Here is a 125481-nt window from a genome sequence, read left to right as displayed (position 1 = left end):
CCATCTATTTCCCAAAAAGTGATGGGACCTGATGCCATGATCTTCGTTTTCTGAATGTTGAGCTTTAAGCCAACTTTTTCACTCTCCACTTTCACTTTCATCAAGAGGCTTTTTATTTCCTCTTCCTTTCTGCCATAAGGGTGGTGTCATCTCCATATCTGAGGTTATTGATATTTCTCCCAGCAATCTTGATTCCAGCTTGTGCTTCTTCCAGCCCAGCGTTTCTCGTGATATACTCTGCATATAAGTTGAATAAGCAGGATGACAATATACAGCCTTGACGTACTCCTTTTCCTATTTGGAACCAGTCTGTTGTTCCATATCCAGTTCTAACTGTTGCTTCCTGACCTGTATATAGGTTTCTCAAGAGGCAGGTCAGGTGGTCTGGTATTTCCATCTCTTTCAGAACCCTCCAGAGTTTATTGTGATCCACACAGTCAAAGGCTTTGGCATAGTCAATAAAGCAGAAATAGATGTTTTTCTGGAACTCTCTTGCTTTTTCCATGATCCAGCAGATGTTGGCAATTTGATGTCTGGTTCCTCTGCCTTTTCTAAAACCAGCTTGAACATCAGGAAGTTCACGGTTCACATATTGCTGAAGCCTGGCTTGGAGAATTTTGAGCATTACTTTACTAGTGTGTGAGATGAGTGCAATTGTGCAGTAGTTTGAGCATTCTTTGGCATTGACTTTTTTGGGATTGGAATGAAAACTGACCTTTTCAGTCCTGTGGCCACTGCTGAGTTTTCCAAATTTGCTGGCATATTGAGTGCAGCACTTTCACAGCATCATCTTTCAGGATTTAAAATAGCTCAACTAGAATTTCATCACCTCCACTAGCTTTGTTCGTAGTGATACTTTCTAAGGCCCACATGACTTCACGTTCCAGGATGTCTGGCTCTAGGTCAGTGATCACACCATCATGATTATTTGGTCGTGAAGATCTTTTTTGTACAGTTCTTCTGTGTACTCTTGCCACCTCTTCTTAATATCTTATATTTCTGTTAGGTCCATACCATTTCTATCCTTTGTTGAGCCCATGTTTGCATGAAATGTTCCCTTGGTATCTCTAATTTTCTTCAAGAGATCTCTAGTCTTTCCCATTCTGTTTTCCTCTATTTCTTTGCATTCATCGCCGAGGAAGGCTTTCTTATCTCTTCTTGCTATTCTTTGGAACTCTGCATTCAGATGCTTATATATTTCCTTTTCTCCTTTGCTTTTCGCTTCTCTTCTTTTCACAGCTATTTGTAAGTCCTCCTTAGACAGCCATTTTGTTTTTTTGCATTTCTTTTCCATGGGGATGGTCTTGATCCCTGTCTCCTGTACAATGTCACAAACCTCATTCCATAGTTCATCAGGCAGTCTATCTATCAGATCTAGGCCCTTAAATCTATTTCTCACTTCCACTGTATAATCATAAGGAATTTGATTTAGGTCATACCTGAATGGTCTAGTGATTTTCCCTACTTTCTTCAATTTAAGTCTGAATTTGGCAATAAGGAGTTCATGGTCTGAGCCACAGTCAGCTCCTGGTCTTGTTTTTGCTGACTGTATAGAGCTTCTCCATCTTTGGCTGCAAAGAATATAATCAATCTGATTTCGGTGTTGACCATCTGGTGATGTCCATGTGTAGAGTCTTCTCTTGTGTTGTTAGAAGAGGGTTTTTGCTATGACCAGTGTGTTTTCTTGGCAAAACTCTATTAGTCTTTGCCCTGCTTCATTCTGTATTTGAAGGCCAAATTTGCCTGTTACTCCAGGTGTTTCTTGACTTCCTACTTTTGCATTCCAGTCCCCTATAATGAAAAGGACATCTTTTTTGGGTGTTAGTTCTAAAAGGTCTTGTAGGTCTTCATAGAACCGTTCAACTTCAGCTTCTTCAGTGTTACTGGTTGGGGCATAGACTTGGATTACTGTGATATTAAATGGTTTGCTTGGAAACGAACAGAGATCATTCTCTTGTTTTTGAGATTGCATCCAATTACTGCATTTTGGACTCTTTTGTTGACCATGATGGCTACTCCATTTCTTCTAAGGGATTCCTGCCCGCAGTAGTAGATATAATGGTCATCTGAATTAAATTCACCTATTCCAGTCCATTTTAGTTCGCTGATTCCTAGAATGTTGATGCTCACTCTTGCCATCTCCTGTATGACCACTTCCAATCTGCCTTGATTCATGGACCTGACATTCCAGGTTCCTATGCAATATTGTTCTTTATAGCACCGGACCTTGCTTCTATCACCAGTCACATCCACAGCTGGGTATTGTTTTTGCTTTGGCTCCATCCCTTCATTCTTTCTGGAGTTATTTCTCCACTGGTCTCCAGTAGCATACTGGGCACCTACCGACCTGGGGAGTTCCTCTTTCAGTAGCCTATCATTTTGCCTTTTCATACTGTTCACTGTTGATTGTCTTAGCAGATTTCAAATGTGCAATACAGTATTATTAACTAGAGTCATCATGTCATACATGTTCAAGGCTTATTTTATAACTGAAGGTTTGTACTTTTTGACTTCCTTTCCTGACTTCACCTATGCCCACCCCTTGCCTCTGGCAACCACCAATGTATTTTCTGTATTTATGAGCTTGATTTTTTTTTTTTTTTTGGATTCTGTATATGAATGAGATCGTACCATGTTTGTCTTTCTCTCTTTGACTTATTTCACTTAGCACAATGCTCTCAGGATTTGTTCATGTCATCACAAATGGTAATATGTCACTTTTTATGGCTGAATAATATTCCATTGTGTTTGTCTATCTATCATAATTTCTCTGTCCTTCCATTCCTCAGTGAACACTTGAGTTGTTTCCAGATCTTGGCTTTCATCTGTAATGCTGCAACAATATGGGGAATGCATATATCTTTCAAAATTAGTGTTTATGTTTTCTTCAAAAAATGCCCAGAAGTAGAATTCCTGAATCTTATGATATTTTTAATTTTTTGAAGAACTTCTGCTGTTTTTCCATGTTGTGTGCTCCAATTTACATTCCCAACAACAGTGCACAAGGGTTTCCTTTTCTCCATATCTTTTCCAACACTTGCTATTTCTTGTCTTTTTAATGACAGCCATTCTAGTAAGTGTACAGTGGTATCTCATTGTGGTTGTGATTTGCAGTTCAACTACCTGTTAGGCCATTTGTATATATTTATTTCAAAAATATCTATTCAGATCTTCTTTCAATTGTTTAACCAGATTGTTTTTTTTTTCTATTCGTTAAGAATTTTTTATTCTTTATGTATTTCACACATTAGCCTCTTATCAAATACATGATTTACAAATATTTTCTCCTATTCTATAGTTAGTCTTTTTATTTCATTGGTTTCCTTTACTCTGCTGAAACTTCTGAATTTGATGTAGACCTATTTGTTTTCCTGTTGTTGCAAAATTTGAAAAAAAAAAATCAAGATTGTTGTCAAAGAGCTTACTGCATATGTTTTCTTCCAAGAGTTGTATGGTTTCAGGCCTAACATTCAAGTCTTCAGTGCATTTTGTGTTAATTTTTGTGTATGGTATAAGATGGTGGTCTAGTGTCAATTATTTACATGTGGCTGTCCAGTTTTTGCACCAACATTTATTGAAGAGATTATTCTTTCCCTGTTATATATTCTGAACTACTTTGTTGTAAATTATCGACCATATATGCATAGGTTTATTGCTGCAGTCTCTAGTCTGTTCCATTAATATGTGTCTGTTTTTATGCTAATAAAATCCTGTTTTGCTTTGTAATATAGTTTGGAATATGATGTATGATGCCTCCAGCTTTGTTCTTCTTTCTCAAAATTGTTCAAAATTCAGAATTTTTATGGTTCAACAGAAGTTACAATATTAAAGCAAAAGATTCAAACACACATACATTATATTTCAGATTCATTGCCATTGTAGGTTATTATAAGATATTGAATATAGTTCCCTGTGCTATAGAGTAGGTACTTTTTGTTAATTTTATGTATAGCATCATGTATCTATTAATCCCAGATTCCCAGTTTATTCCTCCCCTCTTTCTCCTTTGGTAACCATAAGTTGTTTTTTTCTCTGTGAGTCTATATTACAATTCTCTTTCTCTGACTTACTTCTCTTAGTATGATAATCTCTAGGTCCATCCATGTGGCTGCAAATGGAATTATTTCACTCTTTTTGTATGCCTGATTATATATTCTGGTATAAATTGTGCACATTTATATTATCTAGTGTGATCATAGTTTTATGCCCTTTTGGCCTGCAAAGCCAAGTGTTCTAGACGTGTGCCTTGGGTGGCACTGGCAAAAATCAGGGCTCCAGAAAAGGAAAATAGTTCTTTCCTGAAGGATACTGGTGAGGTATAATAAGGCAGAATGAGAGATGGTATTTGCTATGTTCCACAGGCCTCTAGATAAATGCTAATCCTGAAGTCTGACCCTGAGATCAAAGCTCCAGATCAGGCAAAGAGGTCTCTTCAATAGAAAGAATGGGAGTGTTTCAATCTGTTGAATGTGCAGTGTCCTTGGCATGGCAGTCTGCCAGGAGCTGTCAGTTCAAATGTTATAGTCACATGAGAGAAACAGAAGCCACTGGCCTCTAGAGCCAGGCAATCAAGAGCTATCCACTGGGAAGCACTCTCCAAATCCAGAGCACCAGATGTAAAAATCAAATCACCAAATCTATGTAAAAGCTCACTCTGAGAGACTTTGCCAACAAAAGTCCATCTAGTCAAAGCTATGGTTTTTCCCAGTGGTTATGTATGGATGTGAGAGTTGGACTATAAAGAAAGCTGAGCGCCAAAGAATTGATGGTTTTGAACTGTGGTGTTGGAGAAGACTCTTGAGAGTCCCTTGGACTGCCGGGGATCCAACCAATCCATCCTAAAGGAAATCAGTCCTGAATATTCATTGGAAGGACTGATGCTGAAGCTGAAACTCCAATACTATGGCCACCTGATGCAAAGAACTGACTTATTGGAAAAGATTCTGATGCTGTGAGATTGAAAGCGGGAGGAGAAGGGGATGACAGATATTGGATGGCATCACCAACTCAATGGACATGAGTTTGAGTAAGCTCCGGGAGTTGGTGATAGACAGGGAAGCCTGGTGTGCTGCAGTCCATGGGGTCGCAAAGAGTTGGACACGACTGAGTGACTGAACTGAACTAAGAGATACTGGTTCTCCATAGCACTGCAGAGGGAGAATGTGAAATTGGCACCCACTGGCTGGAGTGAGGCAGAGGGGGAGCAAAGCATGGTGTCCAAGGTGGGGCAGGGGAGATGGCTGCTGCCTGCTAGAACAAAGCAGAACAAGAGTGTGAAGATGGTGTTGCAACCCTCTGTCCTCAGCAGGTCTCTGTGTGTGTGAAATGAGATGCCTGCCACACAGTCTGACATTTTAAGGTTAGCAATTGAGCCTCTCACATATGCATTCTGGGCGCGTCTTGTTCTGCTGCTTTTGTACCTGGCCCTGGGGCAGGTTAATCTACATATGTGAGCCCTTTAAAAGTCATGTCTCAGTTTGTTATACCTTTGTGGGTCTTGTGGATGCAAGAAAGCTGTATGTTCAGGGGGTTCATCGCTGAGCTGTAGATCTTAAAACTCAGGGTGCCCAATTGTAGAGTCATACTCTTTGCTCCTTAGGAAAGCTGTGAATTTTACATTTCTTCCTGAATGTTGATAGCTGTGCTAGGTGTTGGGTTTATGGCAAAATTATGTCTCAGCCTTTGCTACCTGCTTATTGTTGGATTTTTCTCATTTGCTCTATGCATCAGTTCAGTTCAGTCGCTCAGTCATTTCTGACTCGTTGTGAACCCATGGACTGCAGCACGCCAGGCTTCCATGCCCATCATCAATTCCCAGAGCTTACTCAAACTCATGTCCATTGACTGGATGATACCATCCACCCATCTCATTCTCTGTCATCCCTTTCTCCTCCTGCCTTCAATCTTTCCCAGCATCACAGTCTTTTCCAAGGAATCAGTTCTTCATATTAGGTGGCCAAACTACTGGAGCTTCAGCATCAATCTTACCAATGAATATTCAGGATGGATTTCTTTAGAATTGACTGGTTTGATATCCTTGCAGTCCAAAGGACTCTCAAGAGGCTTCTCCAACACCACAGTTCAAAAGCATCAATTCTTTGGCACTCACTTTCTTTATGGTCCAACTCTCACATCCACATTCTCCTGGAAAAACCATAGCTTTGACTAGATGGACCTTTTCTCTGCCTTTTGTCTAGGTTGATCATAGCTTTTCTTCCAAGGAGCAAACATCTTTTAAATTTCATGGCTGTAGTCACCATCTGAAGTGACTTTGGAGCCCCCCAAAAATAAAGTCTCCCACTATTTCCATTGTTTCCCCATCTATTTGCCATGAAGTAATGGGACCAGATGCCATGATCTTCATGTTTTGAATGTTGAGTTTTAAGTCAGCTTTTTCACTCTCTTCTTTCACTTTCATCAAGAGGCTCTTTATTTCGTCTTCTTTTTCTGTCATGAGGGTGGTGTCATCTGCATACCTGAGATTATTGATATTTCTCCCAGCAAACTTGATTCCAGCTTGTGCTTCATCCAGCTTGGCATTTCACATGATGTACTCTGCATATAAGTTAAATAAGCAGGGTGACAATATACACCCTTGACGTACTCCTTTCCCATTTTGGAACCAGTCTGTTGTTCCATGTCTGATTCTAACTGTTGCTTCTTGACTTGCATACAGATTTCACAGGAGGCAGGTAAGGTGATCTGGTATTCCCATCAACTGACGACTTTTCCACAGCTTGTTGTGACCCTCACAGTCAAAACTTTGGTGTAGTCAACAAATCAGAAGTAGATGTTTTTCTGGTTTTCTCTTGCTTTTTCGATGATCCAGTGGATGTTGGCAATTCGATCTCTGGTTCCTCTGCCTTTTCTAAATCCAACTTGAACATCTGGAAATTCACGGTTCATGTACTGTTGAAGCCTGGCTTCGTGTGAGATGAGTGCAACTGTGCAGTAGTTTGAGCATTCTTTGGCATTGCCTTTCTTTGGGATTGGAATGAAAACTGACCTTTTCCAGTCCTGTGGCCACTGCTGAGTTTTCCAAATTTGTGGACATATTGAGTGCAACACTTTCACAGTGTCATCTTTAAGGTTTGAAATAGCTCAACTGGAAATTCCATCACCTCCACTAACTTTGTTTGTAGTGATGCTTCCTAAGGCCCACTTGACTTCACATTCCAGGATGTCTGTGTCTAGTGCATGATCACACCATCGTGGTTATCTGGGTCATTAAGGTCTTTTTTGTTTAGTTCTTCTGTGTATTCTTGCCACCTCTTCTTTATCTGTTCTACTTCTGTTAGGTCCATACCATTTCTGCTCTTTGTTGAGCCCATCTTTGCATGAAAATTTCCCTTGGTATTTCTAATTTTCTCTAAGAGATCTCTGATCTTTCCCATTCTATTGTTTTCCTCTGTTTCTTTGCACTGATCCCTTAGGACAGCTGCCTTATCGCTCTTGCTGTTGTTTGGAATTCTGCAATCAAATGGGTATATCTATCCTTTTCTTCTTTGTCTTTAGCTTCTCTTCTTTTCTCAGCTATTTTTAAGGCCTCCTTAGACAACCATTTTGCCTTTTTGCATTTCTTTTTCTTGGGTATGGTTTTGATCCCTGCCTCCTGTACAATGTCACGAACTCCATCCATAGTTCTTCAGTGACTCTATCAGATCCCATCCCTTGAATCTATTTGTCACTTCCACTGTATAATTGTAAGGGAATTGATTTAGGTCATACCTGAATGGTCTAGTGGTTTCCCCTTCTTTATTCTATAAGTCTAAATTTTGCAATAAGGAGTTTATGATCTGATCCACAGTCAGCTCCCTGTCTTGTTTTTACTGACTGTATAGAGCTTCTCCATCTCTGGCTGCAAAGAACATAATCAAACTGATTTAAGTATTGACCATCTGGTGATGTCCATGTGTAGAGTCTTCTCTTGTGTTGTTAGAAGAGTGTGTTTGCTATGACCAGTGCATTCTCTTGGCATAACTGTTAGCCTTTGCCCTGCTTCATTTTGTACTCCAAGGCCTAACTTGTCTGTTACTCCAGGTATCTCTTGACTTCCTGTTTGCATTCCAGTCCCCTATGATGAAAAGGACATCTTTTTTGGGTGTTAGTTCTAGGAGGTCTTGTAGGTCTTCATAGAACTGTTGAACTTCAATTTCTTCAGCATCACTAGTTGGGATATAGACTTGCATTACTGAGATATTGAATAGCTTGCCTTGGTAATGAACAGAGATCATTCTGTCTTTTTTGAGACTGCACCCAATTACTGCATATCAGACTGTTTTGTTGACTATGAGGGCTACTCCATTTCTTTAAGAGATTCTTGCCCACAGTAGTAGATTTAATGGTTATCTGAATTAAATTTGCCCATTCCAGTCCATTTTAATTCACTGATTCCTAAAATCTTGCTGTTTACTGGTGTCATCTCTTGTTTGACCTCTTCCAGTTTGCCTTGATTCATGAACTTAACATTCCAGGTTCCTATGCAATATTGCTCTTTACAGCATCGGACTTTACCTCCGTCACCAGTCACATCCACAACTGGGATTTGTTTTTGTTTTGTTCCATCTCTTCATTCTTTATGAAGTTATTTCTCCATTCTTATCCAGTAGGATATTGGGCACCTACCAACCTGGGGAGTTCATCTTTCTGTGTCCTATCTTTTTGCCTTTTCATACTGTTAATGGAATTCTCAAGGCATGAATACTGAGGTGGTTTGCCATTCCCTTTTCCAGTTGATCACATTTTGTCAGAACTCTCCACCATGACCTATCTGTCTTGGGTGGCCCTACACGTCATGGCTCATATTTTCATTGAGTTAGACAAGGCTGTGGTCCATGTGATCAGTTTGATTAGTTTCCTGTGAAAAAGTCAGTCACTGTTTCCATTGCTCTATGTACAGGAACTCCATAGATAGTTTTTAGGTGTTTTGTTTTAAGACGAAATTGCTCCATATGTAGCTGTAGATACGGCTTGTTGGGAAAAAGTGATTTCAGAATCTTCCTATGTTGCATCTTCACCTAGAACCAGAGATAAATATTATTAACAGAGCAAATACAAATAATATAGCAAAATAACACATTTCAGCAAGAAATTATTTGTAGGAGATATTTATGAATCATAGTGACTCAGCTGTCCATCAGTTGGTTACTCCACTCATACCCCCTCATATAAGCATACTACCTGTGTGATGGTTTCAGGGCTGCAGTGGGAAGACAATGAGGGAGGGACTATGCCAAAGCCTTTGACTATGTGGATCACAATAGACTGTGGAAAATTCTGAAAGAGATGGGAATACCAGACCACCTGACCTGCCTCTTGAGAAACCTATATGCAGGTTAGGAAGCAACAGTTAGAACTGGACATGGAACAACAGACTGGTTCCAAATAGGAAAAGGAGTACGTCAAGGCTATATATTGTCACCCCGCTTATTTAACTTATATGCAGAGTACATCATGAGAAATGCTGGGCTGGAAGAAGCACAAGCTGGAATCAAGATTTCTGGGCAAAATATCAATAACCTCAGATCTGCAGATGACACCACCCTTATGGCAGAAAGTGAAGAGGAACTCAAAAGCCTCTTGATGAAAGTGAAAGTGGAGAGTGAAAAAGTTGGCTTAAAGCTCAACATTCAGAAAACCGATATGGCATCTGGTCCCATGACTTCATGTGAAATAGATGGGAAACAGTGGAAACAGTGTCAGACTTTATTTTTTTGAGCTCCAAAATCACGGTAGATGGTGATTGCAGCCATGAAATTAACAGATGCTTACTCCTTGGAAGGAAAGTTATGACCAACCTAGATAGTGTATTGAAAAGCAGAGACATTACTTTGCCAACAAAGGTTCATCTAGTCAAGGCTATGGTTTTTCCAGTGGTCATGTATGGATGTGAGAGTTGGACTGTGAAGAAAGCTGAGCACCGAAGAATTGATGCTTTTGAACTGTGGTGTTGGAGAAGACTCTTGAGAGTCCCTTGGACTGCAAGGAGATCCAACCAGTCCATTCTAAAGATCAGTCCTGGGTGTTCATTGGAAGGAATGATGCTAAAGCTGAAACTCCAATACTTTGGCCACCTCACGCGAAGAGTTGACTCATTGGAAAATATTCTGATGCTGGGAGGGATTGGGGGCAGGAGGAGAAGGGGACGACAGAGGATGAGATGGCTGGATGGCATCGCTGACTCGATGGACGTGAGTCTGAGTGAACTCCGGGAGTTGGTGATGGACAGGGAGGCCTGGCGTGCTGCAATTCATGGGGTTGCAAAGAGTCGGACACGACTGAGCGACTGAGCTGAACTGAACTGAAAGGAAAAGTTGCTACTTAATAGTCAATACATATATCTCTCACACTCTTATCAGACCTTTAATTTTAAATGATTATTCAGATATCTTAGTGGAAATATGCAACATTAATATGTGTTGATATTTCAAACAAGTTCCAGAAAAGAGAAAATTTTTAGAATCTTGCTCTGTAGTCTATATCAAAAGCTTCAGATACTTAACACTTTCTCATTAACCATACTTATTTTAAGATGCTTCCTTCAGTTCATTTCAGGCATACAGTGGTGTCCGACTCTTTACAACCCCATGGAATGCAGCACGCCGGGTTTCCCTGTCAATCACCAACACCCAGAGCTTGCACAAAGTCATATCCATTGAATTGGTGATGCCATCCAACCAGCTCCTCCTCTGCCATCCCCTTCTCCTCCTGGCTTCAATCTTTCCCAGTTTCAGGGTCTTTTCCTAGGAGTCAGTTCTTCACATCAGGTGGCCAATCTATGGGAGCTTCAGCATTAGTCTTTCCAGTGAATATTCAGGACTGATTTCCTTTAGGATTGACTGATTTGATCTCCATGCAATCTAAGAGACTCTCAAGGGTCTTCTCCAACACCACAGTTCAAAAGCATTAATTCTTCAGCTCTCAGCTTTCTTTATGATCCAACTCTCACACCCATACATGACTACTGAAAAAACCATAGCTTTGACTAGATGGAACTTTGTGGGCAAAGTAATGACTGATTTTTTAATATGCTATCTAGGTTGGTCATAACTTTTCAACCAAGGAGCAAGTGTCTTTTAATTTCATGGCTGCAGTGATTTTGAAACCTAAGGAAATAAAGTCTGTCACTGTCCCCATTTATTTGCAATGAAGTGATGGGACTGGATGCCATGATCTTAGTATTATGGATGTTGAATTTCAAGCCTACCTTTTCACTCTCCTCTTTCACTTTCATCAAAAGGCTCTTTAATTCATCTTCAGTTTCTTCCATAGGAAGGTGTCATCTGCATATCTGAGATTATTGATATTTCTCCCTGCAATCTAGACTCCAGCTTGTGCTTCATTCAGTCCAGCATTTCAAATGATGTACTCTGCATATAAGTTAAATAAGCAGGGTGACAATATATAGCCTTGACATACTTCTTTCCGAATTTGGAATCAGTCGATTATTCATGTCCAGTTCTCACTGTTCCTTCTTGACCTACATACACATTTCTCAGGAGGCTAGTAAGATGGTCTGGTATTCCCATCTATTTATTATTCACAGCTTGTTGTGATCCATAGAGTCAAAGGCTTTGGTGTAGTCAACAAAGCAGAAGTAGATGTTTTTCTGGAATTGGCTTGCTTCTTCTGTGATCCAAAGGATGGTGGCAATTTGATCTCTGGTGCCTCTGCCTCTTATAAATCTAATTTGAACATCTGGAAGTTCTCAGTTCACGTGGTGTTGATGTCTAGTTTGAAGAATTTGAGCATTACCTTGCTAGAGTGTGAGATGACTGCAATTGTGTGATAATTTGAACATTCTTTCGCATTGTCCTTCTTCGGGATTGGAACGGAAACTGACCTTTTCCAGTCCTGTGGCCACTGTTGAGTTTTCCAAATTTGTGGGCATATTGAGTGCAGCACTTTCACAGTATCATCTTTTAGGATTTGAAATACCTCAGCTGGAAATCTATCTCTTCATATAGTTTTGTTCATAGTCATGCTTCCTAAGGCCCACTTGACTTCACATTCCATGATATCTGACTCTAGATGAGTTACCACAGCATCATGGTTATCTGGGTCCTCAAGAACTTTTTTGTATAGTTCTTCTGTATATTCTTTCCACCTCTTCTTAATATCTTCTGCTTCTGTTAGGTCCATACAGTTTCTGTCCTTTATTGTACACATAGCAGAGACATTACTTTGCCAACAAAGGTTTGTCTAGTCAAGGCTATGGTTTTTCCTGTGGTCATGTATGGATATGAGAGTTGGACTATGAAGAAGGCTGAGCGCCTAAGAATTGATGCTTTTGAACTGTGGTGTTGGATAAGACTCTTGAGAGTCCCTTGGACTGCAAGGAGATCCAACCAGTCCATTCTGAAGATCAGCCCTGGGATTTCTTTGGAAGGAATGATGCTAAAGCTGAAACTCCAGTACTTTGGCCACTCCTGCAAAGAGTTGACTCATTGGAAAAGACTCTGATGCTGGGAGGGATTGGGGGCAGGAGGAGAAGGATGAGAGGATGAGATGGCTGGATGGCATCACTGACTCGATGGACGTGAGTCTCAGTGAACTCCGGGAGTTGGTGATGGACAGGGAGGCCTGGCGTGCTGCGATTCATGGGGTCACAAAGAGTCGGACACGACTAAGCAACTGAACTGAACTTGCATGAAATGTTCCCTTGGTTTCTCTAATTTTCTTGAAGAGATCTCTAGTCTTTCATACTCTTGTTTTCCTCTATTTCTTTGCATTGATCACTGAAGAAGGCTTTCTTATCTCTCATTGCTATTCTTTGGAGCTCTGCATTCAGATGGCTGTATCATTCCTTTTCTTCTTTGCCTTTCACTTCTTTTCTTTTCTCAGCTATCTGTAAGGCCTCCTCAGACAATCATTTTGGCTTTTTGCATTTCTTTTTTGGTGAATGATTTTGATTACCACCTCCTGTACAATGTCATGAACCTCCATCCATAGTTCTTCAGGCACTCTGTCTATCAGGTCTAAACCTTTGAATCTGTTTGTCCCTTCTACTGTATAATCATAAGGAATTTGATTTAGGTCATACCTGAATGTTCTAGTGGTTTCCCCTAGTTTCTTCAATTAAAGACTGAATTACGTAATAAAGAGTTTATGATCAGAGCCACAGTCAGCTCCCAGTCTTGTCTTGCTGACAATATAGAGCTTCTCCATCTTTGGCTGCAAATAATATAATCAATCTGATTATGGTATTGACCATCTGATGATGTTCATATGTGGAGTCATGTCTTGTGCTGTTGGAGGAGTGTGTTTGCCGTGACTAGTGTGTATTCTTGGCAAAACCATCTAAAGGTGTTTCCTTAGATGTCTCCAATAACTAAATTATCTTCTTTAATGCTTAGAAAATGGGGTTTGTAAAACTATATTCCACTAATTACCTATCCTGTCGTATATAGTACCATCTTTCCATAATGACCATAGTCCTCACCTGTGTAGACTGAATGTAGTGTTAGGGCAGAACAGTAGCTGTAGCCTTGACTTCTGGACCCGAGATCAGTCCAAGTTCAGTTCTCTCCTCCACACTGGCCTTATTTATGCTTATATTACTGTTTAGACACTCATTCTTTTCCAGAAATAAGCCCTTGTCTTTGTATTCTCCTCCCTTGCTCATGCTTATCCCTCTCAAGACATCCTCCAGGGAAGAAATCTTTACATGCAGTAAATATGAATATTTGTCATGAATACTGTCAAACAGATCAAAGAACTCCTTCCATAAGATTTAGAGAGTCAAGTTACTATTGCTTCACCCTCTACCCTGCCAAGCTGATTAGCTCTATAACCATCTGAAAATAGCATTTTCAGATTTCACAGAGCAAACGACAAAGCTAAGTGAAATGCTGCTGCCGCTTCTAAGTTGCTTCAGTCAAGTCTGACTCTGTGTGAACCCATAGATGGCAGCCCAGCAGGCTTCTCCATCCCTGGGATTCTCCAGGCAAGAATACTGGAGTGGGTTGCCATGTCCTTCTCCAATGCGTGCATGCATACTAAGTTGCTTTAGTCGTGTCCAACTCTGTGTGATGCTACAGACAGCAGCCCACCAGGCTTCTCTGTCCACAGGATTTTCTAGGCAAGAATACTGGAGTGGGTTGTCATTTCCTTCTGCTAAGTGAAATATTTATAGTAGCAAATTGTCAAGCACGATGAACTTTCCTCTCATAGCAGTATGCTTTTATAGCTTTACCCTTTTAAGTCATTCTGTAATAAATCTACCTAATACCAAGAACAAGACAAATAAAACTGTTACACAGGTAGTCTAATTTCACTGTGATTTAATGTGGGCATGTTTACTTCCTCGTGACTAGAAAACACTTTGGTATCCTACCAAACTACAGATTCTGATTCAGTAGGTCTAGGATAGAACCTGAGATTCTGCATTTTTAAGAAGTTCACAGGTGATGCTGAGGCACCTGACTCAGATTTAACACAATGAAGTAAACAAGAGTTTAAACCGTTTGTCCTTAGCTATGTCACTCATGAAGCACTAGTTCCTTCATGAGTGTATAGACTGGAGCATTTCAGAAATATGTGCATATAAGCTTACTAGCATCTGAGAACAGTTGGGAAAAGAGAATAGGAGTTAATATGTAAAAATGTTAGATAAGGTCAACAATAGCTAATATATAGTTATAGTAGTAATATCAAATATCATTCAAATCATACACATTCAAAACTAAATAAATGAAAAGCAAATCATTTTTCTACTAAAGGAAGTTTTTATTTTCACAAATATTTAATAATGCAGCTACCTTTGAGCCAAGAAAAGAAAAAGCAGAGTATGCCTGTATTTTTTTGATGCCAGTATTTGGCACTAATTCATCTTTAGTTCATCAACTCAACTAGCTGTAAATAACTCAGAAAAACAAATATAGGCAATTCTGTTAGTATATGCAGAAAATCATAATGAATAGTGATTAATTAAGTGGAGTGGTTATTTATAGTTGTAGGTGACCATGAAGAGGCAGATAGAGAGAAAACAGCCACAGTGTCTCTAATACATTGAACTTCAACCAGAACACTGAACTGACAGAACACACCTGCAGCAAACTCCAGCTAGAAAGATCCTCTGTAATTCAGACCAGACATTGATAATGGGTTAATAAGATCAACAGCTTATCAAACATGTAAAAATCTAACATACAGCTATGTTTCCCCTAAGATGACACCCCCTTTAACCTCTTTTTCTGAGTACTGAAAGATCTACACATTTTCTTTTCTTCATGTGCTCGTCAGCAACAGTAAGCCTCAACCCACTTTAGGATGCCACAGATTCTCCAGTTTATGTTAACCCCTTTGCAGATGATACAGATTTTCAAACTTTAAGTTTTAAACACCTGGGTTTTTGGGGTGATTTAACAATGTTGAATAAAAATGTGCCTCTTTAAAATATGGGGCAATTTTTCAATGAAAAAAAGCAGACTAATCCATCCATGTGTACAATTATACTTGCTCTGGGGCAATTAAGTCAACATGAAGCATACTCCCCAAAGTGCCGAACTCCCGCCTCAGCACACGCATGTGGAAGCACACACACACACACACACACATCCAAACTCATTGTCATATAAAAATAACTATCTCCCGCTTTTAAAACAGGGTATTATACTTTCTACTAGGTATTTTTAATGTATTTCATTTGTCTTTATGTATGGATTGTTTTTCCTTTTGTATATTTAAAGAATTTAAAGAAAATATGGTAAGTAATGATAAAAATTAGAATATAGTGAGTACTATGAGCTCATAAGTCAGAACCTTTCTCCCCGCCTACCAATGCAGAAGACATAAGAGGGGCAAGTTCCATCCCTGGGTCAGGAAGACCCTCTGGAGAAGGGCATGGCAACCCACTGCAAGTATTCTTGCCTGGAGAATCCCATGGACAGAGGAGCCTGGTGAGCTACAGTCCATAGGGTTGCAGAGTCAGAAATGACTGAAGCGACTTAGCACACAAATAATATGAGGTGCATTTCTTATTTTTTTTAATTTTTAAAAATTTCATATTTTTAAATATGAAGATTTAAAATCTGTGTCATTGATTGTTTATACAGTTCTATCTACCCTTAGGTGGGTATGTAATTTTTTACTCAATTCTTCTGAACTATTTCTGCTTTACATCATTCAACCCTATTTAGTTTAAGACTTAAAGAAGTATCCTTTGTATTCTTCCTAAATCAACATGTCCACAGGTATCCTAATGTAGTGAAAGTAGACTCAGTATATGAAGACAGATGGCTAGGATCTCACATGTTGTTTTGCCAAAAGTTTTACTTTCCTTTACGTTTGATGAATTCGTTAACAAAAGAAACCACTCCTTACTCACAAATAAACAATTTCAATTTTTTTGAGTTAATTTCAATATACAGTCATTTTAAAAAAAGAAATACAAGCGATGAAGAAGTCACAGTTTATACATCACCAGATTGGGCCTATCTATATCCAGACTTGAGCAGCACTGAGAAGTCCCTCCTTAATCTGGAGCCCCAACAGGGAAAGGGTCCTGGGAAGTACATCCACCCCATGGGTGAGACTTCAGATTGAAGTTTTGGGATCTCCCATTTATAATCCCAGGCCAGCCACATGCAAACTGATAGCAAAATTGCAGTTTTGGTTTTTAACTTTTACAGTGCTGTTTGTTTCACCTCATGACTCATCAACATTTCTTAGAACCCCTTGGGGGCTCGTAAGCCCTTCAGGGGTTTAGTAGATTCCAAGATCTACTCTCTTTCCCATATAAAATACTGTCTGACTGGTGGGGCTCACAGGTAGACACAGAATTCAGGCAGTGTCCAGGCAGGTCAGAAACCTGCTCTCCTGCTCCTGAAGCCTGAACTACACTTTGTTCATTTTAATTTCTGTAACACATCCCCATATTTTAGGAGGATACTTTTTCTATTCCCAGGAAATGAAAGGATATTACATCAGTATGTTTTGAATATCTTCAAGATTTTTCCAAAGATCCTTCCAAACTGGTGTTATCTCGGTTTGCAGTTTTGGGTATTTATTTACCCTGGCAACTGACATGACAAGATTATTCTTGATTTTAGTATCTAAACAAAGCAGTTACCAATAATTTATCCTATAAAACACAAGGCAGAATGTGGTCCATCGTCCCCTTCTGTGGGGAGCCTTTTTAGGAGGACTCGTGGTCTCTGCCGTAAGTGAACTTCTGCTTAAGAAAGCAGGACTACCTAGCAATACATCTTCTGGTAAAAAGGAAAGGTCTTTCATAATCTAGAATTTAAGTTCTGCACCTTTAAAGCATGACCAACTATCTTTTTATTTCCTTATCCCCCAACTGGCTCAAAAATTAGTTAAGGAAAAAGTTGTAAAGATTGAATTTAGAAATAATATTTCAAAAGGAAATATTAGATTCATACAGAAACAAAAATTCAGATAGAACAATTAGAAAACTAGAGTAAATATTTTGTGACCCAACAGGAACTAGACAAAGTACAAGATTTTAAGGAACATCTTTTAATGTTCAAAACCAGTCTTTCTGAGGTGACAATGAAAGCAAGAAATTTTACAACAAATGACTATGAATACACATTCTACAGCTAGTAATCTTCCACATAATTTCTGTATTATCATTTACATCTCTTAGTACTAGCACAGCATTCTGAAGGTGCCAAGTGTAAGTTGTATGCAACTGAGTAGAAAGATGAAAATTTGCTCAGATTTCCAGAAGAGCTGTAGAACGTGGAAGATAGCAAAGTTCTCAAACATGTCCAAATGCATAACCATTGACAAAAATATAAGCACATATTGTTATAAATACCATGGTTATAATGCCTTGCTGATTCCGTAGAGGAAAAAAACCTTGAGAAATGTATAATAAATGGTTCATAGGCTAGTCATTTAGTTTACATTTTCAAATATCTTTCAAAATATTTGCTCTTCAGAGGCAATGTACTGACAGTACTGGGTCTGTGTTTTGCAGGGACACTGATGAGGGTAGTGATGTTTTCCTTTTGATGAGGAAGGCTAGTGTTCAGGGTCCAGGATTTGTGTAGAATGACCATCTCTCTGCTGAATTTAGCATTGGGAATAAATCAGTGAATCAGTACCAAGTAAAAATAAGTGGATCACGCTCAAGCCACATCTGTAGAAACTGAAGTCCATTCCATTGTGAACATGTTGAATTTTTAAAAGTGCTGGTTTTTTGTTCGAAGTGTGGAATTTAATGATGTCTTAATAATCCTTTTGAAATGTTCTGCTGCTTATGGGGGCAGGTGGGAGGGAGTGTCACCAGTTCTTGAACTATAAGATAAGGTGTGTTTTGCAAAAATAAAGCATGAAAATCTTGACTTTTGTAAGGTGATATTAAGAAAGGTCCTGACATAGCTGGTGCATAAATGTAGAGACTCTTTTACTCCCTGGAAAGAAGAAAGATAAGGTACATATCAGAAATTCATGGGAAAATAGTTAAGACTCAAATTCTATATATTAAAAATGTTGTATTTTCTAGAAATCAGCCCAATTTCTCCAGCTGTAGAGAAAATTTCTCTGATGTGCTTCATGGATAAGGCAGTTATTTTCTCATTCCAGGGTTCATGGAAGACGCCTTCCCAGCTCTCAAGAGCTGCACGCAGTCAGATAAGGAGGGTCACTCATTAAATCTGCTCTGCATGAGCATTTCCACTCCTTGCTGTCCCTTCAGACCATCCTCTGTTTAGTGGTGTATGTACTGCTTCTTTTGAAAAGACTATTGGCTTATTCTCTTCGTGATCCATTGAATAAGTCCACACCTTCACTCTCCCATCTTTACTTTATTCCCTCTGCACAGCGTCTCCTTATTTTTCAGTTGTTATAAATCTTCCCAAAGGCATAATTAATTACAATATTCAACATGAGGCCTGTTTAAGGAAATCTATATCTGTGATTCTTCTAAATCTAGTAAATCAAGTAATCAACCTAGAAAATTTTTCTTCTCTATTTGTAAAGAAAAAAAGACATACTGTTGTATAAAGAGCAGTTACTTTCCTTGTAACAGTCAGAAGTTTAAGCCAAACCAATATACTTGTTGATAAAGACACTCTGGAAAGTTTTCAGTCTTTTACTTTCAGCTGCATAGCTCTGCTGAATCGCTCAGTTGTGTCCAACTCATTGTGACCACATAGACTCTAGCCCTCCAGGCTCCTCTATCCATGGGGATTCTCCAGGCAAGAATACTGAAGTAGATTGCCATGTCCTCCTCCAGGGGATCTTCCCGACCCAGGAATCAAACCAGGGTCTCCTGCATTGCAGGTGGATTCTTTACCTGCTGAGCTACCAGGGAAGCCCAAGCTACATAGAGACCCAAGATGTTGGACATTCAGGGCTCATTAAGCACTGATGAAATAGGGTATGTAATTTCAATAGAGAATAATACCAAAAAATTTACAACTACTATAGTTCATTTTGAAAAGCTTATCTTCCCACTAGAACAAGTTTTGTTTTAACTTGGCTTTCAGTAGATGATATTTTGGTCTATTATATAAATGGTCATATGAATTACTGTGTTTAAACATAACTTGTTACTGGATTGATGACAGGTTTTAAAGGTGATGCCATATTTCCTTTATTATAACATGAATGTATTAGCATTTTGAATACATTCTGTTCAAATAGCCCATAGGCAGAATTGTTCAGTCTCCTCTTAAGGAAATATATATAGGCAGAAAGCATCAGAACAAAAGATCGAGTTGCCTTCCTCAGTCTAAGCTTTCAATCTCACGAACACACACAAAAAAATTGGTCCAAAAAGGCCAGTTTGTTTTTTAAATCTTCAATTTAACTGATTCACACTTTGAAAATAGTTTTATACTGTTAAAATGTACTTTTCTGTAATGTCTCCAAAAAACAGAAGGGATGCTGATAGATCCATGGCTACTGGAAAATCATAAATTTTTATTAGGGATTAGCTGTGAAATTCATGTAAAATAGCATGATTTGAGCACATGAAGGTCAATAATTGTCAGTGGCAGCTCCAGAAATTTCTATACAGGGCAGCTTACTGTCAGCAATCTGAAAGTGGAATGAGAAGACTTGTTTTAAAATTGTGATTGGTTTTCTTCAGAGCAATTTGCTGCTGCTGTTGTTCACTTGATAAATTATGTCCAACTCTTTGCAACCCCATGAACTGGAGCATGCCAGGCTACCCTGTGCTTCACTATCTCCCTGAGTTTGCTCAAACTCATGTCCATTGAATCAGTGATGCCATCTAGCTATCTCATCCTCTGTCACCCTCTTTTCTTCATTCCCTCAGTCTTTTCCAGTGAGTCGGCTCTTCACATCAGGTGGCCAAAGTACTGGAGCTTCGGCATCAGTCCTTGCTTTAATTTAGATCTCTCTCTCTCTCTCTCTCTCTCTCTATATATATATATATATATATATATTTATTTTCTTGTTCTTCTTCTGGGCTTCCCTCGTGGCTTAGACGGTAAAGAATCTGCCTGCAATGCAGGAGACCCGGGTTCAATCCCTGGGTCAGGAAGGTCCTTTGGAGAAGGGAATGGCAACTCATTCCAGAATTCTGGCCTGGAGAATTCCATAGACACAGAAGCCTGGCGAGCTATAGTTCATGAGGTGGAAAGCAGTAGGATACTACTAAGTGACTTTCACTTCGCTTCATTTTTTTTCTTTGATATCCCAGGGAAGGAACGGTGGATAGAACCTATGGGTTAGTAGAGAATCCACTCCCCTCAGGCCATATCAATGCCATGTATGATTATTAAAGAAAGGCTTCCATTTAGAGAAAATAGGGTCTGGTATACACTCCTCTGTGTACAAGGGGACACGGGTACTAATATTTAAAATACAGAGGCCTGAACTCCCTCTTTAGTTTTGCTAAAACTCATCCATCCATATTTATCTGATTTTTCCTTTAAACTCTAATTATTTGGTTTTAGTGAGTTCAACTTTATTCTCTTTTCTTGTACTCATTTAATTCTAGTTCCTAAATTATAATCATTCATCAGGGCTTCCACATGGAACATCTAGGGTGCATGTCATGATTTTGGACAGCATGTCTATATGCAGCAGCTCTGTTTTTATATTAATATGCTATTTGCATTTAAAAATAGCATATTTTTATCTGATTTTATCTCTACCATTTAGTGACTCTTTAATTCTCATTATTTTATAGCTTATCTAATTTTACTTTTTATTTTCTTTTCCCTTATAAATTTCAGTCTTCCCAAATAGCTGCCATTTTCAGTTTCACATAACGTTTCCTAGTCAGATATATTAAATTATTTGTGATTTTTAAAATAACTATCTAGAAATAATTAAGAAATAAAAATTGAGTACATGTATAGCTTTGGTGCAGCATTCTAACTTTTCAAAGGTAACACCTTCACAGTTTAGCCCATTTCCTCCCAAAATAAAGATGAAATATAGTGATCTGTTTAATATTGATAAGCCTAAGTACTCATTCAGTCTTCATTTTAACTTGCATTAAGTGTCTCAAAGTTTCAAGAATATATTAAAAATGATAGTTGACTAGACATGTTCATTAATATTTGCAGCCTAGTTTATAACTGTTTTGATAAAATGAAAACAAGTAATATTTAATGTTACTGAAGTAATATATGGTTTCTGTTATATACTTACTTAATTTACTCTCTTTGATCTGCATGCACAATATGAAATCATGAAAGCAATAAACATCACCACACCAACACTGAGCAAGACGATTTCTACCAGGCCCAGGAGGTTTATTTTCCCAGTCACTTGATTTCTGAACATTTCCGCCTTCTCATCACCAATGGTACCAGTCTGTAATCAAGTTAATAAATGATGTTATTTGAGTAGGTTTGAGAGCAGAATACTCAAAACTCTCCACTTATGTGTATCACTTTTATCGAAACAGCACACGAATGTCAGTCATCTTTATCTGCAAGACAAGCCTGTTGGAATTCTCTTTGTATGTCAAAGAACACAGTAAATGCCCAGGTAGAATATTTAGAGAGAGAGAGAGAGAGAATATTCCTTCCTTTAAACATGTTATCTAGTGTTATTGAATATACTGATTTCATTGATCGGTATAGCAGTCTTACTGAAATATTCTCCAGTTTCCCAGAGGTTGCTTCTTAGTGACAGAAGGAAATGGCAAAACTCAACTGTTTCTATCCTCTAAAGGCTTATGCAATGCATTTCCTAATTCTGTGGTTTATCGGTTCCATGATTTATATTTAAAATATCTTGTCAGGCACTAGATAGACAGCCTACATCTACTCTTAATTTGCCCATTATAAGCTTGGGTGGTTTTATTAGCACTACAAGGCTCATATTGAGTTATTTGGAGTTTAATATTTTCATGACTCTTTCCTAACACATGTACTACGACAAGAAAAATTATCTAATAAATGTATTATGAAGTATTTTTATTTTCATAAAAGTTAGACTTAAGTCTAACATAATCCTGATACTTCTGTATGACTTGTTTTAAAAAATAATTAATTATATAATTAATAATATATAAACTCACCCATAGATACAATGGAAAAACAAGTTCAAATACTGTGTGTGTGTGTGTGTATTTAATTTTCAAACATCAAAAACTTTTTCTGTGTATTAAGCTTACTGTTTTTAGTGACTAATAGATAAAAATACTAACCTCATTAAGCCAAAGAATAGGGACAATATAGTTGTGCTTCAGATTCTTTAATGCTCTGTAATAAACATTGAAAATAAGTATGAAAATATATACTAATATGCTATACACATATGACAGATATTAGTAATTACTAGTGAAAATAAATGTTCAGAAATTAGTTGCTTTTACAACCTGGTTAAGTTACGTGCTTTGTTTCCCCTGTAATGAAATGCATTTAAATTTTAATATTGCTGTTTCTCAGACATCTTTCCTACATACACATCTTTTTAATACAGATTTTTAAAAATATTTATTTATTTGTGGCTGCACTGGGTCTTCGTTGCCATACGTGGGCCTTTTCTAGCTGCGGCCAGCAGGGGCTACTCTGTAGTTGCTGTGCACGGGCTTCTCATTGGAGTGGTTTCTCTTGTTGTGGAGCACAGGCTCCAGGAGCGCAGGCTTCAGTAGCTGCTGCATATGGGCTCAGTGGTTACGACTCAACAGCTCCAGAGCACAGGCTCAGTTGTTGTGGCGCAGGGGTTAGTTTCCCAGAGGCCTGTGGGATCTTCCCGTATCAGGTATCAAACCAGCGTCCCTTGCAGTGCAAGGTGGACTCTTAAGCACTGAACCATAGGAAAGCCATCTAATTTTAATTAGAGTGACTTTTTCTAAGTATGTATTTTTCCTTTAAACAAATTCTACCCAGGAAACTAAAATATGAATGCTGAAACTATTGTCATAAAAATATTTGGACAGTTAGCAAAGAGAGAAATACCAGAAATACTCATTCCAAAATATGGGTAAGTACCATTTCACTACACATTAGATGTAATTCTAAATTACAAATGACAGTTATAAGCATTTGATAATTATTTAATGACATTAAGCCAAACAGAAGTTGAAATTTTATTTCCATCTCCTTTGATAGATATATCCGCATCTTACAAGAAAATTTGAAAAATCGAAATAAAACTTGTTTAAGAAACTCACTCAATTTTTTTTGCTGGCTTGACCAGCATGTTGACCTGCAGCCGTTTTGCAAACCGTAAAGTAAATCCAGTTATCTAAAAAGAGAACAAACTAATTACCAACTTATTTTAAAAACATTCTTTTATAATATCCAGACCTTATTTTTGTTATGTAGAGCCTAAGGTGAAAGTGTACTACTTGAACCTGTGAAATTTGTTATTTATTAATTGGACTTAATCAGACATATTGAATATTACTATGAGTATATGCCTATGTGTATACAGATATATCCTTGCCCAACCTAATGTCAAGGTTTAGTTAGATTTGTGATGTTTACTTGAATTGCTTTTTGGGAATTAGTAATGACATCAATAGTAGTGAAATCTAAAACTCATTTGACAAAATATATCCTGGAATTTAAATACATACTCAGTCAGAATCCATGTATCATCAGTATAATTTTAATGTTACTTCTGTCATCATTTAAACTAAAATATGACTACTAAAGTCCTGACATTTCATTTAGCTGTTGAAAAGGGGAATATTAATATAAATGAAAAATTGAAACTATTAAACTATAGGGACTTAATAGATTTTTCTTGACAGTAAGAAATATATTTGATCTTGCCTCAAGTGCATGTATACCCATAAAAAATTTTTAATCCCTCATGATCTACAGGGTCCCTTCATATAAGCAATATTTGCAGTTAAGAATAAAGTACATTTGAAAGAGTAACATATAAAATCATTTTAATCCAAATAGAATGATTTTCATTATTCCTGACCTTTACTGAAAAACTAAAATTATCTTGACATTTCATAAGCAACAACAGGAAGAAATCACTGTAATTTTCCTTGAAGTAAAAATAAGTAATTTATTAAGAATGGAGTACAATAAATGTGACTAAATGTGACTGATAGAAAGGAGATAATTTAATTTTTTCTTCATTTTTATAAAATAAATCCGATCAATAAAGTATTTGCTTACAGGTTCAACATCTAAGTACGTGCTATGTTCTTCTTCATTTGGACTTAAGCTTTCAATAGGTTCTGCAAGTTCAGGACTTCCATGTAGAAAATGAGGAAGTGAAATGTACACAGGTTTTCCTGAAAGCAAGTTTTAAGAGACAGTTGGGATAAATCATTTTCCTCATTTCATATACCACCTAGGAAAGATTTCCTTGAAAACAAAGCTTTATAATTTAAAAAAAGAAATGCAAATTTGGCTTTGAAATCTAATCAGGGGATGAGAGTGAGGGAAAATTATAGTATCTGATCACTTTTGAACAAAAATAAAATGTAAACTTCTACATCATCCTACTGACTATTTAGTTAATGTCTGTTGTTCATCCCTTAAGGTGTTTATTTTCACCTTAGGTGTTTTCAATATGTAAAGCTTAGCTACTGAACACAAAGTTACAACCATATACCCTCATGTTTCAGGCTGTAAAATGTCTTTGGACTGAGAATTTATTTAAAGAGGCTTTTCTTTCTTTATTCTCACCCACTCTAAATGAAGAAGGTAAGCAAAATAAGATAGACTCCAGATGCCATGTTTGAATCAATTTTTGTTTCAGAGACATCCTAAAATATACTTATTTTATTTACAGATTCTAGATTAGAATAAGAAAAATGTCAGATGGACAAGTTGGGATGCTCAAAGTATTCTGCAAACTATTTTCATTTTACCCTACATCTAAAAGGAGCACAGCCATTCTGCACAGCAAAAGAAATGGTCAGAAATGAAACGGGTAGGAGAAAATACTTCCAAAACACGTATCCCATAAGTGATTAACATCCAAAATATACAAGAATTCACGCAACTCAAAAAACATAAATAAACCATTTAAAAATGAGCAAAAGACCTAAAGAGACATTTTCCAAGTAGCACGGGAAGTATCGATAAGCATGATTATACCTAATAAAAACTAACTTTTGGAACACGAAAATAACTGAGACCCTGAAGCAAGACAAACATCAAAACAAAAATATCCTACCATCACTCTTACTTTCTGCCCTTATTGCTTTCTCACTTTATATTTCTGGTGGAAAGGAATCCTGGGTGAAGTTTACATTTTAAAGGATAATGCAAATTATGCCATGGATTGTGACACTGAGAACTTGTACTCACCTTCTTTGCATTTGCCAATGTCTAGCACACCATATAAGGTACAATTTTTTGAGACGATTTTTTCTGTGCAGAAACAGTGGTTGTCTGGATTTTGAAATGGAGATGCAAAAGCAAAGGATGGAAGAATAAATCTATACACAGGGATTCCTTTCAGATTTATTTCAGCTCCAAACACAGCATAGATGGACCTGAATACAGATAAGAAAGAGCTTCATTCTGGGAATCTACACTTCGTTGTGGAAATTTGTTTTATCTTATATTTAAATTAATACTATTGCTGCCTTAAATTAGAAAAATTAGATATAATCTTATTAGAATCCTTACCTTTTAGGAAAAAAAAAACTTGCAAAATTTTAAGACACACTAGAACTTAATACTTGAGTATGAGCTATTCTTATCTTTGTTTTCAAACGCTTCTGAGAAATATTTTTGCTTGTGAATTACCGTGGAGTATTTACAATTAAGGCATTCCTCACAGTTAGTTTCATTTATGGATTAAATATTTTCTAATCTCCAGTTGACTATTTGAAGAAATGCTGTTCTCTTCAATTTTACAGATAAGGAAAAAGATTCAGAGATATTATGCTTGCTTTACGAAACAGTGTTAAGAAACCAGGTGAGCATTCAAGGATAGACGCCAGCGCTTGCGTGATGGCTACTGGGCCCCCATCAATTTGAAAATATGCTGTATGGTCAGTGGGGCACATGGACATGGTTCTGTGTTTGTGGTATCCTCTTCTTTACAAAGACTGGGCATGCCTTTCTAGATTTGACTGTTATCACTCTTACTGCTAATTTAGAAAAAGAATGAAAAAAGTAGTTCTTAAAAATAATAAAAAGAAACTGATTTGCATTATACACAACGTCCTTCTACATCAAATTTTAAAGACTCATAAATACATTGTGTGTGTGTGTGTGTGTATGTATGTATTGGTGGCTCAGTTGTGTCCAACTCTTTGCAACCCCATGGGCTGTAGCCCACCATGGTCCTCTGTCCATGGGATTCTCTAGGCAAGAATACTGGAGTGGTTTGCCGTTACCTTCTGCAGGGCATAAATACATCATGAATTTCACATTGTATTTATTCTTAATAGATCAGGAAAAAAGTCCCTAAAAGTATTTTCTTTTTCTCAAATAACATGATTAATAAGCATGAGTTTCTTGGTCTGTGTTTTATCACTTAGAGAAAGAATTCTGACTTGGAAAAATACATCATTGTCTTTCTCTTACCTGCAAATATCAGAGGAGAAAAATTGCAATACCCTTGTCTTCTCAACAAAAGGTGGAAATGAGGCTGCATCTGTTTAAAAACCAAACCAGTGGCAAGGGATTAGATGGAAAGAGTGCATCTTAGACAAATCTAGAAATCTTGATTCCAGCATGGTTAAGAGAGATATAATGCAAACTGTATATATAAAATTAAAATTCTCCAGTAACTGCATTTTAAAGATGAAAAAAGAAATGTATCAAGTATATGTTGTTTAACCCCATATATCAAAAATACCATCATTTTAACATAGAAAAATTAACAAATTTCTGAAAATCCAGTGTTTATACTTACCGTATTTCAGTTTGTACTAGCTGTGTTTCAAGTGCTGCTGAATTGTGACCTGTAGCTGCTGCTGCTGCTGCTGCTAAGTTGCTTCAGTCGTGTCCGACTCTGTGCGACCCCATAGACGGCAGCCCACCAGGCTCCCCCGTCCCTGGGATTCTCCAGGCAAGAACACTGGAGTGGGTTGCCATTTCCTTCTCCAATGCATGAAAGTGAAAAGTGAAAGTGAAGTCGCTCAGTTGTTTCCGACTCTTAGCAACCCCATGGACTGCAGCCAGCAGGCTCCTCCATCCATGGGATTTTCCAGGCAAGAGTACTGGAGTGGGGTGCCATTGCCTTCTCCGATGTAGCTAGCAGCTACCATATCTAATAAGACTGTATACTATACGTAGTCATTGGTATTCTGTTTCATATTAAATTTTCCCATTCCATAAGTACAGATGAAAGTTTTTAAAAATGTCAAAATTACGTTGTTAAAACTGCAATTTTATGTTTTTAAATCTTCCATCTATCAGTAGAATAGCAATTTTTTAATCTTGAGATTCCTTTAAAACTCATTTTTGTAAATGTTGTTTGTACTTTTAATAGCGATCCATTCACCTACCCTTATGGCTGATCAATATTTTTTAAATCACTAAACAATTTCACACAAATGGTTGGAAAATGTACACATCAAACTAAAAAGGGCATTTTTTGAGCTTAGTAAATCTTTACTACGGTTGTGCTCCATAGTACACACTGGATGTAAGAAAAAATAGCTAGATAATTCCTCCGTTTGCTCCACAAATGAATATCACCAATCATGAGCCACCACTGAATGTGTTTGTTCAAAACAGTAAGACCTACCCTTCAGTTATGAATACCATACTCTTTTTCTGGTAACGGCTCTGACCTTGTGATTTTATTACATTTCACTTACATTTTTGTGATAGGTGAAATATAACAGAGGATCTCAGTGAACCTGATAGAGACATTGAGAGAATGGGATACTGAAGGTTAAATTCCCCAAATAGGTCCCTGAATGGGCCTTGCCTACAACTGCTGTCCCAACACCTTAGCCATTAATGGAAAAGAGTACATTGAAAATCTTTAAAAACCATCGGAAATATCATCAAAGATTATGTTGTAATGACACCAGTAACTACCAAGAGCCATGACCATAACATAGCTGATACTAGCAGGGCTCTCTTTTTTTAAAATACATTCAAATATAAATAAATATTTTCATTTTATGTCTTTAAACTTAATGAAGAAGATAGAGGAAGTACTTCTAAATCATGATTTAAAAATCAACTTGGATCCATTTACATTTCATTAGTCTTTTTCTCAGAGAAGGCAATGGCACCCCACTCCAGTACTCTTGCCTGGAAAAATCCCATGGACGGAGAAACCTGGTGGGCTGCAGTCCATGGGGTCGCTAAGAGCCGGACACGCCTGAGCAACTTCACTTTCACTTTTCACTTTCATGCATTGGAGAAGGAAATGGCAACCCACTCCAGTGTTCTTGCCTGGAGAATCCCAGGGACGGGGGTGCCTGGTGGGCTGCTGTCTATGGGGTCGTACAGAGTCAGACACAACTGAAGTGACTTAGCAGCAGCAGCAGCAGTCTCTTTTTCTAGTACTGTGACCAAGAATCTCCCATCAGAGTCCCTGGTCTACCCAGTCAATCTTTGCTCCTAGTTTGTTTTACTGTTATTTTCTTCTCAGATACTTTTAATTTCATGCTTGATTCTATGTATATGTTACTGTCATTAATGGATCCTCTTATTACTGTTTTAAAACTGCTCTATTTTTTGTTTTAGACTAAGATTTAAATATATTTTAAGCCCATAAGCAATAGTTTACTATTTAGGAGAAGCACACTATATTTTTCTCTTAAGGACTGAAGTGTATGCTTATGAAATTAAAGTTAGTGGTATTGGGACAGTTGACTATTTACAGAAATGAGCTACTTGGAAAGGATTTCTTCACCCATCAGCATGACTCTAAAGTGTTGCGAAGCAAATTCAGCGGTGGTTTTACTGGTGTTTTTTTTGTTTGTTTGTTGTTTTAGCAGAGTGTAAACAAAATTAAATAAACCTGTGAAACTCAGCAATACCTTTGTGAAAATGAATGTTCTCTATGTTTCCTTCTTATTTTCTTTTATGTACTTTATGTATAATATTTTTTTCTTCATTGTGTTACATTCTTCTAAAGTGTTACCTTATCAACTTTACATGCACAATATTCTGCTTCTGCTTCTTAGTAGCTGGAAGATCACCTTTGATTTTAAATACCTAATGGTATTTTATTCCTATTACTTTTTAAAATTTTAATGCTTAAACTAATAGGCATATGTGTACTTTGCTTTTCCTTAAGGAGAATAATAAACTGGATCTATCACACTCTGAATCTAAAGTCCTAGTACCTTCTTTCTTCCCAGCTCTAATTCACAGTTATTTTTGCATACATTTCTCATGGTTAGTACAGATGCAGCTGTGTTTTATTGTTGTTGTTTTCTTTCTCATTTTAATCATCTCATTCAAAATCTGTGTTCAGCCTTGAACGTCTCTGATTCTGCCTCATATCGAAACCTGCACTTGGACACAAGTTTTACTTTTGTATTTATCTTGATTTTTTAATTCTTTAAGTTTTAAACTATTCAGTTCAGTTTTGTCCGACTCTTTGTGATCCCATGGACTGCAGCATGCCAGACTTCCCTGTCTATCACCAACTCCCAGAGCTTGCTCAAACTTGTGTCCATCAAGTTGGTGATGCCGTCCAACCATCTCATCCTCAGCCGTCCGCTTCTCCTCCTGCCTTCAAACTTTCCCATCATCAGAATCTTTTCTAAGGAGTCAGTTCTTTGCATCAGGTGGTCAAAGTATTGGAGTTTCATCTTCAGCATCAGTCCTTCCAATGAATATTCAGGACTGATTTCCTTTAGGATTGACTGGTTTGATCTCCTTGCAGTCCTTGGGACTCTCAAAAAGAGTCTACTCCGACACCACAGTTCAAAAGTATCAATTCTGCACTCAGCTTTCTTTATGGTCCAACTCTCACACTCATACATGACTAATGGAAAAACCATAGGTTTGACTAGACGGACCTTTGTCGGCAAAGTCATGTCTCTGCTTTTGAATATGCTGTCTTGGTTTGTCATAGCTTATATAGTATTTCCAAAACGTGCAAACAGTAACTACTACTCTAAAATATTCTACCCCCTTACTTCTGTGGCCAGGAAGGAAGTTCACTTAAGTAAAGCTTTTACGAAGCAAACATTTCCCAAGGAATGCAGTAAAGGCTTATCTTCAATGGTTAATATTCAGAAATCCCATCACATTAGACTGATATTTAATAAGCCTATATATAAGTATAGAGACTCTGAATTATGTTGTAGGGATACAAAGATAAGTAAATGCATATCCTCAACCCCCAGAACATTGTAGATATGATGGAAGATTTGTGGGAGAAAGAAGGTGGTTTCATTGTGATATTACCACAAAACAGATGTCCTTACCTGTACCATTAATCAGGTCACAATAACTTGACCAATAGGAGAGATTCCTTAGGAATTAAAAAAAGAAAAAGAAAATGATCAGTCTCATTTCAGGAGCACCTTCTCATATTACATTGTCTATTATGAGTCAGTATTTCTGCAGAAATAATAACAATTAATTAGACTAGATGTGACAGGTGCTAAGTTTAAGAAATGTTCTAAGTCATTTGGTCTATGTATTGTTTGAAGCCGGCATCTTGTTGAGATAAAGGAAGAGCTTGATAACACTAAGTAGCTAGATTATAAAATAAAAGCTGCCAAAATTTGGTAGTTAGGAACAACTTGGAAAAGATAAAGTTCTGCAAAAAGAAAATTTAAAAACACATATCAGACATTTAGATGTCTACTTCAAGAAAGTTTTTTGTTGGTGCTCCAGTGGGAGAAATGGAGTATTTCATATTATGTTGAAGTGTCCAGCTGAGGAGGAAGATACTAAATGGTTAACTGATATAAACTCATTATGAGAGAAAAGAGTAGAATGTGGAAAAGGAAAGAGATGTTTGATTAATAGAGATTTAGAAACATGTAGAAAATCAATATATACTTTTCCTCTCAACTCTTGCATGAGCTGGCATTAAAGCAGGATGAAGTTTATTAATTTATATTCTGGTATCTACATAAAATATACATGTGTGTGTATATTTATATATGGAAATAATGAAAACAACAGTAGTTATAGTTTCTCTGTATGCTCAACCACTTTTTGGTGATGGAAAAATGGTTTTGTGACTCTAACATACCATCCAGTAAGATGTCAAGGCAAGCTATTGCTTCTTTTTTAAACAGAATAAGCTGTCAGTCATGTTCAGTTGGTTAAGTTAACCTTATCATAATCTTAAATGAAATTCTTACTCCAATTTGGAGCATTTAGTAACTCTCCTTAAAAACTGGTAATATTGAAATGCAAGAAATTCTCACTTTCCTCAATATACAGAGATGTGATTTCCCTAAAATGAACATTTAGAAGTGTTTGTTTTCCTCCATTAGAATTTTCAAAATGATAAAAGACTGTGAACTCTGTAGATGAAAAGTCTACATGAGTGAGTATTTAACTGTTTTAGGCAATTTTTAGGGACACACTCAGTGTGAAGTAATGGTTACTTAATCATAAAAATATTTCATCTCTTTTGATTTTGATCACTTTATTCTTTGTCAGGAATTACTGATCTTAAAACTGTAATTTCAACTTTGAGGAGAAAAGCTTTTCCCCATTGATGTTTATTGGGCTTCTTTGTATTTTAGCTAGATGACAGATTAGGTGTACTGCACATAAACAGGCAGGAACTTGGGAGAAGTAGGAAATCATGGGTATGTGAACATATCTCATTCTACTACTAGTTCATAGGAAGTGTACACTTTATTTTCAGGTTTAATATGTCAGTTTTGGAACAGGAAATAATAATTCCATTTTTTGCATTACAATGGTTTAAAAAGCTGAATTATCAATATAGAAAATTATTTCAGGAAAATTTTTAAGGGACAAGTCATGAAAATGTTCACATGGATTCATTGAACATTCATCTTTATAGGTACATTTAATCATCTCCCTGGAATGAATGATGTTTTTTGACATGCTCAGTTAAAAAAGAAACAGTAAGATGTCTGTATTCTGACTTGCTAGATGATGAGTTGATATATTGATTTTCCTCATTTTCATTTATGTCATTGTTGCGTGTAAGATAATACCGGTTATGCAGCAGAGATGGAAGTAGTCCCTTTAGATTTCTTTATGTAAGAGAACTTGTTCATAAAGGTGAACCCTCCAGTGGGGCTGATACTCAGCAAAAATGCACTAGTGTGACCAGTCATTACAACTAAAGGATTAATGCCTGGTAGACCTAGGGAGTTTCTAGGGCTGAGATACAAACAGCTCTGTCCCACAGGTTGTGCCTGTGCTTTACCAGCTGGTAAATAAATTTCTTGCCTGCCTTAGAGTATCCTAGTGACACACACTTTGCCTGGATACTTACTTTCTGCCTTTGTATGTGTCAATTATAGCAACTTTGCTTATGTCGTCCTTTCCATTGAAAACTTTGTAAATTCCATCCGCAGTATTATTGTACTGAAGAGATACAAGAAACAATTACTTCTACAACAAACCATACTTTCCAAGTTATTAAATATGTAATTAACTCACATTTCTCAGTGGTTGTTCATAATTATTTCATACGATTTTAAATATACATGCAATAGTTTCAAAATTATTGGTCTTTAATATTTTAAAAAGACAGAATACAAAAGGTGACTAAAAATAAGTGCTAGATGCCGAGACAAAGTAAGATAACAAATGCCAAAGCTGTCGTGATCAAATTCTAGCGCTCTCTGTTTTATTTAATCCAGAAAGGCCATTTTGATCACTACTCCTGATATATTGAGGTGAGGCGAGAGTGAACAAAACCTATGAGAAAAATGACCAATGTCTGGACATTGTCCAATGTTATGATCTCTAAGTAGTTACTAAGACGAAGTGCACAAAATTAACAACAGAATTAGCCGAGGAAAGAAATAAGAATATGTGAGTGAAATAATAGTAACTGAATTTATCTCCCTTAAGGCTTTCTGTATTCATATTTGATTGATATATGAACTTGCAACGCTAAAAACCATCTAAAGTAAAATAACAATGAACTGCAAAATATAATTAATATCTCATATAGTGCCAAAAGGAATCACAGTAAAATTTTCCATGCAATAGTCACCTTGTCCTATTTGTAATTCAGAACATTCTGCCATAACTAAGTACATCACCAAATTCACTTTTTATCTCCAAACTGCCATTTCATGAGTTTGTAGATAGAAGTTCTTATCAGCTCTGAGCACTGCACTCACTCACAGAAGTTCTTACCAACTAAATCCGAGAGAATACAACATGCTGATGTATCAATCTTGTGTACAATTTAAGGTGACTTTTAAATTTACACTGAAACAATTTTTAAAGAATGATATGATGAATATAATTAACAAAAATAAAATACAGCTTAAACTTTTTTTTTTTTAGACAGGAAACCAAAACCAAAAACAGTATTCAAACTCTTAGCACCTTATAACAATTAAGTTTAAGATTAAGAAGTGGCCATTTAATCAAGTTTCCACTTCTTAATCTTAAACTTAATTGTCAAATTCAGATAAGTAAATTTTCCCAACTAGGAAAGCTAAATCCATGTGAGGTAGAGATTTTTTAAAACTTATGGTATGTATTCTGAGATCTGAAATAGGGTTTAACACACTGAATGATAAACTTATGAATTGCCAATGTGATTATATTTATCCAGTTAAAGTCTAACAGTATCAACATTTATAATTGTTACTCACAGGATAAAACACACCAATTGTAGTAGTAATAGGATATGGAACCAAATTCAAGAATGGATCCGTATAGCCCCACAATAGTTCTTTCAAAGTTCTGTTTTGAAACATAGAAGATTTGGACTTTTTGATAAATGAATTGAGTATTCCTTGCATAAATGTATTTGGATACAGCTGTGGTGCAGCCTGCAAAAAAAAAAAAAAAAAAAAATCATGGTTTAAGACACCAACTGCAATATCACTTTCTTAACAAATAAATATAAATACAAGAATTAAACTGAATAAAACAATTTCCAGCTATCTTTAAAATGACTGCCAAATCTAGCCAGGACTAAAGTATATTATTTCTTCATCTCTTAATGATTACATTTTTCTGTGGTTGTGTGGGCCACAGGAAGAGGAGTTTCAAAGTTAAGTCCTACTTTTTGACAAATTTTACTTATTTATTTCATTAGTGATTTATTTTGGCTGTGCTGAGTCTTCATTGCTGTGCACACTTCTCTCTAGTTGCCTTGAGCAGGGCCAGTCTCTAGTTGTGGTGCACGGGCTTCTCATTGTGGTGGCTTCTCTTGGTGCAGAGCATGGGCTCTCGGGTGTGCAGACTTTAGTAGCTGAGGCATGTGGGCTCAGTGGTTGCGGCTCCCCAGCTCTAGAACACGTGCTCAACAGTTGCGGTGCACAGGCTTAGCAGCTCTGAGGCATGTGGGATCTTCCTGGACCAGGGATTGAACTCATGTCTCCTGCATTATCAGGTGGATTCTTTATCACTGAGCCACCAGGGAAGCCCCATAAATCCTTTTTAAAATGATACACTCTAAGTGGTCTTCTAATCAGTCTTCAGTTGTTTATTCTATCATCTTGTCATCTTTCCAAATGATCGTAATTCAAAATAATAACATAAGAAAGCATTTTTATAAAAATGAAAAAAAAAAGATATCTAATTGCAGTTTTAATCATGAGATTATTTACAGTTGGGTTCTAGAGGATTTCAAAATCAGTAATTTTGCTGTTGTCTACTCACTGCTACAGCCAGGTTGAGAATGGTGAATGTGTCATCCTCAGTTCCAACTGATAGCGAGGGTTCAAAGATGGCGCCATTGGGCTGCAGGAAAGAGACCGTGTGGGTCTCAGGGTCCTGGGTTATATTTTCCTTGGCTAGATAACGAACTCTGAAAAACAGGAGGAACTAAAACTCAAAAGCATTGTTTCAAATGAATGTCATTCATTCTTGCAACAAATAATTTTAAGTACATAGACTAGACTGTGTCAGAAATTATGCTAAACAAGTAGACAAAAAGGATAAGCAAGCTGATGGTGAGACTCTAGCAAATTAGAGAAGGAAGGTCTTAGATGTACATACCAGGGGAGAAGGAATACATGTTATTATAGGAGGTTACACAGATTCTGTGAGAAGACAGAATAGGTACAAACCCAGGCTTGGGATGGTTATGGTGGGATAATGGACAGAATACAATTCCATATAAGTGGTTTGAGTGAAAGATAGAACTTTAACTTGGTAAAATATGGTAGAACATATAGGATAAGTAAGAACATGGTAAATAACATGTTTCAACATGGTTGGTTTACAGTGTCTGAGGAAGGGGGTGGTAGAAAACACAGCCACTGAAATGAGCAATATTTCAAAGACTAAAGGATTGCATTCTACATTCAGATGTTCACCTTTTATCTTGAGGGTGAGGGGAAAATACAGAAGTTGAAGCAGGGGAATATTATGAGCCCATTTTCTTATATTAGAAGGACTGTTCAAAGTAAATAGCCTTTCTATCACTGGCTTGGCTATAATTTTCATTATTTTAATGAAAGTTAAAGATGGCAATGGCACCCCACTCCAGCACTCTTGCCTGGAAAATCCCATGGACGGAGGAGCCTGGTGGGCCGCAGTCCACGGGGTCACTAAGAGTCAGACAAGACTCAGCGACTTCACTTTCACTTTTCACTTTCCTGCATTGGAGAAGGAAATGGCAACCCACTCCAGTGTTCTTGCCTGGAGAATCCCAAGGATGGGGGAGCCTGGTGGGCTGCCGTCTATGGCGTCACACAGAGTCGGACACGACTGAAGCGACTTAGCAGTATCAGCAGCAAAGATAACTAACAATATATTTCCACATCACAGATCAATTCCTCTCCAACCCTACCCCATGTATGGAATAGTTACTAGTTCTGAGCTCCTGGCTGTAATCTCTAGGCAGAGTACCAACTACTTTCTAGGAATGTGGTGAAGGGTAATATCATGGGAAAAAAATATTTTGTACATACAAGATATTTACTGAGATGAAATAAGGTGTACATTATTCACTGCTCTATCATATATCCGAATGTCTCTATCATGTGATCTAATAGTTATTTGTTGTTATCTAAGATAAAAATTGACAAAATATGGGACTGAAATAGAAAAAACAAAACCAACCAGAAAAGCCTGACCTGATTTCAATCAAGTATAATAAAAATGTAGGTTCCTATGCCATAGGTATTATGAGTATTTTGTATCCCCAAGCAGTGTCTGGTACATGGATAAGTTCTTGGTAAATAGTTTTGAATGAAGAAATTATTTTTTACATTCTTTAAAAAGAGAATTCACAAAAATATGGAAATATATATTATTTCTAATACAATTTCATCAAGCTCTTTATTGTTTATTCTCCTTGGAGTAGTGTAGACATACAAAGAATATAAATATGTGAGACATCATCCTGGAGAATCTATTACTAATCAGTTACTCTTTTATATTAGATAGTTATATGTTAAAATGATATTACATATTCATATTTAAAATTAAAATAATTTTCAGGAACATTTATATTTATATAATTGAAATAATAGCAATATAAGTAAGTGTAAGTAACTGAAAGTCACTCATTGGTGTCTGACTCTTTGCGACCTGATGGACTATACAGTCCATGGAATTCTCCAGGCCAGAATATTGGAGGGAATTGAAGGGAAAGGGTAGCCTTTCCCTTCTCCAGGGTATCTTCCCAGCCCAGGGATCGAACCCAGGTCTCCCGCATTGCAGGTGGCTTCTTTACCACCTGAGCCATAATTGTGACCCAAATTGTAGTTTACTTAGTTGTACTTACATTATACCAGCAGATGGCACTCACTAACAGAAAAAAAATCCTTCTAACTGAAGTCTGTGTTTACAATGTACTTGAAAAAGAGATTATAAGTACTCAAGTTTTTGTTTAAAAATTAGAATGTACACAGGTTTTACAGAGTGTTGGTTAATAAGGTTAAAGGGAGGAAATTGCTTCATATTTTGTTTTCCATGTACTCCTGGCAAAGCAAAGTAATTAAAAAATTAATGTTCTATCTGAGAATATTCTGAAGGAGTTACCAGGTCTTCATAGAGATGATATACATAACTAACATCTCAATCCAGGAAGTTTCATGCTTTGACTCATGTCACACCCTGTCAAAGTTTCATCAAGCTCACTTCAGCAGCTAAAAGGCAAATAAGCCTGTGTGGTTCTGTTGAGGAGGGACATCCTCTTCCACTTCCAATTTCAACTGAATTCAGGGTGTAATTGATAGGAAGTAAATTCACCTCAGCACATGGAAGACTCTCAAACTATTAACTTTTTCTGAAAGGTAACCATTGTTTTTCCCATTATTTAGGGCATCTAGGTAGACAGTAAGGATTCCTTTGGCAACATCATAAAACATCATGAGATTCCTTTAGAATTGTTATATAAATTTGAGTTTGTTTACATACTTTAGCTGAAAATCCAACTTCTCCAACCCTCACCTCATTGCTTCTCCAAGTAAATGAATTATATCTAATCCACTCTATTTTTATCATGAAGGTTTTAGCCTCCAAGAATAAGATATGTATCTTATCACCTATCCAGAGCAGGACTGGGACAGGATTCTATATTATGATTGTTTTTTACATTCCACAATGAATACCCTTAAAAGTAAAAACATACCCCCCGACACACAAACAAGCAAAAAAATTAAGCAAAACCTGTGATGAGACAGATCTCAAATACCACCTATTTTCTCTTATCACATGTATTCAGTTCTCTCAGGGTATGATTTTTAATCAGTTATGGTTTGGCGGTTTAGTCGCTAAGTCATGTCTGGCTCTTGAGACCTCATGGACTGTAGTCCGCCAGGCTCCTCTGTCCATGGGGTTTCCTGGGCAAGAATACTAGAGTGGGTTGCCATTTCCTTCTCCAGGGGATCTTCCCAACTCAGGAATTGAACCCAGGTCTCCTGCACTGCAGGCGGATTCTTTAACAACTGAGCTATAACGAAGTTTAGTCAGTTATACTTAGATTGTATTAGGTCATACGTGAGTTCTAGATTTTCAGAGTACATGTTTTTTTGGAATAAGATATTCAGATATCTTATTATATCAGGTTTTTGATAGTTATCTAAGAAGTATAAGACTGAAAAAAAATTTTTTTAATATTTCTGTAAGTAAGATTATTTTCTGTAACAATGAAAACCAAGACTTCTTTGACCGAGTTGTGAATAGTCATAGACATATGTCTGAAGACAGGAGATGGGGATAATTATTAGGATGGAATAGTACCATGGCACTCTACAGCTTATATATTATGTTACAGCAGCAGGCATCACCCTCCCAACTACTGTTACTTCATTATATTTGATCAAGAGTTGCTGATATAGAAATAAATTAATGCATGGAGAGGAAAGAAATTATATAATTATAGACTACCTAAAACAAGTAAAGTAAAACTATGAATTATAAATCTTTACAAATATGAACTTTTGTGATAATACTTGATTATTGTCTATAACTAGTTGTAATTATCCTTGAAAAATCATATTTATATAGCAAATGATACAACAGGACTTAATTCTGTTCCCATATGGGTCTATAAATGTCCTAATACCTGGCTAAGGTTAGTGTTTTTAGCACTTCAATCTATAATTTTGATAGGGGGAAAATGTATGCAAATATCTAGGAGTTACCAGTTTCCAGGATTTTGTCATTGTGGACAAACCATTTAACTTACCTGGTGTCAGTCTGATTTTTAAATTTACAAAATGAAAAGTTCTGGCTAATTATTTCCCCCTACATCTGATGGATCTTAGATTCTATTCAAAATGTGTTAAACGGTTAAGGCATGTAGATAAAGGTATTTTTTATTCAGTCTTTGTACTGGAGAAAATATAAGAATGAAACTATTGCATAAATACACTCTTAAGACCTGAAAAATAGTTTGAATAGAAATCCTAAGCAGGTATTTTACTTACATAGAAGTTTAATGCTGTGGTTAGCAAAACTGACTATGTACTACAATCACCCAGAGTATTTGTAAAACTCATTACCAGTCTCAAACCAAGGGTCTCTGATTCACTTGGTCTAAGGTAGGGCCTGAGAATTTGCATTTCTGCCTAGTTCCCAGGTGATGCTGATACTGCTGGTCCAGGAGCCATACTTTTAAAACTACTCATGTACCTACACTTTTCAATTTTAAGATTTTAAAATACTCATTTTTTAAATTTTTGATAGATTTTTTTCTATTTAGATGCATATTTCAGAGTTTTTAAAACATATATGCCAAAAGTATAAAACACATGTGACTTGTTACATGTAGGGTAGTTAACTGATGCTGGTAAATTCATAATAAAACCTGTTTTTTAATTACCATTAAATCCTTAGATTAGGATTTTATGTAGGCAGAAACAAAATATTTCCATATATATTAATGGTAAGAAAATAATAAGTACATTTCAGTACAATGACATTTGTCAAGTGGAAGCTTTTTCAGAAATACCTGTGTTCAAGGAAAGAGTGCCACGTATTTTGGCGACTCACCTGTATGTGTAAGGACCTCTTTGCTTAACTTTAATTTTGCTGCTGTTAACTGTCACTTCATCTGGATTCTGCACATCAAATATCCAAAACTGTCTGTAAACATCTGTGCCTGTTTTAACCCAATTTTTAAAAGCAATTGTGCCTTCTTCAAGGACAACTTCCTATGAAAAAGAAAATGTTTGGGTTATTTTTTTGTAGCCAATATGGGCACCTGTTGGGAGTTTAAAATTTTTCGTTAGTCAGTGAAAGACCAAGCTGAAGTATCCTGCTCATGAAAACCTTTGCAACCTGCCACATGCTTGCAACAGAAATGTTTTCAACACATTATGGTAGCAATCTCTTTCAGTTAGGCTTTTACAAGGAAAATCAGTGTGTAATATTGCAAACATGTCTGGTGATTGTAAGCCAACCATTGGCAAGCTTTAGAGTGACCCTATTTCAATATTGCAATAATTTGTAACTATTTATTAAGCAAGATTAAAGCATTTCAAAAAAGTACTTATCAGGTTGAATATAAATTTCTAATGTACCATCAATGATTCAGACTGAAGAGGCAAAATGGAAAAACAGAAAAATCTAGTGGAATTAGAAGTTTTCTCATTTTCTTCAGAATTTGGATACTTCAGGGGAAAGTCAGTTAACATTTGTTAAGAAAAACACAGCTTTGATTTCTCCCTTTCAAAACCCTGATCAATGAGGCTTTCCTCTCAGTACATTTGCATAAACCTATTAGTACATGTTTCCAAGATTACAGTAGTCTAATTCATTATTATTAGGTTAATACTTTAAAAATAAAAGATGAAATACAGAAGTTTTCTTTTCTTTTTTTGTGAAATCAGAAAATCCAACATTAGAAGTATCTACTAGTTTAGGTATCTTTTAGTATGGATATATAAGTATCTATTAATAGTTTAGGAGCTGAGACAGAATAGAGAGTCACCAAACCCTTTAAGGTCAATTTTATTATCTGTAAAGTGAGGGAGTTACCATAGATGCTCTCCCAGGTTCCTTCCAAGGCTTTTACTCTCTGAGCAAGAAGCCTATGGTGCTCTAGCAGCTAATGGAGACAAAGGTGACTTTGTGGCAGGCAATGTTTCCAATTAACTACCTTGGAAGGAACACATACTCAGGTGTAAAGCTCCAGCTTACCCTTTTACTGCTAGAGGAAGAGGAAGGAAAGCATTTCACAGAAAATAAGCCTTAAAAAACCCACAAGAACAATGTCACCTGTTTGTTTAGTTCACCAGGAAGCATCAATTCATAGAATGATGGATCAGAAAAGGACAGTGAACATTAGCACATTTCTAGGAGAGCATGCTGACACTCTGAGAAACCAGGTATCTGGCCCGAGGGTCACTGAGGCAAATGCCTAGTGGCAGAATCACCATGAAGATCCTAATCTTGACCCTTAGGCTAGTCCTCTTTTACACCGAGTTACTATTTTTTGTTCCTGTCACCTCTGCACTTAGTTGGTAGAAGTCAAAGTGAATTAGCAATCTTCAGGATACTTGACTTATTGCTTAATGGAGAGAAAGAGAGAATTCCTTAGAGAAGAACAGGGCATCAACTAAAATGTCATTACAAAATCCTGTGCTGTCACAATCCTTTTACACTGGGTACATTGCGACTGTTAAAGCAGTGTGAGACCTTAGTACTTTTAACAAGCAATTGTCCTTGAAGATTGCCTTATTACTCCTAAAAAGTCTTAATTCCATAGCAAACCCAAATCAAGACAAAATTATGTATAGATAAGTATTATGGCTATTCTAAATGTAAAGGTGTTTACTGTAAATGAGCAGGGTTTTGAAGCTGAAATCTACATGGAAGCTGCAAGCTATTTTCATTTACCCGTTTCAGGAGACATTATGAGAGGAGAACACACATGAACATATACACATGCACATTATTGCTTTCGCACTGTAGAATCTTAAAGACTAGTATAATATCAATTGTTTATCATTACTTCTCAATACACATATTTTATTTCAATAATGTACTTGCTGCTGCTGCTGCTGCTAAGTCACTTCAGTCGTGTCTGACTCTGTGCGACCCCAGAGACGGCAGCCCACCAGGCTCCCCCGTCCCTGGGATTCTCCAGGCAAGAACACTGGAATGGGTTGCCATTTCCTTCTCCAATGCATGAAAGTGAAAAGTGAAAGTGACGTCGCTCAGTCGTGTCCGACGCTTAGCGACCCCATGGACTGCAGCCCACCAGGCTCCTCCATCCATGGGATTTTCCAGGCAAGAGTACTGGAGTGGGATGCCATTACGTTCTCCAAATAATGTACTTGGTGGGACAGAAATCTCCCTAAGGCTTGTGCATTTTATATAAAGAAACATTGTAACTGTATCATGTCTTTCTTCTAAGGGCCATGAGTTACTTTGTCTTATTTGTCAATCTGGAGATAACTTTTTTAAATGGGGAAGTTGAAACACAAAGAGTTGAAATGACTGCATTGAATTTCTAGCTTTAGAGTTAGGGTCATCAGTGTCAGACTTTATTTTTCTGGGCTCCAAAATCACTGCAGATGGTGACTGCAGCCATGAAATTAAAAGACGCTTACTCCTTGGAAGGAAAATAATGACCAACCTAGATAGAATATTCAAAAGCAGAGACATTACTTTGCCAACAAAGGTTCGTCTAGTCAAGGCTATGGTTTTTCCTGTGGTCATGTATGGATGTGAGAATTGGACTGTGAAGAAGGCAGAGCGCCGAAGAGTTGATGCTTTTGAACTGTGGTGTTGGAGAAGACTCTTGAGAGTCCCCTGGACTGCAAGGAGATCCAACCAATCCATTCTGAAGGAGATCAGCCCTGGGATTTCTTTGGAAGGAATGATGCTGAAGCTGAAACTCCAGTACTTTGCCCACCTCATGCAAAGAGTTGATTCATTGGAAAAGACTCTGATGCTGGGAGGGATTGGGGGCAAGAGGAGAAGGGGACGACAGAGGATGAGATGGCTGGATGGCATCACTGACTCGATGGACGTGAGTCTGAGTGAACTCCGGGAGTTGGTGATGGACAGGGAGGCCTGGCGTGCTGCAGTTCATGGGGTCGCAAAGAGTCAGACACGACTGAGCGACTGATCTGATCTGATCTGAACACCATCCATTTTTTTTTAGTAGTGGAAGTGGGTCCTAGAAAAACAGATATCTAATTCAATGTTGCACAATAATTTGGTAGTAGGTAATGGTGAATCCGGCATTTCACGCCAATCTTGTTTGGTTTTTATAAACCACAATTTGTACAGAGACAGAGAAAAATATTGAATCAGTCATAATAGGAATGAATTTCTTCTGATCCTAAGACTACGTAGGTACTAGAAATTTGTATAGACCTCTTTGACTATCAAGACTAAATATATCATAAGGTCCTCTTAAAAAGGAGCTTAAGTTCTTTGTGACTTTAAAAGGCCTTGATTTTAAATTGACTTTGGACTGTCTGGCCTATTTTGTGGATCTTTCAGTAAATTTGAAATACAAAGGTGAAATTATATGTACAAAAAAAAGTAATATAATTGAAGATCCTCTCCCTTGGCTGATACATACATCAGTATCTATCCCTGACTTTAAGTGTTCAGAGTATTTAGCCCTGGATTTAAGCTTAATGACTCTAGTCTGGCATGGTCTTCAGCTGAGTTGAAAGCCATGTACTTTGAAAGTTCTGTTTTGCTACATTAATTTGAAGGCAGATGTCTGGGACTGTAATACCCTCTATCTAGTCCTGTGGTCACTTGGGAAAGCAGTACTCATCCACATGATGGGCAACTTTAGTCTAACTATGTTCCTTTGAATGAACTATATAGAATACATATGCAGAAAATAATATTGTCCCACTTCTCAAGGTTCTTATATAGTACTGAAAGATGGAATCATATAAAGCAGATTTTAATCTATGAATAGATTTCCTTACCCTACTACCAACCTGACTAAGTATATTGGCTTCTTTACTCAAAGCCTAGAGTGAAAAGTGAAAGTGTTAATCGCTCAGTTGTGTCCGACTCTTTGTGACTGGATGGATTGTAGCCCATCAGGATCTTTTGTCCATGGAATTCTCCAGGGAAGAATGTAAGAGTGGGTTGCCGTTCCCTTCTCCAGGGGATTTTCCTGATCCAGGGGTCGAACCTGGGTCTCATGCATTGCAGGCAGATTCTTTACTGTTTGAGCCTCCTGGGAAGCCCAGAGTGAAGTGGTTAACAATAAAATAGATGCTATGAGTTTGATTCCCAGTTTGATCATATGCTAACCATTTAAACTTGGGCAGGTTATTTGATTTCTTTTACCTCAGCTTCCTTATTTATAAAATAGGGATAATAATAATATTGGAAATAATATGAGGTTGAATTATATGAAATTAATATTTCTGAAAGTCAATATAGGTGGAATATGGTATAATTGTATTATTTATTTCATTCATAGCATTCCTGCCTGAACCAGTCATGTGGCAATAACTCATGTAAAATCCTGTGACACTTCTGCTATTTAATCATTTCTATATTTATTCTCCATCCAGTGAAATCAAAACTTCCCTAAAAAGCAGAAACATACTGAAAAGAGTCTTTATCTTCTTCACTCACTACCACAATTTGTTCCGTTTAGAACCAGTTACAAGCAGTCTTCCTATGATCAAAACATTTTCTCCTATGTGTATACATGCTGAGAGAAAGAGAAAGCAAGGATTAGAATATTAAAGCCAGTTGTGCTAACAGTCAAAAAGTGGTTTTGGTCTCAGGTTATTATCAAGTCATCACTTAAGCCTCAGACTAACAACTGGTGGAATTGATTACATATAATGTGTTTCTGAAACTCAGGAAATCAGCCTCCAAGTGTTTATGTAAGAACCTAAAATGGGAGAGTTTTTATTTGGCATGAAAAGTATACTATGTTGATATTAAATTGGGCTGGAGGAAGAAAAGTACACATGCTGACTTGCTGTTTCTTAAAACATTTTTAAGTGATTTTATTATTGGAGTTAATATGCAAATACATGTTTAATCCATGTTTTACTATTTAAATTTAGAATTTATTTTATATTATTTCATGTTCTCATATATTAATATTAAATTTAGAGCAAATTCTACTATCTTTAACAACCTATATATGTCTGGTACTTTTTTGAGCTTTTAGATACTATAATAAGGTAAAAATTATTTTATCATATCTAGAAATAGTCTAAGCATACATCATGAAATTAATATATATGTGTATAAAGTTTACTGTCAAATATTGACTATTGCTTTGAAATTATAGTCATTTTAATAAGTCAAAATAATAATCATTTATGTTTATTTTATCTGGAAGCATGTTTTGGCTATGAGAAGATCATTTGTTTCAAGAATAGGGAAAGGAAATGGTGTAATTAAATGATGGTATGATTGAACATTAGTCTTTTAATTGAAAAAGATATCTTGATTTTCTATCTTGATGTTCCACGGTTAATATAATAGGTGAATTCAAACTATTTAAAATTGCCTGTTATATAATATTCAGCAATATTAATCAAGTGGTATTTTATGGTGTCAGGTGATAAATTATCCTTTGTGAGTGGTGCCAGAACTTTGACCTTTTTCTGAAGTCCTTTGATAATTTCTGCTTTCCACATTTGTGGCAGCTCATGCCATTGACTTTTAGTCTATCTAGCAAGATTGCATAAATCTGCTGGTCCCACTCAATTCCACTAGGAATCATGATCTGAAACACTGGTATAAAAGCATTCAGCTATAATGCATAAAACCCTACATAATGCGTAATTATCTATAATGCATAAAAACCCTACAAAATTTCCTTTGGAAATAGTGAATAAAGAAATATAATGGTAAAATGTATCGACTGTTTTATGCCATTTCAGATATTGGTATCAGGTGTCATCTTTGAGAACCACAAAGTATCAGAGTCCCAACTCTAGAGAACAAAATGAGATGGTTTTCTTATCTTTTTAAATTAAGCACTTTAATTTTTTATGGTGCTTATATATAGGTAATAACTTTGCCAATTTGCTGTTAGTCCATTAAATAATGCAAGTTACATGCAATGAGTTTTAATTGTAGAGAAAAACTGGTAATATATATATATATATATATATACACACATATATATATATACACATATACATACGTATATATATACTGCCACTACTGCTGCTGCTGCTAAGTTGCTTCAGTCGTGTCTGACTCTGTGCGACCCCATAGACAGCAGCTCACCAGGCTCCCCCGTCCCTGGAATTCTCCAGGCAAGAACACTGGAGTGGGTTGCCATTTCCTTCTCCAATGCATGAAAGTGAAAAGAGAAAGTGAAGTCGCTCAGTTGTGTCCAACTCTTAGCGACCCCGTGGACTGCAGCCTACCAGGCTCCTCCATCCATGGGATTTTCCAGGCAAGAGTACTGGAGTGGGGTGCCATTGCCTTCTCCGATATATATATATATGTGTATTTGTAAAATAGCAGCATTAACCTAAGTGCTCTTGAGGCAGGGGCAAGACACTTGGCTCTTTGTGCTTACACATAATTCAAAGATCTGACCTCTACATGTATGCCAAACAGATACATATGCTAATCTCATATTTAAAATAATTTTGTAAACTAAATTTAAAAGAAACAGTTTTATTTAAATGAAAAAGTCCCAACATCTTTACATAATTAAAATAAGCAAGGTCAACACCACTATATGATAATCTGAGAGCAAAAGCAGGCTGTCTTAACTATACTACACAGCTCCTGACCATTGAAGGGCTTCTGATGATGTCTTGAAGAGTGAAAGTGAAGTCGTTTAGTCGTGTCCAACTCTTTGCGACCCATGGACTGTAACCTGTCAAGTTCCTCTGACCGTGGGATTTTCCAGGCAAGAGTACTGGAATGGGTTGCCATTTCCTTCTCCAGGGGATCTTCCTGACCCAGGGATTGAACCCACCTCTCCTGCATTGCAGGCAGATGCTTTACCATCTGAGCCACTTAATCTTAACCAAAAGGCCAAGAGGTGATGTCTTAGAGATGATGTCTTAGTCTGTGAATATTGAGCTGGGTTACAGTGTGACCCAAAGATTGCAGGTAAGCCTCATTTCAAAAATAAGAAGGGAAAGCACTCTATTTCTTTATTTTATCCCACTTTATTACTCAGCACTACTGAAAATATAATTTTAAAGTTATTAGTGACTGTGTTTTAACTACTATTTCCTTAATTTTCATCTATCTGAAATAATTTTACTTTTTCCTTAAAAATTGGCTTCAAAATAACTTCTAAAAAAATTAGTCTATTATTTTCATTGCTTCATATAAAATAATTTTTCTGTTTTCTGTTGTCTTCCTACTTACCTCTGAATGCACAAATAGTGTAATAATTTCTCTGCTCTTTTGTCTCTATATTCAAACTCTCCTTAAACATATCTATTGTTTAGTTTTATCTGTATTCTCTATAATAATGCACAAATCTCTGAACCTTCCCTTTGAAATATACACTGATGTTCTTTTCAAATCATTTATAAAACCTCTGTGCTTTATTCTTCTAAGGTATGCATGCTTCTATCAAGAACACAACTGGACATCTTGTAGTTTGAAATTTTTACTCCTCTTTTCCCTATTTATTTGGTTCCTCTATCCATTGCATTCCATCACACATCAGTTCTACATACTCCATCACACTAGACCAGAGAGCCTTTTGTTTTGTGCAAACTGTGCAAAGATCTGTTTAAAAGTGAGTGTTAAATTCTCCTTGAAAGTGGTCATGTCCTACATAACATTTCCTGTTTTTGGTCTCCTCACTTTCCAACACTTTCTGTTGTAGAATTAGAGAGTGCAAAATGTATAAATCATCTCATCTCTGCCTTCAGATTGCCTAGGTTTAGAAACTAACTCATATTCCTTTTGGCTGGGTGAGTTGTCAGGTTGATTTAAGGTCTTGTGATGGTAGTATGTTCTCATTGATATTTGTGAAGATTAAATGAATTAGTATATATGAAGCTCTTAGTAGGACTAAAAAATGCTTTATTTAGTATATAGTATAATATATTAGTATGTGTCGCATATAACTTACTAGTATATTGTATTGCCGTTTCCTTCTTCAGTATATTTGATACCCGTCTCTAAATGCAGATTTTGTTATATCTAACAACTACAGGTAAATATACAGTACTATTGCCTGTCATGTCATTAATTAGTCTTCTGCCTGATGCTCAAAAGTTTCCTAAATTTTACCCCATGTTAGTATCTTTCCAATCATCTTTGCTGTTATCTCTTTGGTTTGACACATTAAAAAAAATTTTTTTCCTTCTATCGTCACAATATTTAGTTGCATGTCCACAACTTTTCCCCATGGCATCAAGCAGTCCCTTGACACTTTTATTGGAACTCTCTTTGGACTTTCAAAATTTTATACTTCAAAATCCAATCCAAGTCTCACCTTCTTCCTGAAGTTACTGAATACTCTGTGAAAGTTCTCTTTCTAAATAGTGTATGCTTTAGAATTCAAGTACAGAGTTTCACAAGTCTCTGTAGTTTTTTTTACAATATGCTTTTTCCCAGTTAAAATTTATATTTCTTGAGATAAATATTTATTCTCTCTTAGCCTCTATACAAATTTTTGATGTCTCAAAACTCTTATTTCCTGAAGATTAGGCATATGAACTTAGAGATAAATATTAAACAATTAAAATAGATGTTAGTGCCTCTCATGACGTCTAACAGAGACTCTGTATGTATAATATTGTTGAATAATAAGAAGAAACAATAGATGATCACTGTTCGCTACTGATTATCAAGTATGAATAAAACAAATCTTAGTCTAAGATGATGTAACTGGAAGATTATTGTGGCTTTTCTCTTCTGAAGATTAAATAAAAAATTATAGTCTGTGTGTCAAAATTTATCCTTTTCTCACTCCACAGATACAGAAGGGAAATGAGTTTATAGAGTAGAAAGGATATAGGACAGTAGCAGTTCTCTCTAACACGTTAGACACTCCACACCTCACCATCTCCTGTCTGTCTCTATTCAGCTATATTAATATCAAGAAAACTGGGAATTCCAAGGAAGCAGATGGTATTTAATGTATAATATTTCCAGTTAAATCCATGAGGTTACAATTTTGCTGTCAGTTAGCAAGAGAAAAGATAGAAATGCCTGTGTGGTTATTAAGCAAATATAGCATACAAGTATAGAAACTGTACCAAAAATGTCCTATTTCTTAATCTGTTGTACTAAGACAATAGCTATAATAATACAGTCAGAAAAGTTTTTTAATTTATAGACTAAGCATTTAGCTGAACAAAAACAAACCAAAAAAGCTTTGGAAAATAGTAACTTCTTGTCCTGGATAACTAGATTTGAAATTAAATCTTCATATTGAGTCAGGCAGTGCTTTAGTGAAAAATAATTGTAATTATTTAAACTCCTAGTAAGAGTAGGATGTCAAACATGGGTGAATGGATGAGACAGATAAAGGTCTTGACAAGAACAGAAACTCCAGTATGTTGTTGATCTCCTCTGTACATTGTGCTTACTGACATCTAGACCACTGGCATCTGAACCAGGATGACAGCTGAGGCTAGCACTCAGATAAGTTTATTTGGCCAGCATTATATTTTAAAAATAAACATACATGCCTCTGAGCAGGGCACACACTTGTAACTTCACAGTAGTCATTGTCTTGTTTTTATATTGTCCTTGGTAGCTTTTTTAAAGGCTTGTCACCAAACCCTGAAGTTATTTGAATTTGCTATCCCTGGTTTAGGACTCCAGCAGATCTACATCTCCTTATGTCTAGTCTTCCTTTACTTTATCAGTTAAAGTTGGTGAGTATAAAGCTGAATTAGAAGGAACTAGGATGAGAGACAGATTCTCGTTTGTTGTGCAAAGCCTATGTATTGTCACTTTATTTTTAGTTAAATCTGTAGTGAACTTGTTTGTATACGTACATATATATATATATGCACACACACATATATATACACACATATACGTACATATATATACTGGGATATGTTCTGCATAACATTTCTGAAAATATTTTCTAAAAGTCCCTTATCAACCTTCATCAGTAGGAAATGTTTATAAGAATCATATTAATATTATACACATATATAACAGTTTACCAAACAAAAATAAAATTTACCAGTTTTACCAAATATTCCTAAGTCAATATTAAACACAGTTTTAAGTTATATACAATTTTTCTTTAATCAACTGTAACCAAAGGGCAACTACTTTTATAAATGTACCCTCACAAAATAACACTCATTTCTCATTCAAAAGCATATGAAAAGCATATCAGCATACTCTTTGGACATAATTTAATGGAATAACTTCTACTTATCTGCATACCTATAATAGTTTTTATCAGAAATTAAATATTTAGACTTAAGATGACAGTGCATTCATACAGAGTATACATCATACTTTGATTACTTCTCTATCATGTAGAGTTTCAGTTGTTCAAAATCACCTTTGTGTTAGACACAAAATTGCTGGTTATAATGAAATATAAAACAGGAACCCTAAGCCAAACACAAATCAAGGTAGACTGAATCAGGATGACAAGAAATATTCTTGATACCACTTGTACCTTTTTAATTGTCTTCTCAATAAGCATGTCTCCAACTGGCATTAGAATCCCTCCGAACACAGCCAGGACTGCACCAATGACAGCACCAGCAACGAGCCCACAGTTTCGATTGCAGCCCATGTTTCTTGTTCAAGGAAAAACTGAGGTTCAGCACCTGCTTCTTTCCAATTCCCGGGTCTGATGAAAGTGGTTGCCAAGAGGTCTGGTTCTGTCATTAAAAGGAGATCATAAAACAGAAGCATAAATATCAGTACAAAAAGATCAAAGTACAAGGAAAACGCAACTGAAACAAATCATTTTGCCAGGTATAAACAGATTTTTTTTTTTTTTAGAAAAATTTCTAGATCTTTTTTTTTTTTTTAAACTAAACCTACCTACCGGTGGTAGAAACAATAAATATCATCACATAGAGCATTTCCTCAAAATTCTCCTCTTTAATTTTTTTTCTGTGGATGATTAACATACTGAAATCTTATCTATGTAGAATATGCTTATGTACTCTTGCCCTATGCCTACCTTCTGTCAGCCTGGGACACTCATGGATATTTTTGCCCTCTATCTGGCTTTTCCACCTAAACACAGCCATTTGCACAGCACTACATAGGGAACAACAGACTGGTTCCAAATAGGAAAAGGAGTACATCAAGGCTGTATATTGTCAGCCTGCTTATTTAACTTATATGCAGAGTACATCATGAGAAATGCTGGAAGAAGCACAAGCTGGAATCAAGATTGCCAGGAGAAATATCAATAACCTCAGATATGTAGATGACACCAGCCTTATGGCAGAAAGTGAAGAAGAACAAAAAGCCTCTTGATGAAAGTGAAAGAGGAGAGTGAAAAAGTTGACTTAAAGCTCAACATTCAGAAAACGAAGATCATGGCATCTGGTCCTATCACTTCATGGCAAATAGATGGGGAAACAGTGACTGACTTTATTTTGGGGGGCTCCAAAATCACTGCAGATGGTGATTGCAGCCATGAAATTAAAAGACACTCCTTGGAAGGAAAGTTACGACCAACCTAGCCAGCATATTAAAAAGCAGAGACATATTACTTTGTCAACAAAGCTTCGTCTAGTCAAGGCTATGGTTTTTCCAGTGGTCATGTATGGATGTGAGAGTTGGACTATAAAGAAAGCTGAGTGCCGAAGAATTGATGCTTTTGAACTGTGTGTGGTGTTGGAGAAGACTCTTGAGAGTCCCTTGGACTGCAAGGAGATCCAACCAGTCCATCCTAAAGGAGATCAGTCCTGGGTGTTTAGTGGAAGGACTGATTCTGAAGCTGAAACTCCAATACTTTGGCCACCTGATGCAGAGAGCTGACTCATTTGAAAAGACCCTGATGCTGGGAAAGATTGAGAACAGGAGAAGAGGATGACAGAGGATGAGATGGTTGGATGGCATCACCAATTCAATGGACATGAGTTTGGGTAGACTCCGGGAGTTGGTGATGGACAGGGAGACCTGGCTTGCTGTGGTCCATGGGGTCACAAAAAGTTGGATGAAATTGAACTGAACTGAACCTGGTATTCTCCTGCAAATTGAATGTGGGTTGACTGGAGTCTATTCCATCTAAATGCCAAACAAGAACGGTAAAAATTTTTTCTTTACCTTTTTCACAATTAGAAAGATACAGTTTTTACAGTAAACGATCTGATGAGTCTTAGAAGGAGTCAGTTCTTCTAATCAGTGGTAACCTATCAGTTAAAACAAAAAAACACGAGTAAATTAGGGAAATACATTGTCAGAAAATTAATACTACACTACTTTCTAATATCACCAAAATTATAATCACTGTTAAAAGAAAATTCCATTCTCATGGATATTGATTTCATGCTTGAATTCTTTCTTATCAACTGTGTTGAAAACGTTGAAATATTTTACATAATATTTTCACTTATTTTTAATAACTGATTTTTATATCTTCTAAAGGTGAACAGAACTTGAAGAAAATATGTACTGTAGAGTATATCTAGATTCTGTAATAGGTATTGCTTTCTTACTACCCTGAAATACATATATTTTAACATATTCAAGAGCAATAGTGTTCCTTTTGTTGTAGGGAGCTGATTCATAGGGCTTCCCTGGTGACTCAGTGGTAAAGAATCTGGCTGCCAATACAGGAGATGTGGGTTGAGTCCCTGGGTTGGGACAATCCCCTGGAGAAGCAAATGGCAATCCACTCCAGTATTTTTGCCTGGGAAATCCCATGGACAGAGGAGCCTGGTGGGCTACAGTTAATGAGGGTACCAAAGAATCAGACATGCTTAGAGACTAAACAGCAACAACAATAAACTGATTCATAACAATTCTGTTAAAATCAACTAGATTGTGTCAGTATGTATTTCACTTAGTCTTATCTTTGGAAAACAATTCTTAGCGTAATAAGTAGATCCTGTGGTAACAAGACTTTATCATTCAAATACCTAAAACATACTCTTTGAGCAGTTTGATTGCAGTAGGAAATCTATACTAGGGTTGACCTGACATTGATAAACAGAATGTGCTTTGTAGCTTGGAAACAAATACTCCCTACTTCAGAATGCCCTTGCCCAAGGAAGACAAAAATTGCAACAGATTGGAGGGACACACAATATTTTTGTCAGTCTTGTAAGGATAATAGTAAAAATCATACTTTGTTATGGTTTCAGATTTTTCCCTCCATGGCTTGGTTGTGGTTACAGTACCATTCTGATGGTTTTAATAGTATTTCTTTCCACTTGAGTAAGCATTTAATTTTTTAAAAGTACTAATTGCATAGCTAAGAAAATGTTAAGAATAATGTTAAGAAAATAAAGGAATAAGACTTTCCCTAAAAATGGAAAAAGGCAAATCTTACAAACTTTTTTCATTCTTCAGGATTTCCACTCGCTTATACCAAATACCTAGGATGATCCACTGTAAATCAGGATGAACGAACCGATTCACACTGAGGTCCTGGTGGCTAAGAAGTTTGAATAGTCATTAATGTCACATGTTTTTTCCCAATGTAAACAAAACACACAAGCCTAAACAAGTGATTTACTTTTCCTGTGGAATTTTATGTCTCTGAGCAAGTTGAGTTGTTGTTGTTTAGTTGCGAAATCATTAGCAACTCTTAGCAACTCATGGGCTGCAGCACACCAGGCTCCACTGTCCTCCGCTATCTCCTGGAGTTTGCTCAAATTCATATCCATTGAGTCCATGATGCTATCCAACTATCTCATCCTCTGCTACCCCTTTCTCCTATTGCCTTCAGTCTTTCCCAGCATCAGGGTCTTTTCTAATTAGTCAGCTCTTCACATTAGGTGGCCAAAGTATTGGAACTTCAACCCATCCTTCCAATGAATATTCAGGGTTGATTTCCTTTGGGATTGACTGGTTTGATCTCCTTGTAGCCCAAGGGACTCTCAAGAGTCTTCTCCAGCCCCCTAATTTGAAAGCATCAATTTGTTGGCATTTGGCCTTCTTTATGGTTCGACTGTCTCATCTGTACATGACTACTGTAAAAACCATAGCTTTGGCTATATGGACCTTTGTAGGAAAAGTGATATCTTTGCTTTTCAGTACACTAAGTTTGGCATAGCTTTCCTTTCTTTATTAATTGCTTGGGGGTAGAACCTGCCTGCCAGTGCAGGAGATGTAAGAGACACAGGTTAGTTTCCTGGAAGTCAGGAAGATCCCCTAGAAAAGGGAATGGCCACCCACTCCAGTATTCTAGACTAGAGAATTCCATGGACAGAGGAGCCTGGCGGGCTACATTCCATAGGGTCACATTGGTCATGACTGAAATGATTCAACACAAAGAATGAAGAATAACATGCTCCCTCCTATGGCTTTGGGTAGGATTGTCATAATACAGTGGAATAAATTATTTAAACTTGATAATAATGACTAGATATTCTCAAGTAGAATCTCTTTTCTACTTGTGAATATCATTCAAGTGTGCTCTACTGTATGTAAGAGACCATATTCAGGGGAGCTTATCAAGCACTATTTTACTGAATGCCCATCTTATAGACCATTCCCCAGCTCTCATCTGTAAGTTATATTTGAGGTAGACATCAAAATACAGGGTTCCAAACTGCTGTAATTAAGGGTGGGAGACTCAAGATGAAACCAAAGTGTGATTGGCCATTTTCTTGCCAGATGACCATGGGCAAGCTATTTAATTGCTCTGTTCCTCAATTTCTTCATGTGTAAAGTAAGATTATAAGATGAGACTCCCATTTTTTCATTTAAGCAGCTGAACTGGTTCTTCACTCAAATCCCTACATGGAAGACCAAGCCAAGTGACTTAGATTACAGCATTTGTGGGACCACCAAGACCCTGATTCCTAACTAGGTTTCCTGCATCCCACCTAGCACTATTTTGTCCCATGTTTAGGATGCTTGAGGAGCATCTCTGTAGAAACCTGTGGATTGCAATTCATTAAAAAATTGGACAGGAAATCCTGAGGGTCAAATTCTAGTTTCATTTATATAACATCAGGAATACAACTCAATCATCTCTTTTGGAAAGGTATTTTCTACATAAATGCCACAAAATTATTCAATATTAATGTCCTTTGCAGTTTTATGTCAGATGGAATATAAAATGATTTTAAAATTACAGATCTTTTATTTCTGAAATGGATATAGGTGTGTGTTATTTGTCTGTTCCCAGATTCTGTGCCATCACCTAGTTGAGAATCTATCTGACCTTTCCCAGAATCATTACCCTTTCTTTAAGCAGTCCCATGGACTATAGGGAAGAGTCCCGAGGGGCAAAAAGTCCCCCAAAATCTGCTGGATGACCCAATGTGTTCTTTAGCGCCTTCCTCTCTAAACATGCTACTACTACTAAGTCACTTCAGTCATGTCCGACTCTGTGCGACCCCACGGATGGCAGCCCACCAGGCTCCCCCATCCCTGGGATTCTCCAGGCAAGAATACTGGAGTGGGTTGCCATCTCCTTCTCCAATACATGAAAGTGAAAGTGAAGTCGCTCATGAAAGCTCATTATTATGCCATCCAAGGACCCTGTGCCCAGAGATGTCAAGTTATCGGTAGACCTGGGTACTGCCTAGACTCTGTCTGCTTTGAACTCAAAACTGAAGTGAGATAGTGCACACAGCCCAGTGCTGTTGAATCAAGTTCATCAGAAAACAGAAGTGTCAATGATTTATTCTGCTAAATTGCATGCTTAGACAGTTACTAGTCTAACACTGGTCTGGATGATATCTAAGCAAAGATAGTAGTGTGACTCACATTCCTGCATACATGTACTGATATTTTTGACAGAAAGAGATTGACTTTATGAACTTTTTGACCAGCTTATTTCGTTATCTTGGTGCAAGTTTTTTTTTTTTCCCCTCTAAAAATAGGCAAGATATTTTATATAAATGTAATCCTTCTTTGGAGAAGGCAATGGCACCCCACTCCAGTACTCTTGCCTGGAAAATCCAATGGACTGAGGAGCCTGGTAGGCTGCAGTCCATTGGGTTGCTAAGAGTCGGACACGACTGAGCGACTTCACTTTCACTTTTCACTTTCATGCATTGGAGAAGGAAATGGCAACCCACTCCAGTGTTCTTGCCTGGAGAATCCCATGGACAGAGGAGCCTGGTGGGCTGCCGTCTATGGGGTTGCACAGAGTTGGACACGACTGAAGTGACTTAGCAGCAATCTTTCTTTATCAATGGCTTTGCTTTCCATGGTTTCACTTATCCACAGTCAAAAGCGGTCAACTGAAGCTAACTGAATCCTAGAAAGTAAAATCTTAGATTTTACTACTTAGGGTTTGGTGCTATCTCTAGGTTCAGGCACCCACTGAGGGTCTTGGGTTTATCACGCTTCAGTGCCTTGTCACCATGAGTAAGTATTGTTATTGTAATCATACTTCAAGCTTATGCTTCATACTGCTGCTGCTGCTATGTCGCTTCAGTCGTGTTCAACTCTGTGCGACCCCATAGACGGCAGCCCACCAGGCTTCACCGACCCTGGGATTCTCCAGGCAATAACACTGGAGTGGGTTGCCATTTCCTTCTCCAATGCATGAAAGTGAAAAGTGAAAGTGAAGTTACTCAGTCGTGTCTGACTCTTAGCGACCCCATGGACTGCAGCCTACCAGGCTCCCGCATCCCTGGGATTTTCCAGGCAAGAGTACTGGAGTGGGGTGCCATTGTCTTCTCACCGCAAAATTACAAATACAAGTTGACCCTTGAACAACGTAGAGAGGTTATGGACAATGCAGGCGTGGAAAATCCACATATAACTATACCATCAGCTTACCTGTGGTATCCAACCAACTGCATATATTGGATCAGGTTGTACTGTAGTATTTATTCAAAAGATACTCCATAAAAGTGGACTGGCAAAGTTCAAACCTATTGTGTCCAAGGGTCAGCTGTAATTTGTGCTTTCCCAGGAGGCTCAGTAGTAGAGAATCTGCCTGCCAATGCAGGAGGTGTGGATTTAATCCCAGGGTCATGAAAATCCCATGGAGAAGGAAATGGCAACCTACTCCAATATTCTTGCCTGAAAAATCCCATTGGACAGAGGAGCCTAGCGGGCTACAGTACATGGGGTTGTTGCAAAGAGTCAGGCAGGACTTAGCGACCGAGCATACGTGCCACTGTAGTTTTATTCACCTGAAGCAAAGGAGGAACCAACAAATTAAATAGGATGTGCACTGAATACATGAGAAAAGTTCAGGTTACTCAGCATGCTGTACTCAATAACAGCTTTATAAAGTGTAGTCTGTCTCCACTGTTCTCTCAGATGTAGCTATTTAGAGCAGATAAAATTTGCATTTTGCACACTTGGTTTTCTTAGTTATATAGATTCTTTCATAATAAAATTTATTTTATTTGCTAATTTTAGGTTAAATTTTATTCTTACCCTTATTTCTTCATTAGAAATAATAATTTACTGCTTGCTTCAGTCCAGTTCAGTTCAGTTGCTCAGTCGTGTCCGACTCTTTGCGACCCCATGAATCGCAGCACGCCAGGCCTCCCTGTCCATCACCAACTCCCAGAGTTCACCCAAACCCATGTCCATCGAGTCAGTGATGCCATCCAGCCATCTCATCCTCTGTCGTCCCCTTCTCCTCCTGCCTCCAATCCCTCCCAGCATCAGAGTCTTTTCCAATGAGTCAACTCTTTGCATGAGGCAACCAAAGTATTGGAGTTTCAGCTTTAGCATCAGTCCTTCCAATGAACACTGAGGACTGATCTTCTTTAGAATGGACTGGTTGGATCTCCTTGCAGTCCAAGGGACTCTGAAGAGTCTTCTCTGACACCACAGTTCAAAAGCATCAATTCTTCGGCACTCAGCTTTCTTCACAGTCCAACTCTCGCATCCATACATGACCACTGGAAAAACCATAGCCTTGACTAGACGGACCTTTGTTGGCAAAGTAATGTCTCTGCTTTTGAATATGCTATCTAGGTTGGTCATAACTTTCCTTCCAAGGAGTAAGCTGCTTGCTTAAAGTACTTCAATTTAGAAAACAAAAAATTCACATATACAGGAAAGAAAACTTATTTTTGAGACTTACAAGAAGAAAGATGAGAAAATAAAGACATTGTAAGATCCCACTAATCCCATACCTTTCTTGTCTGTGTCCTGTCAGTTCACAGACCATAAATCCTACTCTTTTTGTAGAGTTTGTGAACGTAACTACATGTGGGCTGTTTATTTTCTTGCTGTCAAGTCAACAGTGTGTTTCTAGATGAACTTATGAGTGTTATGCCTTTCCATTATGTTGGAAACCTGGTGGTCGGAACTGAGACTAAGCTTTAAGTGTCCACATAAGTAGGTCAGAATAGCCGAGAAACTTCCCAGAGAATTTGTGACTATTTTCATCTGTGTATAGAGCTGTGTTTACTTGGAAACTCCACCCAGAAAAAGGCATGGCCAAGAGGTATGGTTTCCTAGGATGCGAACTGTGAAACTTTAAAACAGATTCATATTACATACTTGTGCTATGAATGAATGCCAGGACTTGGATGACATTTTCTGACTCATGAGTGAATATCTCAAATTTCCTATTCTATCCATAAGCCTTCCTTCTGCTTTTCATCAGAATAGGAAACCAGATCACATCTCTGTTTTCTACTGGACACACAAGTAATTCTTTTAATACACAACCTTTTCCTCACCAAATACAGTATTTGCCAAAAAAAACCCAGGTTTGGAGTTTGGGGGCGATTAATTCAACAACAGGTTGAATGTGAAAATTAGCTTTCCAAATTAAGTTCCTTTTCACACTCTTAATTTACACGATATCTAGGTGTGTTTTCAAAGCCACGATTCCCTAGACATGAGCAAGATGCAGATTCATATCAAGCTGGTTAAATCAGTTATTTAGATCTGGTTGTGTTTCATCAAGTGAATACAGAAGGTCACTAGATTAGTACTTACTTTACCTGCAATCGCAGCATATGAAGGTAGTTAAAAGAAGAACTATTCTGATCAAAGTGGGCAGGAACTGTGGCCCTTTCCCTTTCTAGTCACATCTCAGTTGGGCTCTGAGTCATCCCCACAGAACCCTAGGGCTCTGTGGAAAATGTTTAAATAACTACATTCGGAAATCGTCATCATCTTCTCTTATTGAAGTTACCATAATCTTTTTAATGTATATGGGCATTTCCATCCTATCAGAATATATGGAGGTAAATATATATAATAGAAAATGTATAGATATCATAATATAATACACTTCACTAAATTATGCCTTTCAAATATAACAACTTTTATTTTTGTGGTAATCTTAAAATACTTAAAACAGTGATTACATTGACTTCAGTATCACATTAAATGTTCTTCTAGAAACACACCAGTCTTTTGGAGTAAGTTTTAGAGTACTTGATTATAGAGATTACTGTAGATTTGAAATGATTCTTTTAGAGTCTTATCAGTTTAAATAGAATCATCTAGAACCATTCTTGATTTTTGAATCCTGATAGAAACACTATTGTTTCTTTTTCCCCAACCCAACTCTTACTATGAACAGAAAGATAGTATAAGATTTTCAATAGTTATTATTCTGGGCTTTGAATTCAAGTAATTTAGGTTTTATTCTCAGGCTAACATTATAGTTTCTCTGTGGCTCAGTTTTCTCTAAAATGGATATATATACAGCATATATGGTTATAAATGTCAAGTAAAATTCAGTGAGAATGAATAAAATTTCCTATCATAGCACCTGTTATGTTATTTGAAATATAGGAAATATATTGAACTATAACATAACAGTAAAATATTATTGTGAATTGGCCAAGTATTTTTAAAAATTCTACTAAATGTGTCTTTTTCATAAATAATAAATGATCATTTCCAAAACTCTTAGAATACAATAAAATCTGCTGAGATGGCTTATTCTTAAGTATACAGGGGTTTAGAATATTATGTAAATGAAAAATCAACTCCTAGGTTAGAATAATTCCTCAAAACTTTCAGCCATGACTTGGGCCACTGAATTAAAAAATACCTTGTGATTAAAATCAGAAAATAGTTACAGAATCAGTTCTTTAAGGAAGAAAGAATCCACAAGATTTTTGCCTATAGTGTTGCAACTATAACTCCCAAGATAAATTCCAAAATTTTCAGTGCATTCTGTCTAGTACCTCTCTAATTATATTTTATTCCTCTCAGTTTACTTCTATCTGATATTTGTGTATTTAATTTATTGTTCTGGTCTTGTAATGATTCTGGTAAATGAAACAAATTTCTGTGTATTTTTTTTCTCTCATGAAATCCAGTGGACCACTGGACTCTCTATGTAACAAAAGTTTTGAAAAAAATTATTTTGGTTATTTTTTGATTGAATATTAAGAGCACTGTTTTTTCTTAACTAATTTAAAACTACACACTAAAGAATTGAAAAGTGCATGCAAAGATTTTAAAAACATTTTTCAATATGTTACTTGATGATTCTAGAAACTGTTTGAAATTTACTTTAGAGAATTTATGCCATTTACAGTTATGTATGAGTTCACTTACTATAATTAATTTATAACTTTTAATTTCTCCAGAATGATTTGTAATTTATTATTATCATTCAAGAAAATAATTTGCTGGTATTTGTAATAAGTTTCCTAAAAACACAAAAACTTCAATTAAAAAATTATATTACCAAATTTTATATAATTTATACAGTTATATAAATAAAAATCATTTGAATTAATATAATTTACCATTCCCAGCAGCAAGTAAAATTCAGTGAGAATGAATTTTTTAAAAATGCTGAAGAGGAATATACCCAAAATATACACTGCTGTTAACCATGTAGACAAAGTCAGGTTCACCAAAATATTGTGACATTAAAAACTAGAAGATTGAATAAATCAAAGGCTCTCTAAAATAGTAAGTACTGAAGAATTGCATATTAGAAAGCATGTTGGCATAAGAGTGTCAAGTGAATTTTAACAACTAATCTTACTAAACTGATTGTTATTTATGTTGATTTTCATTCATAATTTAAATTAAAAACCATGCATAAATACCCTGAGTAGACAATAAAAGTTCTAAAGTAACAAAATTGGATAGTACATCATTTTAACAAAAGCTGTTTATGCATAAACATAAGGTTTTAAACATCAAGTAGCAACATGATACTGATTATTGGACAAAGTTTTAGTATTTCTTAAACATAAAAGGTAAGGTTGATAACTTTGGAAACAGCACAAACCTAGCTTTTAGGAAAAGCCTAATGATTTCAAAAAACAGTTCCTGCTTACTGCTGCTGTTCTATATAACTTTAAGGGTGTGTATATAGTAGTGTCATCTCCTGTCATTTAGGAGACAGAAATTTAAAAAAAATCAGTATGACTTACCTTTAAAAAGACTAAGAAGTATTTTCCGATCAAATGTTCCAACATTTGAACAGTCAGTTCTTAGTAGGACCAAATGGTGTCCTGCAGAAAACCCTACACCGAAATCCTCATTAGAAAAAGTGTGTGAGTTTAAATATGCTTTAAGAAAAAAAAAAAGAGAGAAAGGCAACGTCAGTCAGATCCCAGTGAGTGGTTTGTTCCAAAAGGAGTTTAAAAAAAAAAAAGGAAACTGCACACTTCCCACTTAGATTGTGTGCGAGGGGTGTGATAGATCTTAAGGGTCTGTTTTTATATTATCGTGTGGACCTAGTACCTATATCTGAGATCCTCTGCTGTCTTTTTTTTTTTTTTTTTCTTTTGGCCATTTTCCCATCCAAGTAAGTCAGAGGCCAGAGACAAAAGGAGCTAACTTGCTGAGCAGCCTTTCATATACTCTTTTATTATATTAATACAGTCATTATTCCAGATGATAAAATGGGCTCGGGGATGGAAAATGTAAATTGGGAAGAATTACCGGACTCACTTTCCTGCTTGAAACACCTATTTCAGGAAGTTTAAATAAAATATACTTTCTATGCATCATTTATCCAAAGTGTGTCAAGCCTAATGATTTTGAAAACAGTTGGACTTTGTCAATTAACAGGGATGACAAACAGACTTTAAAAAAGGAAATAGCCTACTGTTCTAACTGGAGGGTCTTCACTATTTATTATTTTCTGTTAGTCTTACAGAAATTTCATGAGCAGAGCAAAATCCTTCTATGAAAACCAAGAAGTTGTATTTCTCTTAGATCTCTTTAGATAAAAAGACAATTTTAAATAATATTTAAATAAAATTTCATATTAAAAGCCATCCTAAATAGTAAAAGTATATAATGAAGTTACTTTTAAAAGAAGGCATTATTTTAAAATTTCGTCAAAAAAGAAGGCCTTAAACTTCTGGGGAGAAAAGACCCGCATGTTAAAATCCCATTCTTAGAAAGAAATTCTCAGAATCCTACAGGGAAAATAAAAATCTTCAGGTTAAACTGTTATCTGTCAGACAGACCAGATGAATAAATGCCTCTAACTCAGTGTTGAAAGACAGCAGCATAACAATAACAGGCAGAAATACATTTACTTCATTAGATCATGTTTAAGCCAGTGCTCACTGGGCTGTTTGTGGTGTTGTGTCTAGGCATGTGTTGTATTCTTTCATTTGCTAGCTGTACAATACAACTGGAAAGGAACCCAAAGCAATGTTTTACCTTGAGCATTGCTTTCTTTTTCCAGGATATTTTTATAGACAAATTTATTTAAAAATTAATGTTATAGAGGTCTTTCGTTATATTGGGATTTTGTTTTTCCAAGTATCACTTAATTAGGATAAAGTAGAAATGGCCTTGTGTAATCTCATTATGATTTATGCTTTTCATTTAAAAAGAATAAAGATTTTAGATAATTTAAAAAGATGATTCCCTTATCGCTGTGACATTTTATCTTTGTTATACTATGAAAAAGGTAATATAAAGGCTAGTTTAATAATTATTTTGATTATGAATATCTATTTTATTGTATTTAAGCTGCTTTGATAACATTTCCTTCTCAGCCTTAATTCTCACAAATATACACAAGTACACATGTACACAAATACCCTCCAATGTGACAATTCAGAAATAGCCCACCAACACAGAAGTTCAGATGCTATTTTAAACAGCCTATCTTAAATGCACTGAAAGGATAATTAAATTATATAAAAAATGAACATTGTTAGAGTTAGATATTTCAGAAAAAATACCTGTAAAATTGATACCTAAGCTGACACTGAATTTACTTGAATTACTATTTAATCAGTAGTCTAATGACATCTAAATTCTTTGTCTTTGGAGAGGAAAATGTCACACTTTCCCATGAGCAGCCCAAAGGATCAAATTTGCATTCCCAGAGGCAGCTGTTAACTGTTTTAATACTGTGCACAACTGTTCCTGATACAGGAAGACACAGGAAACCCAGAGCCAAGTAAAATCTGTAATCATATGTCTGTATTTTGAGCAAAATGTTCACCTTGAACAACAAGGCAGAAAACTGCTACACCCATTTCTCAGTAATGCATGCTGGGGTTTTCATTTTTACAAGATTATGTATATGCAATAATTTTAAGGGGTATTTTTATACGAGCGTATACCTTACCTTCTCTAAGTCCACTAGAACACTAGACAGATGTAGCAGAATGAAAGCTCAAACTGTCGGTATGCCAAGTCAGCTTAGGCACAGTGCTTTGCAAACTTTTTACCTGGAAGATCACTTAGAATTTGGAATCAGACAGACTACAGTGACTTGCGATGTACTACCACTAGCTATATTGACTGGGGATTAGGAGTTAACTAACAATTTATTCTTACTTTCTTAATCAAAAAATGGAGAAAACTAAGAGATCATAATACAGACTAACTGAGATGGACTGTGTGCAGCACTTGACAGCCGCCTGACTGTGAGGCAACGAAGTGCTTCCCTTCTCCTCAAGTCATCGTCCCTTTCTCCCTTCTGCTCTGATTACTGGAGATCACACAGCACCATCAGACAAGCATTTGACTTTTTTTTTTTTGGTCCTTTCTCTGCATTTGCTAGAATGTTGACTCCATGGAATGAGAGACCCTCGTCTGTTTATTGCACTGCTGAAGCCCCAGGAGCACAGAGCAGGCTCATAGCTGGTAATCGGTTGAATGACTAGACACACATGATTGTCATAACCACAATAATATTTTTGAAAGAAATGAGAATGGCCAGAAATAAGAGGTTATTATATATTTGTTCATACCACAGATATACAGTGCTTTGAGATGAAGGGCATGTGCTATGGAAGTAAATGGACCTAACTCAGAATTTGGAATTCATCCCTTCCTACAGTGTGTGACTTGTTACTACTACTTTACCTAAGTCATAGTGGAAATAGCTCCCTCTCAGAATTGTTGCAAAGGTGAGAGTAGTAATGTGACGAACTCAGTGCAGTTCTTGACATATATAGTATTTGTTTGATAAATAATTGGTATGGTGATCATTTTCTATTAAGCAAATTTTTATTTTAGGGAATTCATTAAGGTAATATGGACAAGTAAAAAATATTGAATATTATAAAAAGGTATAAAATGAGAAGTCTCATTCAAGCATCAATTTTATTCCTCAGAAGTGACCAATGTTAGGTATGTCACTACCACCTAGGAATTTTATAAATTTTAAACTTATATATATATATATATATATAAACTTATATGTATACACTTCTGTATGTTATAAACTTATAAGTATAAACACACAGCATACAGTCATCATTTTACTGATTTCCTAAGTATAAACTTAAAAGTTTATAACACACACATACACACACACACACATATGGACTAAACCATATATACTGAATCACACTTTCTACAACTTGTCTCTTTAATAGGGACTTGGAGATCTTTTCATATCATTGATAGTGTTAACTCTCTTTTTTCTTTCTCAATTATTGAAAAAATAGTCCTAAAAATGTACCATTGTCTTTTAAATGACCAATATCATATGTAATAGAACTTTCGATTTTTCTTTTTCCATTCTGTTACACCTTTCTTCCCTGGTGGCTCAGAGTAAAGAATCTGCCTGCCAATGTAGGAGACATAGGAGACACGGATTCAATCCCTGTGTCAGGAAGGTCCCCTGGAGGGGGAAATAGCAACCCAATCCAGTGTTCTTGCATGGAGAATCCCATGGACAGAAGCGCCTGGCAGGCTACAGTCCATGGGGTCTCAAAGAGTTGGACATGACTGAACATACACATGTGATGGAAGAACCTAAACAAACTTTTGGCTAACCAAATTGTTCTTTGATCTTACAAAAGCAATGCTAAAAGTGTATGTACATATATAATTTTGTTTACTGTGCTAGGACACTAATAAAGGGCAGAAAGTGAAATTTCTGGGTGAGAAGTATGTACTTGTTTTGGCAAGGGGAGTTTTACCAAATTTCTGTTCATACATGTATACAACAATATGTGAAAAGGCCCATCTTCATACATCGGTCACACTGCTGCTACTGCTAAGTCACTTCAGTCGTGTCCGACTCTGTGCGACCCCATAGACGGCAGCCCACCAGGCTCCGCCGTCCCTGGGATTCTCCAGGCAAGAACACTGGAGTGGGTTGCCATTTCCTTCTCCAATGCATGAAAGTGAAAAGTGGAAGTGAAGTCGCTCAGTCGTGTCCGACTCTCAGCGACCCCACGGACTGCGGCCTACCAGGCTCCTCCGTCTATGGGATTTTCCAGGCAAGAGTACTGGAGTGGGGTGCCATTGCCTTCTCCGTCGGTCACACTGGCTCATAGTAAACTTTCTTTATAATAAGTACTTATTTTATTGCTAAATATTTGAGTGAAGTTTCACCAATTGTCTAAAGCATACTAGCATTTATATTTTTAAACATTTGTGATAGCTTTTCCTTATTAGCTAGTAAGGAAATAACCAGTCTTCTGACATTTGACAATTTTTTTTTTAAGTTTTTTGACTAAACTTTATTGAATTTTTAAATTACTGAAAATTTCCATTTTTATGCCGTTAACTTTCACAGTAATTCCCTTTTAAGTATTATGTCATGCTTTGAAATGCTTTCTCCAAAAATAGGAAAAATAATGGACTTTATTCTAGCATTTCTATGGTTTCAAAAATCCTTTAGAACATATTTCTAGATTAGCTGATTCATGGCATGTAACACTTGTGAAGTAAAAGAGGAAGAGTGAAGTACATTGAGTAACTATAAATATTGCAACATATCTGAGAGGCATACAATGGATGCATAGCAGAAGAGGAATTGCATGGCATGGCCCAAGTTCTGACCACAGCTCTGTTAATAACAACAATAATAGGTTTTGTGAATGAGCAGCCCACAGTCATATTTCTCATTTCCTTTCTTGTCAAAGAGAGTAACTCCAGAACCTACCTACAGCCTCAAGCTGACAAGTCATACGGCAGATTTGTAAAGCTTTATACAGGTTCTATGTAGTAGATAAAAACTTTTAACTGACCCTCTTTTTTTTTTAACAGTTCAGCAAATGAAAAGAATTTTAGTATCATGTGTGTTACAATTCTAGATTATATGGTTAAGCAAAGACTTATAAATTATGATGATATGCAATAACAGAGTTAACATGTATTGAGGGCTTATCTGCCAGTTGTTGAAATAAGTGTCTCATATAAGTTATCTTATTGACCTATGATACAACCTTGCTATGTTTTTAGACAACTAGTTGAGGTCACACAGCTACTATATGCCATAATAATTAAAACCCATATAGACTGACTAAAGCGCCTATAGTCTTTTCTGAAAGAAAAATGTGTTTGTGTGTGTGTGTGTATATATATGAGTTCTTGATCAATACCTAATTTGCATATTCTTTTCAGCACATTTGTTCAAGCTGAATAACAATTTTAAATAGCTAATATAAAAAAATGATATCTAAGTACAATAAATAAGGAGTGAACAGTGAAAGTATTCTGTAATTAACAGTTAACAGAATTATTTTGAAATTAACTCAAAAAATAAAATTCATTCTGAAGACCTATAACACATAATACTGCACAGATACACTGTAAAGTATCTTAAAACTTTAGTTACCAGTGTAAAACCATAAGGCAAAATTTGATTTATCACTTTAATCCTTGGGATAGCTAACCATGGAGATTTACACACACACATATTTATGTACATGTATAGCACCACATGGTTATGTGTGCTACACAAATAGATATCTATTTTGCCAATTGCTGCCCTGGTCATTATGGAAGTATTAAACCAATGACAGGTTCTATCTGTTTTATACGATGAGGTGGGGCTTCACATACAGGAATGAAATACGTATGTTCATAATTTAAAGAGACTATTACATGCATAAGACATAGACATGATAATGCCAGTGAAAGCTTAAGAGATTAAAATGGAAGTTTTTAATATCACATTTAAAGGAAAATTTCAAAGGACAACATTAAGGATAATGTGGAATATCTGGGTCATTAAAGTTTAGACTTAAGCTACATCATCTGATGAATCAAAGCACACGATCAAAGTATTGACAAACCTACTGCATTCATGATGTAAATTTTCCCCTATGTTTCCTAGAAGCCATGGTAGGAGCCGTGTATAAAGAGAGAACACCTCTCTATATCTGGATAGTTCTCATATGGGCAGGGCCATATAAATATGTAAATTCCACAGGCCTAAAAATGTTGGCAGATCTAATCTTTATTTGAACTGTTTGCAAAGCTGACTTAACTCTCTGAGGAAGTGGAGAAATGTCAACATTTAAACAATACTAAGAAACTTAAAGTGTTAAGATTTGCATAGTTGTCAGTACAATTTGTGTTCACACAGTGGAAGGGAAATAATTAGGAGGGAACAGCAGAAATCTTCAAGTAAGAGGATAGCTTGGCCTCAAAACTTGGTGTTATGAAATAGTAGGGGGAAAAAATCAATAATCAATAACAAAATATAGTATTTAGTTAAACAGTGTCAGATTGAAAAAATTATATGAGCAATTAATTTGTAATTTCAAGTGGCAGAAATACTAAATTCTTTGAATTAAGGGTACAACAAAGTTTTCTTTTGAGAAATGTCTTCTACATTATAAATAGTCCCTGTAGGATCTTAAAAAGAAAATAAAATAATTTTAAGAAGAGTTAGAGAATCAATTTACATATTCACAGTGGCTGATGGCTTGATCAAAATGATATGCTTTAAAATGCTAAAGGGTTTTTTTCACTCTTTTTAACTACCAGCAGAAAAAAAAAAGTTGAAGAGCCATGATGAATGTTTAAAACCAGGAAAGAAATTAGATGGATAATGAGAACAGTAATTTTGTTCCATTTACTAAAAACGAGACAACCATACTCTAGTCCGTCTTTTTAACAATTTTGTTAATGTCTGTGCCAACTGATAATCTGTTAAATTTGGAGATATACAACACTTGGGTGTCAGACTCCTGAAAGAGTTAAACTCATACATGAATACACATATGCGCACACACGCACACACACATTTTCCAGGGACAGGGAAGCATAATCAAATTCCTTCTTAAAGCTGAGAAAATACTTTCTAAGAAGCATGTCATATAATAATAATTTTAGAAATCACCACATAGAAAATAGTACATTCCTAATGCCTTTGTTTTTCTGTTCGCTTGAAATGGAAAAGTTTGACCCTTCTGCCCTGACACTTCGAAAAAACATTTAGTACAAACCTTGCATTCAAGTGGCACAGCAGTATTAAACAGTCTATCAAACCCTAAAGTGAAAGTGTTAGTCACTCAGTCATGTCTAACTCTTTGTGACCCCTAGACTGTAGCCTGCCAGACTCCTCCACCATGGGATACTCCAGGCAAGAATACTGAAGTGGGTGGCCATTCCCTTCTCCAGGGGATTTTCCCAACCCAGGTCTCCAGAATAGCAGGCAGATTCTTTACCATTTGAGCCACCAGGGAAGCCCATCACAGTCAAATCAAATCATCATTTTCCCAGATTTGTTCTCAGAGACTTAAGGAGAAGATCTGCTTGTGGTAAAGCCTGAGTTTTCTGTCTTTCAAGAGACCAAAGAGTTTGGATTAGAGTGCTACTTCTCAAATAAACTTCTTCGGAGAACTTGAAATGTATTAAGATTTTGAAGAATCCATAAGTATTCAAAGTTGGAACATCTTACTCTAATAGTATTATTCATTTTGAACAAAGCTTCGTATAATAGTTTGTAAAAACAAACCAATTCCTGTAACATACATGCACACCCAAATATAGAGTGTATATCTATCTAATATATGTAATAAAACTTCTGGAAGCAAATATTTTCCTGGAAATGTTATAAATCATTTAAAATTATTTCTATATATTTTATTTTCATGACTGTATTCTGTAAATTATAAACATGAAAACCTAAACATAATAAAAATGGAAGACTAGTACTGTTTAATGCATAAGGTAAATTTCATAAAAATCCAGAATTCTAAATTAGCAGAACCCTGCAATTGTCCTGCATGTTTCTCTGTGACACATTTGATTAGCTGCTTAAATGAAGCAAATGACAACTAGTCAGGGATACAGTAACACTTTCCCCTTAGTATCTGCACAAAATTTAATAAATTTTAAGTAAAAGAGAAGTTCAACTTACCTATTAAACTTCATTTTAGCACTCACGTGTGAGTAACCACATTAAAGTTTGCTTCACATTAAGGGGCATTGACGATGGCTTGGATAAAGGAATTTACCTTAGGTTAAGTAGAAACAAATCTTCCAGTTCTTAAGTAGGTTTAGGTAACATCAGCCTTGTCTTTATGAAAGTGTCTGTCATCCTCAGTGTTCTCCAAAAGGCAACCAAGGACTCAAATCGTGCATCCTCTTAACAGATTCCCGAACGTCACTTTGTTAGGAGGTTGTGATTTAGGTAAACAGCAAGTTACGGAATCTGAATTGCTGTGGAATGTCACCCTCAAATGACTCTACTGGCCCTGCTAGTTCTGCACTGCTTGGTACATGTAGCCTCAGAGATTGTTCTAACAACTCTTTTCCTGGCTTTCAGGGCATTCAGTCGTGGTATTTAGTAAGCAAACTCTGCTACTCCACAATGCCTCCTGTTCATGGATAAAGATAAAAATGTGAATCGAGATCCTATCCCAGTGTGTTTCATTGTATTCTGTAATATTCCTTTTGTTAATGGCACACAAAAAAATTCCTGTGCAGAGTGAATACACTGGGATTATCATTGTTTTCCAATCTGTGTTACAAGGTTTGGAGCACCGTCCTTCAAGTAGTCTAAGGACTAAAAACACCTTCTGGACAGGTTCCAAGACTGCTGCAGGCCTGTTTTTCCTCTCATTTTCTGCAACCCCTCAGGGAAAACTGGATAATCACAGTAGGTTGTAGAAAAGAGGACTACATTAAAAGTAATATTTGGAGGTGAAATAAACCCATGGAAACCATACCATTTCATGCAACTCAAAATTAAAAACCACTAAATATTTCCCATGTTATAAAGAAGCCTGTCCCCAAATACTATTTTTATAAGTTTAAGGATAGACTTCTCTCTTCCCAGTTTTCATTGTTTCCCTTTTTTTCTTCCTTGGTTACCTTGCGTTTACCTATCCTAGTTGATTTTTATTTGACATCTCATTTTTTATCTAATAGTTTTTCAAAATTCAGTGGGGTTTTATGTATATAAATTTGGAATTGCATGCAAATTAACTTACTGCAATTATAAAATCACAGCTATTCCTAAATTACCAGAAACCATAAATTCATTTGGCCCTTCACACCTTTTATTGATATGTTCACATTACCCACTTAACTGGTAGTTTTGTTGTGAAAAACATCCACCCTCCAGTGGTAGTTCAGTACACAATCACAGATTTCCATCTATTACCAAAAACATTTTGGTTATAACTGAACCATATTCTGCCATTTATTTTTTAAATCTCATACTCCCATCTTGTTGGAGTAGGAAATGGCAACCCACTCCAGTTTTCCTGCCTGGGAAATTCCATGGACAGAGGAGCCTGGCGGGCTACAGTCCATGGGGTTGCAAAGACACAATTGTGCACACACACCTTACCATCCTGTATAGTAGAAAACATTTAAATTCTTTATGCTAGGAAACTAAAACCAAATAAAGATTGAACTAAATTTGTGCTATTTACTGAAATTTCTCTGGCTCATTTACCATGTCACGTAGGTTAGGGGAAAAAAATACTGTAGTGATTTTCTTTTTAAGTCTTTTGGTGCAAACTAATTACAGGGAAACCTTTTCTTTTTATGATAAACTATTCCACCATTGAAAATGTCATCCTTTCAGACAATCTTCATCCAATATTAGGTGACTAAAATTAAAATTGAAAATAGACAACATAGTTTTTTTAAAATTCCAATGCATATGTGTTGAGATATGTTTCAGGGAACTGGCTTCAGTTTTTAAAGATGAAACATAATGAATAAATATAACTAAATTCAGCCTTTTTGATTAAATCATAACCTTTAAGGGACATTTCCACATGTTTAAGAATTTCCCAGAGGAAAGGAAGATCATAATGTTTCTTCAAGAGCTTATCCTAGCCTAACAGATCATTAGTATATCCTATGTAGTTAGAAGTAACTTGTGTTGCAGAAACCATGAGCAACTGACTTCGCTTTCAGAGATGACTCACAACACTGAGTACAGAAGAAAAGATTCAAAAGTTTATTATCGTGGTACTAACATGATATTTCCATGGAGTCGCAAAGAGTTGGACATGACTGAGTGACTGAACTGAACATGATATTGCCTCTAAAAATGTCAATGTTCTATTTAATATTTTTTTTATTAAATCCCTATTTAATTGTTGTAAGTTAAAATGTTATAAGAACTTCAGTGTTATAAAAACATACATCTCCTCAGGACTCACAAAAGCTTTGCTCTTTTGTTCAGTGTGGGTGGGAATGATCTTTTCACTATTATCTCTCCCCATCTTCATATTTATTTGTAATAAGTAAACATGTACGAATGCTGCCAGGAACCATCTTAGAACTTCAAGGAAACTAGGGTGAAAGCCAACGCCCAAATAACAGGCAAGAGCAGATAAGTTCAGAAGAACAAACAGTTTGATCTAACTGTGCCTACAGAGTGCTAACTCTGAAGTTTTTCAGTTAAGTGAGTGAGTGAAGTTGCTCAGTCATGTCCGACTCTTTGCGACCCTGTGGACTCTAGCCCACCAGGCTCCTCCATCCATGGAATTCTCCAGGCAACAGTACTGGAGTGGGTTGCCATTTCCTTCTCCAGGGGATCTTCCCAACCAAGGGATCGAACCCAGGTCTCCCACACTGCAGGCAGAAACTTTAACCTCTGAGCCACCAGGGAAGCCCAGATTATAGGCCCCAAATCCCTAAATTGATACAATGGTTTGAGTTGAAAACACTCAAACTCATATCCTGAGATTCTATGTAAAATGTGAACTGTAGATCACACACATTTTAAATAACTAAACATCTAACCAAATTTCTCGCTCATTAACTATCATCAAGAAATGTGATTTAATCAATAGGTCCCTTAAAAAAAAGGAAATAAACAGTCCCTACAACATGATTTTGTATACCATGTGCAACAAGCAGAGGTCTTAATATTAAGCACATACAAAAAGCCACGTGACTCTATTTATTCATCTTTATATCTCCAGAATGCTCTAGTGTCCTACTCATACAAAGTATAACAAAAAAGCTCAGTTCATTATATACTCATTTATGACTTCCAAGGGAGAAGGTCACAGTGGAACTCTCCATAATATATTCACTGAGAACTGTGTTGGGAATATCTACTTTCATATGCCAGATTTTAAAATAGTTCCTGACACATAATAGGCATTCAGATATTCATCAAATAAAGGCCGAAAAACCTATACTACAAGTATCACAACATACATTAAAGAGACATGGGTATGTTAAATACTTTGGCAGAAGAATATATTTACTTTTCCAAGCTATCCAACATAGAATTTAAAAGGACTGGTTATTTGAATTATTAAACAGTCTGGTTCCTCCACACTGAAAAATATTTATTCTCAAGGAGGGCTTCTATTGTTCCACAGATATGTATTGAGTAGCTACAGTACGAGGACAAATGACTTACCACTACATGATAAGCTTTTCTCAAATATTATAAATGGTCAGGTGGACCAATTATGTTTATATTTTCATTTCCAGGAATAGACATATTGATTAAAGATTTCAAAAATTTATGAAAATAATTCAATCATAGGCCAAAAATAATGGTTAAATATAGATCATTCCTTGTATTGGGTTTTTTGCCCATCAAAAATTCTAAGTCTCCTGAATATTATACTCTACCATCTAATTGTACATGCCAATCTACTATCTCTTTATAAGCTAACGTGTGATCCCTTGCTAATAGTTTGATCCCTTTGGGTTATTTAGTGCATTTGTACTGGACTGCTCACTTATTTTGTTAAAAAATAGGCCTTTATCCAGTTGCACAAATGCACCTCTGTTGAAGGTGCCATGGTAGCCCAGTCATTGGACCCTTAAACAAGGGCCCCTGAGAATTGGCTTTTCTGTTCTGATGGCAGTTAATTTAATGCAAATAGCCCACTTTTTGTCTTCCTACTTGTTTCCATCTGTGAGATGAGATATATCATCATATCATTACCATGGGCACTACCCAGGTAAACTGACATACTAGAGGGGTCAAAAATTTTATCAGTTGCACAATTCTGTAGAAATGATGTGTAAAGAAAAGTTGAAAGTAGCAAATGCATCCTTATCGCATAAAAACCTAAGTCACACTGACTCTTTCATTCTCAAGAGAATTTTTAATATGACAAACTCTTATTAAATATCAAAACAAAATGCATAAATGCCAAAACCCAGGAGAAAAGGACAGTAACTAAAACCTTATAGGACTCTAGGCTCAGGAAAGGCTGCTGGGTCCACCTGTGCTGTTGGCTGTGATAAACATGAGAGTCGAAATCAGTAAGGAGATAAGATAAATACAATTCCCACATATGAAGAGGTACCGAGGAGATTGCTGTTCTTGAACAACAATGTAAAAAACTGATAAACTGAAAGATACTATTAAAATCTCAAACCATGCCTTGAATCAAAGGAGGCAAAGAGTTGAAAATATACTACAAAGAGCAAATACTTAGACTGACGATGAGATTACATTCCCCAGTCTTTTCCGTTATTGGAAAAATGTGCTTTTCAAGTAAATTAATTTTCTAATATATTTGTGTATACAAATTACAAATATAAGATTTTAAAGAGAAATAATGTGGTAAATAATTTTAAAGAAATATATGTTAAAAGGGGGTTTATAATGTAAAATATCATTGAAATACACTACATATACATGTATGGATAAATTTATGGATTTATAAATATTAATAGAAGTCATTTGTAGAGCCTTTTTATTATCACATAGATGATACACCATACTAGCCCAACTTTCCCATGCTTCTAATTTAGTGCAAATCTTAATGTATGTATAATCAAATTTAGGCAATGGGATAATAACCAGGTGACATAACACATTTCAAGTAACTAAAATTACATAGTGAGCTTAAGCTTAATTTTCTTGTATTTGCTAACTATTATAAGTTATTCTTTTCAAAATTTGGTAAACTGTAGTATTATTTAGCTTGATTGTGTGACTAATAAACAGTCATGTGATGGAAGGGCTGATCGGAATATTCATACTAGAAAAATATGCAGATTTGGCAAAATGCCAGGTAAGTTAGTTTTGCGTTCACTGATAAGTTGGGTTGCTATAGCAAGCCCATAGTCACCAGGTTTCTAAGCAACCTAAGACTCCACAGACTTGAGATACTTAGGAGTCCACTGATCTTTCATCATCCTTAAGGGAAAAATCTGAGAAACTGTGGTACCAATCTCAGTGGAAGTTTCCCCAGTTATCCAGTAGAGCAGTGACCCTTATACAACATCCCCTGTAGTGATAGATTTAATTTATTAAATAATGATGTTCATACTAGAGAATTAATTGATTACCCAAAGTGTAAAGTGGATGAAATTAGGAATGGGAAATGATCAATACCTAGTTTGTTGTGGGCAAACAAATGTGTGTTGAATGAATAAACAAGATTCAACACATAATCCAACTCTCCAAAGTGATTTACATAATGCTGGCATTCATAAAGTCCTTAACTTTATATATATATATATATATATAATCTGTTTAGTAGCATTACTATAAGGCATGCCTCTCAGTTTTTTTGTTTTATAATCATTTACATTTAGGTAACATACATAATTGTAAGTCTGCAATTATTTGTGAGTTTAATTCAAAATATGGATTGTCTGGAATACTTATGTAACAATATTAACTACCAAAATGTCAGTTAGAATTGTATGTGTCTAAGATGCAAGCAAAGTTGTGAATTAGCCCTTGAATAAGCTTTTATTAACATTTCTGCTGTCTTGACACAGTACTCACTGAGGCAAACCACTGCATCTAATTTTAATTTACAGTTTCCAGCTCTTTAAGATAATCACAATGAAATAAAATTAAGGTAAGCCTTACAAAACACTGTATAATAATATAGGCTGAAATAAATGTCATTAATAGAAATGATTATGTGTGACCAATAAAATGATTAAGTGTGGAATCTGTAAAATTTTACATAATTCTTATACCCGGTTTTCTCTGCCTCCCATTGTCATTTTATGTAGCTTGTTCTTGCCATGAAAAACCTCGTGACAATGATTTGCAAAGAGAAAATTGGCTTTAATTTAATGGCAAATTTTATAATGTTACTGCTTGTATCCTGCTAGCTATTGCATTAAAGATTCAGTAGCCCAAGTCAGGTGTACAGTATGATGACTGAGTTTCCCTACCTTGAGGATAAAATAAAATTCCAAAGTCACCTGTCTAGCAAGTCACAGTAACCCCTAATGGACTAGATCCATTCCAGGAATGTCTCGGTACAAAGTGCCTGTGACCTCTACTGGTTGGTGCTGTTCAGTGGCCAAGTCATGTCCGACTCTTTGCTAACCCATGGACTGCAGCACACCAGGCTTCCCTGTCCATGGACGATGATAGATTCTTCTTGCTCCAAGACTGGAAAGAACAACTGCTCTGCCTTACAATCTTAATATGAGAGTCCCAAACATATACAATAACACTCATTATAATTGCCTCTTCAGGTAAAAGTGGCCGTCTGTAATTTAAGTCTTCCTGGGCATGTATTTTCTTTAGAATAAAAGATAGTTTTTGATCTTTTAATATATTGCTCTACTAAGATATTCCTCCATTGTAGCATGTATACAAGCACAGGTGTGCTGGAAGGTTTAGACAATTTCAAATATTTTTGAATGTCCTCTTATCATCTAATATTTAGTTATTACTGACAACATCATAGCAAAATTACAAAACCTGACCAACTCCTTCTGTTTCCTTTTAGACACAATTTCTTATCTAAAAGCTTGGGACAGGCTTTCTTAATGTCTATACTATCTCATATACTCTATTCATTAGGAGAAGAGAAAAAATGCACGTACAACTTAAACTGGACAAGAACAATGCAAAAATCAGATCAAAGTAAGAGACTTTAGTATTACAGGCACTGGTTTTGAGTCCTACTTTGTTAGGTTAGATAACTTCACAGTGATAATATAGGTGTAATTACCAGTTGGAAGTCCGATGAAAAAGTGCAAGGCCACCAGTGTCAACGCACTTTCAGAATGCTGGTTGGAGGACAACGAAATTAACACTGATGACTCTTGTTGTGTCTGCCTCAAGTGCTGGGTCAAATCACCGCTGTACATCCGTCAGCCCCACCTCCAAGTATCCAAGAATGGCTGTGGAATTTTGATTGACACTCCAGTGAGGCAGTGGGATTCCTAAACCAAAGTAAACCCTGCAGCTTGTGTTTGCCAAGCTCTCTAGCTTGAAAATGAGCTTCTCTTCTCCTGGTTCTTTCCTTAAAAAAGAAACAATTACTCTGTGATGCTTAAAGGAACACAGAAGCAACTCCCTCTCCAGAGATATCCCTATTTATTTTCTTATAGCAATTCCCTTGACTGTTTTCATCCTTTGTCTTTGTGTAGGACTTTATAGTCTTCCTAGGAACCACATAACAACATTGCACACTGGCCTTCAGGATAAGAAACAAGGCATCAGTGAATGCGGAAAGCTGGAGATGATAGCAGCATTGGGCAGGGTTTTGCAAAACGGACAAGCTCAAGTTTATGCTAGTTACGACATTCTTTTGCCATGTAAGATTAGCAATGTTTGCTGACTATGCTATTATATATGCAACTCATAAGAAGAAACTAAGATAAATATATTCTAAAAGCAAATCAAGCCATTACAGTATATGCTAAATTAGACAAAAATATGTGATTTTCCTGATAGTACTTAAGGCATTAATTCTCTAAGGATTAATGTTGATGACATGTAGCCTCATACACACACCCACACACATACTTAATGAAAATCTGTTATGTGTCCACTGTGTTCTTAGAATCCTGTCATCAAGAAGAAGAAAGCCTGATCCTTCCAGTGAGATTTTCTGGAATGTACTTCAAAACCTTGAAAATAAAATGCAATGATGGAGTATTGAATACTTTTAGTCTAAGTGGACAGCTAACCTAGTTGAGAATATTCATTCTAGAACTGTTTACTTAGCATGTAATCAAAATATGTATTTTAGTTGCCTTTTCTCCTAAACTCTGGAAATTTTCACAATAAATATAACAGAGAGGTTTTCACTGGTGAAATTAATGGTTTCAAAGATTTATGAACTGACCAGAAAAATTACTGGCTAACTCTCTATCCTTATATCACAGGCTATAAGAACCCACCAAGTTTATTGCCTAGCTCTTGATTTCAGGGCATTCCTGGCTGCCTGAGTGGGATTGGACAGTTAGCTGAATTCTATAGTTAGCATGCTGTGTGTGCCCCCGATGAAACTTCCAGGCAAGAACTATTGGGACACTTAGAAGGACAGAGAGTGGGTACTTCACAAATCCCATGGAGCAGGCTGGGGAAACTTGCTATTTAACTGCTTCTTTACTGCTTCTGTTAGAAGCCAGTACTGAGAGGGCTTTCTTTGTACCTGTTTTGAGAAAGATCTGTAGCTCTCCCCACTGTTATTTATTGAAAGCTACCAACATGTACCAAGATAACCCAGTAACAATGTGTGCCCAAATTGGCTTGGATAGGTTAGCAACACTTACCTTAAGGAGCTCATCTTCTAGAGATGTAGCTTAGACACAGAGGACAGTTACACATGAAGATTCTAGAGTAGACAACCACAAGGCTCTGGGCTCACGGGACATCCACATTTACTCATTTATAAATAGCTGTGACTCTTAGTTCAAAGACCTTTCACCCACTTCCATGTATGACACACTTTTTCTCTCTTGCTCGTGACTTTTTATTACAAAATGTGAAGAAATTTTAAGAGTCATCTAATCTTGGTCATTTAACAGATAAAGTTTCAGGGATCTGAGGAAATGCTCGTCTTACATTGCCCTAAGAGCAGTTAAAAAAACAAAGCCCCTCAGCTAAAATATTGCTCTCTTTTTCTCCTGATGTTTCTTTTTGTTTATTTTTATTTTGTATATTTCACCTCTTTTCACATATCTTCTCCCAGGATCTGGCCTGATATTTGCTAGTGTATTACTTTAATATTTTTTGTATGTCATTATACTTTCAGAAGTGCTAGTCAATTTAATATTAATTTCCTGGGTAATTGGAATAGTTTACACCTCTTTGATTCCCAAATACTGTACCCTGTTACTAGAGTGAGGTTAGTTTTTTTCTAAATTATTCTGGTTCCAGTGCTCTTGCCTTTTTAAATTTTATTTTATTTTAAATATGCTTTTTAAATTATCTAAATTAAATTATTAAATATAAAAACAGAATACTATTTATTCCTCCTTATAAGGACAACTTGAAAAATTCTACGAAAGGATAAGGGGGAGGACAAGTATTTGTTGATATATTATTATGGATTAGTTGTCAGGCTAAATACTTCCATGTTATTATTTAAATCTATAGAAAATTCTGTAATTAGGTATGGTTAGCCTACATTCCTACAGAGGAGACAACTGACAGAGAAAATTTTAAAAATTAGATAAATGCTAAGATTTCCAGCATTTTCATGAAATGCATCACCTTAGGTTTATGCATCCAGGTGGCAAGTAATATCAAAGATTAGTCAGAAGACATAAGGATGCATGATCATGAAAGGCAGTTTTTGCCCGTATCTAAATCCTTACCTTGTGTCAGTATAAATCTCTCAGCAGATGCATTGTGCTATGCTACTTTGATGTTTCCAAATTATTTATTATTTTCATATACAAATTATAGTTAAAAACTCATTGGTTCACAGAATTACTTAATTTAAGAAACTATTCCTCCTTGGCACCAGATATTCCTGGGTCCAAAAATTATAAAACTCTAGCTTCATGGAATGGCAGACACATAGAAAAATTATTATGAAATCATACAATAGATGGTCTAATAGAAGGTCTATGGTACTGTGAGAAACCTACAGAGGGGGTAGCTTTCAGAAGGGGAAGCTTCATAGAGAACCTAACATCGTAGCTTCTTCCTCAAGCATGAGTCAGAGACCAGTTACCAAGTACTGACTAACACAAAGAACACGTTGTCTAACATAAAGGCAGAGAATATTTCTCCATCCTTCGTAAGATATGGCAGTTTCTGCCAGAAGATAGTGACTTCAAGGAAGAAAATATGAAAAGCTGCTGTGGCAACAAACATATAAGATTAAAGAAATTAATTTCAAATTAATTGAGTGTCCACTTTTTCTAGGCACTGTTAGGGAACAATATGTATGTTCACCTTAGAATTTAAAATAAATTTTTATTTAAACTGCCAAAAGTTACAACTTCTATTGCACAAGAACTAAAAATTCTGCTTCAAAACATAAAAATTTTTACTTAATATTGAGAAAAGAAAACCATACTGGATGCCTTTTACAAGTAGTTTGTTATGTTACTATTTGGTACCTGTATAGCTTTTTAGAAAGCTAATTTAAATTTATTTAAGTTTGTAAGATAGATATATATATATATATATATATCTTTGGAAGGATTTCAGTGATTTTTTAAATGAATATTAGACTAAGTATCAAGGGGCAAGTGTTTAAGATACAGATTTCTTGCTGCATAAGGAATATAAATTTTAAAAAATATATTGGTATATTTCTGTGTCTCTTACCAGATCCAAGGGAACATTTCATGAACAGATGGGCACAATAAGCGATAGAAACAGCAAGGATCTAACAGAAGCAGAAGAGATTAAGAAGAGGTGGCAAGAATACACAGAAGAACTGTACAAAAACGTTTCTAATGACCTGGATAATCACAATGGTGTGGTCACTCACCTAGAGCCAGACATCCTAGAGTGTGAAGTTGAGTGGGCCTTAAAAAGAATCACTACAAACAAAGCTAGAGAAGGTGATAGCATTCCAGCTGAACTATTTCAAATCCTAAGGGATGATGCTATTAAAGTGCTGCACTCAATATGCCAGCAAATCTGCAGAACTCAGCAGTGGCCACAGGACTGGAAAAGTTCAGTTTTTATTCCAGTTCCAAAGAAAGGCAATGCCAAAGAATGTTCAAATTACCGTATAATTGCACTCATTTCACATGCTAGCAAGATTATGCTCAAAATCCTTCAAGCTAGGCTTCAGCAGTACATCAATCAAGAACTTCCAGATGTACAAGCTGGGTTTAGAAGAGGCAGAGGAACCAGAAATCAAATTGCCAACATCTGCTGAATCACAGAAAAAGTAAGGGAATTCCAAAAAAAAAAATCTGCTTCATTGTGACTAAAGTCTTTGACTGGGTGGACAACAACAAAGTGTGGAAAATTCTTAAAGGGATGGGAATACCTGACCACCTTACCTGCCTCCTGAGAAACCTGTATGCAGGACAAGAAACAACAGTTAGTACTGGACATGGGACAATGAACTGGTTCAAAATTGGGAAAGGAGTACATAAAGGCTGTATATTGTCACCCTGCTTAGTTAACATATATGCACAGTACATCATGAGAAATGCTGGGCTGGATAAATCACAAGCTGGAATCAAGACTGCCAGGAGAATATCAACAACCTCAGATATGCAGATGATACCACTCTAATGGCAGAAAGTGAATAGGAACTAAAGAGCCTCTTGATGAAGGTGAAAAAGGTGAGTGAAAAAGCTGGCTTAAAACTCAACTTTTTAAAAACTAAGATCGTGGCATTTGGTCACATCACATCAAATCGATGAAGAAAAAGTGGAAACAGTGATAGATTTTATTTTCTTGGACTCCAAAATCACTCCAGACGGTGACTGCAGCCATGAAATTAAAAGATGCTTGCTCCTTGGATTAAAAACCTGTGACAAACCTAGACAGTGTATTAAAACACAGGAATATCGCTTTACCAACATAGATCTGTGTAGTCAAAGCTGTGGTTTTTTCAATAGTTAGGTATGGATGTGAGAGTTGGACCATAAAGAAGGCTGAGTGCCAACAAATTGATGCTTTCAAACTGTGGTGTTAGAGAAGACTCTTGAGAGTCCCTTGGACTGCAAAGAGATCAACCTGCTGCTGCTGCTAAGTCACTTCAGTTGTGTCCGACTCTGTGCGACCCCATAGATGGCAGCCCACCAGGCTTCCCTGTCCCTGGGATTCTCCAAGCAAGAACACTGGAGTGGGTTGCCATTTCCTTCTCCAATGCATGAAAGTGAAAAGTGAAAGGGAAGTCGCTCAGTCGTGTCCGACTCTTAGCGACCCCATGGACTGCAGCCTACTAGGCTCCTGAGGAGATCAACCTAGTCAATCCTAAAGGGTATCAACCCTGAATATAAATTGGAAGGACTGATGCTAAAGCTGAAGCTCCAGTACTTTGGCCACCTGATACGAAGAGCCAATTCACTGGAAAAACCCCTGATTCTGGGAAGGATTAAGGGCAGGAGGAGAAGGGGATGACAGAGGATAAGATGGTTGGATGGCATCACTGATTCAATGGACATGAGTTTGGGCAAACTCAGGTAGATAGTGAAGGACAAGAAAGCCTGGCATGCTGCAATTCATGGGGTCGCAGAGTCAGACACAACTTAGCAACTGAACAACAACAAATATGTCTTACTACAGGTAAAGCATATCATCTTACTGGGAATGTTAAGGGTTAGAGAAAGCAAACATTTATATTCAAGGCTAAGGAAATAAGAAACCTGAGGTTGTATAAATGCTAACTCATAATAAGACAAACAATAATGCAATTGTATTTTTAAAAGGTAATAAACATGGGGAGAATTTATTTCCATTTGAAAGCACAGAGGAAAAATATTTTGAATTAAAACTTTGTTGGCTCAATAATTTTTACCATAAAACATTCTTACAATATGAATAGTCTATATTGTAGCACTATGTCATAGAAGTTGACTTTTTAGAAATATGGATTTTCCTCTAATCTCTTTTGTTCCTCTCACTTTAAAAGTTTTTTCATACTCCAATACAAACAAAACAAAACTGAGCCCAGTATATAAGAGGACCCAGAATATTTAAATTCAAAGTCATATTCAACAGTTTCCTTACTTCATGATTTCTCAGTCTTACTATTCTCATAACACAGCTCCAAGAGAAGGTCCTGGTATGCCTTATTTCCCAAACTTATTTGACCATGTGTCACCCTAGGATATCTTTATTAACATCTACTGGAACAGTGTTTCATAAAGACAGTTGGGGAAGTGCTGAATTAAATTAGAAGGACAATTAACATTTTCTAAGAAAAGGCAAAAGGGAGTATATAGGTGGTATATCTGACTTGAAAGGTTAAGTCTACAAATTATCTTACAATATTTGGTAGGGCTTCCCAAGTGGCACTGGGGGTAAAGAACCTGCCTGCCAATGCAGGAGACATAAGAGACAGGGGTTCAATTCCTGGGTCGGAAAGATTCCCTGAGTAGGAAATGGCAACCCACTCCAGTATTCTTGCCTGAAGAACCCCACGGACAGAGGAGCCTGGCGGGCTACAGTTCATGGGGCCGCCCAGAGTCAGACACTAGTGAAGCGACTTAGCACACGCACATAACCTTTTGTGACCTGTATTTTTTATCTTTGTAAACAGGAAGAATGAAGAAGAGAGGACAGGAAAGACAGAGAGACAGAGAGACTTGAGATAGGGAAAGGGGCAGTCCTTTGGGCTGCAGGAAAAAAGGGAATTCAGACTGCTCTGGGTCTGGCAAGCAAATAAGTTGGTAACTATCGACTTCTTGTGAAGCCCAAATATAGCTATTGTCCACAAAGGGGTTTTATCTTGTAAAAGCTTGCCTGGCTTGATGTCTATTGATCAATTGCCTCTGGCCACACAGGACAGGATCCTTGATGGTTGGTTGGATCTTTTCTTTTTTCATGTGCTCTGGGACACACATTGATAGCCTGGGTTCTGCAGAGGAACTTTGGGACAGAGAGTGAGTGGGTAAGATTGCAGATTGTGGAGACAAGTTGCTGGGTTGATAGTATCCCAAATGGTCTTGGACCTATTGCTTGACTTCTCTGTGTTTAAGTTTCCTCCTCTAAAAGATGAGGATGATAACAATATTTATTTCATAATACCATGGAGATCAAGTAAGATGAAATATATGCATTTATTAAAACAACTAGTTGTAATTACTGGTATCATTGATAATGGTAATAAAGATGCTATCTCTGTGAAAAAAGTTTTTCTTCTTCACAATCTCAGGTCATTCATTTAAAAATCTACTTTACTGGTGCCAGCCAGTTATAATGCTTTCTGATCATATTCAATTCTAAGCTGTACTAACCTTTCCAGACCCAGAGGCAGTACGAGGGCAGCACGTTCTTTCTCTGTGTAACCCTCCCTCTGGCCTCTGTCCGGCGGTGTGTCCTGGACTCCTTCCCTCTTCTCTGTTGCTCAACTGAATTTAGGTAATAAGAAGCAGAGTCTTCGCAAACTTAGAAAATGAGCTCGTGGTTGCTGGGGGGAAGGGATAGCTAAGGACTTTGGGAAAGTCATGTACACACTGCTGTATTTAAAATGGATAACCAACAAAACCTATTGCATACGCATGAAACTTGTGCTCAATGTTAATTGCCAGCCTGGATGGGAGTGGGGTTAGGGGGAGAATGGATGTGCTCAGCCACTCAGTCATATCTGACTCTTTGTGACCTCCATGGACTGTAGCATGCCAGGCTCCTCTATCCATGGGATTCTCCAGGCAAAAACACTGGAGTGGGTTGCCATTTCCTTCTCCAGGGAGAATGGACACATGTATATATATGGCCGAATCCCTTCACTGCTCACCTGAAATTTCACAACATTGTTAATTGGCTATACCCCATTACAAAATGTTTTTGGTGTTGAAAAAAAAAAAAAAGCAGAGTCTTGCTCTCCTCTATCCAATAGGTAACTCCCAAAGTCCTTGGAGACGGGGACTGGACTCTTATTACCCTGAAATTTACAGAGCTTCAATGTTTAAAACCACGAATAAACATTCAGGTATATGGGAAACCTTGTAGAATGAGATTACAGGCCAAATAATTATTTAGGTCTAATTGAAAATACCACCTAAATGGTGTCTAATGTCCTGTCGTCCTTTGACTATATACAACCAAAGCTATTTCTGATGAGTACTTTTATATTTTTTAAATATTGAGCTTATTTGAGCAAAAATCATTTTGAATCTGGCAGCATCCAATCCAGCAGATAGAAAGGAGCTCCAAATATTATGTATAAAATAGTAAGTAATGAGACCCTGGGTGTTCATTGGAAGGACTGATGCTGAAGCTGAAACTCCAATACTTTGGCCACCTCATGTGAAGAATTGACTCATTGGAAAAGACTTTAATTCTTGGAGGGATTGGGGGCAGGAGGAGAAGAGGACAGCAGAGGATGAGATGGCGGGATGGCATCACCGACTCAATGGACATGAGTCTGAGTGAACTCTGGGAGTTGGTGATGGACAGGGAGGCCTGGCATGCTGTGATTCATGGGGTCACAAAGAGTCAGACACGACTGAGTGACTGAACTGAACTATGCAGCACAGGGAACTCTATACTCAGTTTTCTGTGGTGACCTAAATGGGAAGGGTATCAAAAAAAAGAGGGCATATATGTATACATATGGAGAGTGCTTTTAAAAGTCATTGAACTTATCTCTGGAATCTTATTGGAGGGCAGCAGACAAATTCTTATTGGGTGTTGACTGACTTTTAAAATAATCACATCACCATTTTTTATTCCTTGGAAAACCACTTGGTGTTTAATGTGTGAAATGATAAAACTTATCAGAAGCACAATTTTTAAAAGCCCAAAGTGTGTCATGTAAGACAAATGGCTCACATCGAGGGCACTTACTGCAGGCAAACACCTTTCAAAGGACTCTATATGGATTATCTAAATTAATCTTCATAACCATAATTTGAAGTAAGAATTGTTGGTTTCCTTAATTTACAAATAGTAGAAGTACCATGCAGTCCATGGGGTCTCAAAGAGTCGGACACGACTGAGTGACTGAACTGAACTGAAAAGTACCAAAGTACTGAGAGGCAAAAGGACTGAGAGGTCAAGTAAACTGCTCAAGGTCAAAGAATGCCAAGCTATGGTTGTATCACCTAGGACACTTGTCTGCAAGTAAGAGAATGCTCCAATAAAAGTAGATCAGAATATGGGGGGAACTTTACTTGTCAAATAATAAATATTAGGAAAACTATCAGCTTCCAAAATTCTAACTCTTCTCTAAAGCAGCCATTTTTAAATATTGGGCTGTCATACCATCTTGATAATACAATTATTTGCTTAAATTGCATATACACGTGTATGTATATACAATCAACTCAAAATCAAGACCATCTCCTGTCCCCTGCTGCTGCTGCTAAGTCACTTCAGTCGTGTCCGACTCTGTGCGACCCCGTAGACGGCAGCCCACCAGGCTCCCCCATCCCTGGGATTCTCCAGGCAAGAATACTGGAGTGGGTTAAGGAGAAAATATTACATGTTAAGTTTTCAAAATCAAAGTTCAAAATAAAAATTAAGTCCAAGTTTCTATCGCTCTGGGAAACAAAACTGTTTAACCTGACAAAGGGAACATGAAACATAAAATTAATCTAAAACAAAGAAAAGTAATCATGGTTACCTGGAAAAGGTTTTCTTTTTTGTTTGTTTTTTGTGAGAAAGAAACTTTGGGAATGGCTGCATACTGTATATTACTGAAATGGAAATGAGTTTTACAATCACAGACTCAGGTGTGCAAAAACAAAATTTTGTTGCACTAAATTTCATTTTATCTCAAACCTCCATTCTGTCTGATACAGCATATTTAGTCACTTTTAAGAAATTTCATTTTTGCTGTTCCTCAGTCATTTCAAGTTTAAAACTCTTGATACATCTTTCTCAGTACAGGCTATTTTCAGAGAAGGAGATGAGAACACAGAGCATGCCCTCTCAAAATTTGCAGCTATGACTTTCCCTGGTTCTGGCCTTGAGCACTTTGCAGGTGGTGCCTTTCTTTTTCTCAGCTAACTTGCATAACCTTCAGGGGCCTTGAGCTCAGTGTTAGGGTCCAAGGGGCTCCATGAATCTGCTTCTAAACAGCGGCCTACGTACCACACACAGCCCTGGATACTTCACTGCCATAGTCTCTGGGACAGTGTTTTCTGACATTTGTTCTCTCTGATAACACTTGTGTTCTGAGGTCCTCCCACTTGAGAGTTGAAAGGGAGAAGAGAACTTGCCTTTAGGAGCGTGTCGGCTGCGGAACGGATCACAACAGCTCTTTGGGATTCGTTCATGTCTAAAGTCTGTGTTTCCACTTTTATCCATGCTTCAGTTCTGTTCAGTTCAGTCACTCAGTCGTGTCCGACTCTTTGTGACCCCATGAATCGCAGCACGCCAGGCCTCCCTGTCCATCACCAACTCCCGGAGTTCACTCAAACTCATGTCCATCTAGTCGGTGATGCCATCCAGCTATCTCATCCTCTGTCGTCCCCTTCTCCTCCTGCCCCCAACCCCTCCCAGCATCAGAGTCTTTTCCAATGAGTCAACTCTTCGCATCAGGTGGCCAAAGTATTAGAGTTTCAGCTTCAGCATCAGTCCTTCCAATGAACACCCAGGACTGATCTCCTTTAGGATGGACTGGTTGGATCTCCTTTCAGTCCAAGGGACTCTCAAGAGTCTTCTCCAACACCACAGTTCAAAAGCATCAATTCTTTGGCACTCAGCTTACTTTATAGTCCAAAACTCACATCCATACATGACCACTGGAAAAACCATAGTCTTGACTAGACGGACCTTTGTTGGCAAAGTAATGTCTCTGCTTTTTAATATGCTATCTAGGTTGGTCATAACTTTCCTTCTAAGAATTAAGCGTCTTTTAATTTCATGGCTGCAGTCACCATCTGCAGTGATTTTGGAGCCCAAAAAAATAAAGTCTGACACTGTTTCCACTGTTTCCCCATCTATTTGCCATGAAGTGATGGGATCAGATGCCATGATCTTCGTTTTCTGAACGTTGAGCTTTAAGCCAACTTTTTCACTCTCCTCTTTCACTTTCATTGATCAAGAGGCTTTTTAGTTTCTCTTCACTTTCTGCCATAAGGGTGGTGTCATCTGCATATCTGAGGTTATTGATATTTCTCCCTGCAATCTTGATTGCAGCTTGTGCTTCTTCCAGCCCAGCCTTTCTCATGATGTACTCTGCATGTAAGTTAAATAAGCAGAGTGACAATATACAGCCTTGATGTACTCCTTTTCCTATTTGGAACCAGTCTGCTGTTACATATCCAGTTCTAACTATTGCTTCCTGACCTGCATACAGGTTTCTCAAGAGGCAGGTCAGGTGGTCTTGTATGCCCATCTCTTTCAGAATTCTCCACAGTTTATTGTGATCCACACAGTCAAAGGCTTTGGCATAGTCAATAAAGCAGAAATCGATGTTTTTCTGGAACTCTCTTGCTTTTTCGATGATCCAGCAGATGTTGGCAATTTGATCTCTGGTTCCTCTGCCTTTTCTAAAACCAGCTTGAACACCTGGAAGTTCATGGTTCACATACTGCTGAAGCCTGGCTTGGAGAATTTTGAGCATTACTTTACTAGCGTGTGAGATGAATTCATACTTAGGGCACAACTATTTTCCTAGTCTTTAATAAGACTGAATAGTAACCGAATGTCAGTTCCTTAGGTCCACTAAAAGTTCTCCCTCAATATGCAGCTTCATATCTTGCAGTTAGAAAAGAGAATGAAGTGGGCAGAATAAAACCATGTGGATTAATACCTCACAGTATAATTTATCACAGTATAAAAAACTATAAATTGTGGGAAACACACACATGATAGAAGTTTAGCTAAGAAAGAGATCAGTGGGGACTGAATTCCTAAGAATATGTTCATAGAATTCTTACATCCTTAATCTTCCCTAGAAGATGAGTTAAATGTAAAAAAGTAGGAGGAAGTGGGATTCATGGGAAATAAAATTAGATAAATCACGTAAATCATTTAGAAATGTAATTGGTATGGTTGGAAAAAGGCATGTGCACAAGCTAAGCCTGGCTTGCCATAAAGGTTCCTATCTACAGAGAGATGGACATATTAGAGCAGTTTATAGGAGACTTAAGTACCTGAACATAATCTGACAGAAAAGATAGAAGGGAAGAACAAGATATTAAGATTTAAAATTATGACCTCTGGTTAAATGTGGCAGGTAGAATACATTTTCACTTGCATCTGAATTCTCATTAAAATGAAAGTTGTAGGTAGAATTTATAAAAATAGGAACACACATGTTCAGCTCAAAGATTTAGATTAGTGAAGACAAGAAATCGGTCAACATACAGAAAGCATAATGGACTAATGGTAATTGCTCAAACATCCTACAACCCAATTCTGAACATGTAGAATCTACTCTATAAGCAAAAAGAATCTACTCTATAAGTCCACATAGGACCATGGGGTGCATGGAAAGCAGAGTCTGAACTTGATTGAATATCTCAGGAAGTCCTAAACCTAAAGCTTCTCTCCATATGTTTTACACAGCCTGCTTTCCTTCCTCCTCATCTGTCAGAAGATGGGGTGTTTCCTCTTTTGAAACATGGAGTAAGAGATTTCTGGACCTAAGACAAGGAAGCCCAGCTAGGGATATGAGGGAGATCCATGTCGAAATAAGTTTAAGCCCTCACACTAATTTCTCTTCCACTGCCAATTCCAGAATTCTATCAAGCAAAACATTACAGAATTCCTTTCTAAGGAAACTGGCACAAGATAAAACACTTGACACTATTAGCTGAAGTGGAGAGGAGGTCAGGGAGCACAGTGAAATGGTCAGGACCTTCTGCTCAATCCAGAGTAGTACTGTCTGGGGCAAGTATGATACAAGCCTCATGCTAAATATTCCTTTAAAATATCCAGTAGCCACATTGAAAATGTAAGTAACTAGGTAATATTACTTTTAATATTATATATTGCTTACTACAACATCATAAATACTATCATTTAAATAAACATAAATTATTAATGAGATTTTTTTGCAGGGGCACAAAGTGTTAAAAGTCTGGTTTTTACTTTACTCTTAGAACACATTTCAATCTGGATTAACTATGTTTCAAGTTCTCAATAGTCTCTAAGTTGCTTTAGTCATGTCCGACTCTGTGCGACCCAAGATAGCAGCCCACCAGGCTCTGCCGTCCCTGGGATTCTCCAGGCAAGAACACTGGAGTGGGTTGCCATTTCCTTCTCCAGTGCATGAAAGTGAAAAGTGAAAGTGAAGTCGCTCAGTCGTGTCTGACCCTCAGCGACCCCATGGACTGCAGCCTTCCAGGGATTCCAGCCATCCGTCCATGGGATTTTCCAGGCAAGAGTACTGGTATGGGGTGCCATGGCTACCATATTGGACAGTGCAACTCTAGAATGAAATCTGTATTCATTTTGCCACAGTCTTAAATATAAATGGACAACCACCAGACATTTGAGGAATACTTCTGACTTGCATGAAAAAAGTCAAATACAAATAAACAATAAGGTTGAATACAAGAAAAGGGAATAAAAAATAAAATATTTTTGTGATTACTATCATCAGACAAGTAAGAGACAATTTTGTATCATGAAACTAGTAAAAAACCATGGGGCTTTCCTGGTGGCTCAGTGATAAAGAATCCACCAGCCAATGCAGTCCCTGGTCCAGGAAGATAACTACATGCCGTGGAGCAACTAAGCCTGTGCATCACAACTACCGAACCTGTGCTGTAGAGCCTAGGAGCCCTAACCACTGGACCCCGTGCACCTAGAGCCTATGTACCGCAACAAAAGAAGCCACCACAAAAAGAGAGCAGTCCCCACTCACCACAACTAGAGAAAAGCCTGTGCAGAAATGAAGACCCAGCACAGCCAAAAATTTAAAAATTAATATAAAAATTCTAATCATAATTTTAAAAAATAAATAGGAAAGAATCACTTTAAACAGAAAACCATGAAATCCTAAAATCCACATAAATAAAAGGCAGCAATCTGGAAAAAGAAAACCATGATAGTAGAAGTAACACAGTGGAGCAAGCATTTGGAATATCTGAGTACAGAGGAGCCACGGAGCAGCATTAGAGTAGCTAGCTATAGAACAGACCCAACATCCACATAATGGGGTTTCCAGAGGAAACAAAACCAGACAAAGTGGAAATAGGATAGAATGCATGAATATTTTTCAGAATCAAAGGACATTAAATCCCCAGAGTGCAGAAAGTCGCCCATCTACAGCAGAGCGGATATAAAGGGCCACAGGCTATGACCTAGCTGCATGTTTTCACATCACAGGTACCAAAAATAAAGAGAAATTCTTAAAAACCTCTGGTGGGCTTGAGAGTAATGTCACATACAAATCGAAGAGACAACAGACAGCAGCACTGGGGATTTACAAGTCAAATAGCAATCTCTTCAAAAATGTCCAAAAATTATCTCCAGCTGTTAATCTCTGTGCAAATATATTTTCAAGAAAGAGGATATAGACATTTTAATATACACACGGTCCTAAATTTTACTTCTCTTTTACTGTTTTATAAGGAGCCCAAGAAATCTCAGAATATAAATTTTACTGAAACAAGGAAATAAAAGTAGACGGGGAATTAAGGAAATAACTCATACAACAAATGAGAGGCATAGGGAATTTCCAGGAACAGCAGAAGGGAAGTTTCACAGTAAGAATTATGTCACAGGTCAAGGGGAAAAAAACAAAAACCAATTAATATTGGACCAAGAGGACAGAGGATATAAGGATGCAATTATTACCAGGAAAACATAAATTGCACCAGAAAGAAAGCACTCATTGTTTATTTCTTGGCTCTGCTGCTCAGAAAATTTCTAATGATTTACACAGTCAATACTATTAGAAAAATACCTACACTATTAGATGGAAGGTGAGAAGTATGTATATAGATGTGATGGATGGAGTGGTATTGTATTTAATACACAAAAGTTAGATCCTTCTCTTCTACAGGAGGAAATTGTATTAAAAAAAAAAAAAACAGCTTTTTTTTTTTTTTTTTTTAAACATCAAGAACACTTTAAGTATGTCATCTAAAAATAGTTCAGTATTCTAAAATTTAACATGGGGAGTGAGACAGGGTGGAGCAAATAAGGCAATTGTCTATTTTTCTTTAAGTTTAAAAATATCATTTGTCCTTTTAAAAAACTAACAAACATTCATTTGATATCTATATACATTTTAAAAACAAGATTGTAAGTGAATTGAGCTGTGCTAAGCAGTCCTTTACTTTTTTCCTATCTTGTGACTCTTGCCTTCACTCTCTTGGTTTTGTTGTGGCATCTTCATTTTCCTAAGTATTTCCCTGGAAACCTATCTTCTCAGGATAAAGTTTTATTTCCTGCTTTAAAAAGTTTGAGGCCATCCATTATGTATCTCTTAAAATCTCTTCAAAATACAGTACCTCCTTGACCCAGGTACTGTCATCCCTTACTTGGAATCCTGAGTTTCTGTGAAGGTATTTTTGGGCATGGAGAGTTAAGTTCATGTTTCTGTTAAGAGATTTGTGTAGAAATTTCAGTAACCATTCTACCTGCGTCATTTCTGTTTAGCTGGAAAATTTTATTGAAATCTTTACAAACATTTGCTATATAATTCTACAATCAGAAAATCAACACAAAAAGTGTAATTCTTTGTTTAGAATTTGACCAATTGCTCTATGAATATGAGTGAACTCCGGGAGTTGGTGATAGACAGGGAGGCCTGACGTGCTGCGATTCATGGGGTTGCAAAGAGTCGGACATGACTGAGCGACCGAACTGATGTGGAATCTAGAAAAATGGTACAGATAAACCTGTCTTCAGGGCAAGAATAGACATAAAGAATGGGCATGTGGACACAGGAGAGGAAGAAGAGAGTGGGAAGAATTGAGAGAGTAGTATTGACATATAATATGACCATGTGTAAAGTGGATGACTGGTGGGAAGCTGCTGTATTGCACAAATTCAAGATAGGAGTGAGTGATATATTTGTAAAATAACAAAAATTGATTTTTAAAGGAAGAGAAAAAGTGAGAAGAAGGGGTGAAGGCCAGATGTTGAAGCTCCTTGTATAATATTTCAAGGAGATTGAACGTTATTCTGGAAGCAGAATAGAACTGTTAAGTAATTGTAAATAGGGAAAGGGACGGGTAAGTGTTTTCATTTTTAAAGGGCCAAGTCAAAAGCAGTACATTGGGATGAGAATCTACATAGAAAACTAAGCAAATACTGGGAAGATAGATAGCTCTGCACTAAGACTTGTGTTCAGTCTAATGAGGAGAAGGTGGACTCATTCCTGACAGTGTTTGGATTAGTGGGAGAATGGTGCAGTTCATGGCAGCAGCTGTGGCAAAGGGTTGTAAAACGAAAGCATGCCCTTACAGCCATCATCATGAGTGGGAGAGAGATTCTGGTTAAGCTTTTATTTTATTTTTTTGATGGTGCTCTGGAGCATAACAGCAAGGGTAGAAAGAAAATTAATGAAAACTGGGTAAGAACTGAGTAACAGTCCTGGTAAAAGCAGAGACAATACACTAAAGGTCAAAGGAAATGAGGGACTTGACACTTCTTTTATATTGGCTCAGGCTGAAGTGACATAGTATTTGCTCTACAAATAGCAGAGCAGATAATATGAGCCTGCACAGACTTCAGTTGATATTAACATTAGGAAGTATTTAATCCCCTAATTTCTCACTTTCCCAATTCACATTCCAGGCTGAGGTTGGTGGACTTAGGGCCATGCTCAGCCTCATGGGAGCTGGGGAAGAGATGTGAGGATGAGGGTGAGGAACAAAGATCAACTGCAAACAGCCATGGAAGAGTAAGCAGGAGACATCGATCCTTTGATTTACTTAGTCTAGAGTCAATAACTGGACCTTGTCGGAAAGAAACAATGGAAAAAATTATTATATGAGCCTGCTTTTTGTTGAACATGTAATCTTTCTTGTTTGGCCAGTAGATGTGTAAAATGTAGATGCATTATGACAGTTCAAAAAGGATAGGATGGAAGAGAGGAGAATCTAAGCCTAATGACAGTGGGGGAAAAGGAGACTCTGGAAGAAATCATCTGGATAGTTTTTGCAGTTGAAAACCATTGCCACTGTTTGCCGCCAAGCCTGATATGCTCCGAGAAGAAAGGAATATATGTAAACAAGAATAAGAAAGCTACCTTTTTATTCTGGCATCAGTCACAACAACGGTTTTGAGGATACCTGTGATGTGTTAAAGAGTTTTCAGAAGCACATCATGTGCAGGAATATTTCAGGTAAGAAAACGGATTGGCTTGAATCCTTTTCATTTCAGATTGTACCTGCTGCTTAAATGGGTACTCAAAATACTTCTTTTGACAAAAAGCAGTAATGTAACTCCATCTGTAGTAAACTTCTAGACAATAATATTAAAGAACACACATATCCAAAAGCACATTATACTAATTTGACCCCGCATAAAACAGACTCCAAGAATAGACTACGTTCCCAAGTAGCCAATGGATATTTATTGTATTATTTCCCTTTTTTTACTGTTAACAAAGAATTAAATCAGTTATCAGGAGTCTTCTGTAATGTAATTATTGAACCATTCAGATTTAAGGATCCAAAGTGCTGCCTTCGATTGTACTAAAGAGTGAATAAACCCACCTCTAGGCCCATGACAAGTATCTATAGTCTTTAAAATGACTTAAGCCTTATTGTCTAATTAAAAGTTAAATATTTCACTTGAATTTTAACTTTTTAACTTCCATTTCCTGTTGTAAATTATTATTTCTGGTTCACATAAAAAAAAGCTACACATCTTACTTGAAAACAGGAAAGATGAAATAGAATCATACAGAAGAGTAAACCGTAAAGAGACAATGAAAAATGAGCATCTTTCTTGGTTTAGATCGTATCTTCAAGGGTAACTAAAGGCCAAATTTCATGAAGCTCAATCAAAACATCCTATCCTCACTAATAAGATAATATGATAAATAAAGCAGAGTTGGAAAATAAATAACTATTTCTTCTTTATTGCTTTTATTCTATTCTAAAACCAATCAAGAAACTCAAAGATGAAGAAACTTAATCTTACATATGAAACTGGTAATCTTGAGCCTATTAAATAGCTCATGTTTAAAGATCATATATGTATAAGTCAAAAAAAGTGTTATATTTAGCAATATTACAAATACATTAAATATTACATTGTGAGATATTTTTTCATGTGTGACTTATAGAATAAGCCTGATTTATATAAACTTATCTCCTTCTCTCTTCAGAGCCTTCCACCTGCAACACTTTCTGTACATATCTGTAACAAGTTACAAAGCAAATTATTAGCATGGGACATTTGTCAGTTTCTACTCATTTAAAATCCATACATTGCTTAAAGATTATTCAATCATGAACTTAAATCACTTAATTAGATGTTCTTTTCTTTAAGCAAAACTGATGATAATGACAGTCCATTATGTAAAAGAAAAAGATTATCTCACTTTTTTTAGTAGGCATCTAGAATGTCTAAGTAGTAAGTTTTTAAACCACATTTATGTGTTTAGCCTAGATATATATTTCCAGAGATATTTTGATTCATCATAATTCCCAACTCCAAAATTCCAGTCTCTGATTATTAAATTCTTTTCTATATAGTAAGTGGAAAGACCCTTTAAAATCTTCACAAGTAACTTTCACTAAATAAAATTAAAATTTTATTCCATTTATTTCCTATATGCCAATGGTTTATATTTACATAAAAGATTAGTGTTTATGGTATAAGTACAAAAAATAATCAGTTCCCTAACAATCTGTGCCCTTTGTAGTTATTATACATAGATCAATCTACTTTTGTGGTCCTTATTGATCATCATCATATTGCTAGCTTAAGAGGAATCAAATTTTGTATTAAAATACGCAATGGGTTGAGCATACCATAGGGCTTAGGGAGGAAATTACAAAGAACTGTTAGAATCTTATCACCAAGTACAGGAAAGTGGATTTCATGGAAGTAAGTTTAATTACTGAAGTAGCAAAGAATTTTATCATGAGAGAGGAAACAGCCCCTGACATCCAGGACCTGGCCCGGTGCTATCACTTAGGTCTTGTTGTCTCTGGACACTGCCCTGGCTCTCACACCTGGCTGTGGTATCCTCGTGTTGAACAGAACCAATTTCACAGAACATCAACTTTAGGCAAGGACACTCTATGACCATGAAGAGTCAAGACAAAAACAAAACGCTCTGTAATTATGTCTGAATACAGACCTCTTATGAACACTGTCTAAGCCACAGGCATCATGTGTCCCCCTTTCCCAGCTAATCTGGGTCACTGCTGCTGCATTACCAAGATAGGCTTATCTTCCCTCTTCCTAGATAAGACTTTTTAAGGCACCAAATTGTAAAATTACCCTGCTTCCTGACAACGTTCAATTCAGAGTAATGCTCTACTTCCTTAAACCCTCTCCCCAGATCACTCAACCGAAGTTCAGCTTTTATCAGAGGTTCTTTTCAACGGCTTCTGACCCCATGGTACACTTTTTCCTCTTGGCAATAAGTAGTGAACTCAACTTTTTCAACTACAGGTGTCTTCTTGGTAGTCTCTGGCTTAAGGCAAGGACAGTAATAAGTCAGCTAAAAAGTTTGACCCCTCATGCCTGTGTTATCAGGTAGTTCTGATGCAGTTGGTTATATAATTTCCCAGAATTTTGGAGAAGAGTAAATAGAACATCAGGCTTCCCTGGTGGCTCAGCAGTAAAGAATCCACCTGCCGGTGCAGAAGATGTGGGTTCAGTCTCTGAGCAGGGAAGATCCCCTGGAAAAGGAAATGGCAACCCACTCCAGTACTCTTGCCTGGGAAATACAATGGACAGAGGAACCTGGCAGGCATACAGTCCATGGGATCTCAAAGAGTTGGACACAACTTAGCAACTAAAACAACAACAACAAATAGAACTTCACAGAAGGAACATTAGTAGATGACACAGTGATGAGGAACAGGAGAGATTATTAAGGGGTATGCAAAACGACACTAGACAAAGATTCTGAGGCTAAAGCTACTGTTTCAAGTATGGAGTGAAATATCCCACTGAGATGAAGAACATGATTCAGGGCACAAGGAGAGGCAGATCATGAGCCAAAGAACCATGAAACACCAAAGAGGCTTATAACCCTGTTTCACAACTAGAAACAGGGTTATAAGAAGAAAATTTTAAGTCTGAATACCAAGTCTTAGCCACTATGTTGAAAATATTATACTATTCTTATATGTATATTATATTGTATCTATAAGAAGCATGGCTTCCCTGGTAACTCAGCTGTAAAGAATCTGCCTGCCAAGCAGGAGATGTGAGTTTGATTCCTGGGCTGGGAAGACCCCCTGGAGAAGGAAATGGTGACCCTACTCCAATATTCTTGCCTGGGAAATCCCATGGAAAGAGGAGCACAAAAGAAAAGCTAAATATCACTAGGAAACTAATAACCCTCCCAGTAAAGGGTTATCAAGATAATTGTAGGTTAATTTTAATAATTTAGAAGAGATTAAGATAAAGTGTGTATTTAGAAGGGATTAAAATGTTAGGTAATCAGCAAGATGGGAAGATCAGGGTACGAATGTAAAAAATAAGAGTAACGATGACAATGATGATGATGACAGTTATAAAATTATAACAACAATATGACACATAACATGAGTTGCTTAGAAGCAGGCATTATGGCTACACTTGGGCTGCACACTCTGTGCTTGCCCAGCCATAAGACTGAATAAAGAGCTCAAAGTCAGTGGCAGACACATCAGTGGTGTAATGAATGGGGATCTTACATGTCAGAAGCAAGTTCCTGAATTGACACTCTACCATGTGTGGCAGACAATGGGCAAGACATGGCAGCAGTCTGCTGGCAGAGGGCCAGAGGATGTGGAGAGGGAAGTTAGCAGTTGATATCAGGTTGAGTCATCAGTTACCAGAGAAACCAATAGAGGGGTGCATCCCTCATTCCCCTTTGATAAGCTATCTTGGTGGAGATGTTTTGATCAGGAGATTAGGACAGCAGTGCCCACTAGCTATTTTACTCAGCTCCTGGACTGTGATGAACTAGATGGGTGGGATGGGGGTGGGGCAGAGGACAGTCCAAGAGGGAGGGGATATGTGTATACATATAACTGATTCAGTTCCTTGTACAGCAGAAACTAACACAATGTGGTAAAGCCAAAAAAAAAAAAAAAAAAGCAAAGGAAAGGAAGAGAAAGATTGGAAGAATCACTAGCTGGGGCCAGGGACAAGTTTGTAGGCATTTATTGATTAGATTCAGTGATTAACAAGGAAGGTCAGTAGGATGTGAGTAGGGTGTAGGTGGGCAGGGAATGGTTGAGCAAGGGATGTACAGAGAGCAAGAGAATAGCCTAAGCATGGCCTAAGCATTCTTAGTTACTCTCATGCATGCCAATATTTTGAGATCTAATGTGTTAAAGCTAGTCTGATTTAAACAACTATTAAAATTGAGCCTAGTGCTATGAGATAATACTTCATACTCTGTAGTTTCCAGCACTCACCTAGTAGTCCTTATTTTCCAAAAGAAGGAAGAATTTAAAACTATGTAAGACTCTGAACCGGAGAAGGCAATGGCACCCCACTCCAGTACTCTTGCCTGGAAAATCCCTTGGACAGAGGAGCCTGGTAGGCTGCAGTCCATGGGGTCGCAAACAGTCCGACACGACTGAGCGACTTCACTTTCACTTCTCACTTTCATGCATTAGAGAAGGAAATGGCAACCCACTCCAGTGTTCTTGCCTGGAGAATCCCAGGGACGGCGGAGCCTGGTGGGCTGCCATCTCTGGGGTCGCACAGAGTCGGACACGACTGAAGCGACTTAGCCGCAGCAGCAAGACTCTGAACTTGGCTTACCCATGATGGTACATGTCCTCACCTAATCTTATCTTGCCCTCAACCTCTTGCCTACATGGCAAGCACTTGCCAGGCAGTCACGCCTGCAACCTGAACCAACTTCTTCTGATCTGGTCCTTCACCACTGGATCACAACCCAGAAGATACACAAATTCTGGCTCCATTCTTTTTGCAATGATTTTTACTGGTTCTCATATTGGATCATTTCCCCTATCAAGCTTTTTGCATTTTTTTAAACTATTAGATTACTTTTGAAGCTACTTTCCTATAATAGTTTGAATCATTCACTTTGTTTCTCATTTATTTATGCTTTTATTCTTCCATTGACACTGGTAAATGTTTCATTGACCTGTAGCCACTGAAACAGTAAAATAAAATAAATTCCTTAAGCATTCTTAGCCTGGGCTTCTAATTGGGATGAAATGAGGGAATCAACAGAACAAAAACCTGGTATTTTCATGCAAGGAGCTCACAGCATCCCTAGGAAGACAGCTTTGTAAACAGACAATTATAATATTAATTTACTGTGACACTTACACCCAGGTGGGAAGAAAAATGGTGGTTCATGTAAGAAAGTGAAAGGACTGCTGGTGGAAGAAGTGATAGCTTACTGCATATAGTATACAGGGTCCAGGTAAGGAATGGGGAGACAGCAAAGGGATTAGGGGCATGCCCCTAAAATGCAGATGCATAAGAAATTGTACAACTGGGGAAATACAGTTTGGTAAGGCTTTGGTACATGGTACGAGTTTTGGAAAAGAAAGGACACTGAAGAGGTGGGCACAAATGACATCATGAAGCCCTAATGTAATGCATAATATACCAGGCTGAGGGTTTGGCCTGAATACCTAGGAATTCATTCTCTCAGAAATTTCTCTTGAATGCAATACAGAGTCACTTGGGGATTTTAGAAGGTAGCGTGAACAGGCAAGATTGGTTAGTAATGAGCTAGGTAGAGGGCTTAAAAAACAAAATGAATTCTAGGTTTTAGGCTCAGAGCAACAAGATAAAAAGAATGGAGAGGAAATAAGAGATCTGGGGTGGGACAGGATAGCTCTATCTAGGGTTCTCACTAACTGCAGGACCCGAAGCCAGTATCTTAATCTCTGTGAGCATGTTTACTCACACTGCCTATTTAAAACTATTTGAGAATTAAATAATGACAGTTAACCCTTCTTCAGAACTTATGTGCAAGGCACTTACATATTTTACATAGTCACTTGCTTATTTTGAGCAACTGGTCCATAAAGGCAGTACTTTGATTAATCTTATTTAACAGACAAGGAAGCAGAGATACAAAGAGGTTTAATATATTCCCCAAGGTCACAGAGCTGGAAAGTGGCAGATTCCAGGTTTCAAATCTTTTCAATCCAGCTACAGAGAGTATTTCAACCAGTGATTCCCAGTGCCTCTCATTAGATACTAGGCATTTTTCATAATTATTATGAATGCCCTGAACATACCAGTAGGTTATAATTGGCTATTATAATTTAATCCAGCCTGTTAGTTTAAAAGTATTTGCAGAGTACATATATATGCATGTTTTACTGAACTTTAGAAGATACTCAGCAGAGTAGGAAACAAAACTCTATCGGGTTTGTTTGCAATTTTGAGCATAAATGCACCTCATAAATCAAAGCACAGTAACAAGATAATGTGTTGAAAGAGGTTAGACACTTTCAACTCACAAGTAATGCATCCATGTCTAGAACTTGAGCAGCAGGCACGTAAATGGGTGAGTCTAATGATCAGGGAAGAGATTGGGGTGGTGAAAAGATTTGGGTCTCTTCAACAGCTAGGTTATAGTTGAAACCATAAGAAAATAGATGTTGGTGTTGATGGGAAGGGGGAGCCTAGAAAAACTGCAGAAAGGGCAATCCAAAGGCTAAGCCCAGACAGGAAAGCTCACTTCACTTCTTTGGGCCTCAGAGTCCTCACTTGTTTAAAAAAAAAAAAAAAAAAATTTAGTGAATCATGGTTTAAGAGTGTGCCAGGAACTATTCTCACTTGCAATGTTTGCAGCTTTTGTTGTGAACAAATGTGAACGTTGGAAGACCTGCTGAAAGGTGACTTCTAGCCTTAAACCGGAGGGAAGAAGTTCAACTTCATAGCTGCTGCTCTGCCATGGTAAATTATTATTAAACAAGTTTTCTTCTCACAAAAGCCCATTCAAATGGTTTCAATCGCTTTTATTTATTCTACAGGATTTCAGCTCCACAAATGCTCCTGCTGTTACTATGTACAGAGTTCTGCATGGGAGATGTGAGGAAGAAAACAAAATGGCATCTTTCATACGCAGGAGGAATATTAATGAGGTAGAGAAGAGGGAAGGGATCATTATGGTAAACTTCCTTTCTGTTTGCCCCCTAAGATTAGAATTTACTTTTTCCTTGCCTAATCCTGGTTTTCCTGACTTCATCCGGTAAAACATAGAATTTTGCTGAACTGCTATAACTGAACGATATAGTATGCGAAACAAAGTTTGGATAACAGGAGACAAACTCTTAATGAGGTCAGGACGCAACTCTGACCAATGAATTGAGAAAGAAAATAGAGAATGATGTCTGTATCTCTCCATTTGCTGTGGCCATTACATCCGCCTCAAGGGAGGGCTTTGGAGGTATGTGTGGTTAGGCTAACAAAGAACATCTACTATGCTATGGTTTCCCATGAAGTAGGAAGTGGAGAAATCAAAACCTGTACTTTCCCTGTTCAGTTCAGTTCAGTTCAGCACTCAGTCGTGTCCGACTCTTTGTGATCCCATGAATTGCAGCACGCCAGGCCTCCCTGTCCATCACCAACTCCCAGAGTTTACCCAAACTCTTGGCCATCGAGTCGGTGATGCCATCCAGCCATCTCTTAGCAAATCTTAAAAATGACCATTGGACCCAGAGTGGAACTGGCTTTATCTAAAAACTTTGGTAAATGTACTGTAGACACCTAAGAAACTGAACACAGAAGCAAACATATCTAAGCTCTGCACATAGAATGGGAAATAGGATAAGATTTTCATGGCACTGGGTGAGATGAATGAGCTTCATGGATTTGGTTCATTGAGGAATTATCAGTGTCTGTGAATTTGCATACTTAGCATAGCATGAAACATAGAATATTTCTGTTAAATTTTATAATTTTAATAGATGATCTACCCTACACAGAGAGAGAGAGAGTAAAAAACAAAACAAAAGAGACATGCTGAGAAAGGTGAGGGTGGTACTGGTGATGGTAATATTCCGTGAAACTGCTTACCTGAGAATTTCTCACTCACAAAACTGCACACATCTATGTATTACTTTATGGTAGAGATTTATGTCAAGTTGGATATTTTTTAAAAAGTGCTAAGCATAAGAAATGGAGATAAAAGATTTTAAATTGTTTTACATGACTAAAAATTCTTAAGATCTAGTTTAGACCTCATTGGAAGGTGAACCTTTTGGGTTATAAAAGATTTACACCTATTTTTGAATAAATATGTACTATCTGTTTATTAAGTGCTTACTATGTATCCAGCACTAGATATTGCTGATACTAAGTCACAAATGAAACCCAGCCTTCATGGAGTTCACAGCCCAGCAAGAAGTGCAGACTCCACATAATAGCAAAGGTCTGTAAACAGAAGCCTTATATCGAAGAACAGAGCTGGTATCTCTGAGCACTGGCCTTATCACAGCTCATGGCAATGCATTGGAATTCCCTGTCTACGTGTCTGCTTGGATGTAACTTTTGACCAAGCAGCTCTTAAAGACTGGGCTCATAAAAACTAGATATTTCCATGCAAACTAGAGTCTTTCTGCCAAGAGACCCAACTACAATTTAGATTATATTTGTCCCTCACTGCAGACAAAAACACTTCAATCAGAAATAAATTTAGGAAGCTAAGCTAAAATGGATGGGAATGGGCAAATTTAATTCAGGTAACCATTGTATCTACTACTGTGGGCAAGAATTCCTTAGAAGAAATGGAGTAGACCTCAGAGTCAACAAAAGAGTCTGAAATGCAGTAATTAGGTGTAGCCTCAAAAGTGACAAAATGATCCTGGTTTGTTTCCAAGGCAAACCACTCAACATCACAGTAATCTAAGTCTACGCCCCAACCACTGATGCCAAAGAAGCTGAAGTTGAACAATTATACGAAGACCTACAAGGCCTTCTAGAACTAACACTAACAAAAGATGTCCTTTCATGATGGGGGACTGGAATGCAAAAGTAGAAAGTCAAGAGATACCTGGAGCAACAGGCAAGTTTGGCCTTGGAGTACAAAGAAGAAGCAGGACAAAGGCTAACAGAGTTTTGCCAAGACAATGTACTGATCATGCAAAGACCTCTTCCAGCAACACAAGAGATGAATCTACATGTGGACATCACCAGATGGTCAATACCAAAATCAGATTGATTATATCATTTGTAGCTGAAGATGGAAAAGTTCTATATAGTTAGTGAAAACAAGACCTGGAGCTGACTGTGACTCAGAACATCAGTTTCTCATCACAAAATTCAGGCTTAAATTGAGTAAAGTAACAAAAAACACTAGGCCATTTGGGTATGACCTAAATCAAATCCCTTATGATTTTGCAGTGGAGATGACAGATAGATTCAAGGGATTAGATCTGATAGACAGAGTGCCTAAAGAACTATGGACAGAGGTTCATAACACTATACAGAGATGTTGACCAAAACTATCCCCCCAGAAAAAGAAATGCAAGAAGGCAAAAGGTTGTCTGAGATAAGACAGCTGAGATAAATAGCCGAGAAAAGAAGAGGAGTGAGAGGTAAAGGAGAAAGGGAAAAATATACCCAGTTGATGGAGAATTCCAAAGAATAGCTTTGGAATTCCAAATATTTCAAAGATTATCTCTCCAAAGGGGACATAAGAAAGCCTTCTTAAGTGAACAATGAAAAGAAATAGAGAAAAACAATAGACTAGGAAAGACTAGGGATCTCTAGATTAGAGATGTCAAGGGAATTAGAGATGTCAAGGGAACATTTCATGCAAAGATGGGCATAATAAAGGACAGAAACAGGAAGGGCCCACAGAAGCAAAAGGGATTAAGAATAAGTGGCAAGAATACACAAAAGAACTATACAAAAAAAGATCTTAATGACCCAGATAACCATGATGGTGTGGTCATTCACCTAGAGCCAGATATCCTGCAGTGTGAAGTCAAGTGGGCCTTAGGAAGCATTACTATGAATAAAACTAGTAGAGGTGATGGAATTCCAGTTGAACTATTTAAAATCCTAAAAGATGATACTGTTAAAGTGCTGCACTCAATATGCCAGCAAATTTGGAAAACTAAGCAGTGGCCACAGAACTGGAAAATGTCACTTTTCATTCCAATACCAAAGAAAGGCAATGCCAAAGAATGTTCAAACTACCACATAATTGCACTCATTTCACATGCTAGCGAGGTAATACTCAAAATCCTTCAAGTTAGACTTCAACAGTATGTGAACTGAGAACTTCCAAAGATACAAGTTGTATTTAGACAATGCAGAGGAACAAGAGATCAAATTGCCAACATCTGTTAAATCATAGAAAAAGCAAAAGAATTCCAGAAAACCATTTACTTTTGCTTCATTGATTATGCTAAATCCTTTGACTGTGTGGATCACAACAAACTGTGGAAAATTCTGAAAGAGATGGGAATACTAGAGCACCTTACTTGCCTCCTGAGAAACCCTTATGCCAGTCAAGAAGCAACAGTTAGAACCAGACATGGAACATGGACTGGTTCCAAATTGGGAAATGAGTACATCAAGACTGTATATCGTCACCCTACTTATTTAACTTATATGCAGAGTACCTCATGAGAAATGTTGGGCTGGATGAAGCACAAGCTGGATCAAGATTGTCAGGAGAAATATCAGTAACCTCAGATATGCAGAGGACACCACCCTAATGGCAGGAAGTGAGGAGAAATTAAAGTGCCTCTTGATGAAGGTAAAATAGGAGAGAGAAAACGCTGGCTTAAAACTCAACATTCAAAAAGCTAAGATCATAGCATCAAGTCCATCACTTCATGGCAAATAGATGGGGAAAAATGGAAACAGTGACAGACTTTATTTTCTTGGGCTCCAAAAACACTGCAGACTGCAACCATGAAATTAAAAGGTGCTTACTTCTTGGAAGAAAAGCTATGACAAATCTAGCCAGTGTACTAAAAAGCAGAGACATCATTTTTCTGACCAAGGTCTATCTAGTTAAAACTACGGTTTTTCCAGTAGTCATGTATGGATGTGAGAGTTGGACCATAAAGAAGGCTGAGCACCAAAGTATTGATGCTTTTCAACTGTAGTGCTGGAGAAGATTCTTGAGAGTTCCTTGGATAGCAAGGAGATCAAACCAGTCAATCCTAAAAGTTATCAACCCCGAATACTCACTGGAAGGACTGATGCTGATGCTGAAGCTCCAATACTTGGGCCACCTGATACAAAGAGCCGACTCATTGCAAAATACCCTGATGCTTGGAAAGATTGAGGACAGGAGGATAAGGGGGCGACAAAGGATGACATGGTTGAATGGTATCATCCTCTCAGAGGATATGAGTTTGAGCAAATTCAGGGAGATAGTGAAGGACAGGGAAGCCTGGCATGCTACAGTTCATGGGGTCGCAAAGAGTCAGACACAACTGAGCAACTGAGCAATAACAACAACAAGCCTTAGAGCACACAGTACTCTATATATAATACACAGTTATTATATTTTGGAGGTATTTCCATGTGTTATATATGTTAGTTACTAGAATTTTAAGAGTCAATTATGCATTTATAATGGCAACAGCAAGATGCTCACTCTGGTATCTTCCTTCTATTCCTCCAGTAACTATAGTATTATTTTTAAGTCACTTGTTTGGCCTATTTTCTCTTGATAGGTCCTTAAGGGGTCTGTTTGTGTGCAGTGGTGGCAAAGTATCCACAGAATTCAACTTGCGTCTTCATCATTTACTAACTTAAGTTTTTCTTTTTTCACTTTCATCAGTAGGTTTCATTCCATAGAAACAAAATTTAGAGCCACCACCTGAAAATAAAAAGATCCTGGATCCTTGTCAGTGTTCAGCACAATAAGATGTCTAATAATGTTTTCTGTAGCTTACAACAATGTCTGACACACAGTAAGTGCTCAAATATTTTTCAACAAATGCATCGAGAAATAAGTTTATCTGAAAGAGGATGACTATTATGTATTCAACCAAAACAGGTTTCTGCTGTTTTACAGTCCCATCAAAGTAAGAATTGGAGAAGGCGATGGCACCCCACTCCAGTACTCTTGCCTGGAAAATTCCAGGGACGGAGGAGCCTGGTGGGCTGCAGTCCATGGGGTCGCTAAGAGTCGGACACGACTGAGTGACTTCACTTTCTCTTTTCACTTTCATGCACTGGAGAAGGAAATGGCAACCCACTCCAGTGTTCTTGCCTGGAGAATCCCAGGGACGGGGGAGCCTGGTGGGCTGCCATCTATGGGGTCGCACAGAGTTGGACACGACTGAAATCACTTAGCAGCAAAGTAAGAATACTTGTAGGAAAGATGCCACTTACTAAAGTGTATACCTACTCTGAGAAGACACTGTATTTAGGGTCCATGAGATGGGACCACTGTACTGAATAACCTTTTATTTCTTTATTTCCAAAGCTTCCTAGAGTGAGATACAAGAAAGACCCCTTATAACAGCACCTGTTACATTTCAAATAGAGTAATAATGAAGTTCTACATAGAATGAAGTGAGCCTCCAAATGAATTTCAATTAGACTGTGTTCTCATGAGTACTAATATCCCTCCCTTTTGATTAAGGCGAAATGGAAGAAATTTGGGGAAATTAAGATGGGAGGAATGTAAGATTGAAGTTTGGAAGATTTAATAAGAGAAACAACACTGAGATCAAACTCATCACTTTTAAAACTGTCCTCACTCGACTTTTAAAGTTCACAAGCACTGAAGGATGCATGGTGCTCTTCTATTTGCGCTCACTGTGGAGTCGTTGGTGAAGGCAGCCAAGCTGTCTGCTATGTCGCCTCCAGAACGTTTGCCAATTTTCTCTCATTTCCTCCTTGAGATGACAGTGTGTGACAAAGGTCTCTGGGTATATTTCAAAACATCTTAAACTATTTAACAATGTAATATCAAGCCCTAATTTTAAAGTGTTATTTATTCTCCAGAAGACTAAATTTGTCAGAAGACACAAAGCTCAATTCACCTTGCCCTGATCCATAAAGAAATGACTAGAAAGTGCACTGTGGAACCAATGGCATACTTATTACTTGCCAGATGTAATGGAGAGAAAGTTTCCAGTGGCTTAGTCAATATGTATACTTCAACATGCAACACACGAAACAGTAAAACTATTTACTAAACTATATTTCTTTTTATATCCCCAGCACACTTACCTAGTTTAGACTGTTTCCTTTTCCTGGCAAACAATTCATTGTTTGTGATTTGAGAGAATCATTTTGGATTAGGCATGATTTCAGATTCCAGGAACCTGGTGTAGACACAGCATCACTCCTCCAGCAGCACCTCCCTCCTCCCCACTCCAGATCTCTGCTTTTAGGTTATAGTAAAGTGGAGAAGGAAATGGCAACCCACTCCAGTGTTCTTGCCTGGAGAATCCCAGGGACGGGGGAGCCTGGCAGGCTTCCGTCTATGGGGTCTCACAGAGTCGGACACGACTGAAGCGACTTAGCAGTAGCAGCAGTAAAGTGATGGCACGCTTTTCAATTTTCATCCAAAGAGCAATCAACAATGTATAAACAACTGACCAATTAAAAGTACTTCTCATCTAAAAGCCCTTCTTTTTCATTTTAAAATTTTGTGAATTTTTCCTTAAAAAATTCAACTGTGAAGTTTAGTTTGTAAATACTAAGAATATTAAATTCCTTAGCTAGTGATCTCAACCAACAATCTATGCTAAAAGCAAAATTAGCCCTAATCACTTCAAGGGCAGTACATTATTATGTATTTCTTCATTCCAAGAAAAAAAATATTCTTTCATTTGATTGGTCCACTCTGCAGTCTTATATGGTCTTTGCCACTGATTTGTTAGCATTTTAAAGCCTTTTTTCCTTTTTTGTTTTTCCTCTTTTGCCTAACAATGATTCTTCTGGGTTTGGGAGCTTACCATTTTTCCCCAGGTGAAAATCTTTTTATTACTCTCAGGTGTTTGCTTTCTTTCTGTAACTCTCAGAATAATTCATTGCAAAGTCGTCATTGTCCTTTACAAAAGGATCAAATTCCAAATAATTACAGTTTGTATTGTACATCCTTTGAAAATATTTCTCCTTTCCCCTTGCCAGGATTGCAGGAGTCTCATATATTGTCCCACAAACCCTACTGCTTTTTCTTAGTCAGGTATACCTGAGAACAGGACAGGTTGCTTGTTTCTCTCCATCTGATCCAGATCCTACCTGAGTTCTTGCATAGGAAGTGAACAGAAGTTAATACTTTTAAAAGTATCAGTCCAGAGTGCTTTCCCCTGTATTCAACACGGCTCCAAGAGACCATTCTCCAAAGAATTATGGAAGGTGACTCTTTTAAAAGGTAAAGAAGCCTGTTTATTTCATTCTCAAGACTTTGTAACAAAGCATAGAGTCAGATGGAACTGCTTTTTTGGTATCAGCAGTTGTCTCTAAAGAAGTATATCATTATATACTTATTTGTCTCTAAGCATATCCTTAAGTTTCCTGTCTGAATAAGTCTTATATAGCCATAGTATGAAATACACCATATAACAAAAATTCTGCCATGAAACAAAATTCCCTCCCCTCAAATATCTGGTGCCAATAGTCAGTATAATTTCTATGATCACTAGTGATCAGTAATTTTATTTATGGAAATATTTTTTTCTTCTAAGACTTTGTTAAGAGGATTGAGTCTTTTAGATTATTTCTTAAATATACTTGTCAGTCTTGACAAAACACCAAAAAACATTTTTAGGTCCCATGAACAAAGGTCATTCAAATTCTAATCTCATTAAAACATGTTTTTTCAACTTGTAAGCAGAAAATTGAATTTGAGAGCATCCTTTTCAAAAGAGTAACATTTTTAAAACAAGGCACACAAAAGTTTAAATAAAATAAGAAATCAGTTTAGAACAGGACATGACAGATCAACTTAAGAATCTTAAGGAAGAAAAAGTTCCACCAAAATTGTACTTTTAAAAATACTTAAAGTTTTCTGATACTTTGAAAATAAAAGATATGAGAATGTATAAATGGAAATTTCATAGGATCAGTTGAGAGACTAGTGGAAATGAAAATTTTGTCTTAAAAGTCTATCCATTTAGTTAAAAGCTTATAACTCTGTTGAAACAATATCATAAACTAAATTATTACACCAGTTAGTATTTAGCTTCTTAAGGAGTTTGAAATAACAAGTATTAATGTTTACTTGATCATAGTCCATCAACTACAAAGACATTTATAGCCACACCCCTACACAAAAATAATTGTGCTCACCAACTTTTAGAGAAGCTTGCTTGCCCAGATGTAGGATCTTAAAACTGGCTTCAGAGTGACTGTTGTAGGAGGAGATGCAGAAAATAAACACATGATTTCCACAGCTGAGAACTCAGAAATGAGGCTCAGGGTGTTGACCATTCGTCTGTCGTTAAGGTTTTCCTGACATGTGAAGCCATTGACATCCTGAGACTTCCAGCACTTCAGATGCCTAAACCAAGATAAATATAGATCCCTGACACCTGAGCCAGATGAAGTGAACTGTTAACTTGAAAAATCTTGCTCATTTCAGCCCTCCATTGAGGAAAATAAAACCTTTAATCCTTTTCCTGTTAAAACCTGTTACGCCTTAACAGATAATTCCTTTGCTTATGAAGCACAGGAATTCAGATCAATCGTACACAATCAATCTGCTTCTGTCTATTTGTTGTCATAGTATAGATACAGGTTTGAATTTCTCTTGCTTGATTAAGTTGAAAGAAAACAGTAATGATTATTAAATATTTATTTACAAACTTTTGTCAGGAAGTTTTCCAAGTGAGTCACTGAAATGTAAATATGTATTTGGTAAACTTTCTAGTATGTTTTTCTCGTACATGGTTTAAGTAGTAATGTGGTCCTTTTTGGTTTGCCTCATTTAATGATGTGGAAAGTGTCACGCACTGCCAAGGTACTCTGGCTTAAATTAATCTTTTGGTATAGTTGTATCACATGATAGATTTAAATCGAATTGTGCTTAGTACTGTTGTTAAGCATAAGAATAAGGATCTACCCTCAGTCTGATGAAAGATGTTACTCTGAAGCTATAATTGCAAAATTTCTAACAATAAGTCCCTTCCTGGGATTCATATTATTTATTAAGAATCTATAATACTATATCAAAACAAAGTGGATAAAGAAATTAGAAAAGTCATGCTGCTTTCCTGAGATTTTGAGGTATTAATTATTTTCAGTTAATACAGTCTTTACAGAATGGCACTCGAGAAAAACGATGGCTTTTGGAGTTACCACTTTCTAAATGAAGCTGAACTATAACCAGTATTACCTATCATTCCAGGCAGGAGAGTGACTTTTTTCAAATGGCCAAAACTAGTATTTTAATATCTAGTATTTTATTTAGTAGATGCTGTGCACTGAGCACTGTCTACCTTCTTGGCACTTTGCTAAGTACATATCATATACTCTCATTCTCTTTTCTTAACCCTGAAACATCCTTTCAAATCTAGTTAATATTTTTAGGTCCAAATATTTACAGGAAAGAAAGCAGACTCAAGAGGATAAATACTGACAATGGACATGTGGCTAATAAGTGGTTCATATGAGAGTCTAACACCCAATTTTGACTGAAAGCGTGTTTCTTTCCCACCCTAAAATATAGTTAGAGGTTAAAAATGTTTCATCCACACATTATCTGTGTCAAAGTAATCAACCTATAGGTAATTCCAAAACTGTTTTAATTTATTGCAAACAATGTTAGGGAAAGTACAGAAGTGGTCCCTGTGGAGTATTGCTATGACACTAGAAAGTCTCCCCAGAAGCATTGTCCTTAACACAAGGAAAAGATAGACAATCTGTAAGTACAACACAATCCTAGCCAGAGATAGCTCTCATCTCTTGCATTTACTTTTTTTTGAATTGTCCTATCAGTTTGTGTAAGCAAAGTTTGACCTACCAGAGCCTGGAGGGCCAGTCCAATGGCCGCTTCTCAGCCATTAATATCATGTTTGGCAGTCTGAGGTGGATACCTAGCACAAAGAAGTGACATCCAGGTGACACAGAGTCACCTGGCAAGGTCAGGTGGTCAATACCAGAGAGATTTGGCAGGGGAAGGTCAGATTCTTATCTATCGTAGAAGGTGACACATTTCTTTATAGAAAAAAAGGTTCTATGTGTATAAAATGCTTTTCTTTTACTTAAACTAAGAATCTGTTAAACAAAATGTTTTATCAAAGAAGTCAGAAGACAAACTACAAATTGAGTGAACTCAGGATCACGTATGTCTTCTATGAATCACAATAAGTATCAGAGAATGCCCACACCCTAAGCACCCGTTATCTTTGAATATGGATTCAGTTCAGTTCAGTTCAGTCGCTCAGTCATGTCCGACTCTTTGCGACCCCATGAATCGCAGCACGCCAGGCCTCCTTGTCCATCACCAACTCCCAGAGTTCACTCAGACTCACGTCCATCGAGTCAAGTGATGCCATCCAGCCATCTCATCCTCTGTCGTCCCCTTCTCCTCCTGCCCCCAATCCCTCCCAGCATCAGAGTCTTTTCCAATGAGTCAACTCTTTGCATGAGGTGGCCAAAGTGCTGGAGTTTCAGCTTTAGCATCAGTCCTTCCAAAGAAATCCCAGGGCTGATCTCCTAGGCCTTTTAAATAAGAATAGGGAATGTGGAATATCCTTTCTATGAATTATATATTCATTATCACTGAATTTTTCACTCCCTGGTGACACTGACTTCTGAAGGGTGAATGTTGAGGGAGAGGGAAGATAGTGATGGACTGAGGTACAAGTTATTAGGCTCTGGGGTAACTCAGACAAGACCTCTGACCCTCTTCAACCAGAGCATTTTCATTCTTAAGCAGTTATCTTCAGAATTAAATATTTCATCACAGGATATTACTTAAACCTAGGACTTTTTCACCCCAAACTGTTGCCTTTTAAGTATTAAACTAGGCAAAATCAAAACCTCTCCTGGATTTTGTTGCACAAGTGCCATAAACTGTAAGGAATTAAAGTTGAACCAACAACCCAGCCACTAACAGCAGCTGTTGCCAGCTGTTAATAGCATGTTCTTCACAAGACATTATTGTGAAATGTCCAATTTCTGTGTGAAAATGTTTTTCTCAGAACAGCAGTCAAATTAATCTGCCCATATGCATCACCGTCACGGATACAGTGGCAGAAGTAGTCACACTCGTATTTCTGTCCTTCCCAGTTTCTATCCCACCCCTCAAATCCTATTTTCCTGATGCCCTCAGAGGGTCATCTTTTCAGATCCCTCTTCTCTACCTGACCAGCACCATCTAAGGTGCTCCATCAAGTATTATTAGCAGCACTGACTAGAAGTCACCCTTCTTAGCACTTCACCCTTAAGTACTATGTCCTGCTGAATAGGTTTAGGCCTTTTCAATTAATAATATGATGCGTTTTTAAAAATCCCCTTCAGAAAAATTCGAATTTTAAATCAAAGATTCGCCCCTTTGTTTATATTCCTATTCACTGTATAAGTGTTAACAGTAATCTGTGCTTGAATCCTTGACTCTGTAACATAACAGGGAAGGAACAGTTTGTGGCCTTATCAGGAAATGTTGGCTTAAACCTCTGTACGCACTTGAAAACAATGAGAATATTCACCAAGATACTTAAACATGTGAACCTTACTAAATTTGGGGGGAAAGCACATTTGAAAAACATCCTTGAATTATTATCAGCTTGCTTAACGTGTATATTCAGTATTTGAAAGACATTTTGGGGACTAATTTGTCATCGATTCCAGTAACACACCCTTCTTTCCAGGCTTTTTTATTTGTCTGTTTTCCCGTGTTAGTGTGGAATAAATAATTTCACTCAGACATTCTTCATAAGGAGCATTTTCCTACAGGAAAGCTGGGGACAAGTCAATAATAATCTTCTCTGCTTAACTTGCTCTCCTCAAATCTATAAATGTGTGAAATGCCTTTATTCCAAACATCAGCTTGAGGTAAAGATTTTACCACCATTTCCTCACAAAGTTGACTTCAGAGGTGAGTGCTGGCTGTGTTTGTTATTCAAAAGTAATGAGGATTGATGGAAATCTCTACTACTAAAAATAATCTAACGGAGCAGTGCTCTTAAGTCTTGGAAGCCTAAAATTATTGCTCACCTGTGTATTTATTTTGCTTTCTGCCTTCCAGAGTCATCCTCATTAGTTGTAAAAGCCTTATCGATAATTTGCAACCAAATATTATAGCTCCAAAGCAATATTCTTTCCTTTTAAGGTTGATGGGTTTTCGTTTAATCTCTTATCCATCCAATAGCAGGACCCACTGAAATGTGTTTTGGTATTGTGTATGGTATTCTGCTACTCCTGTGGGGAAAATGGTGAATAAAAGGTCAAAGCTGTGCTCTCAATGTCTTCTTATTTTGTGAAGGGAGACAAGCACTATTTAATAAATCATATTATAATGAAGTAGGATAAATAATGAAGGAAAGTTTTATTGTGATAAGCTAGGCTGAAAGGTCAGAGACGTTTCCCTAATATACATATGCATTTAAATCTATAGATAGTGTGCATATATATATGTATACACACACACATTGTATGTATTTATATTAACATATTTATGTATATATATAAATGCATATGGGTATACATCTATATAATGTATGCATTTGTTTATATGCATATGTAGGTATAAATGGATATATGCAGATTTTGTTTATGTATATGTGTGTTGGTCGCTCAGTCATATCTGACTCTTAGCAACCCCAAGGGCTGAGCCCTCTGTCCATGGAATTCAGTCCATGCAAGGCCCGTTTGTCCTTGAAATTCTCCAGGCAAGAATACTGGAGTGGATAGTCACTGCCTTTTCCTAGGGATCTGCCCAACCCAGGAATTGAAACTGGGTCTCCTGCATTGCAGGCAGATTCTTTACCATCTGAGCCAACACGAAAGCCTTGATCACAAACTGTGATCAATGAGGATAAATTTTGAAGGTATTTACACTATGATAAGGTAAGAGGTCCCATCACTTCATGGGAAATAGATGGGGAAACAGTGGAAACAGTGTCAGACTTTATTTTTTTGGGCTCCAAAATCACTGCAGATGGTGACTGCAGCCATGAAATTAAAAGACGTTTAATTCTTAGAAGGAAAGTTATGACCAACCTAGATAGCATATTGAAAAGCAGAGACATTACTTTGCCAACAAAGGTCAGTCTAGTCAAGGCTATGGTTTTCCCAGTGGTCATGTATGGATGTGAAAGTTGGACTGTGAAGAAAGCTGAGCACCAAAGAATTGATGCTTTTGAACTGTGGTGTTGGAGAAGACTCTTGAGAGTCCCTTGGACTGCAAGGAGATCCAACCAGTCCATTCTAAAGGAGATCAGTCCTGGGTGTTCTTTGGAAGGACTGATGCTAAAGCTGAAACTCCAGTACTTTGGCCACCTCATGCAAAGAGTTGATTCATTGGAAAAGACTCTGATGCTGGGAGGGATTGGGGGCAGGAGGAGAAGGGGACAACAGAGGATGAGATGGCTGGATGGCATCACCGATTCGATGGACATGAATTTGGGTGAACTCCAGGAGTTGGTGATGGACAGGGAGGCCTGGCGTGCTGTGATTCATGGGGCCGCAAAGAGTCAAACACAACTGAGTGACTGAACTGAACTGAAGGTGAGAGGTCAGAGAGTTTTCCCTAAAATTTTTGTATGTACTCTTCCCTATATAATATGTATATTATCAAGATGTCTTAAAATAGTACCTGTCTGCCTTCACTAAACAGTAAGATTCTTGAGAGTGCTTTGTTTACCATTTAGTTCTACTACACCTAAATATATATGTACATATATGTATGTATATATATACATATAATATAGAGCACACACAAATACCTAAAAATGAATTGCTTTTAATTGGCAAAGAATTAAGAAAGCATTCAAAGGTAAGGATCCACCACTATAAGGAAGTGGCACGGACAGGAAGGAGCACAGTGGAAGCCCACTGTGACTGGATGAGAGAGGTTAAGGAAGAGTAATATGAGAAGACAGAAGGGTTGGGGGAGACTGGAGTGTTACAGGGATTTGTAGCGATTTATCCTAAGAACAATGGGAAGCCTTTGAAAAATTTTAATCAAGAGAGACACATAGGTGAATCTGAATTATATTTAAGAACAAGCTCTCTGATAGTTTCATTATTAATGGATTAAAGAGAGATAAGGATAGATGTGGGGAAACCAGCAAGGCGATTAATAGTGACTTTAATGATAAGATCCTAAAATGGATGGTAAATGGAGGAAAAAACATGGTTTTGTAAAATGTGTAGGTAAAATCAACAGATTTTGGTGGTGGTTGTATATGAGGAAAAGGGAAGAAGAATAATTGAGAAACTATTTAAACTGAAGCTGTCTAGGAATTATTCTACCCCCTAACATGAACATTTATTTTTCAGATAACATATGAGAACACATCTAGCTCAATGATTGGCATATTTCAGCTGGTGCTGGAAAATTTCTTGAATAACAGATTATATAAATGGATGAGTGACAGTGAAGTTGGGTAGAATGTTAATAGGAGTGAATGCTTGTTGCAATGTATCTTCTTTTGTTTGGGTCATCATACAGAGTTTCCACAAGGCTGTGGCAAGGAGAGTCACAACACACTAAGTGATACCTTAAGAGACTAGAAATACAAGGAAATGATGAATTTTCATGCAGACAGGTCCAAAGGAAAATGAATGAACCTAGTATTAAAAGGAAAAATTTTTCAGTGACTTAGAAATTGTTCAAGTGTCTCGCACACATCTGGCTCTGTGTATAGAAGCTTGTAATCTAATGGAAATTTTAGTCCCCCTGGACCAAGAGCAAATAATATCCACAGGACATGAAGTCCTTCTAGCACAACAAAACAACAGGCTAGTAGCCAATTATGGTAGCAGCCAAGCAGATGTCTCACTGGTTTTTAAATAAGGCACAGCTTTGTTATAATTATTACCTAACATGTTGTAGCATTATCTGTTTATGAAATTTTGTTTTGATGTTATCACATGATAATTAGCTAATAATCAGATAATTCTTATGTACTTTCTTGATGAATGATTGTACAAAACAGTATTTAGTGTCTTGTAGCTCTGTTTTCTTTAGGATAGGGGAAGATTAAGCAGGATGATACTGAGGCTAATCAAAATGTTCTAACAAAGCTCTAGAACCAAAGTGTCCAGACTTTAGATCATACTTCAAATAGGATTCCTCTGTGCATACATTTTTCATGTAAAGATCAAATATCCATCTTCTTGATTGTCCTTTCCCTGTCCGTCTTTGTGTCTCTCTTGCTCTATCTGCGTTCTAAATATAGGAGTCCTCTATATTCCTGTCCTGTCCATTCTTTTTTCTTCCTGTCTTCTCTTTCTTGGCAATATATGCTACTGTCTGGGCTCAATTTATCACTTTTGCACAGTTAATCCCCAAATCTATTTTTTACCCCTAAATTCTACCCTAATGATAAATTTACTTAGCATTTTTGAGAATTCTCTATACCCTAGTAACATATATTAACTCATTTAATTTTTTTTAACTCTGGATATAAAACTAACATTTACCATTTTACAAGTTTAAATGAATGTTTAGTAAAATTAAGTAACTTAAGTCACAGTGACAATGCTCTGAGTAGCCAGATTTGGACTCAGATGACTCCAGATTTGGGCTCAGATGATTTGGGTCCAGATGGCTTAAGGCCCTTAAACACTGTGCTGTGACTGACTCACTGTGATATAACTGTTGATCAACCTTCCGTGGACATGTCTACCCTGCTGCCTTAACACACCTCCCCTTCCCTATCTTTACATCTCTACCTCCTGCCACCCAGGATGAAACTGGTCCCCTTATACTGAATCATCTTCAAATTCCTAACAACTCTAATTTCATCATGGATTTTCCATTTGTTTCCCATGTTTTGTTTTCACTGCCTCTACTTAAGTCAGATTTCCATCACCACCTACCTTTAATCATTGCCATGGTCCCCTAATTGGTTTTCCGGCATGCAGAATTACTCCCCTCTCATTTATGCTTCCCACTAATTTTAGGGTAAGCTTTCTAAAACACAAATTTGATTTTATGGTTTATTTATTTAAAATAAAACATTAATAGTACCCATTTCCATTAACAGTACAGAATGGACTTTAAACTCCTCAGACCAGCACTGAAGATTTTTAACTATTATTTCTGTTCCTGCATGAAGTCTATTCTTCAATAAAATGGTCTCTGCATTTTTATCTTGCATTTTACACTGCTTTAAATATTTCCTCTATCTATAATTTTCAATTGTCTATATAAATGCCACTCTCCAAATTCAATGATCCTTAGTGTGGTGTGTACACTGAAAACTCTAAAAAATATATTCGTCTTCATCCTAGACTATTTAATTGAAATTAATGAATACTTTCATGTTTAAAAATTACTGTTAGTGCTACTATTGGTCTATGTGGTTAATTTGTACAAATGAAAGGAACTGCTTGTTCAAAATACTGTGATGTACTTTACCAGAAAATTGTCATTATATATCTGTGTATATTTTATATTACATTATATATAATATTATCAAATATACAATGTGAATGACATTTATTGTCATTGTTTATTGTACAAGTATTACCATATTGTTTATTGTACAAGTATTACCATATTCAGCAGTGGTCTTCCTTTAAGATTCAATGAACAAATCTCTCTTCTCTCTGTGGTTTATTCAATTCTCCTTTAGCCAACAAAACCTCTTTCTAAACTGACCTCCCATATTATTATATATGATTTACTTCCCTGTAAATTTAAATCTTGTTTTATCAAACTTAGTATATATATTTGGAGAAGGCAATGGCACCCCACTCCAGTACTCTTGCCTGGAATATCCCATGGACGGAGGAGCCTGGAAGGTTCCGGTCCATGGGGTCGCTGATGGTCGGACATGACTGAGCGACTTCACTTTCACATTTCACTTTTCTGCCTTGGAGAAGGAAATGGCAACCCACTCTAGTGTTCTTGCCTGGAGAATCCCAGGGACGGGGGAGCCTGGTGGGCTGCCATCTATGGGGTCGCACAGAGTCGGACACGACTGAAGCAACTTAGCAGCAGCAGCAGTATATATATTTAATCTCTGATTGAATTCAGGGTTTATTCATTTAATCTAGTCCACTGTTTCTATATACTAACCAATCATTTAATAAATGGATTTCATATGAATCATAGTTTAGAAAGAAAGATCTCTGATATACAGATTTGGTAGTTTTATTGATTTATTTCATTATATCTATTTCTAGAAGGTACTTAAAGCAACAATACACAACAGAAAATGAGTGAAGTTGTGAAACTAACAACGAGAAAAAATAAAGGAGGGGAGATGAATTTGGCCTAAAACCTTAGCTGAAGAACATTGGGTCACTCAAACCAAGCCCAAGCTTGGTGTCTCCCGGCAGCCACAACCACAAGGGAACTGTGATGTGTTTTAAAACACTCATCATAAATGAAAACTTAGCAGTCCTTCAGCAGGCATCGGATTTCTTCATGAACCAAATCTTAAGATAACTTTATTTCTGGATCTTTAAAAGAGATAGACATTAAAATGAACAGTGTCTTCAAAGAGTTCTAACAACTGGTTCAGAAGTAGAAAACAGTCTTTAAATATGGGGAATCTAAAAAACCTCATCCGGTTAGCGGTTAATCTCTCCTCTCTCTTTAACTCTTACTGTGTTGTAGTTCATTCACTCTGTTCGTACTATACTGGCCCTCCTGGAACATGCCAGACTACATCCTACCCCTGGACTTTCCCTTGACCTCAAACCCTCTTCTCCCAGGTATTTTTGTGCAGGTTCTGCTCCCCTCTTTATTCAGCTTCTCTGCTCAAATATTCTCTCTAGGGCCCAATGTATTTAAGAAACAATCTCTCTTCATATTCTATCTTCTAACTCCGCACTACTGCATTTATTATGCTACCTTATTTTATCATATATTTGTTTGGTATTTTTTAAATCTTTAACATACACCATATGAAGATGTAAAGTCCTTGGGGCCAGGGAATTTTCACTCTCCTGTTCACTTCTATATTCCACATTGCTAAGAAGAGTACCCAACACACAGAAAGCATGCCAGAAATATTTGTGGGCTAGCTGAATATACTATTTTTATATATTTATTTATGGCATTAACCTGCAACTAAAATGTTTAAGGGAGCTTCCCTGGTGGCTCAGTGGTAGAGAATCCACCTGCCAAGCAGGCAGGAGATGCAGGTTTGATCCCTGGTCAGGAAGAGCCCCTGGAGAAAGAAATGGCAACCTGTTCTAGTATTCTTGCCTGGGAAATCCTATGAACAGAGGAGCCTGGCTGGCTACAGTCCATAGATGGGGGTTGCAAGAGTTGGACACAACTTAGCGACTGAAACAACAACAAAATGTTTAAGATTTAACATTCAACCCTTAATTCCATGAAAGAATTTCTGTGGGGAATGAAAAGTCTTAGTCTAAGAAATAGCTTTCTGGTTATTTGTTTTGATATAGGAAACAATGTGAATTAATGGAACAAAAAAATATACCAAAAGAATCCAAAAACCCTACCATATTGACATCCCATTTCACAACTCAGTGTGAAAGATGCAACTGAATTTGGATATATGAGGATTACACAGAGGAAAGCTGGGAAGAAATACTAACTTCTAAGATTTGTATCTTTCTCCTGAACATTTCAACACAGGTTGAAACCACATGTATACTACATACAGGCTGAAACTACACTCAAAGTAGAGCAAGTAGAGAATGGTATGAAAACTTTGCATAAGGACTACTGCATTGGTAGGTATGTTAGTGACACTATCATACCTATTATTTTTATAATTAACTTGTGCTCAAAGACTTTTGGTGGAATGTCTTTCTTAAGGGCCTATACCTAATAAGTGGCAGTTTTAAAAAATTCAAACCAAGTCTGTCTGGTTTTACAGTTAGTTTCTTCTCTAACAGATTTTGCTCACCCCTCCTCCTTTCAACTCATGTATTTATTCATCTACTGATTTATTTATACAACAAATTTCTGAGTGAATGTAAATATTAATTTATTGCATTCAGTTTAAAATTGTTTTTCATCAACTAACATTTCCAAAACTTTTGAAACCTGTGACCCATTTTAATAATTATGTACCTACAGCCTGTCATGTTAAAATTGTATTCATTTTTAATAATATGAGGTAGAGTCAGATTTCATACTATATTAGGAAATTATTAAGGATTGTGTATTCTTTAATATAGCCATATAGAAAAATAAATTTGATTTTTTTTCTACTAACAAGGAAATTTTACTTCCAGATAATTAATAAGAAGCTTAATTTGTTCATGAATAAATTAAAATTTTAATGTGTTGTGTTTCACTACTGTTAGGTAGGTAGAATAGGGAAAAGGAGTCCAAAATGGCGGTGGCTAAAAGACAAGGAAGGTCAAAGAAAGGTCCGACGACCAGAGTGAAAACTTCAGGCAGAACAAACAGCACTCCTGGCTAAGCCCAATTTGCATAGGGCAGGCCCAGGTGGAGGAAAAAACATATAAAAGGAGGAGCCAAAGCGCTTTCTTTCGGACTCTCTCCCGCGTGCATGTGTTCTTTTCTTTCTCTCTCTCTCTCTCTCTCTCTCTTTCTCTCTCTCTTTCTTGCTCCCTCCCCACGCACTCCTCCACTCTCTTCTCTTCCAGTCTTGGATTCTCCTGCTATCTTCTAAATAAAATGGAGCTGTAACACTGATTTGCCTAAGAGCTGTAACACGGTTTGTCCAAGACCTGAGAGCTGTGATGCACCGAGGGCTTTAATGTCCGTTGCTCCAAATCTTTGTTGTGACGAGACAAAGAACCGAGGAACATACACTCGCGCGACACTACCAAATACATAGTGAACAGTGTTTTGAAAGTTAACAATTTCTCTATCAGCAAACATGGACAAAAAATCCTTTCCTTCACTGTTACTTGAATTTTGCATTTCACAATTTTAAACTATGTATTTTTTTTATATTTATAATGTTTAATTTCTTAATTATGGGAGAAGAAAGAAGGTTAGAGGCCACTTTTTAAAAACACTTCTCCATCAATAACACTATTTGCATGTGACTTGTTTTTGTACCTAACAAAAGATTAAATTTAATATATGTGACACTATATATTCTTTTTGGATACTGACCTTGAATTTCCAGATACAACTCTTTCTGCTTTATTGAAATGTAAAATACCTGAATGCAATTTTCAAATCTGATAAAGATGATCTTGGTGCAAATTTATACATATACAAGTTTCTTTACTTCTACTTTCACCTATGATTTTTAATACCCTTAATTCTCTCAATATCTTTAGTCAATGCTTTATAAAATAGTTCTAAAAATAAGAATAATGGTAGTATACAATTGAATAAAGCTTTTCCTGTAACTGGCAGTGTTCATCTTTGATAAATTGAATGCATATCATTTGATAGCCTTTAAGACTTCAAATGTTTTTTTTTCTCTTTTAAGCAGTTTTATTTCAAACTGATTTTTAAAGTTGAAATTGAAACACATATTTACTATTTTTATTGTTGTTAATCCTTGAAGATTTTAAATCAGTGGTTAGAAAAACTGCTTTATAGAAATAATGGCTAGTTATAAAATAATAAAATATGCATAAACAATTTGCTTTGAGATCTGAGAGAGAGATGAGGAAATGCAGAGGTAGCAGGTTATTAAGCTTTGAAAAATGAGTAGGATTTGAAAAAGTGGAAAAAGAGGAAAAAGGGCTTCTAGATAGAGCACACAATGTTAATAAAAATTCTGAGGCCCTTAAAGGTGTGGGATATGTACAGAAATAGAAAGGCAATCAATGTGCCTGAAGTTCTGCCAACTCAGCAAATAAGAAATAATTTTTAAATGGGGAAGAAAGAAAAGAAAGCCTGTATGTTTGCCGATCACAGAAATATCAATAGTTGAATGCTTGATTAAAATATGCATTCAGTAAGGACTGTGGTGATATGTAAGATTTATGAAATAGGCCAGCAGAATTTAATCTCTGCATTATCTTGTCTCATACTTTCCCTTTGCTTTGCTATTTTTTGTTTGTTTTGCTTTGCTATTTTTAACTCTCCTTACTTGCTTTGAAAATTTTAAGTATCTCAGGATAGTAATAACATAGAATGATATTCAAGACATCTGTACTACATGCCCTGATATTACTATTATTATTATCCTAAATTTTGCATCCCTGGTAGCTCAGATGGTAAAGTGTCTGCCTGCAATGCGGGAGACCCGGGTTCAATCCCTGGATTGGGAAGATCCCCTGGAGAAGGAAATGGCAACCCACTCCAGTACTCATGCCTGGAAAATTCCATGGATGAAGAAGCCTGGTGGGCTACAGTCCATGGGGTTGCAAAGAGTCGGACACAACTGAGCGACTTCCCACTCTCCATGAACTTCTATTTTCTTATTTATATATTGGCCTTCAATTGCCAAATTTCTGTTTTGTTGTTGTTGTTGTTGTTTTTACCTTAGAACTTGTCAACTACAAATTGGCACTTGCCCATCAACTACAAATGGACCCTTGCCAATAGCATTTGCCAGCAACTGAACAACAAGGGCATTTGCTATCTACCTGTGCTGCTGCAGCTGCTTTGACACTCCCAGAAGGGAATTCAGGGTGGAGAATGAGGCACTCTGTGCTCTAGGGAAACTGGTGGAATAGATCTTTAGATAGTTTGATGTTTTCAGGAACTGATTTCATGATCCCAATCCTTGCATCTCCTCTTATCTAGAAAAGCACTAAATCCCTTCGTGGTGACATCAGCTCCTTGAGACTGGCAGAACACCTTTTGTAAAACGAGTACTTGATTGCATTGAACTCCTCCTTCACCAAAGTCTTATATATTGACTTTTCCCCACTGCTTTGGAGGACTGTTTCAGCGCTATCTGAGGTGCTGTCTTCTGGGCTGCAGTCTTCATTTTGCCCCAAATAAAACTTAACTTTCAACTTTCATGTTGTCCATCTTTTTAGCGGACAAACTCTAAGCATATCAACTGATTATTCTTTGCCACCTCATTTTCTGGTATCACCTAGGTACATGTAAACAGCATTTTTATTTTATTAAGTAGCTTATAACAATTTACTACTAGAGGAAGATAAGAGATAGCCATATCAAGTCCATGCACCTTATTACTGAGTTCAGATTATGTCACTTATCCTGTCCATGATTCAGCTGGCTCAGCATGTAGCCAGAAATCAGTCATAATTGTAAGTGTATAAGAAGGAGAAACAGTTGTCATAAACCCTAAAGATTTAATAACAATATTATATAAAAGGATGTTTTTATATTTTTGTGTGAGGTAAAGTTTAAATTCAGTTCAGTTCAGTTGCTCAGTCGTGTCCGACTCCTTTTCAAATTAACTGTTTAGTAATTGCATAACATATCACAATAGTCTATTTTATTAAAACAATAATGAAAACCTGTTTGCTTTCATTTATTATCTCATACATTATAAAAGTATGTTTGCTGATCATAATATCAAATTTTGGCACTTTAGTAATAAATTCCTGAAAGATGTGAGCTAACTTCGGTTTTAACTTTTGCCTTTTCATTTGTATGTAAGTTACCTAGATGACACTGATAACAGCTTTCTGTTTTTTATTTCATGTATCTCTGATGATGTTTTTATTTTACTTTTTTCCTAGAAGTTATGTGCTTTATTTTTGCTTTTTCAAGCACAATGGGTAGATTGACTAAATTACACACAGTACTCAAAGCAGACCACTCTCCACACTTGTTTATGCTGTTAAAATGGCATAATGCAGCAGTAATCATTCTGCCTGAATGGAGGCCAGGTCAAATTATATTTGAAAGTACACAGATACAAATGGGAAATTTTAAGGAACAGCTGTAGATTTACTACATGGCTGTTAGTTCAAAGAGATAAAATATAAAAACCAAAGCATAGAAGACTAACTGGGTCATTGTTTGAGCAATGGAAACTAAATGGAGCCACCCACAGATGCATGGGACTGGGGAAGCTTTTTGTTTTGTGATCCAACCAGTTTTATTAATGTATCCTTTCCACAATAGCTCATTCAGCTGTGCATCTGATGTAAATCAGTAGTATGTTCTTTAACCCCAGATCCCCTGCAACCAATCCTTGGGTGGCTTTTTGTTTTGAGACTCATCATGACTATGGACCTTGAGAATAGTTTTTCTTTAATGTTCTCCTCAGTATTTCAACAGCTAGCACAGAGAGTGGTGACACACCCAGTGGGGACCTATCCTGCATTTCTCAGTGAATGAAGACATCAGAAATTAAAAACTTTATGTGGTCTGCCAAGTGTAAGTGTCACAAACCTGCCAGTAAGTAGCTGCTGAGAAAATGCTGAACGTGCAATAATGTAATTTATTTCCTTTTAAGTACCTTGCTCAGTCATGTCTGACTCTTTGTGACCTGTGGACTGTAGTTTGCCAGGCTCCTCTGTCCATGGGATTTCCCAGGCAAGAATACTGGAGTGGGTTGCCATTTCCTACTCCAGGGAATCTTCCCGACCCAGGGATCAAATCCATGTCTCTTGCATCTCCTGCACTGACAGTTTAAAATAATCTGATTTGTGTGTGGGTGGAGGTGGAGGGTTGTTGGAGGGTCTGAGGCCTTCATTGAGGACATAGGTTATTATTCCCAATGGAATTAAAAAAAAAAAAAAAAGTCCAGTAGAAAGCAAAAAGAATTTTGCTAAGTCACTGTATCTAATTACTAGCATAGATTTAAATTTAGAATATGTGAGAAATTAGCCTATATTGCTGGCATCTGAACTCTGCTGCTCAGCTAAGACAGTCTGTGAAACTCAGTCCTATTTGCTCATTTCCAATCTGTGTTCATGATATTCTCTCATCCCACTCTGAAAACGTCTTTGACTTTAGCCTTAAACTTCATCACCTGATGCAGTGTACGTATAGGTGTTTTGCCTGGAATATTGAGCTCATCTTTTTCGTAGGATTTTTGCTTAGGCTCATGCCATCGGCAAATAGGGCTTTCTAGATTTTTGAGTGGGAAACTTTCAGTGAGCTCTTTAAGTGAAAGTCGCTCAGTCGTGTACAATTCTTTGCGACCCCATGGACTATACAGCCCAAGGAATTCTCTATGGCAGAATTCTAGAGTGGGTAGGCTTTCCCTTCTCTCGGTCTTCTCCCTTAACAGTCAGATGGTACTTCAAATGATCAGCCTGTGTACAGTTTGGTTTTAAAAATACAGTCTAGATAGATCCCTAAATTCATTTATCACCTATTAAAATGCATTTCAAAAGAGATATAAGTATTTAAAAACATTTTAAGAATTTGTTTACAACTGGTGTGTATGTCTATAAAGTTACTTGATGGCAAAACAAATCAGATCAGTTTCCTCTGAGTTGTGAATTGGCACTTATGTGTAAAAAGCAATATTTAACAACTGTTTCCCCATTGACATGATTCCTTAACATAGTTTTACTTAGACTTCAAAGACGTTAGCCTTCATCCCTAAAATACAGCATCTACTTAAAAATAAAAAAAAGATATTATCTTGTCATTTTTTTTCTTTTGGAAATGTTCTAAGTCTAGAAAGTTCTTAATAAATAATGTAGTTTTTTAGACAAAAACATTGTGTAACCACTTGCAATGAGATTTAGATAAAATATAAGACTCAAGCATTCAACACATTTGAAAATTAAATGACAACTCTATTGAGATTTATTGACATCTTCTGTAGGACACTTTTGAAAAGCTGGGCAGGGTGAGGGGCGGGGGGTGGGGGCGGTGGACAGAATATATACTCGTAAATGTTATTTTATTGTCAAAAAACCAAAAGTGCTTTCCATGTAATGGGAGCCCTTGACAATGAAACAGTTCTGAATCAGGAGGTTTGAGCATGTTTATAATGGGAATGTGACTCTCCCACTTGAAGATGTCTGAGCATAGGCCACTTACACTCTCTGATGGTTAATTTTATCAATTGTAAAACACAGCAGAAAGATGATAACTTATAGGACCTGAGGAATTTGGCTTTTATAGCAGCTAATATAATCCCGACTACATTTTGATGGTGCATATATTTGATCACATCTATCAAAATTTACATCAAAGAAGCATAGTGAATGACACTGTCCATAGTTTTTTTTCCCGTTAAATGATATATTTAATATATATCATTT

At 36.9% G+C, this 125481-nt stretch overlaps 1 protein-coding gene across 11 annotated transcripts; it reads right to left on the bottom strand.

The window, feature by feature from the left end:
* Positions 1–17460: 17460 nt before the first annotated feature.
* On the bottom strand, positions 17461–108698 carry LOC102266138 (platelet glycoprotein 4). Of its 11 annotated transcripts, XM_070369693.1 has the most exons (17): positions 76409–76681; positions 61241–61378; positions 53281–53385; positions 52053–52138; positions 50440–50647; positions 39891–40051; positions 35103–35250; positions 34088–34267; positions 32746–32837; positions 30737–30783; positions 26916–26985; positions 25686–25873; positions 24543–24661; positions 23576–23649; positions 22607–22661; positions 21601–21765; positions 17461–18383 (listed from the first exon to the last, which is right to left on the bottom strand). In XM_070369693.1, the coding sequence occupies exons 5-16, from the start codon at positions 50557–50559 to the stop codon at positions 21601–21603; spliced, it is 1419 nt and encodes a 472-aa protein (XP_070225794.1). In that variant the 5' UTR covers positions 50560–50647; positions 52053–52138; positions 53281–53385; positions 61241–61378; positions 76409–76681; the 3' UTR covers positions 17461–18383. The 11 variants fall into 11 exon arrangements, with proteins under 11 accessions (XP_070225794.1, XP_070225791.1, XP_070225792.1 ...); XM_070369690.1 differs by lacking the exon at positions 53281–53385; XM_070369691.1 differs by lacking the exons at positions 53281–53385; positions 76409–76681 and adding an exon at positions 69494–69696.
* Between the last annotated feature and the right edge of the window lie 16783 nt (positions 108699–125481).

This window comes from Bos mutus, chromosome 4 (genome assembly GCF_027580195.1).
Source record: "Bos mutus isolate GX-2022 chromosome 4, NWIPB_WYAK_1.1, whole genome shotgun sequence".
Lineage (NCBI taxonomy): Eukaryota > Metazoa > Chordata > Mammalia > Artiodactyla > Bovidae > Bos > Bos mutus.
Note: the sequence above shows the minus strand (reverse complement) of the source record. Positions and strands in the feature narration are given on the sequence as shown.

Excerpts from the sequence above, each read along its gene's own strand:
- LOC102266138 (XM_070369696.1), bottom strand. The coding sequence starts at position 50,559 with ATGGGCTGCAATCGAAACTGTGGGCTCGTTGCTGGTGCTGTCATTGGT. Across the intron at positions 35,251-39,890 it reads AGAGGTCCTTACACATACAG|AGTTCGTTATCTAGCCAAGG; the intron begins GTGAGTCGCCAA and ends CCTGTTTTTCAG. Across the intron at positions 30,784-32,745 it reads GACACATACAAAGGCAGAAA|GAATCTCTCCTATTGGTCAA; the intron begins GTAAGTATCCAG and ends TTAATTCCTAAG.